At 40.0% G+C, this 144,179-nt stretch overlaps 2 protein-coding genes across 8 annotated transcripts in view; both read left to right on the top strand.

Moving 5' to 3' along the window:
* The window catches only part of NBEAL1 (neurobeachin like 1), a 212,068-nt gene extending 143,446 nt beyond the window's left edge, over positions 1-68,622 (top strand). For 4 of the 5 annotated variants that reach the window (XM_058439532.1, XM_032754888.2, XM_058439546.1 and 1 more), the window contains 21 exons: positions 5,503-5,629; positions 12,226-12,374; positions 13,307-13,440; positions 15,808-15,912; positions 18,005-18,100; positions 18,810-18,934; positions 21,249-21,389; positions 26,727-26,857; positions 29,615-29,724; positions 34,038-34,155; positions 35,819-35,916; positions 38,676-38,792; positions 42,479-42,568; positions 44,799-44,908; positions 46,989-47,161; positions 48,139-48,233; positions 52,677-52,793; positions 53,199-53,360; positions 55,033-55,181; positions 57,587-57,722; positions 61,313-68,622. In XM_058439532.1, the coding sequence (XP_058295515.1) occupies positions 5,503-5,629; positions 12,226-12,374; positions 13,307-13,440; positions 15,808-15,912; positions 18,005-18,100; positions 18,810-18,934; positions 21,249-21,389; positions 26,727-26,857; positions 29,615-29,724; positions 34,038-34,155; positions 35,819-35,916; positions 38,676-38,792; positions 42,479-42,568; positions 44,799-44,908; positions 46,989-47,161; positions 48,139-48,233; positions 52,677-52,793; positions 53,199-53,360; positions 55,033-55,181; positions 57,587-57,722; positions 61,313-61,414 (2,585 nt within the window). In that variant the 3' untranslated portion in view covers positions 61,415-68,622. The remainder of the gene's footprint in view (positions 1-5,502; positions 5,630-12,225; positions 12,375-13,306; positions 13,441-15,807; positions 15,913-18,004; positions 18,101-18,809; positions 18,935-21,248; positions 21,390-26,726; positions 26,858-29,614; positions 29,725-34,037; positions 34,156-35,818; positions 35,917-38,675; positions 38,793-42,478; positions 42,569-44,798; positions 44,909-46,988; positions 47,162-48,138; positions 48,234-52,676; positions 52,794-53,198; positions 53,361-55,032; positions 55,182-57,586; positions 57,723-61,312) is intronic. The other variant, XM_058439537.1, reaches the window with a different exon arrangement.
* A 14,454-nt stretch (positions 68,623-83,076) lies between these two features.
* LOC116810417 (cytochrome P450 20A1) lies at positions 83,077-142,122 on the top strand. 3 transcript variants are annotated; one of them, XM_032754885.2, is made up of 13 exons: positions 83,077-83,186; positions 89,954-90,003; positions 90,858-91,024; positions 96,120-96,262; positions 111,086-111,253; positions 117,157-117,235; positions 123,038-123,153; positions 124,857-124,911; positions 130,736-130,856; positions 135,183-135,294; positions 137,681-137,745; positions 141,573-141,662; positions 141,852-142,122. In XM_032754885.2, exons 1-13 carry the CDS (start codon positions 83,115-83,117, stop codon positions 142,000-142,002), a joined length of 1,389 nt encoding a protein of 462 aa, XP_032610776.1. In that variant the 5' UTR covers positions 83,077-83,114; the 3' UTR covers positions 142,003-142,122. The 3 variants fall into 3 exon arrangements, with proteins under 3 accessions (XP_032610776.1, XP_058295505.1, XP_058295509.1); XM_058439522.1 differs by lacking the exon at positions 83,077-83,186 and adding an exon at positions 84,242-84,281; XM_058439526.1 differs by lacking the exons at positions 83,077-83,186; positions 89,954-90,003; positions 90,858-91,024; positions 96,120-96,262; positions 117,157-117,235 and having other exon boundaries at positions 111,127-111,253.
* Positions 142,123-144,179: the final 2,057 nt, after the last annotated feature.

Raw genomic sequence — 144,179 nt, 5'->3', positions numbered from 1 at the left:
TTTTTTTTTTTTTGAGACAGAGTCTCACTCTGTCACCCAGGCTGAAGTGTAGTGGCACAGTCTCAGCTCACTGTAACCTCTGCTTCCAGGGTTCAAGCGATTCTCATGCCTTAGCCTCCAAAGTAGCTGGGATTACAGGTGCCCGCCACCAGGCCTGGCTAATTTTTGTATTTTTAGTAGCGACGGGGTTTCACCATGTTGGCCAGGCTGGTCTCCAACTCCTGACCTCAAGTTATCCTCCCACCTTTGCCTCCCAAAGTGCTAGCATTACAGGTGTGAGCCACCACACCCAGCCGTAATTCTTAGCAATCCTTTATACCTTTTATTATAACCTATTTTTATAGGGCTCTAGACCCTTAGTATCTTAGATTGGCCAATGCCTTTTTCTAAAAAAAAAAAAAAAAAACCTACTTGAGGTCAGGAGTTCAAGACCAGCCTGGCCAACATGATGAAACCCTGTCTCTACTAAAAATATAAAAAATTAGCCAGGCATGGTGGTGGACACCTGTAATCCCAGCTATTCAGGAGGCTGAGGCAGGAGAATTGCTTGAACCCGGGAGGCGGAGGTTGCAGTGACCTGAGATCACGCCACTGCATTCCAGCCTGGGCGACAAGAGCAAAACTCTGTCTCAAAACAAACAAAAATTTAGCCTCACAGTATTTCAAAACAGATCTTAAGAGGTTTCTGCAACTCTTTAGGAAACCCTTCCTTTATAACTATCTCACTTGTCATCTCTCCCTTTGTTAAGATAGGTCTGTGAAATACCCCAAAATGTTTATCAAGAATCATTGGGCCCAGCACAGTTGCTCATGCCTGTAATCCCAGCACTTCGGGAGGCCACGGCAGGCAGATCACCTGAGGTCAGGAGCTCGAGACCAGGCTGGCCAAGATGGTGAAACCCTGTCTCTACTAAAAATACAAAAATTAGCCAGGCCTGGTGGTGGGCACCTGTAATCCCAGCTACTCTAGAGGCTGAAGCAAGAGAATCACTTGAACCCGAGAGGTGGAGGTGGCAGTGAGCCGATATCGCATCATTACACTCCAGCCTGGGTGACAAGAGCGAAACTCCTCAACAACAACAACAACAACAAATCATTGGTAGTCATAGGCATATTATGTTGTAGTTTTAGATGACATAAGTACCAACTTTTAGATGTTATTTTTAAACTATTTTTGTTTTTTTGAGACTGGGTCTGTATTGACCAGGCTAGATTGCAGAGGCTTGAACATGGCTCACTGTAGCCTTGACCTCCTGGGCTCAATCGATCCTTCTGCCTCAGCCTCCTGATTAGCTGGGACTACCAATGCATACCACCATGCCATGCCCAACATTTTTTTTTTTTTTTTTTTTTTGGTAGAGACAAGGTCTCACCATATTGCCAGGCTGGTCTTGAACTCCTGGGCTCAAGTGGCAGTCCTTCCACCTCAGTGTCCCAAAGTGCTGAGATTACAGACATGAGCCAGCATGCCTGGCCAGATCTTATTTTTTTTAATTGCCTTAACATATGGCCAAAACATTTGATGCCATAAAATAAATCAAGAGAGCCATGATGCCTACCATTTAGAGTCTTACATTTTGAAATAAATCAGATACAGTAAGTGGTTTTCCTTAATTCAAAATAATGGCGTTGTCCATGATATAAACACTAACTTTGAGTGTTATCTTACATAGCAATAGCCAGTTGTGTATAGCTTTTTCTCTGAAAGAATCTTGTATCCTCTTCTTTCTCTACTCTTCCTCTACTCTTTGAAATGTAACTATCATTACAAAGAGTATCTTTGTAATGATATCTTTGTAGAGAAAGTATCTTTGTAGAGAAAGAGTATCTTTCTCTACTCTTTGAAATGTAACTATCATTAACACCCAACAAACATCTTTTGGTAAATGACTTTAATAGTTACTTATGGAATAGTGTTCCATATTATTTTCTTGACTTTTGCTAAGAAATCTCCTTCCATAAAGTTTCCTCTGTTTTTTCCTCTCCTTCTCACCCCTCGACACATGCACACAGATGTAATTTTATGTCCCTTCTTAGTCTCAGTTGTTCTTTTTGTTTGTTGGTTTTTCTCACTTTAAAAATTTACTCCAAGTGTAATAGTGACAATAAAACTGTACAGAAAAAAAATTATATATTTCAAGGTGAAATTGGAAATCATAAAAAAGCATCACTCTTTAATATCTTTAAAGTTCTTTGACGTATACTTCAGAATTAACTGCAAAATGTTTTGCCTACTCCTTAGTTTTGTCTATAGAGTATTTTCATTAACTGCCAGAATTCATGGTATTCTTTTTTTTTTAAATTATCTTGTTTTGTTTTACTTACCCCAATACTGCTTTTTATAAGCAACCCATTGCAGATGTATAGAATTGTGTTTTCATTATGGGCTAACCTGCAAAGCTAACCATGATTTAAAATACTATTTTGGATGGAAAATCCATTATTAATTTCAAACAGCTGACTTATGAAGCATCTTTTGGAACACACCCACTTGTAAATTAGGGAATTTGAAGAGTCAAAAAGAAAATATATTCTTAAATGTATCAGTAAAAATATTTGGTTTGTAGTATGGACAACATAGTGATACCCCATCTCTACAAAAAATACGATTTTTTGTAGCATGGCACATGCTTGTAGTTGGAGCTACTCAGAGGTGAGAAGATTGCTTGAACCCAGGAGGTCGAGGCTACAGTGAGCCACGATCATGACACTGCACTCCAGCCTGAGCAACAGAGTGAGACCTTGTCTCAAAAAGAAAAAAAAAAAAAGTTTGATTTGGCTAGGTGTGGTGGCTCATACCTGTAATCCCAGCACTTTGGGAGTCCAGGGAGAAGAGTCGCTTGAGCCCAGGAGTTCGAGACCAGTCTGGACAACATAATGAGATCTCATCTCTACAAAACAAATTTTAAAAGTCAGCTGGGTGCAGTCATGAGTGCCCATGATCCCAGCTACTTGGGAGGCTGAGGTGGGAGGATTGCTTGAGCCCAGGAGATTGAGGCTGCAGTGAGCCATGATTATACCACTTCATTCCAGCCTGGGCAACACAGTAAAACCCTCTCTCAAAAAAAAAAAAATTGATTTAAGAAATTTTTTTTTGTCTGTACTTCTTTATTAGACATGCTGTTTTCTGATTGGCAAATTTAACAACTTATTTTTAGTCCTCACCCTGCTTCTATTGTTTCTGAAGCATTTAGTGGTTATCCTCTTCTGTAAGTGTATTTCTTTCCTTCTTTCGTTTCCTTTTTTTGTTTGTTTGTTTTGTGAGACAGGATATCGTTCTGTCACCCAGGCTGGAGTGCAGTGGTGCAGTCACCACTCACTGCAGCCTTGAGCTGCTGGGCTCGAGTGATCCTCCTGCCACAGCTTCCCGAGCAGCTGGTACTATAGGTGTGTACCACCACACCCAGCTAATTTTTTAATTTTTAAACTTTTTTTGTAGAGACAAGGTCTCCCGCTGTTGCCCAGGTTGGTCTTGAATTTCTGGGCTCAAGTGATCCTTCCACCTCAGCCTCCCAGAGTACTGGGATTACAGGCATCAGCCATCACACTAAGCCTGTAAATATATTTCTTTCTTAGCTCTGCTGCTTAACCTCCTACTTTTTATACCAACTTTTAGTCTTTTTTTCTAAAACTTTTTTCCTGCACACCTTTAAATGATGATGTTCCCAGATCCATTCCTAGCATCTTGCCTTTTACCTGTGTTCTTCCTGAGTGATCTCATGGATAACCCACCATATATGTAATGCTGCTTTCCCAGCTGTATTTCTAGTTCCAACTTTCCTTTTGAACTCTGGAACAATGTTTCCAACTGCCTGTTGGGATACCTCTTCCACAGTCTCCATATGACATTTCTGAAACTGAATTTATTATCTTTTCTCATATGTGTATTCCTTACCCTAGTTTCTACTTCTCTTGTATCTGGTATTGTAGTTATCAGTATCTCCATATACTAGTTGCTGAAATTAAAATCCACACTATCCACAAGTCTCTCCTCATCTCTCTGAAATCCCTACATATAATAGCTCTTTATGTACTGTGTCCTGTTGATTCTATCTCTTACATAACCTTTGAATGTTTTCCCTTATTTTCATTCCCTTTGCTATTGCCATGGCTTAGCTTGGTGCTTTCTCCAAACTTACAGTAGCTTGCCAGCTGGCCTCCTTGCTGCAGTCCATCCTTCATTCTCCATTCTTCACCAATCTTTGATCAGATTTTCAATTCATACTGTTAATGGAATAGTACCATACATCTATATAAAGTCAATTTCCTATTTTTATCAGACTACCTAGGCTTCCTTCTTTTCACTTTTTATTGCATTGTCATGTACTTCGTTAATTAAATGTTTTAACAATAAATTAGACCTCATGAAAAAACATGTTCAGTAGAAATAGTTACTAACTCGTTCTAGGGAAAATGTGAATCACTACTTCCCAATGTAGAAGAAGGTATGATCAAACAGATTTACACAGAAAAATGAAGCTGTACATTATGTTGATTCATCTTACGTCTGAGCAGCGGTATCATTTGAGAAGTTAAGGGAGGATTTGTCATCTTTATAGTGTTTTGTTATTTATAGTTATTTGCAGTATTGTTATTTTATATATTGTATATGAATTATTTTTGCCATAAATGAAATGTCTTTATTCATAGTTAAGTATGTTAATTTTTTTCCAATCCTATAAATTATGCATATATTTGTATTACTGTTCTTATTTTAATCAGATAGTTGGAAGGTAAATATATAATAGTAGCTATCATTTATTTTATATTTAATGTGTACCAGATGTTTCACATATATTACCTTTCATATACATAACAACCTTGTGATGAAGTCTCCATTTTACAATTTAGAAAACATAGATTCAGAAGGGTCATATGGCTTAATAAATGGCAAAACTAAATTTGAGTCTAGGTTCACCACTTCATAGACCATGTTCTTTCATTATACCAGACCTGCCTTTTTACAGGATGTTTAGTTTATAAAATACATTACATGTATTGCATATGTATGCCTCAGAATTATGTATTAAATTCCATGTGGTCCAGAAAGTAAACACTTTCGCTCTTGGTCTGTGTATTATTTCCCAAGTAAAGACAATTTATCATATATTCTTTCTTAGTATTGCTTTTGTACAAATGCACAGTAAAAATAGTTCTATTACATTAATACAATTAGAATATTTCTTCCTTTGACTTAATTATTGGCAACGTTTAGAATTAAATATAAATAAAGAGTACTTGGCCTATTTCTGAAACAAATAATACCATTATTAAAAATAGATACTATTATTTTTAAAACATTTATTCTTTTTACCTTATGAATAGTAGTGGTCAAAATCGCCATCAAACATCAAGGATTACTCTAAATCAAAGTACCATCTTTACTTACAATATACATATTGTTATCATCTAACAGTCAGGAACACAACAGTCAGAAATTACAGAAAGGCTATAATATTGTTTTTTACTTTATGTTTAATAGATATTTTGTGTTTAAAACAGGTATCCAACACTCACAGCCTTCCAGTGATACATTGCTTTTGGAAGTAGTGAAACAAGTAAAAGTTAGTGATATGGAGGAGGATAAATTAGACCTTCCTGAAGAGGATATAACAGCTAGAGTAAATGTGTATGTATAAATATTTAAAATTATTTTCTTCTGAGAAAGGGGATTGCAAAATCGTGGAAAAGATTTGCTTGAAATTCTAACACCGTGTATTTCCAGGGTCCAACAGTTAATGCTGTATCAGCTGTTAGGATTTTATCAGTATTAACTGAGATTATTGAGGAAGGCTTCTAAAGACAAAGCAGAAATTCATGAAAGAAAAACAAAAAGAAAGATTAAAAACATTGAAACCTGGTTATTAAAAACAAACAAAAAGCAAAAAACAAACCTCTAGCCAGACTGACTAAAAGAAAGACAACATAAATTGCCTATATTAGGATTGAAAGAGGAGATATTGCCACAAATAACAAAATGATTGAAAAGAATAGTAATAACTTTATGCTTGTAAGTTTGACAGCATAAATGAAACAAATTCTTTGAAAGATACAAATTACCCAACCTCCCACAAGAAGAAACAGATAACCTGAAAAGCCTTAGATACATTTTAAAATTTTTAAGTTGTACTTCAAAAACTTTCTTTAAGCAAATGTAAAATATATTAATTTCCTCATCTCCTCTTTGTATTACTACTGTCATACGTATTACATTTCTTTGTATAAATTCAGTAATACAGTTTTATAGTTGCTGTTTTATGCAGTTGTCTTTAAGTGAATTATAGGAGGAAAACAAATATATGTCATACTTTATTTTTGCTACATAATTATCAAGTATCATACTTGGGCACTTTATTTCTTTGTTTGTGCATTCATTTATCATCTGATATCATTTCCTTTCAGCCTAAAAGACGTTCTCCAGTTTTTTTGTGTGTGTTTTTCTGTGAGTTTTTTCTTTTTTTTTTTGAGACAGGATCTCAAAAAAAAGGTGACATCTCCAGTGTCACCTCAACTGGAGTGCAGTGGTGTGATCACAGCTCACTGGAGCTCCCACCTCCCGGTCTCAAGTGATCCTCCTGCCTCAGCGTCCTGAGTAGCTGGGACTATAGGCGCACCACCATGTCTAGCTAATTTTTAAATTTTTTTACAGAGACAGGGTCTCACTGTGTTGCCCAGGCTGGTCTCGAACCTCTGGGCCCACATGATCCTCCCGTCTTGGTTTCCCAAAGTGCTTGGATTACAGGCCACCAGAAAGTGAGCTGCTGCACCCAGCCCTCTAGTATTTCTAATAAGGAAGGTCTGATTGCCACAAACTCTCTGTTTGTTATCCAGGGAGGTCTTTATTTTTGTTAATCCAGGTATATCTCACAAACATAAAATTTATCATTTTTAATGCATACAATTCAGTGGGGTTTTTTTAGTGTTTTCACAAATTTGTACAACCATCCCTACTATATAATTCCAGAATATTTATGTCACCCCAGAAAGAAATCTTGTACCTTTTAGTGGTCGGTCCCAGTTTTCCCCTTCTCACATAACCTGACAACCACTAATTACTTTGTCTCTGTGGATTTGCCTACTTTGGACATTTTCTGTAACTCCTACAATTTGTGTCTGGCTTATTTTCATTTGGAATAATGTTTTCAAGATTCATTCATGTCATAGCATATAAGAGTACTTTATTCCTTTTTGTGGCTGAATAATATTTTAAATAATTTTCCACTTATAACCATTTATGGTTATCCAAAATATGGATAATCACATTTTGCTTATCCATTCATCAATCAGTGAGCATTTAGGTTGTTTCTACTTTTAGGCTATTATGAATAGTACTTCCATGAATATTCAGGTACAAGTTTTTGTGCAAACATAAGTTTTTAGTTGTCTTGGGTATCTACTGAGGAGTATAATAGTTAGATCATATGATAATTCTGTTTGAACTTTTGAGGAATTACCAAACTGTTTTTTACAGGGACTGTGTCATTTTACATTTTCACCAGCAAGGTATGAGTGTTCTAATTTCTCCACATCTACCTCAACTCTTGTTATTTTCCTTATGGGTTTGTAAAAATTCATTATTGCCATCCTAGATGGTTTGAAGTCATATCTATCTTATTTGCATTTTCCTAGTACCTAATAATGTTAAGCATCTTTTCATGTGCTTGTTTGCCATTAATATATATCTACTTTGGAGACTATATATGCAAATCACTTGCCCCCTCCCCCCCGCTATTTTTTTTTTGAGACAGAGTCTCGCTCTTATTGCCCATGCTAGAGTGCAGTGGCGAGATCTCAGCTCACTGCAACCTCTACCTCCCAGGTTCAAGCAATTCTCCTGCCTTAGCCTCCTGAGTAGCTGGGATTACAGGCACCTGCCACCATGCCCAGCTAATTTTTTTACTTTTAGTAGAGATGGGGTTTTGCCATGTTGGCCAGGCTGGTCTCAAACTCCTGACCTCAGGTGATCCACTCACCTCGGCTTCCCAAAGTGCCTGGATTACAGGCGTGAGCCACTACGCCCGGCCTGGTTCTTTTTTTAAATGTTTTTAATTTCTGTCTCTTTATTCATAGTCTCTATTTGATTAGCTTCATTGCCGTAATTCCCTTTAATTCTTTAAACATAGTTTCCTTTTGTTCTTTTGATGTATTTATGATAGCTACTTTGAAGCCATTGTTAAATTGAACATCAGAGGTCCCCCAGAGACAGTTTCTTTTTATTGCTTTTGTGTTTATGGCTCATACTTTCCTTTTTCTTTGTTTTCTCATAATTTTTGTAAAAAAAACTATACACTTTTGATAACAAACTGTAGCCAATCTGGCTTCTGATCTCCCTCTGTTATGCTTGTTACTGTTGTGATTTTGTTTGTTTGTTTACTTTCCCAGATTAATTCTGTGGAGCCTGTTTTAACCGGCTGTGTGTTGCCAATGATGTCTCTATTCATTGGGATTTTTTTGTTTTGTTTTTTGTTGTAAAACCTGGCCTAGTAGGGATTGTCTGTGAGTCAGCATAGCTTGGTGGTCAGTCATTGGTTAGAGGTTGTGTTTAACCCCCTGATCCAGCTGAGTGCTATAGCTCATGAGTATAATCCCAGCTATTCAGGAGGCTGAGGCAAGAGGATCACTAAAGGGCAGGAGTTTGAGACCAACCTGAGCAACATGGTGAGACCCTCTCTCTGAGAAAATAGGCCAGGCACGGTGGCTTACACCTGTAATCCCAGCACTTTGGGAGGCCAAGGCGGATGGATCACGAGGTCAGGAGATTGAGATCATCCTGACTAACACGGTGAAACCCTGTCTCTACTAAAAATACAAAAAATTAGCTGGGTGTGGTGGCGGGTGCCTGTAGTCCCAGCTACTCCGGAGGCTGAGGCAGGAGAATGGCGTGAACCCGGGAGGCGGAGCTTGCAGTGAGCCGAGATTGCGCCACTGCACTCCAGCCTGGGCGACACAGCGAGACTCCATCTCAAAAAAAAAATAGGTCAGGCGTGGTGGATCACGCCTGTAATCCCAGCACTTTGGGAGGCCGAGGCAGGTGGATCACAAGGTTAGGAGATTGAGATCATCCTGGCCAACATGGTGAAACTCTGTCTCTACTAGAAATACAAAAATTAGCCAGGCGTGGTGGCACGTGCCTGTAGTCCCAGCTATTCAGGAGGCTGAGGCAGGAGAATCGCTCCAACTCAGGAGGCAGAGGTTGCAGTGAGCTGAGATCACTCCACTGCACTCCAGCCTGGGTGACAGAGCAAGACTCCACTCGAATAAATAAATAAATAAATAGCCAGCATCGTGGTGGTGTGTGCCTATAGTCTTAACTATTGGGAAGGCTGAGGCAAGAAGATCCTTTGAGTCCAGGAGTTGAAAGCTGCAGTAAGCTATGATCACCCCACTGCAGTGCAGCCTGGGTGACACAGCCAGACCCTATCTCTAAAATAAATAAATAAATAAGCAAGACCCCCCCCCATCTCTAAATAAACAAACCCCTTGATCCAGTAAGACTGCCATCCTTTGCCAGTGGATCTGTACATGGCTCAGGGATTACCTTTAAAGTTCATGATTTGTATATCTGCCCTAATGTGAGTTTTGGGGGTTTTGTTTTGTTTTGATTTGATTTGATTTTTTTTTTTTTTTTTTTTGAGTTGGAGTCTTACTCCGTCACCTAGGCTGGAGTGCAGTGGCGCGATCTCGGCTCATTGTAACCACCGCCTCTTGGGTTTGAGTAATTCTCATGCCTCAGCCTCTCAAGTAGCTGGAATTACAGGCTTGTGCCACTACGCCCAGCTAATTTTTTGTATTTTTTGTAGAGATGGGTTTCACCATGTTGGCCAGGCTAATTTCAAACTCCTGACCCCAAGTGATGCTCCCACCTTGGCAACCCAAAGTGCTGGGACTACAGGTGTGAGCCACTGCACCCAGCCTAATATTTAACTTTCTATGTTCGTAAAGCCACATATTCAGCCAAGAATGAGTAGCTATGTCCCAAATATATTATTTGTTTACATTATAAACTACACATGGCAAATATTTCTTTGAAGCTCATTTTAATATTACAAATTGAGGGCCAGGCATGGTGGCCCTCAATTTGTCAGCACTTTGGGAGGCCGAGGTGGACAGATCACTTGAGCTGAAGAGCTCCAGACCAGCCTGGGCAACATGGCAAAATTCCGTCTCTACCAAAAATACAAAAAATTAACTTGGCGTGGTAATGTGAGCCTTTGGTCTCAGCTACTTGGGAGGCTGAAGTGGGAGGAATGTTTGAGCCTGGAAGGTGGAGGTTACAATGAGGCAAGATTGCACCACTGCACTCCAGCCTGGGTGTCATGAGTGAGACCCCATCTCAAAAAATATATATATTACAAATTGACTAGATTCAGTAGTATCCTTTGGTGGCATAATCAGGATTTTTATTTGTGTTAGTTCAGTAATTTTTTTTAGATTTCCTTTATTATTTTCAGGGTACTGGGTAGGGGCAGTTATATAGGGAACTATCTTGGTGGATATTCAGTTGGCTTTTTAATTGGGATTTTTTTTTCTTTCTTTGATGACGAGTGAATTTAATGGATGTCAGACTCATTTGTTTTACACTGAAGAACCAAAATACTTTTTGTCATTTAATATAAATAACCCTCAGACTATTTACTTTTTAAGGGTTACTCATTGCTCTATTTATCACTGTAAATATTAGTATTTCAGTGTTTGGGAAAACATTCTTTCCAGTAATTATTTTTTAAAAAAAGAAAAGCTTAGTTTTAAATAAATGGTTGCAACATTACAAACTTAAATTGGTGATACAGAACTTCTCATGGAAACCCACTAAAAATAAAATTAGACTTAGTCATTGGTACCCTGGACATAAGGCAGATATGAAATGTCTAGGACCAGAGAGTAGCTGGCTTAAAAGATTTACTTGAATAATATTCTGTGAGTGGTAGGAGCTCCCATTCCTCTTTTTTTTTTTTTTTTTTTTTTGAGACAGGGTTTTGCTCTTGTTGCCCAGGCTGGAGTGCAATGGTGTGATCTCGGCTCACCGCAACCTCCATCTCCCAGATTCAAGTGATTCTTTTGCCTCAGCCTCCCAAGTAGCTGGGATTACAGGCAAGTGCCACCACCCCCGGCTAATCTTGTATTTTTAGTAGAGACGGGGTTTCTGCATGTTGGTCAGGCTGGTCTTGAACTCCCAACCTCAGGTGATCTGCCCACCTTTGCCTCCCAAAGTGCTGGGATTACAGGCATGAGCCACTGCGCCCACCCAGGAGCTCCTATTTCTATACTTGGCAGTTAAAGTCACCTAGGCCACCAAAAGACTGTCTCTCCAGTTACTTCCTCCAGCAAATATAAATATTCCTCCTAATGTGAGGTGACTTCACTTTAAGTAAGGTATGGCAATAGTAGCTCTTTGCATTATCTCCAGTTCCCTTGTTAGGGGAATGCTATGATGGTGATGCTCTCTAGTTTTAGTTACTCTTGAAAGTCTCATTTTATAGTTTAAGATTCATATTTAGTACTTCTAATAATTATTTACAAACACCACTACAATGCAGTCTTAGTCACAGATTCATGTATTTTGTGGGTCAATTCATGTCTCCCAGAATATAACTAAAATGACATGACCAATATTGCCTTATTTTTCAACTGTCCTCTGCTAGTTGCTTTACAGGTTCACTGTGTTTTATTATAATGGGTCATATAAAATCAGGATGTAAAGCTTATTTTTAATGAAACTGAATCATTGAGTAATAAAAATATTTGGACACTAAGTAATTTAATATGCAGAATACTTCTTGAGGGTAATTCAGATATTCTTTCCTGGACATTAATTTGACAGATAAGTGATTTATATTTGAGGCCAGGCACGGTAGCTCATGCATATTATCCCAGCACTTTGGGAGACCGAGGTGGGTGGATCCCTTGAGCTCAGGAGATCAAAACCAGCCTGGGCAACATGGCAAAACTCCACCTCTATCAAAAATATAAAAATTAGCTGGGCATGGTGGCATGCACCTGTATTCCCAGCTACTTGGGAGGCTGAGGTGGGAGGATTTCTTGAGCCCAGGAGGCAGAGGTTGCAGTGATTGAGCCGACATTGTGCCACTGCACTCCAGCCTGGGTGACAGCAAGACCTTGTCTCAAAAACAAGAAAAAGAGATTGAATTTAAATATGGTATTCTTTTCTATTTAAGAAAAATAAATGGTTAGATTTTTCTGTTTATTGGCTTTTTGTTTTTACAGTGATGAGAAAGAAGAACAGGATCAAAAAGAAAAATTGGTATTGATGGAAGACTGTGAACTCATTACAATAATTGATGTAATTCCTGGCAGATTAGAAATCACTACTCAACACATTTACTTCTATGATGGCAGCATTGAAAAAGAAGATGGTGAGGAGTTCTGGAAAAAACAATTTTTGCTGTTCAATAATTAAGTATCCAATTTATCAGTCATAAATTAGAAGAAGAAAGCAGTAAGATAGAACTGTCTATCATGCAAAAGGAGAAATGGAAAGTCAGCAAGGAGTCAAATTTGTTATTCACCAAGGTGTGGAAGGGAATGCTTTTTAAAAATTATCAGTGCATTTTTAAGAGTTTGGCTAGAGGGAATTGCTGTAAACATAAGTTACAAAATACGGTGTTTGTTATTATTATTTTTTTGAGATGGAGTTTCGCTCTTGTTGCCCAGACTGGAGTGCAATGGTGCGATCTCGGCTCACTGAGACCTCTGCCTCCTGGGTTCAAGCAATTCTCCTGCTTCAGCCTCCCTAGTAGCTGGGCTTACAGGCATGTGCCACCATGCCCGGCTAATTTTGTATTTTTTTTTTTTTAGTAGAGACGGGGTTTCTCCATGTTGGTCAGGCTGGTCTCAAACTCCCGACCTCATGTGATCCACCCACCTCAGCCTCCCAAAGTGCTGGGATTACAGGTGTGAGCCACTGCACCCAACCTAATACAGTCTTCATTTTATCATACCTTTGTATGTGTACTTATTCCTATAGGCTTCTCATGTCATCCTTTATGTGATAATAAAAGGATGATTAAATCTAAGATGCCAGCATACAGAGAAAAGGAAAACTGTTTCTGAGATGTATTCAGAATTATATTGTATTCCAATGGGAAGGCAGTAGAATAGTTATAGAACTTTAACATAATTTAAAAGAACCAGTTTAAGTATCCAACACATTTAACAAATGGTTTATATAGTATAGAATTTGAATTTCTTTTTCCTAAAACCTTTTGTCAAGAACTAAGAGGTATTTTCTACATAGCATGAGTAACTTTATATGATATCTCAGTCACAAGATTTCTTCTGTTTTCAGGAGTAGGCTTTGATTTCAAGTGGCCTCATTCTCAAATTCGGGAGATTCACCTCCGGCGTTACAACTTAAGAAGATCAGCCCTTGAGATTTTTCATGTTGACCAATCCAACTACTTTCTCAATTTCAAAAAAGAGGTATGTATTATGGTTTCAGGAAATCCCAAAATACTAGCTTTAAATACGTTTTCAGCTAGTGAGCTCTAATGGGACTTTGGGCTGTATTCTTTTGTCAAGACAAAATGTTAGAGGAAAAAATATATACTTTGGGGGCTAATCAGCGTATGAATTTTTGTTGAGATTTATTTACATTTGAGTTTTGGGGGAGTTCAGTTTTTATATATATGGCTAGATAAAGTAGAATTTTTAGTGCCTCATTACATTCACTTGTGATGTAATATACAATATGTAAGCTATGACAAGATTTATTAAATTAGATTGGTTTCAAATTCAAAAATAATGAGGAATCTATTTCTTCTAGGAATATAGTAAATTCTTAAGTAATGTAAGTTGTTAAGTGCATATGCTCTAAAGCCAGATTGCCAGGGTCCATGTACTGTCTCCACCAGTAGCTGTGTAAGCTTGGGCTCATTACTGAGAATGCTTGGGCCCGGCCTTCCTTCCCTCTCTCATTCACTTGAGGTCAGACATGTATTACAGTTTGACAGCTCTCCCCACCTTGTAGAGCTCTCCCATTTTCTCTCATAGGCATCTCCCCTAGTAAAATATTTGCATTTTAATTGTGTCTTGGCATCTGCTTTTCAGAAGACTCACATTAGCACACACAATAACTAATTTTCCATTCTTCTGTGGAACCCAGGTTGACTTATTGGTGATTTGATTAAGATGTTTAAAGACCATTCTTCTAGTTTTACAAAAGGAAGTCTTTTTACTATTACAAGAAAGTTTTCCTTCATAGGAAAATACAAAGCATGTGTTTTATGGAAAACTGTGTCATGTAATTAAACTAAGTCTGCCCCTGCTAAGTACTAGGTGTTTGTATAACTTTATTGTCTTTAAAGTACATTTGTATAAAGTAGCTAATCTTTATAACAACCATGAGATTAAATGTGGCAAATTTGGCCAGACACAGTGGCTCACACCTGTAATCCCAGCACTTTGGGAGGCCAAGGTGGGTGGATCACCTGACGTCAGGAGTTTGAGACCACCCTGGCCAACATGGTGAAACCCCATCTCTACTAATACAAAAATTAGCTGTTCGTGGTGGCACATGCCTATAATCCCAACTACTTGGGAGGCTGAGGCAGGAGAATCACTTGAACCTGGGAGGCGGAGGTTGCAGTGAGCCGAGATCACGCTATTGCACTCTAGCCTGGGCAACAAGAGTGAAACTCTGTCTCCAAAATAAATAAATAAATAAGGCAGATTCTGGCTAGGTGCGATAGCTCACACCTATAGTCCTAGCACTTTGGGAGGCCAAGGTGGCTGGATCACTTGAGGTCAAGAGTTTGAGACCAGCCTGCCCAACATGGTGAAACCCCATCTCTACTAAAAATACAGAAATTAGCTGGGCATGGTGATGCACACCTGTAATGCCAACTACTCGAGAGGCTGAGATAGGAGAATTGCTTGAACTCTGGAGACAGAGATTACAGTGAGCCGAGATCACGCCAGTGTACTCTAGCCTGGGTGACAGAGCGAGACTCCATCTCAAAAAAAAAGGCAAATTCCATTATTCCTTTTTTAATAGTTAAAGAAACTATAAGTGAATTTTATAACTTTGCATTTGTATAGCCCTGAATAATTCACAGTACTATAAGGATAGATATTATGTTTAATTTAATTTATTTGCCAAGATGATTAGTAAATTGCAGAACTAAATTTGAAGTATACTTGAGCAAGTTTTCTAATTCAAAGTCTAATAATATTTCCGTTATACATGATAACTTTTGTAAACATACATGGCTTGATCTCAGCAAGTATAATAGAGAAATTAAAACCATAATCTACTGTTTATGTGAAATGTCCAGAACAGGCAAACCGATAGAGACAGAAATTAGATTAATAATTGTCAGGGAATGGGAAGGAGGCAGAATTGAGAAGTAGCTATTAGTGACTATGGGATTTCTATTTGAGGTGATAAAAAATTTCTGAAGTTAGATAGTGGTGATAGTCACGCAACTGTTTCAATATAGTAAAAAAAAAAAACCACTGAGGCCAGGTGTGGTGGCTCACACATGTAATCCCAGCACTTTGGGAGCTTGAGGTGGGAGGATCACTTGTTGCCCAGGAGTTTGAGATCAGCCTGGGCAACATGGTAAAACCCCATGTCTACAAAAAAATACAAAAAAATTAGCCAAGATCACACCACTGCACTCCAGCCTAGGCGACAGAGACTGTCTCAACAAAACAAAACAAACCACGCAACACTAAGTTGTATACTTTAAAAGGGTGAGTTGTCTCTCAATACAGCTATTGTGACTACCATAATCTTCCAAGTTTGTCTTGATTCGTTTTTAAAGTATAAAATGCTGTTTTTTATAGGTTAGAAACAAAATATATAGCAGACTGTTGTCACTTCATTCTCCAAATAGTTATTATGGAAGCAGATCACCACAGGAGTTATTCAAAGCATCAGGATTGACACAGGTAGGAAATTGTAATGGTCTCTAATGAACTGTTCTGCTCTTCATTTTAAATAAAACTTGACTTCTTCTGATTATTTTCCTTTGATTTTTACAACTACTGTTCTTCCATTCAGACTGATCTTTTGAATTATCTTTGAATCTTCCTTTGTTTCCCTCACATAGACAGTGCCCTCCCTGCCACCTCCTGTATCATTCAGTTCATGGGTATATCCGTCAATAATTTTCTCTTTTTAAAAAATAGGGCTGGGCGCAGTGGCTCACGCCTGTAATCCCAGCACTTTGGGAGGCTGAGGCAGGCGGATCACCTGAGGTCAGGAGTTCAAGACCAGCCTGGCCAACATGGTGAAACCCCATCTCTACTAAAAAATACAAAAAGTAGCCAGGTGTGTTGGCGGGCACCTGTAATCCCAGCTACTCGGGAGGCTGAGGCGGGAGAATCGCTTGAACCGGGGAGGCGGAGGTTGTGGTGAGCTAAGATTCATGCCACTGCACTGCAGCCTGGGTGAAAGAGCAAGACTCTGTCACAAAAAATAATAATAATAATAACATGGGTTTTAAAATCTTAATAATAAAAATAATCAATGCATGAGGTTTTAAAAAAAGGAAAAAAGGGCCTGGAAAGGGCCAAAAAATGCCAATTCTCCTACCACCAAAGTGAATTAATGCTCTCATGAATTATATTCTTATTTATATCCCAGTGTCACTTGAATTTGTTCTGCCAGGACTCAAAGGAAAGCCATTGTTTTTGGCTTTCCAGGGCTGTTCGTAGTCTCTTAATTGGGGTCTTTGCTTCCTGGTTCTCTCCTTCCTCCCACAAACACATTAATCTTTCTTAAGTGTTGCCCTTATTCAAGACCCATCAGCAATTCTTTACTATTGCCAGTGAAAAAAGTTTTACTTAATAAAGTACGTTTCCTGTTGCCTCTGCAATAAACTTTATTCTTTAAGTGCTGATCCCTCAACTTGGCACTCAAGAACAATTGGGCTATACTTAAGTATCCTCTGAGGATAATTAATGTAATGTTTCATTAAAATAGTTGGATAGTTTTAATATATCAAGATACTGTTTTTTAATATACTTATGAAAATTTCAATTTGTAACAAAAATTTCTAAGTGGAATAGTCCTTCTAAAATTCGAAATTTTAGGCCACGTGCAGTGGCTCACACCTGTAATCCCAGCACGAAGGTGGGTGGATCACCTGAGGTCAAGAGTTCGAGACCAGCCTGGCCAATATGGTGAAACCCCGTCTCTACTAAAAATACAAAAAATTAGCTGGGCGTGGTGGCGGGTGCCTGTAATCCCAGCAACTCAGGAGGCTGAGGAAGGAGAATCACTTGAACCCTGGAAGCAGAGGTCACAGTGAGCTGAGATCACGCCATTGCACTCCAGCCTGGGCAACAAGAGTGAAACTCCGTCTCAAAAATTAAAAAGTAATTTAAAAAATGAAATAAAATAAAATGTGAAATTTTAAGACGTTTATTCTGGGCATATTGGCTCATGCCTGTAAACCCAATGCTTTGGGAGGTCAAGCCAGGAGTATCACTTGAGGCCAGGAGTTTGAGACCAGCCTGGGCAACAAAGCAAGACCTCATCTCTACAAATAGTTTAAAAAATTAGCCAGTGTAATAGGGCATGCCTTTAGTCCTAGCTACTTGGGAGGCTAAGCCAGGTAGATAGCTTGAGCCCAGGAGCTTGAGGCTGTAATGAGCTATGATTGCTTCACTGCACTCCAGCCTGGGTGACAGAGTGAGACCATTTCTCTAAAATAAATAAATAAAATAAAAATTTTAAGGTATTCAAATAAAACATTTAATTGAAGAAAAGACAAGTTTTTTTTTTTTTTTTTTTAGGAAAGAATTTCTATCAAGACCTTCTAGACTGTGGTATAAGATTTATGTTGAATTTTCTGTTCCTTTTTTAGGGACCAATATTTTAAAAGAAGTAAATTTAGGAAAAGTATATTGATTTATCTCCCTGTTGTACCTTCTTTTTTTTTTTTTAGCCTGTTCTTGGTACTGTCAGTAATAGCTACCAATGTCTAAGAGATGTAGATTTTTAAATTTTGATATTGCTCTTTTTTGTGCTGTCTAGAAATGGGTAAACAGAGAGATATCAAATTTTGACTACCTCATTCAAATAAATACAATGGCAGGACGAACCTATAATGACCTTGCACAGTATCCTGTGGTAAGTTTTGCATAAACCTTATAAATGTGGAATTGCTCTACAGTTTTATAAATCACAGAAGTATATACATGATACTTATTTTTTATTTAAAAAATATAAAAACACTTTGGCCTTTCTGTATGTTTTCTACCCAGTTATTTTCAAAAAGTATATAAACATGAAAACTAATTTAAATAAAAGCCTTTTTTCTTTCACTTCATTGAAAATATCCAGTGGGGCCAGGCGCGGTGGCTCATGCTTGTAATCCCAGCACTTTGGGAAGCCAAGGCGGGTGGATCACCTGAGGTCAGAAGTTTGAGACGAGCCTAGTCAACATGGTGAAACCCCGTCTCTACTAAAAATACAAAAATTAGCTGGGCGTGGTGGTGCACACCTGTAATCCCAGCAACTCAGGAGGCTGAGGCAGGAGAATCGCTTAAACTCAGCAGGCAGAGATTGCAGTGAGCCGAGATCATGACACTGCACTCCAGCCTGGGTGACAGAGCAAGACTTTGTCTCAAAAAAAAAAAAGAAAAGAAAAGATTCCAGTGGAATTATAGGAAATAATGCTTCTGGTTATTGAACTAAAGATGAATGGATATTTACAACAGGGAAAAAATATTTTTAGAGACTATCCCTTTTTGTCTTTAGGTAACCATTTGATATTAGATATGAGGATATTAGCTTCTCTAGGAAGGAATGTCTAAATTGTAAATTATGGCTCTTTTAGTTTCCCTGGATTTTACAAGATTATACTTCGGAAGAGTTGGACCTTAATAACCCTGCTGTATTTCGAGATCTTTCCAAACCAATTGGGGTAGTTAATGAAAAAAATGCCAAAGCTATGCGAGAAAAGTAAGTGCTTCTTATTCCTTTTGTAAAATACACATTGCTTCTTTGAATTTGTATTGATTTTTTACTATGGCCAACCAAAAAATTATTTTTAACGTACTACTACTTTTGATAATCAGAGTCTGATAATTACTTCACTAAGTTTTCTTGAAAATATCTTGGTTGCCCTTCAGAAATCTTGACTATACTTGTGTTGATTTCCCTTCATCACCAAATTTAAATTGATATTGCTCAGAATTTCTTTTTACCAGGTAATAAGTACGTGCTAAAGAGTAATAAATTCTTGAAATTTTTCTTCCAAGATGTTTTAAACTTTATAACTTAATAATCAAACATATTAAAGTATCTGTCTAATATAATATTTGGGTAGATATACAACTTATACTGATGTGTTTTCAGTAATAATGTGAATGAAGAAGAGAGAATGTGTGGCAATTTAGAACATGTCATTTTGATAAGAAGAAGAAAATTTTATAGTTCTGTTTATGATCTACCCTGTCAACTTCTCACGATTAATTTTTTCAAGGCAAGCTGCCCACAGGCAACAGAATAACCTGATTTTAATTTCCCTTTTTCTCCCTGTGAACTTAGGGATGACTTTTGAGTTTTGAATTCTAATAATAAGAACAAAACTATTTTACAAATTAACTTAGTTATAGATTGATATGAAAGTAGATGGTACTTTTTTTTTCTACTTTTTCTTTGCAAACCTTCCCTAGGATTTTTACGATGTTTAATATTTGATTTGACTTGATTTACCAGTGGAACTTTGCTGTGTATATATGTATACCATCACTGCCATTAGTCAAACTTTTTTATCTGATAATAACCAAAAGAAGGTTTTGTAATTTTTTAAAACAGTGTTCTACAGGAAACACCCATATAAATAACTTATTTTATTGGTAATTAAAGATACAAGTTGTTTTACATTTTAGTGGTACATTTTTGCATAGAAACAAATGGCTTTGACCTGAAAACTTTTTTATTACCCTGAATATTCATGATTAGTATGTAAAAGGAAATTGGCTCCAGCTTAATGAACCCATTACTATTTTTGTTTTTGAAATTCAGTGTTTATGGCCTACAAAAAACTTTTATTCTTATTTAGATTTTATACACACTAATTCAGATGTCACCGTTCAGACCAATTATGCATGTATCAGTGATAGACCTTGAAGAATCACTGTATATCTTTTGGTAATAATCTGGTTTAGGCCTTTTTCCTATCCACCATCTCTTTTTTCTTTTACCTTTAGATTTCTAGGTATTAATTTTCACAATTCTTGTCTGGTTCTTCCTTTTTATTTTTTCCTGTTACCTTGGCAACAAAAGGATGTTTAATTATCACAGTGCTTTATACTAGCAAAAAAAAAAAAAAATACAAGGAAACAATCTAAGTGTCTAAAAAGTAAAGAAATAGTTAAATTGTGTTACATCTATACAATATTATGTACCTGTTAAAAATAGACTACTCAGTCATTTGGAAAGATGTCTGTAGAAAATTGTTAAATGAAAAATTGTTAAATGAAAAATGAAAATATATTGTTATGAACAATATATGTAGAACTTTTATGTAAAAAATATTTGTATATTAATTTATACATTAGGATAGATAGATATTCACCAAAAAATTTGTGTTAATTATCTCTGGGATGTGGAATTGTAGTTGATTTTAAGTTTCTTCTGTTTTGATTCTCTATTTTCTAATTTTTCTACAATGAACATGTATTATTATTGCATAACAAAAACTATTCCAGGCTGGGTGCAGTGACTAACACCTGTAATCTCAGCATTTTGGGAGGCCGAGGCAGGTGGATCACGAGGTCAGGAGATCAAGACCATCCTGGCTAACATGATGAAACCCTGTCTCTACTAAAAATAGAAAAAATTAGCCGGGTGTGGTGGCGGGCACCTGTAGTCCCAGCTACTCAGGAGGCTGAGGCAGGAGAATGGCGTGAACCCAGGAGGCGGAGCTTGCAGTGAGCCGAGATCGTGCCACTGCACTCCAGCCTGAGTGACAGAGCGAGACTGTCTCAAATAAATAAATAAATAAATAAATAAATAAAATAAAAATAAAAGCTATTCCAGAATGAAGTGTTTATGGTATTTTGTTGTTCAGAAAAAAGTATTAAGGAATAAAACTTTTTTCATTTTCTAGTATGGTATAATGATGATATGAATACAGAGTTTGATAGTGAGGCATATGAAGAAGGATGGACTTTTTAAAAACCGTATTTTCAGAAATAAAATACAAACTTATGCCCCCTTATGTACTTTATTATTGTGGTTATAAAACTTTAGGATTTTTTCCCCACAGATATGAAAATTTTGAGGATCCTATGGGAACTATTGATAAGTTTCACTATGGTACTCACTATTCAAATTCTGCGGGGGTCATGCACTATCTCATTCGTGTAGAACCATTCACCACCCTCCACATCCAACTTCAGAGTGGAAGGTATGTTTTGAGTAAATAAGCTATTTTCTTATGCTATGTTAGTGTTGAAAACTGTTTGCCTTCATGTCATGTACTATGTAACATGTCTTTTTTATTCTCCTGTATTAAATTTTGATCAGCTAAAAATAAACTAGTTTGAGAATGAGCCACTCAAACTGACTCACACAAGTGACTTAAGGAGAATTCCTTTTTCAGTGTTATCCCAGTGTGCCTTTGTGATTCTTACTGTTTTGAGGAATCTACCAGAGATTTATAATTAAATCTGATTTAGAGCTAAATCTAAGGCATCACCTGAGAGTCAAACCAATCCAATGCCTATGTGTATCGTGAGGAATGGAAGGAGGAGCAATAAGAGACTCTTACATTATTACAGCAGCTCAAACAAGTCTTTGATACCACTGTATTTACACTGTGGGTATTATAACTTACCTATGTTGTACATTTTCCTAATCCTAAGGAAATCAGCTTTTCCATGAATCTTCTGTTCCTCAATAAATCCTCCACATAGCTCCCTATTTATATATGTTTTGTCTCCATGTTGCCTAATCCTTTTTTTTTTTTTTTTTTTTTGAGACGGAGTCTCGCTCTTTCACCCAGGCTGGAGTGCAGTGGCGCAATCTCTGCTCACTGCAGGCTCCGCCCCCCGGGGTTCATGCCATTCTCCTGCCTCAGCCTCCTGCGTAGCTGGGACTACAGGCGCCCGCCACCTCGCCCGGCTAATTTTTTGTATTTTTAGTAGAGACGGGGTTTCACCGTGTTAGCCAGGATGGTCTCGATCTCCTGATCTCGTGATCCACCCGCCTCGGCCTCCCAAAGTGCTGGGATTACAGGCATTAGCCACCGCGCCCCATGTTGCCTTATTCTTTAACAACCATTTTGCCTTCCCTGCCCGATCCAGAGCTATGTAAATATTGCCTATTCTGTTCTCTTTCCCTGTAGCTTTTCTCTCTCACAGTTAGCCTGGGTTCCTTATTTCTGTTTATGTACAATAAGTCTTGGCTTTCAAGAAGAGACTCTGGCCCTAAGATCACTAAACATCCCCAGATTTTACATGTACCATGTAACCTTTGATGGTGACCTTTGAAGTATTATATAATCTATTTTTGAAGCTTTGTAAAAATTCATTTAGTCATAAAATTATTAAAAGCTGAAAAGATCCAGTTATACTTTATTGCATCTTTTTTTTTTTTTTTTTGAGACAGAGTCTCACTCCTTCACCCAGGCTGGAGTGCAGTGGTGCAATCTCAGCTCACTGAGATGCGTGTTGTGTGGTGTGCCACCACACCTGGGTAATTTTTTTGTATTTTTGGTAGAGATGGGGTTTTGCCATATTGCCCAGGCTGGTCCTGAACTGCTGATGTTAAGTGATCCGCCCACCTTGGCCTCCCAAAGTAAGTATCTGATAGAAGATACTTTTCTCTCCATAAGATACAGTAAAGTAGGCCAGGTGTGGTGGTTCACACCTCTAATCCCAGCACTTTGGGAGGCCAAGGTGGGTGGATCACCTGAGGTCAGAATTTCGAGACCAGGCTGGCCTGGCCAACACGGTGAAACCCTGTCTCTACTAAAAATACAAAAAAATTAGCTAGGCATGCCTGTAGTCCTAGCTACTCAGGAGACTGAGGCATGAGGGTCACTTGAACATGGGAGGTGGAGGTTGCAGTCACCTGAGATTGTGCCACTGCACTCCAGGCTGGGTGAAGGAGTGAAACTGTCTCAAAAAAAAAAAAAAAAAAAAAATGCAATAAAGTATAACTAGGTCTTTTCAGCTTTTAATAATTTTATGACTAAATGATTTTTTACAAAGCTTCAAAAATAGATTGTATAATACTTCAGAGGTCACCATCAAGAAAGTAAAAACTGGCCAAACATGTTGGCTTATGCCTTTAATCCCCAACACTTTGGGAGGCCAGGTCAGGTGGATCACTTGAGCCCATGAGTTTGAGATCAGCCTAGGCAACAAGGCAAAACCCCATCTTTACAAAAAAATAGAAAGTTAGTCGGGTGTGGTGGTGTGCACCTGTAGTCCCAGCTACTTGGGAGGCTGAGGTGGGAGGATAGATTGAACCCAGGAGGTCGAGGCTATAGTGAACCATGATTGCACCACTGTACTCCAGCCTGGGTGACACAGCAAAGCTCTATCTCAAAAAAAAAGAAAAAGGAAAAGAAATGAAATGAAATGAAAACTGTATCTGATAAGAGACTTTTGTATATTTGTACCTAGAATATACAAAAAACCCTTACACTCAAGGTGAGGTGGCACACACCTATAACTTCAGCTACTCAGGAGGCTGAGGCACAAGGATTGCTTGAGCCCAGGAGTTCAAGTTCAGCCTGGGCAACATAGTGAGATGCCTATCTCTATTAAAAAAAGAGAGGGAGGGGGAAGAGTTCTTATATCTTAATAATAAAAAGACAACCCAATTAAAAAATAGACAACAGATCTAAATAAACATTTCTTCAAAGGAGATATGCAAATGTTCAGTAAACACACAAAAAGATGCTCAACAGCATGAGTCATCAGGGAAATTCAAATCAAAACCACAGTGAGATGCCACTTCACACCCACTATGATAGCTATAATAAAAAAGACAAATAGTAACTAGTGCTGAAGAGCATGTGGAGAAATTGGGACCCTTATAAATACTGCCAGTGGGAATGTAAAATGGTGTAGCTTTTGTGGAAAATAGTCTGGCAGTTCCTCAAAAGGTTAAATTTAGAGGGCTGGGTGTGGTGGCTCACACCTGTAATCCCAGCACATTGGGAGGCTGAGGTAGGCAAATCACTTGAGGTCAGGCGTTCGAGACTAGTCTGGCAAACATGATAAAACCCTGTCTCTACTAAAAATACAAAAATTATCTGGGCGTGGTGGTGGGTGCCTGTAATCCTAGCTACTCTGGAGGCTGAGACAGGAGAATTGCCTGAACCCGGGAGGCGGACATTGCAGTGAGCCAAGATCATGTCACTGCACTCCAGCCTGGGTGACAGAGAAATATTCCATCTCAAAAAAAAAAAAAAAAAGTTAAATATAGAATTGCTGTATAACCTAGAAATTCCACTTCTAGATACATACCTAAGATAATTGAAGACATATGTGCACACAAAAATTTGTACATAAATGTTCATGCCAGCCTTTTTTTTTTTTTTTTGAGACAGAGTCTCACTCTGTCGCCCAGGCTGGAGTGCAGTGGCTCAGTTTCAGCTCACTGCAACCTCCGTCTCCCAGGCTCAAGCGATTCTCCTGCCTCAGCCTCCAAAGCAGCTGGGACTCTAGGTGTGCACCACCACACTCAAGTAATTTTTTTGTATTTTTGGTAGAGATGGGGTTTTGCTGATCATGAACTCCTGATCTCAAGTGATCTGCCCACCTTGGCCTACCAAAGTGCTGGGATTACAGGCATGAGCCACCTCACCTGGCCATACCAATATAATTTATAACCAAAAAGTAGAGACAAACAAGTGTCCATCTACTGATAAATGAATAATGTGATATATCCATACAATGGAATATTATTTGGCCATGAATGAATTCAAGGAATGAAGTATTGATAGATGCTATAATATGAATGAACCTTGAAAACATGCCAAATAAAATAAGCCAGAGACAAAAGGGCACATATTACATCACTTACATGAAATGTCCAAAATACACAGATAGTCAGAATAGGCAAAATGAAATAAAAATAGGCATAGAGATATAGGGTACATTAGCAGTCTCCAGGGGTGGGAGTAGGGTGAATGGGCAGTGACTGCTAACAAGTACAACATTTCTTCTTGGAGTGATGAGAATGTTGTAAAATTCACTGTGATGATAGTTGCACAATTATGAATATACTGAATTAAACCCTTGAATTGTCCACTTAAAATGAGCAATTTATATGTTAATTTTATCTCAAAACTATATGTCTTCTTGAATATACTATATACTGAAATGTTTTAGATGGTCAGATGTCTATAATTAAATTATAATTAAATTCAAAATTCTGTTAAGATCAGCTCTGCTTCAAACCAAGATTAAATAGGCATAAAAAACAAGAAACAAATTGGTCATTAATGTCACCTTTTTTCCTTGTAGCATAGCCTTACCTTAGACTCAAGGCCATTAAATACTTAATAAATCCAGGAAAACAATATCAAATGAAATAGAAGGGATTTATACTGTTGTTTTATTAGGGAAAGCATAATACAATTGCAACATATCCACCTGAGCTTCATTCAGCTACTATAGACGCAGTGCCCATGATTAAATTTAAATAAATAAAATTAAGCCAGGAGCAGTGGCCTGGGCCTCTTAGTCCCAGCTACTTGGAAGGCTGAGGTGGGAGAATCTCCTGAAGCCAGGAGTTTGACACTGCAGCACATTATGATGGTGCCTGTGAATAGCCACTGCACTCTAGCCTGGGCAACATAGTGAGATCCTCATCTCTAAAATAAGTAAATACATAAAATTAATTAATTGAAAATTAAATAATATTAAAATAAGACAATAGATTATGCAAGTAAAACATAAAAGCTTTAGCCACAGAGTTATTTCCCTAACTCACTGTCTGGTTTTAAGAGGAAGAGTTTGTAAAAATATTTATATATCAGTGATTAAATCAGCAGCATTCCTACAGATCTGTTAACCAAGTATATTGATACTATAATGTTTATAATCATGTTTATACTGATTTTCAAATATTGAAATAACATTCACTTTCTATAATAAATTTTATTCAGCAAAAGTGCCTTTTTTTTTTTTTTTTTTTTTAAACAAGAGTCTTGCTCTGTTGGCCAGGCTGGAGTGCAGTGGCACGATCTCCCGGGAACCTCTGCCTCCCGGGCTCAAGCAGTTCTCCTGGCTCAGCCTCCCGAGTAGCTGGGATTACAGGTGTATGCCACCAAGCCTGGCTAATTTTTGTATTTTTAGTAGCGACAAGGTTTCACCATGTTGGCCAGGCTGGTCTTGAACTCCTGACCTGAGGTAATCCACCTGCCTCAGCCTCCCGAAGTGCTGGAATTACAGGCGTGAGCCACCGCACCCAGCCCTAAAAAGACTCTTAAGATTACATTTAATTTATTTGAAATTTTTCTCCAGTGTGATTTGGTTTTCAACTAGTTCAACTAAGGTGCTACTGGTGATTAAAATTAGAGTATTTAGTTCCTGACAACACAATATGAAAGATAGAGATTATCATAATAAAGAGAGTAAATTGTACGTGTAGGCATTAAAGAGGAAGATTCAGAAAACAGTACCTCTAATCATTAGGAACCCTGAAGGGAGTTTAAAAGTTTTGTTTCATGTCTTGTTGTTGATTTCATTCAATATTTACGTTCTCTTTTAATTTCTACATGCAGGTTTGACTGTGCAGATCGACAGTTCCATTCTATTCCTGCTACCTGGCAAGCTCTTATGGATAATCCATATGATGTTAAAGAACTTATTCCTGAATTCTTCTATTTCCCAGAGTTTTTGGAAAATCAAAATCGTAAGAAATAGAGGATTAAAAATTTGACTAGCAGGTCCCAATGGAGGAGCCTCAAAAATGTCTTTCAGGACATTTTTGTAATATCCTGTAGATTATTTAAGATTCATTCTGTCTATGGATTACTTAGTAACAGGGCTGAACTATTGCTATGAGTCTTACCTTCCAGGGAAGTGCTATAGGGAACTAAGCTAAAGGAGTCAAATTTGAATCAGTAAGATAATTTATCAGACTACAGTGTTTACTAGGGAAGCAAAAATGACCATATGCTATTTCACCTATATATACCACTTAGGTTAAAAGTGTTTGAGTTAGATAAGGCAAGGATTTAGACTAACCGTCAGCTGACTACAGGTCTATTAACCAACTCCATGGGCAAACTCATGTCTTTATATATACGGTTTCACTGAACACAGCCAGCCAATTTTTTTTTTTTTTTTTTTTTTGAGACAGGGTCTTGCTTTTCCCTTAGGCTGAAATGCAGTGCTGTGATCACTACTCACTGCAGCCTTGACCTCCTGGGCTCAAGCAATCCTCTCAGTTCAGCCTCCTGAGTAGCTAGGACTATGGATCTGCACCACCATGCCCGCAATTCTTTTTTGTAGAGATGGGGTCTCACTTTGTTATCCAGGCTGGTCTCGGACTCCTGGACTCAAGTGATCCTTCCACCTTGGCCTCCCAAAGTGCTTAGATTACAGGTGGGAGTCGCCATGCCCGGCCAGCAAATTCATTTTTGTATCATAGAAGGTTACTTTCAAAGTAAGCATAGTGGCATATTTGAGTAGTTGCAACAGATATGATATCACTCACAAAGCCAAAAATATTTATTCTTTGACTTTTTATAGGAAAAATTTGGTAACTCCTGATTTAGAGCATGCAAGAGTAGGCAAATTAAAATGACAGGATATAAGTTATTATAATGTTTGAAAATTTATGTTGTGTTTTTGAAGTAGAGAAGTATGGAGTTAAGTATTAATACCTTTTTAAATGTCCAAATCCTTTTTCTGTGAGGTAGTTTTACATTTACTTTTAAGTACAAATAAGGAAATTAGCAATATTTTTACTATTGGTGTTCTTTAGGGAGGTTCCCCAGTATTAAAGGGTTATTACCAACTTTTTTCCCTGCCCTAACATGTAATGTTAATGTTTGACCCTTCATTTATTCAGTACAAGTATTTGTCATACTGTGGAGAACATATCCAGGGCTTAATGTCACTTTGACCATGCACTCTGGAATAAGCTGTTGGAGGCAGGGCATCACAGTAAGGCAGAATTGGTGACTTTCAGAAAATGAGGTAAATCTGTTGTCTGAGTCTGATCCTAAACTCTCAGTCAGCTGTTGGACTGGATTCTCCTAAAGCAGAGTATCTGGAATAGGAGGGATGAGCATACTACATTTGGATAGAGAACTTCAGGTACTCTTTAACAATTTATATCAGAGTTAGTTGCTGTCTTTAGCACCATTGTCCTGATGGCCTCCACTTCTAGGTATACATTGCCTCTTTGAAATGAGTGGTTTGGGAGAAAGCAAATATATCAATTAGAATGCCTTTAAAAATAAAAAATTTAAAAAGCAAAGAAAAACAGAATGCCTTTAGGAAAAAAATTTAATAAAACCAACTCAAAATTGTGCAAACAAGGAAATTTTAGTGTTTCCCATAATAAAAATCCTGAGGTATGGTAGTTTCAGATAGCTTAGCATCATCGTTGCCAACTTTTTTTCTGTATTCTCACTCTGCCGTTCTATTTTGGCTTTGGCTAGTTCCTCTCGTGGTCACAAATGCCTAACGCAGTTTTAGGCATCATAGGCAGATCCAACAGTATCATAGAAATAAGTGAGGCTGTTAATCCATTGTGTCCTTTCTTAAGAGTGAGAAACTCTTTCTCGTAACTTCTCCTCACTCTCCAGAACTGGGTCATATACCAACCCCTAGACCAGTCACCTGGAATGGGCATGAAATATAGGGCAGAGATGGACACTTGAATGAAATAAAGGTTCTGCTAGCAAATAAAAAGAGGGAATGACTATCAGGTGGGCAACGAATAATATCTGCTACACTGTGATGGGTTTAACATAAGACCAAAGACCCTGTGCATCCTGTCATTTTATGACATTTAAACTCTTCTCCAACTTGTGATACACTGGTATTTTAAGGCAGCAAACTGGTATTTTAAGGCCTTCTTTTTTGAAGTTTTTTGTGTTAACAGTCCCCCTTCTCCCCTGCCACGTTGTGTAAACAAAACAACCTCATATTTGGGGAAATTTTATCAAAATGCCATGTTCTAACCATATGAGCAAATCTTTACTATGCAAGTATCTATTTAGAATAGTGGTATGTAAATATATTATTCTTCCACCAGACAAATATAACTCTTCCAGTAGGTGAGTTTAAGGTATGAGTTACACCAAAAAGCTTTAAGGAGCTGTATTTTACTATTAGAGAGACAGTGTCCTTCTCATTATTTTAAGTGTAAGAAGAAAACTTAATTTTGCATTTTGGTCAGATTAAAATAAGGGTTGTAGCTATAGTTTCCCCTACTTTTCTTGCTTAACTTAATTCTTACTCTAATTTACCTTATAATAGCTAATTTAAAACTAGTTATTTTTGTTTTTAAATTAACTGGTATGTACTCCAATAGATAAGAATTTTAAAAGAAAAAAATATGTTTTGCGTAGGAATATGCCCTCATTATTGTTTGTTTTACTTCGTTTATTATAATCTAAAATGATTTGATACATTTTCTTTTTACATGTCTTAGAATTTAACTTGGGTCGTCTACAAGTTTCCAAAGAATTAGTAAATGATGTCATTCTCCCCAAATGGGCTAAATCAGCTGAAGATTTCATCTATAAACATAGGAAAGCTTTGGTAAGACTTTTGCATTTAGTTATTAGACAGAATAATAAGATAAAAGTTGTGTTTTCCAGAGGATGGGATAATTTGACTTAATTATTTTTCTAGATTAGTTTGTAATCTATTGTATATGCTGACTTTAGAAAGTACAATATAGCAATTTATTTTGAGGATATGAATCTTCTGATATAGTAAGACTATAGTATAGTACCATGAATAAATATATATATATATATCAAAATATTAAACATTTCAGCTCTGTAAAATGTCCATCTGCTGTATATGTAAATGTTCCAATCACCAAGCTGGTGTAGTTTGGTGTTGTACAGTTTTCACATTTATTTCAAATCTAACAAGGATGAGTACATTTTTGTTTTCTCTGAAAGATTTCACTAAGCTTCTAAAAGAAAGGCAGCTAAGCCAAGCACAGTGGCTCACGCCTGTAATCCTAGCACTTTTGGAGGCCAAGCAGGCCAAGGCCTCACCTGAGGTCAGGAGTTCAGAGATCAACCTGGCCAACATGGCGAAACCTGATCTCTACTAAAAATAAAAAAATTAGCCAGTCGTGGTGGCGCATGCCTATAATCCCAGCTACTTCGGGAGGCTGAGGCAGGAGAATCGCTTGAACCCAGGAGGCAGAGGTTGCAGTGAGCTGAGATCACACCGTTGCATTCCAGCCCAGGTGACAGCGAGACTGTCTCAAAAAAAAAAAAAAGAAGCAAAAAAAGGCAGCTAAACCCTAAATGCCACTTTAAAAAAAAGCCGGGCACAGTGGCTCACGCCTCTAATCCCAGCACTGTGGGAGGCCGAGGCGGGCAGATCACCTGAGGTCAGGAATTTGCAACAAGCCTGGCCAACATGGCGAAACCCCATCTCTACTAAAAATGCAAAAATTAGCTGGGTGTGTTGGCGGGTGCCTGTAATCCCAGCTACTCAGGAGGCTGAGGTAAGAGAATCTCTTGAACCCAGGAGGTGGAGGTTGCAATGAGCTGAGATCACACCACTGCACTCCAGCCTGGGAGACAGAGCGAGAAGCCATCTCAAAAATAAATAAATAAAGTATTAGTTTTTAGCTAAATTTCCTAATTTGGAATTGAAGGACTAGTGAGGGTTAGTTTAACATTGGTTATTGTGTTGCTATCTTGCAGATGATATTGATGGCTCCACTTTTCCCCACAGTAGCTCACTTTATTCTTTACCTAAACTGAAGTGTTGGAGGACTCTGAAAATAATTAAGCCAGTACTTGGAAACATTTTTTATCATTATATATTTATAAAATAAGTATATATTTATAAAATTCAGAATTTGATTTTAATATTTGTATGCCTTAACCCTATGCATGAATAAGGAATTTAGAAAAAATTTAGAAAAGCAAAAATGAGTTTAGCCAAGTGTGGGTGGTGTGCACCTGTAGTCCCAGCTACTTGGGAGGCTGAAGTGAGAGGATCACTTGAGCCCAGGAGTTTGAGACCAGCCTGGGCAATATAGCAAGACCCTGTATCTTAAAAAAAAAAAAAAAGAGTTTATTTGGGAATGAATGATGAATTGCAGTCTGACAATACCTGTGCCCTGGTGAACCATTAAGCACCAGAGATGTACCCAGGAAGGCAAGGATTTTTAAAGGTAAAGTGAGGAAGTTTACATAAATTGTTTTGAAACAATTATCCTTGACCACACGGATTAATAACAAGGATGGCATTAGTCCAAGGTTGAACAGGCAGTTGCTGGGCAGACATCCTCGCAGAAGTATTCTTGGTGTATGGTTGTGGTTTTCAGAGTGTCTTTGTCATAGTCTTTATTGTAGGCATGTAGGCATGTATGCATAAGAGCTCCTCCTTGATGGCCTCTCCGCTGGATTTTGTTAGGTTTTGGCATAAGGGACTCCATTTTTATCCATACAGCTTTCACAACCCTATTAATAAGATATTAGAATTATATATTTCAGTTATGTATTACTGAGTAACAAACTGTTCCAAAATTCAGTGGCTTAAAAGTATAGCCATTTTAAGGGAGGGGTAGCATTAGGAGAAATACCTAATGTAGATGACGGATTGATGGGTGCAGCAAACCACCATGGCACGTGTATACCTACATAACAAACCTGCATGTTCTGCACATGTATCCCAGAACTTAAAGTATAACAATAAGAAAAAAGTATAGCCATTTTATCATCATCTCCCACAGTTCAGTGGGTGGGCTGGCCTCAACTGGGGAATTCTGCTGCTCTTGCTTGAGGTTCTCATGCAGTTAGTAGCAGTCATATGGCAGCTGGGATTGGAGTCATCTGAAAGCTGCATTGAAACGGTAGGATGCTAGCTTTTCTCCTTCTCCATGTAATCTCAGGATATCTCCTCTCCAACTGGGTAGTCAGACTCCTCATCTGGCAGCTAAGTGCTCCCCAAAAGTGGAAGCTTCCACTCTTTCTTCATAGCATCACTTCTGCCACTTTGTAATGTTTAAGCAGTAACAATATCAGGGAAATTGAGCTCCATCTTTCAATGCTAAGAGTGAGAAAGAATTTGTAGCTATCTTAAATCAACATGTATTCTGCCCTCTGGTCACAAATTATTTTCCTCCTACATTGAAAATATATTCATTTCCTCTCAAGACACCCTTCCCCTAAAACTCTCATCTCATTAGGGAAGGAATTGGCAAATTGTTTCTCTAAAGGGACAGATAGTAAATCTTCGTTGGTCATAAGATGTATGTCACAGCTACTCAGTTCTGCCATTGTAGTGCAAAAACAAATGGATGTGGCTGTGTTCTACTACTAATCTACAAATCTGGCAGCAACTCAGATTTGACCCACAGACAGTAGTTTGCTATTCTGCATTAAGGCTTGAGGCCTAAAATTCAGTATCTCATTATCTGAGTCAAGTCTGTGTGTGGATGAAACTACTCAGATGTGGCTCCTCTTGGATCTGAAGCCTGAACTAAAGAGACAAGTTATTTGCCCCCATATAACAACAGTGGTATGAAAGGATAAGAGAACTTATAACAGACACTCCCATTCAAAAGGAAGAGAAAAGCAGGCGGCTCCTAGCAGTCTCAAATACAAATACTGGTTTATAGCAATTCAGAATTCCAGTTAAGGACACGCTCTCAGATCTTCTGTCAGGGTCCAGTCCTGTTTCCCGAGAGGGGTTCTCAGTGGCTCTTGGTTCTACCTTTGAGCTTTTGGCTCCCCACTAAGTCATTCTTTTCATTCCATAAAAATAAATAAATAAATAAATAAATAAATAAATAAATAAATAAATAAACAAACAAACTTCGTTACATGAGTATCTTTGTCAGCCTCTTTCCTAACCACAGTGAATTGAAAGCCAAAGGTCTCTCTTCTTTTTTAAACAGTTTCTGTCTTTAAACTAGTCTAATTCCATTTAAAACTTTATAGATTTCTTATGTGTCAGCTCTATTGGACAAAAGCCATTCAACATTACCAAACAGTCCCTTCTCTACTTTGGGCTGGATGGACGGCTACTATGGAAAAATGCTCTTAAGATTCCTAGACACTCTATTTTCTAGTTGAGTGGGTCTGTGGGGCACAACCTTAAATCTTTCTGAGGTCTCAAGAGATTATTTTACAGCCAAATCCTTGAACTAAACTTTATCCAAGACCATATTTTATTGGTGACATTCTGATTTGATAGTTGCCTTAGGCAATTTCTCATTTTGAGAGTTTTTGCCCTCTAGAGATCCCGGGACTGAGAAATGTCCCCCGGCTGGAGTGCAGTGACATTATCACAACTCACTGCAGCCATGTTCTCCTGGGCTCAGGTGATCCTCCCACCTCAGCCTCCTGAGTAGCTGGGACTGTAGGTGCATACCACCATTCCCAGCTAATTTTTTGTAGAGAGGGGGTTTCTCCATGTTGCCCAGGCTGGTCTTGAACTCTTGGGCTCAAGCAGTCCACCTGCTTTGGCCTCCCAAAGTGCTGGGGTAACAGACATGAGCCACCATGCCTGGCTTTGCAATGGTTTTTTTTTTATTTTTGAACCCAGCAATATCTGGCTTTTTTATATTTTCTTTAAATTGTGCTTACAAATCAAAGAGTTCACTTTTGGCTGGGTGCGGTGGCCCACACCTGTAATCCCAGCACTTTGGGAGGCCAAGGTGGGTGGATCACCTGAAGGTCAGGAGTTCAAGACCAGCCTGGCCAACATGGTAAAAGCCAACGCTACTAAAAATTTTGAGATAATTTTATTTTGCTGCCAGAAAGATTTGTGTGTGGAAATGTTTCATTTGTCCTTACCTTTTTAAAGAACTGAATTTACAGTGTAGTTGGAAGATATCTCTGTATTAATTATTAAATTTGTTCTTTTTCTAGGAGTCTGAATATGTTTCAGCTCATCTTCATGAATGGATAGATCTGATCTTTGGCTATAAACAGAGGGGACCAGCTGCAGTAGAGGCACTCAATGTTTTCTATTATTGTAGTTATGAAGGTATAAATCTATACACTTTTTCTCTTGCTTTACCTTGATAGAAACTGTTGTTTAATATATGTTTACAGTTATTTGAAGCCTATTTAATATGAGAAAGACTACATTTTAAAAACATCTTTTTACCTGAAAGATTAAGAGACCGCTGCTTTTTTTGTAATAGTAGTTAAGTGTATATATGCCAATCTAGTTATAAATGTCACTTATTAACATCATAAAAGTTTTTGATCTCTAACGTATTTGTCCTATCCAGTTGAGTCAAACATTAAATATTCAGTATTAAAGAGTAGCAGATTTTGAAACAAGGCCTTTGAAGTTACAAATAACAGATTCTTCAAATGATACATATGATGGCATTATTTAGCTCAGAATCAAGAATATCTTCTGATGGCCTTAAAATGATTTTTAAAAAGTAGTTCTTTACTAATCCTTAAGAAGACTAATAGTTCTAAAGATTGTGAATAGTGTGAAGTTATGAGAGACTTTTAGTAAATGAGAATATTTTTGCCATGCCGTATCCATTCAGGTAATAGGTTTGTAAGGAGAAAGTATTGCATGGCTGTTAGAAGCTTGGACTTACCTAGTTTAGCCAATTACTAGTCGTGTAACAATCCATATTAGGTGTGGCTGAGTATAATCAGTTAACCAGAATATTACCTTTTGAAACCTTTGTTTCAAGCAATAACTTAAAGCAGTATTTTTGTGTAGTTATTACTCTTGTTTGAGTTTGGCTATCATAACCAAAACAATTAGGTGTACTCTGAGTATAGTTTGTATTTTTGCAAAAGAAATTTTTATTTTTTTATTTATTTATTTTGTGACAGGGTCTTGCTCTGTCACCCAGGCTAGAGTTCAGTGGCATAATCATAGTTGACTGCAACCTGGAACTCCTGGGGTCAACCAGTCCCTCCTGCCTCAGCCTCCTGAGTAGCTGGGAACTGCAGGCGTACTACCACACTCAGCTAATTTTTTAAATTTTTTAGAGAGATGAAGTCTCACTTTGTTGCCCAGGCTGGTTTCAAACTCCAGGTCTCAAGCAGTCCTCCCGCCTCAGCCTCCCAAAGTGCTGGGATTACAGGCGTGACCCACCACCCCGGCCCAATAGAAACCTTCATAGAATATCATTTAACTTTGAATTGCTTAAAATATTTTGGCTAATTTTTATATATATTTAATGTTTGATGAGTTGCTGATTTTTTTAATTACCTTTTCACAATGTTATAAATTGAAGAATGGAATAATATTTTATTGAAACTATACCAATGAGGCCAGGGTGGTGGCTCATGCTTGTAATCCCAGCACTTTGGGAGGGTGGGGCAGGCAGATCACCTGAGGTCAGGAGTTCAAGACCAGCCTGGCCAACATAGTGAAACCCCATCTCTACTAAAAATACAAAAATTAGCTGGGCGTGGTAGCATGCACCTGTAGTCCTAGCTACTCAGGAGGCTGAGGCAGGAGAATTGTTTGAACCCAGGAGGTGGAGGATGCAGTGAGTCTAGATCATACCACTGCACTCCAGCCTGGGCAACAGAGCAAGACTGTGTCTCAAAAAAAAAAAAAAAAGATGTGTACACACACACACACCAATGAGCCTGATACATTAATCAGTGATGTGGCTTGCTGATTTGTTTTCACTCTATAGTAAGTTGACTTCTTCTGGTTTTAGGAGCTGTGGATCTGGATGCCTTAACAGATGAGAAAGAAAGAAAAGCCTTAGAAGGGATGATTAATAATTTTGGGCAAACACCTTGTCAATTATTAAAGGTAAGTCATAAGTCATATGTGTTATCAACAACTTAAGAAGTAGATTTAAGTCAACTTAAGAAGTAGATTTAAGTACATAACAAAATATTGCAGTCAAGATCCATATATATAGCCAATTACTCTCAGTCACAGAAAGATTTCTATTTGCTCAGAAAGTCTTACGTTATTTCCAAGAGGAAAAACTGAGTACCTGTTAGGGTATGCCATTAAAACTGTCCTCATACTGGCACTCATTCCACATATAAAACTTATAATAGCTAACATCTGCCCAAAAAGGCACTTGCTTTCCAGAGCCCAAACCCAGTCTTTAGAATCAAATTATAGAATATTTAAAATGTAGAATCAAATTATTAAATATTACTACATATATTTCTTTCCCTATACTGGTATCTGAAATTAAATCATTATCTTCCTGATGTCACACAGGTTTAGATTAATAGAAATTAATCTAATGTTAGTTTTCAAAGATGTCTTGATCTTTTTCAGTATATGAATTTAGTGATGTAGAATGCACAAAAACAAATCATTTATTAACTAGATATGTTCTTAAGCAATCACTGTGTTTGTTAGGTACTTTACCTAATCTTCATAGTAAAAATTCAGCTATCCTCATTTTTTAGGAGTTAAAGCCAAGCCTCACAGAAAGTAATACCTAGCCTATAATGTTGAGAAATTAAATACTTAGTTTCTAAGTTTACACAACAAGAAAGTGACTAGGATTATATGCCTGACCATCTAACTCCAAAGCCTTTCTAGCATGCCATGTTTCCTCTGAATGAGTAGTTGTAAGCTCCCTGTTAAACTAGATCCCTTAACATCTTCTTATGGGCCTTTATTTGCTACCTAATTAGGACACTTTCTGCCTTAGGTTATATATTTATCCATTTGCCTCAGTACATTATAAATACATTAAAGGCAGCAACTTTCTCTTAATCATCTTTGTATCTCTCTTGAATACAGTATTGAATTGAAATCGCCACAGCTATTTGTAGTGTATCTAAGCTCTAACTTATAGGTGTACTTCTGTCAATACAGTAATTGGGCTAAGCTTTGTAATTTTTACTGTTCCTTAGCAACAGTTTGCTTGGAACCTCCAACATTGGTTTTTACAGAATAGTCATATATGAAGTCAATGCTTTATCCCTTATCTACTGGTACAGTCAGAAGGCAAAAGTAATAGACTAAAACAGAATGCTTCATAGGGCTTTGAAATAGATGCTACCATATTTTCACACCTGTTTTACCTTTCTTTTTTGTTTCACAAGTGGTGCTAATTAGTTTTTATTGTCATAAAAATGATACAAAAATCAGCCTTTGATTTGAAATAAAGTGAATAATATTTATTAAAAGCTAATTTTTTTTTTTTTTTTTTGAGACGGAGTTTTGCCGTTGTTGCCCAGGCTGGAGTGCAATGGCACGATCTTGGCTCACTCCAACCTCTGCCTCTTGGATTCAAGCGATTCTCCTGCCTCAGCCTCCCAAGTAGCTGGGATTACAGAGGCCCGCCACCACACCTGGCTAATTTTTTGCATTTTTAGTAGAGACGGGGTTTTGCCATGTTGGGCAGGCTGGTCTCGAACTCCTGACCTCAGGTGATCTGCCTGCCTCAGCCTCCGAAAGTGTTGGGATTACAGGTGTGAGCCACCGCGCCCGATCTAAAAGCTAAATATTTTAGTACTTACAGCTTTCACATCTATTGCCTATAATCAATATTTTTTTGTAGAGATGCAAGAATTTACTTTAGATAGAATCCTGTTTTGCCTTTTAACTGTGCCTTTGAAATGTTCATTTTACTTGCCATTTATTTCATATTTATAGATGATACTGTTCTGTGTTTCTGACATGAAAGTTGAGGAAGAACAAAATTTACTTGAAAAGTATGCAGCAGTACCTATAATTTGATTCTGATAGTATTAACTTTTTTTCTTTTTTTCTTTTTTTTTCTTTTTTTTTTTTTTGAGATGGAGTCTTACTCTGTCACCCAGGCTGGAGTGCAGTGGCACGATCTTGGCTCACTGCAACTTCCATCTTGTGGGTTCAAGCGATTCTCCTACCTCAACCTCTCAAGTAGCTGGGACTATGGGTGCACACCACTACGCCTGACCAATTTTTTTAGTAGATACAGGGTTTCACCATGTTAGCCAATATGGTCTTGAACTTCTGACCTCAAGTGATCCACCCACCTCAGCCTCCCAAAGTGCTAGGACTTCAGGTGTGAGCCACCACGCCCGGCCAATGTTGACATTTTGATCTTGTCAAGGAATTAAAGATTCATCCAAATTATACATTCTGAATTTTGAATACTACATTTAATTTTACCAAGCATCTAACATGTGTAAGATACTGGTCTAGTATGGAAATCCAAAAATGAATAAGGCTTCTCTAGCTTTAAGGCACTTATAACCTAGTTGGGGAAGACAGACCATAAACAACTATATGTAATCCAATATAGAAAGAAATAAATTATAATTAAAATGTAAATTATTTGCCAAGGAAAAATAATAAAAGAGAATAATACATTCTGACTTAAAAATTTAGGAGAGATATCAGTAAGAAAAACTTTAAAGTAGAAGTGGAGTTTCCAAAGAAATGAAGAAAGTAGTAACTCTGCTAAGAGAATAGTCTGAGCCAACGCCTGTAATTGTCAACAATGCATGGTATGTAATTCATTGTAGCTAGAGCCTAGTGTATATGAAGGAACAGAGTGAGAGATTAATAATATAGATATGGAATTGTTTTTCCTTAAAATTATTTTGAAGGAACCACACCCTCCAAGATTATCAGCAGAAGAAGCAGTGCAGAAGCCAACCAAAATAGACACTTCAACCCTAAACCTGTTTCAACACCTTCCTGAACTCAAGTCATTTTTTATAGAGGTAATATCCTACTTGGTAATATCAAAAAGAGTTTTCTCTAAATTCTGTACACTTTAAAGTTCTTTTATTATTTAATGGGAAGTAAGGATTATAATATTTAAGATAGTAAATTATACTGTAATAATCTGTTGTTGGATTTTTAAAACATTTTTGTTGGAAGCTTTTGTTTGCTGCTGAGTGGTAGTCTGAACTGTTTTTCTTGGCTTTCTTTCGTCTACTTCACATTTTCCTGACAAAGAAGAATAAATAGTTTGACTTAAAATGCTTCTTGTGACAATCGAGATGATATGTAGATGGAGGTAACTTAATAGCTCTTAATTATAATGTCTGCTCATATATAAAATAGATCCTAATAAGTCCATTGTTAATTGATAGAATGAGTAGTCTAGTAAAACAGGAATAGTTAATGGTGTAATTGAAAGAGTTTAGGCCGGGCACGGTGGCTCACGCTTGTAATCCCAGCACTTTGGGAGGCCGAGGCGGGTGGATCACGAGGTCAGGAGATTGAGACCAGGTGAAACCCCGTCTCTACTAAAAATACAAAAAATTGGCCAGACGTGGTGGCAGGCGCCTGTAGTCCCAGCTACTCGGAGAGGCTGAGGCAGGAGAATGGCGTGAACCCGGGAGGCGGAGCTTGCAGTGAGCCGAGATTGCGCCACTGCACTCCAGCCTGGGCGACAGAGCGAGAGTCTGTCTCAAAAGAAAAAAAAAAAAAAAAGAAAGAATTTAAATAAAAAATTCAAATGTTTAAATATACATATTAAATTACTTTGAGTAATTCAGAATGTGATTATAAAATGCATTCATACCTATGAATGTGGTTAGGACAGATAGCATTAACCCTTCACAAAAAGAAAATTGAAAATAAGAAGTTACTAAGATTAGTTTGAAAATATACATTGAACAGTCTCTGCAATACAGCAGAGGTTGGTAAACTCTTTCTTCTTTCAAATAATAACTTATTTGAAAAGTATGCAGCGGTGAGATAGGTCTAACTGGTAAATATTTTGTGCTTTGCAGGCCAAAAGGCAAACTCAAAAATATTCTGTAGATACATATATAACCACTTAAAATGTAATCATCTAAAAATATAAAACCCATCCTTAGCTCACCCACCGCCTACAAAACAGGTGGTGGGCTGGCTTTGTCCCATAGGCTGTAGTTTGTAAAACCCTGCATTGCAGTATCACTGCATCGTGTTTCTCAGATTCAATACCATGGGAAAATGAATTATCAAAAAATTATATTTTTTGATAATGTAGTGTAAAAAATGTTTATGAGTTTTATAACAGTTAAAGCTTTGGCCGGGCGCAGTGGCTCACGCCTGTAATCCCAGCACTTTGGGAGGCTGGGACCAGCAGATCACGAGGTCAGGAGGTTGAGACCATCTGGCTAACATGGTGGTGAAACCCCGTCTCTACTAAAAAATACAAAAAATTAGTGGGGCGTCGTGGTGGACGCCTGTAGTCCCAGCTACTCGGGAGGCTGAGGCAGGAGAATGGCATCCGGGAGGCGGAGCTTGCAGTGAGCCGAGATCACGCCACTGCACTCAGAGCGAGACTCCGTCTCAAAAAAAAAAAAAAACAGTTAAAGCTTTATAGTACATTTTACTCAAATGAACAATACTGTAGTAAGCATCACTGTATTTTTAAATTGATGTAATAATTAAACAGTTTTATGGGGTACACCACTGTATTTTGGTAGATGCTTTCACGTGTTTGTGAAAGCACTTCAAAATTAATCTGTCACTCTTTTCCTAAATCCATGTTTACTGAAATAGTTATTTAGGATTGCAATACAAACTCTACAAACTTGGTTGTTTCCAAAAGTATCTAAGTTAGTTGCATAGAACTCAGAACACATAAAAACAATGCTCAGAAATTATGACTAATTCCCAGGATGTGTTGGGAGTCTCCAAGACTACCCCCAGGTTCAGTGATTTGCCAGAAAGACTCACGGAATTCAACATGTAGTTGTAGTCATGGCTAAGATTTATTACAGTGAAAGGATACAAAGCAACATCAGCAAAGGGAAAAGGCACATGGTGTGAAGTCCAGGGGAAGCCAGGCACAAGTGTCCAAGAGACCTCTCCTAGTGGAGTCACATAAGATCTACTTAATTCTTTCAGTAATGAAATGTGGAAACACATTTTTTGTCATCAGAGAAGCTCATTAGAGACCCAGTGCCCAAGGTTTTTATTGGAGGCTGGTCATGTACACACCCCTCTGCCTAGCACATACCAAAATTCCAGACTCCAGAAGAAAAACAAGTGTTTGGCATAAACCATACTATTTGCACAAACACTCTAGGTTTAGTGAGCCACCCTTGTCATTGAGGGAAAGTTTTATGTCAGTGTAAGGATGAACTGTTCACCAACCAAGTCCCAGATGCCAACCAAAGGCCAGTCTTGCAAGTAGGCCTTTCTGTAACAATGATGGCAGTCTCAGGCCTGCTATGTTAACTCTTTACTGCATGTAAAACAACATGAGACCCTATTTGACCCATAATCTGATGGACATTCAATACTGTATTTCTTCTATAATGCCAATAGAACTATTTTCATCTTATCTAATCATTTGTGACTTTTCTTGTAATATAGTACGTTCCAAGTTCCATTTGCAGGCGCAGCAACGCATTTGCCCTTCTCTGTACCCACCATGTCACATAGTAGCTTTCTCCAGGACACATTCAGTATCTGGATCAGTATAAAGAACACATAGATTTCCTTGGGTACCGATAACTTGTACCCTTTTCATCCTCGTAAAAGGTATTTCCCCATATATTAATATGAAAAGAGAAGGCCTTTTGTAGGTCATCTCTTCATAGGTGTTCAAACTGTGAAGAAAGTAGAGGTAGTAGTGAAAGCAAGGGCTTAACAAATGGGTTTTTTTCAGGCACCATTTTCATTTTGCCTTGTTCAAATGCAAGTCATTCTTCTCTGGATTAATTCACAATGTGAAGAGAAAAGATAATCACCAACTTTTTAAAATTTTATAAATTATAATGAATTTTATAATTTGTTACTTAGTCCCTATTAAGTTTTTAGAACAACACCTGATACATAGTACATACCCAATAATGTTATCATTTACCTAGTAAATATTAGATATCACTTGTGAACGATTGTCACATCAAGGAACTGAGTTCAAATTATTGTTCTCTTTCACATTGTTAGAAGATAATGGCACATGTTTTCTGAGCGCTGTCTTTATTTTCTAGTCCTACTGTGGCTTTCAGGAAGTACCCCAGTTAATGGGTTAGAAGTGTTTTTTGAAAGTTAGACCCAAAAGGAAATTTCTATAAATCATGACCAATTTTCTCATTTGACTTATTTGAGAAACATGTTCTTATATGATCCATATTTTCTGCTTTATATGTATGTCAGTGTAACTTAGGATAGATCCTAAATCATTGGCTGTTTTAAATTATTGCTGCTCTTTGAAATCTACATCTCTTTTTAAAAGCAGAATAGTTGCATAGAAGGTGATGAGTTTCAGAAATTTCAAGTACGCCATCTATACATGGTATATAATTCCTTTCCTTCATTTTAAATTAATTGATTAGATGTTTCAAGAGAGTAAAATGATGTATCACAGGATTCATCCTTATTTAAAGAGATGGTTTTCAGTAATTTGTACCTAATAAAGATGAGCAGAACCAGCCACTAAACCTCTTTTATTTTGTAGGGGATTAGTGATGGTATTCCACTATTAAAGGCCACCGTCCCCAAAAATCAGTATCGTTCTTTTATGTCTCAAGGCAGCCCTGAGTTACTGGTAAGTTGATTTTTACCTTTTTCACACTGCTATGCCTATATTCATTACAACTTAGAAAAAAAGAGGAAATAAATATTTTTTTAAAGCCACTTTTTGGCTGTGCATGGTGGTTCATGCCTGTAATCCCAGCGCTTTGGGAGGCTGAGACAAGCAGATTGCCTGAGCTCAGGAGTTCAAGACTAGCCTGGGCAACATTTGCTCAGAAAATAAAATCTAAAAAGATATACCAAAATAGGCTGGGCACAGTGGCCCATGCCTGTAATCCCAGCACTTTGGGAGGCCAAGGCAGGTGGATCACTTGAGGTCAGAAGTTCGAGACCGACTTGGGCAACATGGTGAAACCCTGTCTCTAATAAAAATACAAAAAATTAGAGAGGCATGGAGGCAGGCGCCTGTAATTCCAGCTACTTAGGAGGCTGAGGCAGGAGAATCATTTGAATCCAGGAGGTGGAGGTTGCAGTGAGCCAAGATGGCGCCACTGCACTCCAGCCTGGGTGACAAGAGTGAGACTCTTTCTAAATAAAATAAATAAATAAATAAAAAGATATACAAAAATAGTAGTAGTACTTTTTGAGCAGTGGCAATCTTGTGAATTTCAATCTTTATATATATATGTGTGTGTATATATAGATGCGTGTGTGTGTTTGTGTGTGTGTGTGTATGTGTATATATATATGTGTGTATATATATGTATATGTATATATATGTATATATATGTATATGTGTATATATATGTATATATATGTATATGTATATATATGTATATATGTATATGTATATATGTATATATATATGTATATGTATATATATGTATATATATGTATATGTATATATATGTATATATATGTATATATATATATGTATATGTATATATATATGTATATGTGTATATATATATATGTGTATATATATATATGTATTTTTTTTTTTTTGAGACAGAGTCTCACTCTGTCACCCAGGCTGGAGTGCCAATCACAGCTCACTGCAGCCTTGACCTCTTGGGCTCCGGTGACCCTTCCACCTCGGCCTCCTGAGTAGCTGGGACTACAGATACACACCACCATGGCCAGCTAATTTTTGTATGTTTTGTAGAGATCAGGTTTTGCCATGTTGCCCAGGTTGGTCTCAAACTCCTGAGTTCAAGTGATCCTCCCACCTGAGCCTCACAAAGTGCCTGCGTTTTTTAAAGTTACCAGAATTTCGTTTGTCGGGGGTTGCTTGTTAACTTTTATAATCAAGAGGATAAAAGCTTTTCATTTTGAAGAGAGGAGAACTTACTTACTATGACTGTCACTACAGGGAGACCTTAACAGTTCATTGTATTCATTGTAAATTCTCCTTCTGGTTTATGTTCTAAATGATATATATTATATTTTTATGGTAAGACTGGTCCCTGAATTTCTTCCAACTGCCAGCTGATAAGTGCTAATAAACTTTGAGAAATCATGAGAAAAAATAATCTTCCTAAAGAAAGATAAATTGGGCCAAGCGCAGTGGCTCACACCTGTAATCCCAGAACTTGGGAGGCTGTGGGTGGATTGCTTGAGCTTAGGAGTTCGAGACCAGCCTGGGCAACTTGGCAAAACCCCATCTCCACTAAAAATACAAAAAATTAGCCAGGCATGGTGGTGCATGCCTGTGGTCCCAGCTACTCAAGAGGCTGAGGTCGGAGGATTGCTTGCGCCCGGGAGGTTGTAGTGAGCTGAGATCATGCCACTGCACTCCAGCCTGGGTGACAGATCAAGACTCTATCTCAAAAAAAAAAATTGGACAAGTTTTCTTACAATAAGATAAACAAAGCCAGGTGTGGTGACTCATGCCTGTCATCCCAATGCTTTGGGAGGCCAAGGTGGGAGGCTCACTTAAGCCCAGGGGTTGGAGACTAGCTTGGGCAACATGGTGAAACCATGTCTCTACAAAAAATACAAAGAATACAAAAATTAGCCAGGCATGGTGGCGCATACCTGAAGGTTGCAATAAGCTGAGATCATGTCACTGCGCCCCAGCCTGGGCAACAGAGTGAAACCCTGGCTTCAAAAATAAAAGATAAACAAAGAGCTTTTTCTGTTTGAATTATCTTAAGATGTACTTAATGAGTTTCATGTTTGGAGTACACAGTCTCACAGTGTTCCCTAAGTGATAAATGCCAATGTCATGTGAGCATCTGGTTATTCTGGGCTGCTTTCCTTAATATTTCATTTAATTTGAGTCTTCATATGTTCTTTTCCAGATAACAATAAGCATGAATTATGTTATTGGAACCCATGGATGGTTGCCTTATGACAGAAACATTTCTAATTACTTTACATTCATCAAGGATCAAACTGTGACAAATCCAAAGTAAGTAAATGAATATTTAAAGCAAAATAGCTATACCAGATACCATATTGCCAGGAAAAAAACTAGATTAATTGATTCATTTATTCTGAAAGAAATATTTTTTATTGAGACAGAGTCTTGCTCTGCAGTGCAGTGGCGCAATCCCCAGTCACTGCAACCTCTGCCTCCTGAGCTCAAGGGATTATCTGGCTAATTTTTATTTTTAGTAGAAATCGAGTTTCACCATGTTGGCCAGGCTGGTCTCGAACCCTTGACCTCAAGTGATCCGCCCACCTCAGCCTCCCAAAGTGCTGGGATTATAGGCCTCCTGACCCTGAAAGTAATGTTTTGAGATCCAGATTATCTCTTCTTCCTTCCTTCCTCCATTCCCTCCCCTCCCCAACCTTCCCTTATTTTTAAGTTATGTCCTGAATTTATATTGGTTTACATACAAAACTTAATTTCCATAATATGAGTTATAGAAATACAATTACATTAGGAATAATAGACTTCCTTGTAATTTCATTCTACTTTATTATGTAAAAATAAGACCTATGTGTTTTAATCTCCAAAAGTTATGTTCTCACTTAAAGTGGTGTTTCCCTTACACTGAGTGGTCCTGTTTGTTTGCTTATTTTTTTTCTAGTTAAATCACATTCATGGCTGGGCACAGTGGCTCACGCCTGTAATCTCAGAACTTGGGAAGCTGAGGCAGGCGGACCACCTGAGGTCAGGAGTTCAAGACCAGCCTGGCCGACATGGCAAAACCCCGTCTCTACTAAAAATACAAAAATTGGCCGGGTGCGGTGGCTCACGCCTGTAATCCCAGCACTTTGGGAGGCAGAGGCGGGCAGATCACGAGGTCAGGAGATCGAGACCATCTTGGCTAACACAGTGAAACCCCATCTCTACTAAAAATACAAAAAAATTAGCCAGGCGTGGTGGCGGGCGCCTGTAGTCCTAGCTACTTGGAAGGCTGAGGCAGGAGAATGGCGTGAACCCGGGAGGCGGAGTTTGCAGTGAGCCGAGATCACGCCACTGCACTCCAGCCTGGGCAACAGAGCAAGACTCCATCTCAAAAAAATAAAATAAAAATAAAAATATAAAAATTAGCCAGGCATGGTAGTGGGCACCTGTAATCCAAGCTACTCAGGAGGCTGAGGCAGGAGAATCGCTTGAACCCAGGAGACAGAGGTTGCAGTGAGCCGAGATTGCACCACTGCACTTCAGCCTGGACAACAGAGCAAGACTCCACCTCAAAAAAACTAAAAATAAAATTCAAAAATCACACTCCATGTTGAGGATCAAATTACACCATGTATTTGAAAACTATTTAAAATGATGTAATTGTTATCACTGTATCTTTGTCTTCCTCAACTAGAATACAACTTCATGAGATTAAGGAAAATGTATTTTTTTCTTTCTTATCCCACATAGTACTGTTATGTTTTGCAAGAAGCATATTCTCAGCAAATTAATATTGAACAATAAAGTTTTATAGCTAGAGTATGAGAATTAGCCCCCATTTTCTGTATACACACTGAATTGCAATCACTTGTCTTTCTGCAGAATCTGGATTGGCTAAGCTCACAGGTATTGCACTTGGAAGCTGATAAAACCAGCATGCTTGCTTTGGTTCAAATGGAGAACAGTCATCATAGTGTTGTTAGATACACACTTATCTGCCTGATTTATCTCCTATTCATCACCTTGTGTAGGACATCCCTGGTTTAAGTTTATTTCTGATATTCCTAGTCCTGTCATATCCTGTCTTGTCTTTAAACTTTAAGGCTGCCATTTACAAAATTGCCAATTTTATTAAATTGTCTTTGAAATCCAAGATTTAAGCTTTCTTCACACCTTCACTGATCTCACTTTTTTTCGCATACCACTTGAGATTGTTATGTATATTCTTAATTTATGAAAAATATTACAGTGAGATAACGTATTTTCTGAAAGTCTATCGTTTATTAATAGACATTTCAAATAGGACATTTGGGACTAATTTTTTATTTCTTTTTTAGAGAGGTTTAAAAAGAATAGTTCACATCAGTATACGTGATCTTGTAAGGAAAAGTCTGATATTTAATTGTGTTTACAGAACTCAGCGCAGTATGAATGGTCCTTTTGCTCCCGGGCTAGAGATCACTTCTAAGCTATTTGTAGTATCACATGATGCAAAGTTGCTCTTCAGCTCTGGATACTGGGATAATAGCATTCAAGTGATGTCACTTACAAAAGGCAAAATTATCTCACACATCATCCGGCATATGGGTAAGCATTAGCTTTTTTTCCAAAAATGCTCAAAAATTTTCTTTTTTTCTTAAGTATAAAAGTAGTACATGCTCCTTGTAAAGAGCATTAAATTTTACCTTTGAAGCTGAGTGAACTTTTTTATTGTGTAGGATTATAAATATATACTTTCTGTAGGAGTGTCTCATGTATTTTGGGTATAATAAAGCACCATATAAATTAAATACAGCTTCATAGTATCTGGAAAATGTTAGGCTAAGTTTTTTTTTTTAATGAATGATAAAAGTAAGAATTTTAAGACAAAATGCTAATAAAATCTGCTGTCATTAAATAAGACATCAACTGCTGTATTACTATGTTAACAGTTAAACATGAGAGTGATGAAATTGTCGAATGTAGTTTTAACTTGCTACTTCTTAGTGTATTAGTCTTCAATATAAGAATAAAATGTTGAGTAGGTTTTTTTCTAATAAACCTGTTAGGGAAGGAAAATGGAGTCTTCTGCTAATTCTGTACCAGTCAATCCTAAGATAACACTTACCTCAGCTGTTTGCAGTTTAGGAAAAATATATTTGTATTGTGAATTTATAGTATAGTATGTGCAGTTTTTCTAAGGACATATATTCTATAGGATTACAATTCCCAATGAGAGTAGAAGGTGAATGGGGATGAGAAAGCAAAGTAGCATATGAAAATTAACTGGGGATCTATCTCAAACTATCTAACCTCGTCCCAAGATTGTGGTAGTCATTCCCCACACCTCATGTCTGCTTCTCATGCTCAGAGAATGGAGATTTCAAAGAAAGCTCTCCAAGGTGATTTTGACACTGCTGCTTTCCTGTGTCTTTTTTCCCCAATGCTTTTCCAGTACCATGTCTACATTCCTCCCTGTTGGCATAACTGATTTAGAAATAGTTTGAACATTAACAAAAATTGCTCTTAAAGTTCTAGTTTAGCAAAACGAGGCATTTCATTTTATTTAATTCCTTTTCTTACAGATATTGTGACTTGCTTAGCTACAGATTACTGTGGAATACATTTGATTTCTGGTTCCAGAGATACTACATGTATGATATGGCAAATAACACAACAGGTAGTCACACATTTAAATGTTCTTGATTTAGATCAGAGATTCACCCTGAGTATACTAGCAAAATGTTCTACTAGGACATCGAATTGTTTTCTGGCAGTGACTAAGCTCCTTTGTATTCTTTTTACCCACATTTTGTCCTGTTCGAATCACTGCATTTTTTCCTAGGTTTACTGTCTGATTCATTACCTTATTCCCTATTGCTTTCCAAAGATTCTTCCTTCTTACCTCTCCTAGGAAAACAGTAATTATTTTATTGTCTTTTAGCATAGTAACGTTTCTGCTTTCTTTCTTGTGGGACTACTAGAAATGATAGATTTATAGTTTTCATCAACCTGATTGCATTCTCATAATAATATTGGTCCAGGAAGTATCATTTTTGTTAAATAGCTTCTGTTTTCTTTTCTTTTGTTTTGAGATGGCATGATCTCTGCTCACTGCAACCTCCGCCTCCCGGGTTCAAGCGATTGTCCTGCCTCAGCCTCACATGTAGCTGGGATTTCAGTCACATGCCACCATGCCTGGCTATTTTTTTTTTTTTTTTTTTTTTGTATTTTTAGCAGAAATGGGGTTTCACCATGTTGGCCAGGCTGGTCTCGAACTCCTAACCTTCAGTGATCCACCTGCCTTGGCCTCCCAAAGTGCTGGGATTATAGGTGTGAGCCACTGTGCCCGATCAGCTTCTATGTTTTCTACATTGTCTTAACAGGCTTTCTCCCACTCCAAATTTATAAAAAGTATCTAGAAATTTTCTTCCATTTAAAAAACCCAGCTGAGCGTGGGACATGCTTGTAGTCCTAGCTATAATACGTGGGAGGCTGAGGTGGAAGGATTGCTTGAGCCAGGGAAGCAGAGGCTGCAGTGAGCTGAGATCCTGCCACTGCACTCCAGCCTGGGTGACTGAGCAAGATCCTATCTCAAAAAAAAAATTGTTTTCTTCTAATTTTTTTTGTTTTCTTATATTACAATCTTTAATTTATTGGTAATTTATTTATCTACATTGGATAAGGCTTTGTTTACTTCTGAATAGGAAGCATTACACTTAAAGTGTAATGTTCTCAGCTAGTCTTATATAGGTATTTATTCTTACATACGAACTTATGTTTTAACCATACCCTCTTTTGTTTTTTGTTTTTTTGTTTTTTTTTTGTTTTTTTGAGATAGAGTCTTGCTCTGTCCTGCGCCCAGCTAGAGTGCAGTGGCACAACCTTGGCTGACTGCAACCTCCACCTCCTGGGTTCAAGCGATTCTCCTGCCTCAGTCTCCTGAGTAGTTGGGACTACAAGTGCACGCCACCACGCCCAACTAATTTTTGTATTTTTAGTAGAGACAGGATTTCACCATCTTGGCCAGGATGGTCTCGAACTCGACCTCATGATCTGCCTGCCTCGGCCTCCCAAAGTGCTGGGATTACAGGTGTGAGCCACCGCACCCGGCCCCATACCCTCTTTTTTTGAAAAAAAAAAAAAAAAAAAAAAAAAACTCCATTTTAGTCTTACTGAAATTGTATTTAATTTATATGTTAATTTGGTTTGGGGTTTTTTTGGTTTGGTTTTGTTGTTGTTGTTGTTGTTGTTGTTGTTGTAGTTTTTGAGGCGGGGTCTCACTCTGTCATCCATGCTGGAGTGCAGTGGCACAATCATGGCTCACTGCAGCCTTGACCTCCCAGGCTCAAGCAATCCTCGCTTCTCAACCTCCCAAGTAGCTGGGACTCCAGGCATGCACCACCACGCCTGGCTAGTTTTTGTATTTTTAGCAGAGAGAAAATGATTGTATTTGCCATGTTACCCAGGCTGGTCGCAAACTCCTAGGTTCAAGCGTTCTGCCCACCTCGGCCTCCCAATAATTTGGTATTTTTTATAGTTATTTATTTACAGAAATAGGAAGTGTCTTTTCATGTTTGTTTCAGGTCCTTTTTATGTCCTTTGATAAAATTTCTTTCTTTTTCATTTAGATCTGATACCTTGTGATACTTACTTCAAATTATCATGTTTTTTATTACTGTTTTTAGTAGGGTTTTAAAAATCATTTTTGTGTCTGATTATTGTTAATATAAAGAAAAGCTATATAGTGATTTGACTGATTTCTGTACAATTATCTTATATCGAATTACTTTGCCAAATCCTCTTATCAACTCTCATGGTTATTAGTATTTCTTGGATTTTCTGAAAATAAGGTAGGTAATACAATCATGTGATCTGAAAATAAATGTGATTTGCTTTATCTTTTCTAATATACTAATTATTTCATTTTCTTATATTATTAGCTAATACAATAAGGTAAGCAAAATTATAGTGAGCATCTCCGCCTTATATCTAATTTTGATGAAAATGCCTTCCCAATGTTACCATTTAGTATAGTGTTTGCTGTTAGGTTTCACTAGTTGTGTTTTTCACATTTAAGTATTTAGCTTCCTTCTATTGTTTTTTTCTTTTGGTAACTTTATAGTTTTAATGAAATTTCAAACTTGTAAAAAATTTGCAAAAATAGTGTATTTTGTATCGTGTGTCTTAGCAGTCTCTTTTAGTATCTCCCTCTTACAGCATCTTATTTTTTTTAACCATTTAAAAGTTGGAGATATCATGTTCCTTTACCCCTAAATAGGTCAGTGTGTATTTTCTAAGAACAAAGACAATCTTGTACATAAACCCAGTGAAGTTACCAAAATCAGAATGCTTAACATTTATACAATACCATTAGCTAATCCACAGTCCATGTTCTAATTTTGTATTTCCAATAATGTTTTTTACAGCTGTTTTTCCCAGTTTATCTTATTTATAATTTTTCTCTTACTTCTTCTTGATATAATGTATTACATTGAGAACTTTCCTAGGTTTGAACCATCCTTGAATTTTTATAATAAACCCACATAGTTTATGGAATATTGTTATTACACTTTACTGATGTATCTTATTAGCTAGTACTTTAATGATTTCTCTACTCTTAAGTAAAATAGATCTTTTTGTTCTGTCTTTATCATGTTTAGTATGGGGATATGCAATCTTTACCAAATAAATTTAGGAAGGGCTCCTCTTTCTCTTGAACTGGAATTACTTCCATTATATAGGAATTACCTGAGTTTTAAAAGTTAAATATAGTGCACTACGCACTCAGACTGATACTCACAGGGAAAGACAAATTTGTCACAGGTAGCAGAGTGTCGAGGGGAATTAATGCACACCACATGGAACAGGTGGAAGGTGTGGGCAGAGTTGTCTAGGATAATCACAAATACAAATAGCAACTATTCAAATAAAACAAATAACATACAACTATATGTATGCTAAAGACAAAGCACGCTAAAGACATGAAGAAAGAGTCTTTCTTCTGGAAGATGACTCAGAGAGCAATTTTTTGCAATACAATTGTGTTATTAGGAAAACATAAGAATGGCAGTTCAATAAAATGGAAGATCAAACATGAAATGATAAAATAGCATTATAAGATGAAAACGAAGGTTGCAGAAGAATCAAGTTGAGATTAAAACCAGTACCATTACATACCCCATAAATATATATACCTACTGTGTACCACAAATGTTTTTTCAAAGGGCTGCAGCCAAGACATATTAAAAAAATACCATTACAAACACAAATAAACCTGAAGCAGAAACTACAAGAAAGAGATTTGATGTGGCTGCAAATCAAATTAGTGGCCCGGAAAAAAAGATGTAATCAGAGTGAATGCCAATAAAAAGATAACTTTAAAGCAGTTAGAGAAAGAATTATAGCTATAAAAATCAAAGACAGTCAGCATAAAGATAATTGATGTCCCTGAAGCAGCGATCCCAATAAATGGAAAAATTATTCAGCCGGGCATGGTGGCCAATACCTATAATCCCAGCACTTTGGGAGGCTGAGGCGGAAGGATTACTTGAGCCCCAGAGTTCAAGACCAGCCTAGGCAACATGGCAAGACCCTCATCTCTACAAAAAAATTTTAAAAATTGCTAGGCATGGTGGTACATGCCTGTGGTCCCAGCTACTCAGGGAGGCTAAGGTGGGAGGATCACTTGAGTCCAGGAGGTCGAGGCTACAGTGAGCCATGTTCATGCCACTGTACTCCAGCCTGGGCAACAGAATGAGAAACCCTGTCTCAAAAAAATAAAGTTATTCAGAAATATAACACAAAAAGTTTATTTGAAGTTAAGGAAGAATAAATCTGTAGATTAAAAGGGGAAATAACATACTTGGAAAAATTAATCCAAGACTGTCAACATTGCAACAATTTATGTTAAGGTTTTGAGCTTAGTTAAGTTTTTGAGATGGAGAATAATTCAGAAATCCAAGTAGAAATGTAAGAATGAGTACTATTATGAATAGACTCAGTGGCTGTTAACTAGTTGCGATGTTAGTTTGTGATTAGAAGGCTTAAATGCAATATAAACTTAGTGAAAAACAGGAAACAAGAAACCACCTTTACCTTTGCTTTTCTCTTTTATTATTAGGGAGGTGTTCCTGTGGGCTTAGCATCTAAACCTTTTCAGATTCTTTACGGACACACTGATGAGGTATTGAGTGTCGGCATCAGCACTGAGCTAGACATGGCAGTGTCAGGATCAAGGGTAAGATTTCACCTTTAGGAAATACTATTTATTTTGTCTACAAATTTATTACCAACATTTATAACTAAAAAGTTTTTCAGAGGAATTGATAAGAGTATAGAAATATTATACCATATTTGTATAGGACTTTGCAAAAGTAGAATAGACTGCAAAATAAAGAAAACACTGAATGCCATTTTGGGATTTTATTCATTTTATTATTTAAGGGAAGAGGACATTCTAGGAAATAAAATACTATTTGAAATTTTGAAGTTGGAATTTTTCCTAAGGTGCATGTATCCTTGATGGAATAATCATTTTCTTGGTTCCTTTCCCACATTTCTTTATCTGGCCCACTCTACTTTTATTCTTTTTTGCTGTTCTTTTTCTTTGTCTTTTTCATTTTCTGATATATCCTGTGTGTAGGATGGAACGGTGATTATACATACCATTCAGAAAGGTCAGTACATGAGGACTTTACGACCACCTTGTGAGAGTTCTCTGTTCCTGACCATTCCTAATTTGGCTATATCTTGGGAAGGACATATTGTTGTCTACTCCAGCATTGAAGAAAAGACCACCCTCAAGGTATATGACCTTTCATGCAATAGGGGTAGACTCCCAATAGCGTATCTTTCCCTCCCCACATTATAGATGAGGTTTATTGAAGAAGGAAAGAACACCATATTTTAAAGAGGATGTTTTTCTTTCATCATTCAGTTGTTCGTTTCTTAACATTAGATGGACTTCTACCACAATGGTAGCCTCACATTAGTATTTTATTATTGAGATTTCTATTGACTTGTGTAATATATGATTTCAAAATAGTTTCTGATTATGTAGGATTTTTTAAGCTTAAGTGGAAACTGGAAATGATAGCCAACTGAAATTCCTTTTGCATAAGGCAGGGTATAAATAAACAAGCCCTCAATTTTATGTTTGTTTCCTGTCAGTGACATCACTATTTATTTATTTAATTAATATATGTATGTGTGTATATGTGTGTGTGTGTGTGTGTGTGTGTATATATATATATATATATTTTTTTTTTTTTTTTGAGACAGAGTCTCACTCTGTTGCCCAAGCTGGAGTGCAGTGGCGCAATCAGTGATACAATTATAACTCACTTTGGCCTCAAACTCCTGGGCTTAAGTGATACTTCTGCCTCAGCCCCCTCAGTAGCTGGGACTACTGGCATGTGCCACCACACCTGGCTAGTTTTTTTTAATTTTTGGTGAGACGAGGTCTCCCTATGTTGCCTAGGCTGGTCTCAAACCCCTGGGCTCAAGCAATCCTCCTGCTTTGGACTCCCAAAGCACTGGGATTACAGACATGAGCCACCATGCCCAGCCTAAGCTTTTTCAATATTAAGAATTTTGGGGGGCCAGGAGTGGTGACTCACGCCTGTAATCCCAGCACTTTGGAAGGCTGAGGCGGGTGGATCACCTGAGGTCAGGAGTTCCAGACCAGCCTGGCCAACATGGTGAAACCCCATCTCTACTAAAAATACAAAAATTAGCTGGGCATGGTGGCGCATGCCTGTAGTCCCAGCTACTAGGGAGGCTGAGACAGGAGAATTGCTTGAACCCAGGAGGCAGACGTTGCAGTGAGCCAAGATTATGCCACTGCACCCCAGCCTGGGCAATAGAGCAAGACTTGGCCTCAAAAAAAAAAAAAAAAAAGTCTGGGTGCAGTGGCTCACGCCTGTAATCCCAGCACTTTGGGAGGCCAAGGCGGGTGGATCACGAGGTCAGGAGATCGAGACCATCCTGACTAACACAGTGAAACCCTGTCTCTACTAAAAATACAGAAAAAGATTAGCCGGGCATGGTGTCGGGCACCTGTAGTCCCAGCTACTTGGGAGGCTGAGGCAGGAGAATGGCGGGAACCTGGGAGGCAGAGCTTGCAGTGAGCCAAGATTGTGCCACTGCACTCCAGCCTGGGTGACAGAGCGAGGCTCCATCTCAAAAGAAAAAGAATTTTTTTCTTTTGTTTTAAGAATGTAGAGTTTTGGGGAGGGCTAAATGAGATTTTAATTCTTCTTTGGAGAGAGTGAGATTTCTCGTTTAATATTTACTTGGCAATCTGATTTGAAATCACTTTAATAATATTGTCTACACACTTGGTCTTTAAATATAGCCATATTTTTATCCCAAAATGTTAAGCCAAATGATTACTCTGTTATAGTCAGAGTTTTAACTGATAATATAAAAACTCAGTTTTTATTTGAAATTGTTAAATTTTCCTTAATTCTTTTCAGGATAAGAATGCATTACATCTGTTTTCTATAAATGGCAAGTATCTAGGGTCTCAAATCCTGAAGGAACAAGTATCAGATATATGTATAATTGGAGAACACGTTGTCACAGGCAGCTTACAAGGATTCCTGTCTATAAGAGATCTCCACAGGTAAGTAATAAAAACTAATGAAGTATCACTTAAGAAAAGGTGGCAGTACTTCTAGTCTAGAGTGAAAATCAGGAGTCTAAGATTTTTAATCTTTTGATTTATCATTTATTATAAAAATTTATCTTTTAGCAAGTATAAAAAATTGGAGAAGCTAAAGTATTCCTGGATTCATAAAGGAAATATATATATACATTTTTTAATATGTAGAAAATTTTACATTATATATATTTTACCACAATTAAAAAATTTTTTAGGCTTGGCATAGTGGCTCCTGCCTGTAATCCCAGCACTTTGGGAGGTAAAAGAGGGAGGAATGCTTGAGCCCAGGAGTTTAAGACCAACCTGGGCACATAGCAAGACCTCATCTCTACTAAAAATAAAAACTTTAAAAATTAGCTGAGCATGGTAGCATGTTCCTGTGTTCCCAGCTACTTGGGAGGCTGAGGTAGGAGGATTGCTTGAGCCCAGGTCAAGGCTGCAGTAAGCTATGATCATACCACTGCACTCCAGCCTGGACAACAGAGCAAGACCCTGTCTCAAAAGAAATGTTTTAAATATGTAGAGCTAGAAAAAAATGTTCATAGTACCAAATCTGTATTATGGATTTGGAAATTTGTCCAAATGATGGTTTGAATTTTTATAAAGTTTTTTTTAACTGTGGTAAAATAGAGTATATTTAACATATTTAAGCATGTGTGTGTATAAAATTGGTATGGAGATCCGTTGTCATTTAATCTAGTGAAGGAGAGAGATACTGGAGTAGTGGATATGTGTTTTTGTTTTGTTTTGTTTTTTGAGACCTACTCTCTGTCACCCAGGCTGGAGTGCAGTGACATGATATTGGCTCACTGCAGCCTCTGCCTCCAGGTTCAAGCGATTCTCCTGCCTCAGCCTCCACGTTAGCTGGGAATATAGGTGCGTGCCATCATGCCCAGCTAATTTTTGTATTTTTAGTAGAGACGAGGTTCCACCATGTTGGCCAGGCTGGCCTCAAATTCCTGACCTCAAGTGATCCACCCACCTCAGCCTTCCCAAAGTGCTGGGATTACAGGCATGAGCCACCGCACCTGGCCCGAGATTTCTGGGCTTCTTACCCACCTCTCATTTATGAATCAGCAAGGCAAAAAGCATTTAATGAGAGTGCCTAGGTGCTCAATACTGTGATGCTTACTCATAATAATGGTTTTTAAGGGGTTTAAGACTAGTTGGAGGCTGGGCGTGATGGCTCACGCCTGTAATCCCAGCACTTTGGGAGGCTGAGGTAGCTGGATCATTTGAGGTCAGGAGTTCAAGACCAGCCTGGCCAACATAGTGAAACCCCATCTCTACTGAAAGTACAAAAATTAGCCAGGTGTGATGGTGGGCACCTGTAGTACCAGATACTCAGGAGCCTGAGGCAGGAGAATCACTTGAACTCAGGAGGCAGAGGTTGCAGTGACCGAGATCGCACCACTGCACTCCAGCCTGGGTGACAGAGCGAGACTACATCTCAAAAAAAAAAAAAAAGACTAGTTGGGGAAATATCAATATTTGTGTACTGTTGTGAACTGTTTAAGAGCTAAGTTATATGGTCCCAGTTACATGTGCATGATGAGTTTTAAAGACATTAAGGATTAGCATGGATCTGGATCTGAGTAGTCAGAGGAGTCTTGATGAAGGATTAGTAGGAATTAAATGGACATGAAAAGACAGGGAGGGCCTTCTTTTGGAGATGGAGGTAGGCAATATGTGAGGAAATAAAGCACAAAGACGTAGGAACCGCAGTGAACATGGTGTGTACTGTGCTGCATTTTGACGATAAGATCAGAGCAAGACTAGAACAAATGCCCACTGGGAGTCTGAGGCTCAGAGAACGGTGACTAGTACAGGAACTTTATTTCTATCTGTTTTAGGAAAAACACTAAGGATAAAAATCTAGTTAGTATCCATATAGAATCCTATCTAACTGTTGTGTTCCTTACTTTGTCTCTCACCTTCCCTCTAATCTCTCTAAAGGGAACGTAAAGACTATTTACCTTAGATAAATGATGAATGTAATAGTAACATGTAAAAACTGAAGTAATAATAGAATGGGTTGGAAAATTGAAAAAAGAGTAAGATTCTCTAGGAAGTCAAGAAAATTCTTATATTTTAGGTTCATGTTTTATTATTTTGTTTGATTATATATGGTTAGAAGAAAAATAGCTGTCAAAAATAGAGAAAAAATCTATTTATCAAGTATCTTAAGTAATGCTGTAAATACACGCCCTTGTGTGAGTCACTTAGACTTTCTGGACACAAGTTCCCACATCTGTAAAATTAGAATACAGAACTAGATGAGCATTAATTTATTTTCCAGATATAAAATCCTGTGAATTCATTATAAATCCATGTAATTATGTCTGTATTTTTTATTTCTTTTCTAGCTTGAATCTCAGCATCAACCCATTAGCCATGCGACTACCTATCCATTGTGTTTGTGTAACCAAAGAATACAGCCATATTCTTGTAGGTTTAGAAGATGGCAAATTGATTGTAGTGGGTGTTGGCAAGCCTGCTGAGGTAATACCTAGCATCAGTAATTTCATTTCTCATGCTGTTGGGGATTAACTTTGGTTCTCCTTCATTCCAACTGATTGAGAAGTCACCATTAGGGATAAACAAATTAAAACCAAATTTGATTTTTCAAAAGGCAGTAAATAAAAACAGGATAAAGCTATTATTCAAGAGTGATGTTTATGTTATTATTGAAAGCCCACCTTTGGCAATTCTATCTACCACTCTATAGGAATAAGAAAGTTCATGTCTTCTAAATCTAGATTCAAGACTGCAACTTAGATTTTCAATACGTAAGAGCCTTTGCAAAAGAATAAAATGTAGGCTCAAATAATAAAACTACTTTAGTTTTAACAAATACTCATCATAACTATTTGTCGTTGTTCTTTTGTAAAAGCATCATTTTTTATTTGTAACTACAAATATCCCCATATAGTGTGCTTATTCTCAGTGAGTTTCCTATAGTTAAATTTACTTGCTAATGATTTATCAATTATTGAATATTCAGATATCATAAATCTAACTCTCACTCTTAGGAAATCTTTGTAGTTATACTCCAGTAACTTACTGATTCTTCCAAATAATTTGTGTTATTACATAGTTAAATTAAGCATTATAAATTTTTTTTAAGTCACTGTTGGTATTTTCTGAGAAATCTAACAATATGGGATCTGTCGGGGTTATTTCAAGGGAAGAAATTACTGTCACACAGTCAGTGGCTATAATAACCTGTTAAAGATCGTAAAAATCTGTTTTAGAAATATTTGAAATTTCTTTAGTCCTTATGCTTTTTTTCAGCATATTATTTTAACAAAAGTGTCTTTAAATTAATGTTATTATGGCTGGGCATGGTGGCTCACGCCTGTAATCCCTGCACTTTGGGGGACCGAGGCGAGCGGATCAGTTGAGGTCAGGAGTTCGAGACCAGCCTGGCCAACGTGGTGAAACCCTGTCTCTACTAAAAATACAAAAATTAGCCGGGTGTGGTGGCATACGCCAGTAATCCCAGCTACTCAGGAGGCTGAGGCAAAAGAATCACTTGAACCTGGGAATTGGAGGTTGCAGTGAGCTGATATCGCGCCGCTGCACTCCAGCCTGGGTGACAGAGCAAGACTGTACTACAGTGTAGAATATGAACTAGATCCATATTTAGTTACAAAAAGATATTTCTATTTCAAGATCTATTTTTATCTAAAACATCAAAATCTTGATTAATATATATTTTTTAATCATGTACCAGTTTTATATATTATTCTATTAGAGTGAAAGTCATATGTAAAAATCAGATGGTAAGGTAGTAGTGCTTCGGAAAATACATCTGCAAATGTAACTGCAAAACAAGCATGCCAAAGCCACTAGTACTTTGTATGAGGCTTATCTTTTATCACTCCAATAAATATACCCTAGAAAAGCAACCATTAGGCCGGGCACGGTGGCTCACACCTGTAATCCCAGCACTTTGGAAGGACAAGGCGGGCGGATCACGAGGTCAAGACATCCAGACCAACTCGGCCAACATGGTGAAACCCCGTCTCTACTAAAAATACAAAAATTAGCCGGGTATGGGCCAGGCACAGTGGCTCACGCCTGTAGTCCCAGCACTTTGGGAGGCCGAGGTGGGCAGATCACGAGGTCAAGAGATCAAGACTATCCTGGCCAACATGGTGAAACCTCGTCTCTACTAAAAATACAAAAAAAAATTAGTTGGGCGTGGTGGCACGTGCCTGTAGTCCCAGCTACTCTGGAGGCGGAGGCTGAGGCAGGAGAATTGCTTGAACCAGGAAGGTGGAGGTTGCAGTGAGCCAAGATCGTGCCACTGCACTCCAGCCTGGTGACAGAGCGAGACTCCATCTCAAACAACAACAACAACAAATTAGCTGGGTGTGGTGGCGCATGCCTGTAGTCCCAGCTACTTGGGAGGCTGAGGCAGGAGAATCTCTTGAACCTAGGAGGTACAGGTTGCAGTGAACCAAGATCGTGCCATTGCACTTCCAGCCTGGCAACAGAGCAAGACTCCATCTCAAAAAAAAAGAAAAGTGACCATTAAAAAAGGTGTCAAGCCGGGCATGGTGACTCACTCCTGTAATCTCAGCACTTTGGGAGGCTGAGGTGGGTGAAGCACTTGAGGCCAGGAGTTTGAGACCAGCCTGGGCAACATGTCGAAACCCTGTCTCTACTACAAATACAAAAATCAGCTAACCATGATAGTATGTTCCTGTAGTCTCAGCTACTTAGGAGGCTAAGGTGGGAGGATTGCCTGAGCCCAGAAGGCAGAGGTTGCAGTGAGCTGAGATTGCACCACTGCACTCCAGCGTGGGCAACAGAGTGAAACCCTGTCTCAAAAAAAAAAAAAAAAAAAAGGTGGAATCACCATTAAAAAGTAGAAAAAAAAAAAAGCACTTGAGAAAGTAATTGTAACAAACCATAGGGGATTTTTGTCCCACCTGGATGTATAAACACTTTTGAAAGACATTTATTTATTCACTGATTTAATTACTATTTGGTTAGTATTTATTATACACTGGGAAGGATGGTAGGTGATGCAAATTTAATGGTGAACAAAATGCAATTCCTGCCTTCAAGGGCCTTATGCTCTCCTTGTTTTCTACATTACTTTTTATCCTTCTTTTGTTAAATATTATTTTTTGAAAGTCTTAAAATATTTTAAAATTACTTTCTTTTCATCAAAACTTTATTTTACTTTCTTCTTATCCTTATGATTGGCATTAACAGTACTGCAAATTCTAGAAAAGAAAATCTCCAAACCTGTATGTCTTGTTAGCAAAATTAAGAATAATTTTGAGCCAGGTGTGTTGGCTCACACCTGTAATCCCAGCACTTTGGGAGGCTGAGGTGGGAAGATTGCTTGAGCCCTGGACTTCACCAGCCTGGGCAATATAGTGAGATCTCATCTCTACAAACAAATAAAAAATTAATTAAAAATTTTTAAAAATAATAGTTTTGAGAAGCTTATTCTGATGAAGTAATACATATTTTTGATAATTTGTAAAATAAAGGAATCTGGTAACTTTGACATAACTAGGCCATTAATTGTTTAAATGTACACACTGACATTAGACCTTTCTCAAAGACAAAATAAGTGTAAAAGTCTTTCATTATTATTATTGTTATTATTATGTGTGTATGTGTGTGTATGAGAGAGAGAGAGAGAGACAGAGTCTCACTATGATGCCCAGGCTGGAGTGCAGTGGCACGATCTTGGCTCACTGCAACCTCTGCCTCTCAGGTTCAAGCAATTCTCATGCCTCAGCCTCCCAAGTGGCTGGGATTACAGGCGTGTGCCACCATGCTGGGCTAATTTTTGTATCTTCAGTAGAGATGGGAGTTTGCCATTTTGGCCAGGCTGGTCTCAAACTCCTGGCCTCAAGTGATCTACCTGCCTCGGCCTACCAAAGTGCTGGGATTACAGGCATGAGCCACCACACCTGGCCATCTTTCTCTATTATTGATAACCTTTAAAGTGTTAATAATTCTGCTAACAATTTGTTTCTTTTCACTCTGCAAAATCAGTGTCTTACATATCATTTATTTTTTCTTAATATTTATTCTTTATTTCTTTGGATTACTTTACACAGATGCGTTCAGGTCAGCTTTCTCGAAAATTGTGGGGATCGAGCAAGCGTCTCAGCCAGATTTCAGCTGGAGAAACTGAATATAATACTCAAGATTCCAAGTGATTGTTATTTCCATTTTCTGTTATGATTACTGAAACCTGATTTATTGCTTTGTCACTTTAACCACATCTCTCGACTCTCTGCAATGTTGCAAGGCTTTTATCCCTGAAAATCATTTACAGATAACCACAATTTGCTGTGGTATATAAACTAATTCTTGGTCTATACTAAGCTGTATTTCAGAAAATACATTTGATTTGATTTTGTGGCCCATTCCTAAAGGTCATTGTATCCATTTTTAAAACAAACTAAGATGTTCTCATCTTCGTTCAATTTTCTTATTATTCCAAATGATAAAATTTAAGATTTTTCTAATAAAAGAGTACAGATAATGGGACAGTTGAGAGAGATGGCTTTAAATACATTCTTAAGTGATCATTTTCCTATTTACTGACCTCTGTAATGAAAATATATCAATTTATTTATGGAACTCCTGATTGGGGATAATATTTTAAAGTATCTGTTTGGATTTTCAAAACTCAGTAAAAGTTACAGGTTGGCATGGTAAGAATAAAATAAGAATATTGAAACTGGTACATTAGCTAATTCTATTACTACTTAGCATGTTACTAATGAGAAGTTACTGAAATCTATTACTGTCCTTAAATAATAAAAATTGAGTAGAAAAAAGTGGAACTAGAGATACATTTTACAGATGTATTTCCTTAATAATATAATTAAGCAAAAGTGCTAATTGTGATTTTGACAGTTGGGCCTTTTAAGTAGCCTTTGCAGCACAATTTGCATTTGCAAAGTTCAAAATTTCTTGACTCTTCACTAAGCAAATACTATTTTACTCTAATAATTAAGAGTTAGTAATACCCAAATATGTTGAATTTTTACTTAGGATAACTGTGTGATTGATGAATGAATTGAAAAGATATGCATAACTTAAAATAATCATTTATATATAGTAATTTAAAAATTTCTATTTCATGTTTTAGGATTATAGCTAATTTTATTATTATAGTGTTAAATGTTGTGCTTGATTATTAAGATCTTAAAGTAAAAGTCTGATTTATTTAATTTAGAATTCAAAGACATTGTTAAACTTAGATTTTTTGTAAGATTATCTTTTGAGTTAGGTCAGAGAGCTTTTACAACTACCAGTGTTATTAATCTGAGATTTCATGTGTTTGGGAGAACTTGTGAATCCCTCTGAAATTGTGCAGAGATTTTGTATGTTAAATGCATTTTCAGGAAGGAGTGGTTACATGGCTTTCTTTAAAGGGATCTGTGACGAGTAATAGTATTCTTTTTTGTTCCACAAATCATAGATGTCCTTACATCCAATTGTCTTCTCAATTGAATCTTAGAGAAATTTTTCCTTTGCAATTTCGCTTTCCTGTTGACCACAGTATCCAGTGCCCTTTTCTTTATAATCTTTTGAGTGAGTAAAAAAATTTTAAGAAATAAAGAATTCTGTTTAGGGAAACTTTTGAATAGATTTGATTTGATGTGAGTCAGGGCTAATAAAAAGCTATAGAAGAATTTTCTTTCCAATAAGTAAAAATCTTCTGTTTTATTAAGGAAAAAATAGCTATGTTTTAGGTAAATAACTGAAATAAACTGGTACAACAATTGTAAAATAGAACATATGTAAATGTCAAGGTGTCTTTTCTTAAGACTTCAGGAATTTGTATTGAAAAAAGTCTCAAAATAAGTTCAGTAGCAATAATTATGATGCATAAATGAGACCGGCATCCATTTATTTTATTCTTTCTGGGGGGGGATGGGAGGTTTCAATCCAGTGCTTCACCCGTGGTGCCACCGTGACTATCTTTTTTTTTATCTTACAGTTTTTCAGGAGATTTCAAGTCAGCAGAACTAACATGATTGATTTTTAGTTTTTAAAATACTGATTTTTTTAGAAACTTTTTCTAAATCAAAACCTACTAAGTTTTATTTTGTTATTCAGAGATTTTGATGTAAAAATGCCTTCTTTATTTTTAAGGTTACTTAATACTGGATTTGAAAATTATTTTGGATGCTTATAAGTTTTCTAAAACTTAGATAATTAGAAAAAATGCCTAAGTTTATGATGTTTTACTATGCTGCTTTTTAGATGGAAGAAATAAGTAGTTTTTACTTTATAGTACAAATAAGTTTTGTTCACAATAAAATAGATATCCTACCTGGACTAATACTAGATGTACGAGGTAGTGAAATTATTTCTTATATTGCTTTTTCCAAAAAGTAAAAACCAAAAATGGGGGCTGGGCGTGGTGGACTCATGCCTGTAATCCCAGCACTTTGGGAGGCTGAGGCAGGCGAATCACAAGGTCAGGAGTTCAAGACCAGCCTGGCCAACACAGTGAAACCCTGTCTTTACTAAAAATACAAAAATTAGCCGGACATGGTGGCATGTGCCTGTAGTCCCAGCTACTCGAGAGGCTGAGCAGCACAGGAGAATCACTTGAACCCGGGAGGTGGAGGTTGCAGTGACCTGAGATCACACTACTGCACTCCAGCTTGGGCAACAGAGTGAGACTTTGTCTCAAAGAAAAGAAAAAAAATACGGAATTTAGAGAAAAATCTTTGAGAATACGAGCAACAGTCTAGAGAATGGAACTTAAATTTTATCTATTAAAAGAAGCAAACAACTATTAGCTGAATAATATATTACTCATTTAAAGAGTATAGCCTACTGAATTAAAAATCACTAGATAAAATAATTGGAAAGAAGTACTTTTGAGGATTCTGGTATATTTAGATGTTATCCATAGAAATTAGTTATATATTATGTAATGAGAGAAATGAACAGTATCATTAGAATGAAATAATAGGTGGACATTTCAATTGGTGAATATAGTATCTCAAGTTGGCTCTTACAAAGTCTGTTATCTGGCCAGTTGTGGTGGCTCACGCCTATAATCCCAGCACTTTGGGAGGCCAAGGTGGGCAGATCACAAGGTCAGGAGTTCGAGACCAGCCTGGCCAACATGGTGAAACCCCGTCTCTACTAAAAATACAAAAATTTGCTGGGCGTGGTGGCAGGCCCCAGCTACTCAGGAGGCTGAGGCAGGAGAATCGCTTGAACCCAGGAGGCAAGGTTGCAGTGAGCCAAAATCGCACCACTGCACTCCAGCCTGGGCAACAGGGCGAGACTCCATCTCAAAAAAAAAAAAAGTCTGTTATCTTTGCAAAACTTTTTATACGCTTTTGTTTCTTGATACTGGTGATGACAAAAAAAAAATCTCAGCATCCTGGTGATAGGAAGAGATTTATACCAAGATAATTATTTTACTTTTGGAAAATGAGATCAAGTATTAAAACATGTAATAGCTGTGCACGCTTAGAGAATAAAAAACGTTTATAAAATTTTTTTACAGCTGTTTTCAATCAGTATTCTGGTATTACTCAGATAAAATTGTAAGAGAGAAGGAAAAATAGATCAGGGCATAAAAATCAGGAAAGTGTATAAAAATGAAGTTTGGCAAGTTGGTTTAGTCTTTCTTTTTAGCCTGTGAAGCTCACGTGTGTTATTAAGAAGTTAATAACAAAATAAAAATCTGTTAACTTTTTTTAGGTCACAGTGCAGTGCATCCTTTTGTAGAAGAAAAAATACCAAGTGTTCATTCTGTCATTAGCAAGGAACACCAATGAGGTTTCTTTTTTTTCTCTATTTAGGGCGTATTAAAATTATCCTTCAGAGTACTTGTATTGAAAATCAAGTTTATGCTTCTGAAAAGAATAAGTGCACTCTCAGAATTAAAATTCAGATTTGACGGTTGAATCTTAACCTAAGACATTTTATATTTTGTGTGAAAAGGAGTGGTCAGGGGAAACTGTTAACTTGGATACCAGATTTTTATTTAACAATGATAGAGATATGACCTTTGCCTTTATGTATATTTTATATTGTTACTACTAAAGAGACCACTGAGAAATCTTGTAATTGAACTTAGGGAAGTTAGCTCCTTTTATATATTTATAAAATGAGTAGCATTATCTTTACCACCTTTCCACTGAAAAGATGCAAGTCCTAGGACTATATTAAATATAAATATTATATTATTAAATAATATATGTAATATCGTGGGTGTCTGTTGGGGATATGTGTGTGTAAAGATTGGTTTTTTCAAATATATATATTTAAACCTGTCTTCTGGAAACAGGTTCTTGAACCTATCTTTAGGATACAGTTTTTGACTGGGATATAGGAAATGAAACATGTTTGTTTGTTTCCTTTTTGTTTGTTTGCATCATCAGCCATACTCATGGCTTATCCTACGCATTGTGCCTCTCATCAGCTGAAACTGTTTCTCCGCAATAAGTGAGCAATCTTAAACATTTTCATCGCTCTTTAACAAAATCCATTCTCAATATTCTTTTTGCTGAATTCGTATATTGTATATATTCAACATATTATTTGTTTTAAACTTCATCCAGAGCATTGTTCTATAGAGTTTTCCTGTATTTATCAGAGTCATGTGGTATTTTTCTTGATGACTGTAGGTAACAATATAGTGTTATCAGTCATCATTTTAATATGATTTAAAATGTGGACCACAGCCTGCCTTCTTTAATTTAAATCTAGGCCAAGCATGGTGGCTCACGCCTATAATCTCAGCAGTTTGGGAGGCTGAGGCAGGAGGATCACTTGAGCCTAGGAGCTCAAGACTAGCCTGGGCAGCATAGTGGGCCCCACCTCTACAAGACACTAAAAAATTAGCCATGTGTGCTGGCAAGCGCCTGTAGTCCTAGCTACTCGGGAGGCTGAGGCAAAGAGTTTGCTTGAGCCTAGAGATCAAGGCTGCAATAAGCTGTGATTGCACCACTGCACTTCAGCCTAGGTGACAGTGTCTCCAAAAATACATTTTTTTAAATTTAAATCTAGCAGTTTCTAGGCCAGTGGTTCTTAATAGATATTGCAGATCAGACTTCTCTATGGAGTTTATAAATATACAGATATCTAGGCACTGCTTTGGACTTCGTGAATCTCTTTACTTAATATTCTTGGTATTAAAAAATTATGTCTGAGGATTATTATGTGATATCTTAAAAATTTTTTCTGTATAGAAATGTGTCCATTTATCTTTATAAACCAGATCCAGTATTCAGACTTATTTGAAAATAGGCTTAATCATTATCCTGAGAGACATTTTGTCTCAAATTTGCTTGGAATGGCTTTATTATCTTTGTTTTGCCTGCCACAAAAACAACCAAATTTCCTTTCAGTTGAATTATTTTTGTCATGAACTCTCTTTAGACTGTTCACATTTGAAAATTATAACTAATATTTGCCTCCAGAAAAGTACATCTGTTTGCTAATATTAGTTCCTGGTGACTTTCAGTGAATGTTTTGCAAACTTGAATTAGGCAACATTTTAAAGAAGAAAAAACATGACTAACATGATGAATTTAAAACATAAAAGTAGATCTCTTATAGCCTTGAAGCTTGTAATCAATAGAATTTTCCTAATTAAAAAGCATTGGATAAATTATCTACTACTTCCAATGACTTTTGCAGGTACAGCCTCTGTATGGAAATAATCTTTAATTTTTTATAGGTATAATAGAGAATAAAGCATTAACATTTAAGATGTTTAATTCCAAACAGGAAATAATTCAGTTTTCTGTGTTAAGAAATGTAAGGCCATTCTAGACTATAGCAGTTATGTGGTTTTCTTCTGTATAAAAATCTCATTTAATAGTGGCTGTATTATCAGATACTTATTTGATTATAGTAATTCATCAGACACATCTCCTTCGTTTGGTGATTATCTCATTGACATTTGTCACACGTGAGTGATTTCTAAACACATTGCAGGATTTGGACCTGTAAAGCCAGTGGCTTTAGTGATAAGTAAAAGGGCACATTCAACAATATTTACCTTTGTCTTAATGCCCATAATCTTATGAACTGAAAATTCAGAAGGAAAAGAACAAATAGAAAGCTACTAATTCAATATTTGTTTTTCATGGTACGGTTTTCATGTTTCCTTGGAAACATATTTTGCAAATATAACAATAATAGTAATAACATAATTTTGTCATTTAAAAAAATTACCCATTCATTTTTCAAACTTGACTGTTAGTGGAGGGGTATATGTATGTCTGTGTTTCCACTTATGTAATGGCTGTCTCATTATTTAATTAATTTATAATTATTTTTCAGTGTACAGAGTGATTAGTGGCTTATAATGCTGTTACAATGTAGCATTGTAATGTAAGATGAAGAAAAATTAGGATTTAGGTGGGATTTTTAAAAATTTATCAATTAAAAATAAACTACTTTTTAAAAGAAGTCCTATTCCAATTGGACCTTTAAAATTTTTATTTTAGTAATATTTCAACTTAAGATGTACTAAAACTAGCAATTCTGTGGTAATCAGTGTACTAGTCAACATTAAAATGCTATTTTGGGTTGTCTTCTTTTGGTAACATATTCTGACACTAAGCAACATGTTTTACAATTTAGTGGGCTGAACCTACAAATTCATAAATGCTTCTCTTTATTTTGAAGGAAAAAGATACTTGTCTGTATTAGACGTAATTGTTTTACTCTTCAGAATGTGAAAGTTATATTAATCACAAACACTTTAAGAAGTGGTTCTGGTAGGATGATATCAGTAGTCAAACTTAATTGAAAAACTGTCAGTGTCTGTTTTTTATATAGGGATTAAAGAGGATAACTTTATTTTTTCCTTTGGAAAGAATAATTCCTTTGGAATTTTGAAATTTTGATTTTCTTAGATGACTTTTTAGCAATTTAATTATAATAATTTCTATTTTTCTTCCAAAATTATGGCATGTTATAGTAGATCTTACTATTAAATGTCTTTTATATTTTAAACTGTTTTTTTCCTATTCTGCTTTTTACTACTCTCAAAGACTGTGATTGATGAACAACATCACCAAACTTTTTTTGTGGCTATATAAGAAAACTTCTTAGAAAACTGTGTGGCTGGTTGGTTCCATTTAGAAACTCTTAACAGGTATGGCTTTCATTCCTCCAGTTGTTTGCTTTTATAGAATTGGAGCAAAAAATTTAGCAAAAAGTAATCATATCTGGCTAGACAGCCATTTCTCTCAGATTCATTGCTATAAAAATGAATCTACTGAGGCATGAAAATATGAAACATATTTAATTCATCTCTTTTGTCAGTTTTTCTGGGACTCCAATAGCATTTCAGTGTTATAGAGAGTGACCGTGACTTGAATGCATGTATATGCACATGGTCAATTCAGAGCAGAATAACTAAAAATTCAGAATGACTTGTTTTTTAAAAGTACTTGGAAATTGTGCTGCTACTTAAATATTGAAGGAATTCAGAAAGTTGTGTATTTATCTTAAAATGTTCCTTCTCATTTATTCTACTGGAATTGACCATGAAAAAGAAAATATTATGCCGTATTTATATCTAATTATTGACTGTGCAAACTGTGACTCAGTGGATATTTGTATGCCCCCCAAAAACGTTTTAAAGTTGAGCAATTTTTAATAAAAATGTGTAAATAATTTTGATTTTTCTCATTGTAGTTAAGTTACTGTTAGTTTGGTGCAATACATTCTTTCCTTCCTCATCCTTTTAAAATTAAGTATATGAGATGTATGTTTTGTTTTATTACATTAAGTGCTATTTTTAAAAATTCATTGTGTATATATGAGCTAATACTTGATTTGTTTCTGTATAGCATGATTAAAGATAATTGAAAATTTTGCACTTATTTTAGGCCCTTGAAAATTTGTATTCTAACACTTTCTAAGAATGTCCATTTATTTTGTACATAATAAATTAGCTTTGTATATGAAAATGGGTTTGAATCAAATAAAAAAAGTGATGTTACTTTCTTCAGTTGATTTGTAATTCTCAATTCATAGAGTCTGATTAGAACTTATCCTTGGCTAAGTTATTTGGGTAGACAAGAGATTGAATACAGTATTTGTTAATTAGAAAATTGATCACTGTTTCTTTCTCATATGAGCAGAATTTCTTCTGTAATCCTGTGTGCACAAGATACATGTCAATTGACTATTTTTTGTCATATGTAACAACAGATATTTAGCCTTTCACTTTAGAGCTACCTCAAAAACATTGTTACAGGCTAGGCACAGTGGCTCATGCCTGTAATCATAGCACTTTGGGAGACCAAGGCTGGAGAATAGCTTGAGCCCAGGAGTTCAAGACCAGTCTGGGCAATATAAAGAGACCTTGTCTCTACAAAAAATTTAAAAATTAGCCAGGCATTGTGGCATGCACCTGTAGTTCTAGCTTGAGCCCAGCAGGTGGAGGCTACACTGAGCCAAGATCACACCACTGTACTCCAACCTGGGTGACAGAGAAATACCCTGTCTGAAAACAAACATTGTTTTAGTTTTTCCCTTAGCAAATGATTATATGCCATAAATCTCCATTTGTAGTTAACCAAATAATGTATTAGGTTGAATTTTTTAAACCTACATTCTTTCATAATTATAATCTTTAGGGCCAGTCGTGGTGGCTCACGCCTCTAATCCTAGCACTTTGGGAGGCCAAGGCAGGAGGATCACTTGAAGCCAGGAGTTTGAGGCTGCAGTGAACTATGATCACACCACTGTACTCCAGTCTGGGCAACAGAACAAGACTCTGTCTCTAAAAATAAAATAAAATGAACCTTTTATCCAGTCAACTTTGACAATCTAAATGTTGACCTAATCCTTCTGGTTTTGTCAAGGTTAATAGAATCTAATCCATAATAAGACAGAAGCCAAACTCTGTTCCAGGTTCTTGTTTGTACTTTTGTCTCCAGATCCAGAATAACAAAACAACAGAGATGAACATTAACCTTTACCTACTAGCACCATCCATTCACTATACTACACTTTATTGAAGACACTTCATTAGAATTGGAAACTTCCTGCATTAATTCATCTGGTAAGATTCTCAGTCACTGGACAATCAAAGCCAGGTTAGTTATGCACTTCATTAAGACTGCCTTGCTTTTGTAAAACAAGTTCATAACACCATTCCAAGCATCAAATAAATCTGTTTGTTTCACACAATGATACTGGAGCTTATATTTTCTCACCATATACAGTTGATCCTTGAACAACTTGGGTTTGAACTGTACAGGTCCACTTATATGCAGATTTTTTTTCAACCAAATACAGATCTAAAATACAGTATTTGGCCTGGGAAACATAGACCCTTTCTCTATAAAAAAGTCAAAAATTAGCCAGGCACAGTGGTGCATAGCTGTAGTCCCAGCTACTCGAGAGGCTTAAGCCTGGGAAGTCCAGCTGTGTGATCACACCACTGCACTCAGCCTAAGTGACAGAGCAAGACCCTGTCCCCAAAAAATAAAATACAGTATTGATGAGTTGTGAAACCCGTGTGTATGCAGGACAGACTTTTTGTTTTTTGGGGTTTTTTGGTTTTTTTTTTTTTTTTAGCAGAGACAGGGTTTCACCATGTTGGCCAGGCTGGTCTTGAACTCCTGACCTCAGGTGATCTGCCTGCTTCGGCCTCCCAAAATGCTGGGATTACAGGAATGAGTCACCATGCCTGGCCAATGAAGGGATTTTTTAAAGGCATAAACCTATAAGGACAAAGAAAACAGGAGAGAAGATGATACAATTTGGGGAATTGGAAAATAATGGATGAATGGTAAAAAAAAAAAATCCAAATGGATGGATGAATCTGTACTTACAGGGAGCCTAAGATAAGGACAGTTACCTAACTTCAAATCTTTCCACATGTCCTCTTAAAAAACCATACAGATGAACAAGAAGAACAAATACAGCCTCACAACCCTATGCCTTCGAGATATCTAGAAGACAAACAGTACAGACTTTAAATTAAAAATACAAAAAAGCCAAATTCCAGCAGAGCTATCTCAAGTTTCAACAGTAAACCTCTGCAGAAAGGAAGGTGGGTCCAAGAAAGCAGAGAGTAGGGAAATGGAGGGCCTAACATTGAGTTTTTTAAAAAGAGACTCCCAGAAAGAGAAAGGCCATCCTAAGTGCAAAAGTAATGAAAAGTGAAAGAATGTGAGTGGATCAGAGTACCGTATATTAAAAATGGACTTAGTGTGCAGGATTCGATGTGGCAATCTCAGAAAGGCATTGTCTCTTGAGAAGAGTATAAAAATGTCTGGAGACTGGATAGTGAAGTGAAAGGGGAAAAGAGTGGGAGAAATTTATGATTTAAGATCCTATGGACAATAAAAAATAAATTGGGGCTGGGCACGGCGGCTCATGCCTGTAATCCCAGCACTTTGGGAGGCCAAGGCATGTGGATCACGAAGTCAAGAGTTCAGGACCAGCTTGGCCAACATGACGAAACCCCATCTCTACTAAAAATACGAAAATTAGACAGGCATGGTGGCACACACCTGTAATCCCAGCTACTTGGGAGGCTGAGGCACGAGAATCGCTTGAACCTAGGAAGCGGAGTTTGCAGTGAGCTGATATGCCACTGCATGGATCTGGGTGACAGAACAAGACTCCATCTCAACAAAAAAGGAAAGAAAAAAATTAGAATATGTATAATCCCATCCCTCACCCTCACCCCCCCCCCCACCAAAAAAAAAAAAAAAAAAAAAAAACTAAAACTAAGCTATTGTCTCATGAACAAATACAAAAATCCCTAAGGGAATATTAGCAGGTCAATGCTAGCAATGTATAAGAAGGATAATGCATTATTACGGTGATGGTTAATATAATGTGTCAAATGATTGGGCTAGGGGATTCCCAGATAGGCAGTAAAACATTATTTCTGGGTATGTCTGTGAGGGTATTTCCAGAAGAGATTAGCATCTGAATCAGTAGATTGAGTAAAGATGATGTGCCCTCACCAGTGTGGGCAGGCATCATCCAATCTGTTGATAGAACAAAAAGATGAAGGACAAATTTCCTCTATCTTCTAGAGCTGGGACATCCATCTTCCACCCTGAGATGTGTGTTAGAGCTTCAGTTTCTTGGGCCTTCAGACTCAGATTGAACTACACCACACCATCGACTGTCCTGGTTTTCCAGCCTACAGATGGCATATCATAGGACTTCTCAGCCTCCCTAACCTCATAAGCCAATTCTATTGGTTCTGTTTGTCTGGAGAACCCTAACACAATAACCAAGTACAGTTTACCCAAGTAATTTAAAATTAGATTAACATTTTAAAATTAAGGCTGGGCATGGTGGTTCATGCCTGTAATCCCAGCATTTCAGGAGGCCAAGGCAGGAGGATCACTTGAGCCCAGAAGTTTAAGGCTGCAGTGAGCTATAACTGCACCACTGTCTCCTTTTTTTTTTCTTTCTGAGACAGAGTCTCGCTCTGTCGCCCAGGCTGGAGTGCAATGACGTGATCTCGGCTCACTGCAACCTCTGCCTCCTGGATTCAAGTAATTCTCCTGCCTCGGCCTCCTGAGTAACTGGAATTACAGGCGCCTGCCACCAGGCCCGGCTAATTTTTTTGTATTTTTAATACAGACAAGGTTTCATCATGTTGGCCAGGCTGGTCCTGAACTCCTGACCTCAAGTGATCCACCCGCCTCGGCCTCCCAAAGTGCTAGGATTATAGGCATGAGCCACTGCACCCGACTGTAAAACTTAAATTAATTTGTACAGTTTTTCTTTTTCTTTGTTTTTTTGAGACGGAGTCTCGCTGTGTCACCCAGGCTGGAGTGCAGTGGCACAGTCTCAGCTCACTGCAAGCTCCGCCTCCTAGGTTCACGCCATTCTCCTGCCTCCTAGGTTCACGCCATTGCCTCCTAGGTTCACGCCATTCTCCTGCCTCCTAGGTTCACGCCATTCTCCTGCCTCAGCCTCCCGAGTAGCTGGGACTACAGGCACCCACCACCATGCCCAGCTAATTTTTGGTATTTTTAGTAGAGACGGGGTTTCACCATGTTAGCCAGGATAGTCTCAATTTCCTGACCTCGTGATCCGCCCGCCTCAGCCTCCCAAAGTGCTGTGATTACAGGCGTGAGCCACCACACCTGGCCAATTTGTACACTTTTTCTTGGTAACCTGTCCTTTGTTGTAGGGGGCTCAGCCATGAACCTAGTGATGGGTAAGAAAAGAAATCTTTCCTGCTCTACAAAGATAGATTTGGGGCAGGAGGATAGAGTATCATTTATTTGACTAATTGTTAACTTGATGGGTGATTGTTGAATATTTTGACACATCAAGCAAATCCACACCCATATTTCCATCTCCCTAAACCTTTGTACTTCTTCTATAGCAGGAGTTCACCCACTTTTTCTATAAAGGGACGGGCAATAAATATTTTACACATAACTCTGTAGCAATTATTCAATTCTGCTGTTGTAGCCATACATAGAACATAAATGAGCATAGCTGTCTTCCACAAAATTTTATTTACAAAAACAGGTGAGGCCAAGCATGCTGACTCATGCCTGTAATCCCAGCACTTTGGGAGGCTGAAACAGGATTGCTTGAGGCCAGGAGTTTGAAACCAGTGTGGGCAACATAGCAAGACCCTGTCTCTACCAACTAAACAAAACAAAACAAAAAAATAGCCAGGTGTGGTGGCACATGCCTGTAGTCCTAGCTACTCAGGAGGCCGAGGCAGGAAGATCACTTGAGCCCAGGAGGTCAAGGCTGCAGTGAGCTATGATTGCACCACTGCACTCCAGCCAGGAAATTTCTGGCATCCCAACTTGAATGACTGTAGGCCAACATTGAATCCAGACTTCAGTTAACCAAACAAGCATATTCAGATTCATTCTCAAGTGTTCAACTGATATGGTTTGGCTGTGTCCCCACCCAAATCTCATCTTGAATTGTAGCTCCCACAATTCCCACATGTTATGGGAGGGACCCAGTGGGAGGTAATTGAATCATGAGGGGCAGCTCTTTCCCATGCTATTCTCATGATAGTGGATGAGTCTTACAAGATCTGATGGTTTTATAAAGGGGAGTTTCCCTGCACAAGTTCTCTTGTCTGCTGCCATGTGAGATGTGCCCTTCACCTTCCACCACGATTGTGAGGCCTCCTCAGCCACATGGAACTGTGAGTCCAATAAAACTCTTTCTTTTGTAAATTGCCCAGTCTTGGGTATGTCTTTATCAGAGCGTGAAAAAAGACCAATATGGTAAATTGATATCAGTACAGTGGGGTGTTGCTGAAAAGATACTCAAAAATGTGGAAGCAACTTTGGAACTGGTTAACAGGCAGAGGTTGAAACAGTTTGGAGAGCTCAGAAAAAGACAGGAAAACGTGGGAAAGTTTGGAACTCCCTAGAGACTTGTTGAATGGCTTTGACCAAAAATGCTAATAATCATATGGACAATTAAATTCAGGCTGAGGTGGTCTTAGATGGAGATGAGAAACTTGTTGGGAACTGGAGCAAAGGTGACTCTTTTTATGTCTTAGCAAAGAGACTGGTGGCATTTTGCCCCTGCCCTAGAGATTTGTGAAACTTTGAACTTGAGAGAGATGATTTAGGGTATCTGGTGGAAGAAATTTCTAAGCAGCGAAGCATTCAAAAGGTGACTTGGGTGCTGTTAAAGGCATTCAGCTTGAAAACAAAAACAGAGCATAAAAGTTCAGAAAATTTGCAGCCTGACAATGTGATAGAAAAGAAAATCCCATTTTTTGAGGAGAAATTCAAGTGGGCTGCAGGAATTTGCATAAGTAATGAGGAGCTGAATGTTAATCTTCAAGTCAATGGGGAAAATGTCTCCACCTTTGCGGCAGCCTCTCCCATCACAGGCCTGGAAGCCGTCGAGGAAGAAAAAATGGTTTCCTGGGCTGGGTCCAGGGTCCCTCTGCTGTGTGTAGTCTAGGGACTTGGTGCGCTGAGTCCCACCTGCTTCAGCCGTGACTAAAAGGGGCCAAGGTACAGCTCAGGCTGTGGCTTCATAGGGTGCAATCCCCAAGCCTTGGCAGCTTCCATGTGGTGTTGACCCTGCAGGTGCACAGAAGTCAATAATTGAGGTTTGGGAACCTCTGCCTAGATTTCAGGGGATGTATGGAAATGCCTAAATGTCCAGGCAGAAGTTTGCTGCAGGGATAGTGTGCTCATGGAGAATTTCTGCTAGTGCAGTGCAGAAGGGAAATGTGGGGTGAGCGCCCCCCACACAGAGTCCCCACTGGGGCACTGCCTAGTAGAGCTGAGAAGAGGGCCACTGTTCTCCAGACCCCAGAATGGTAGATGCATTGACAGCTTGCACTGCACACCGGGAAAAGCCACAGACACTCAATGCCAGCCCGTGAAAGCAGCCGGGAGGGGGGCTGTACCCTGCAAAGCCACAGGGGCAGAGCTGCCCAAGACCATGGGAACCCACCTCTTGCATCAGCATGACCTGGATGTGAGACATGGTGTCAAAGGAGATCATTTTGGGGCTTTAAGATTTGACTGCCCTGCTGGATTTTGGACTTGCATGGGGCCATTAGCACCTTTGTTTTGGCCAATTTCTCCCATTTGGAATGGGTGTATTTATCCAATGCCTGCACCCCCATTGCATCTAAGAAGTAACTAACTTGCTTTTGATTTTACAGGCTCATAGGCAGAAGGGACTTGCCTTGTCTCAGATGAGACTTTGGACTGTGGACTTTTGGGTTAATGCTGAAATGACTTAAGACTTTGGGGGACTGTTGGGAAGGCATGATTAGTTTTGAAATGGGAGGACAGAAGATTTGGGAGGGGCTGAAGTGTAATGATATGGTTTGGCTGTTTCCCCACCCAAATCTCATCTTGAATTGTAGCTCCCAGAATTCCCATGTGTTGTAGGAGGGACCCGGTGGGAGGTAATTGAATCACGGGGGGCAGCTCTTTCCTATTCTCCTGATAGTGGATGAGTCTCACAAGATCTGATGGTTTTATAAAGGGGAGTTTCCCTGCACAAGTTCTCTTGTCTGCCACCATGTGAGACATGCCTTTCACCTTCCACCAAGATTGTGAGGCCTCCCCAGCCACATGGAACTGTGAGTCCATTAAACCTCTTTCTTTTGCAGATTGCCCAGTCTCAGGTATGTTTTTATCAGCAGCATGAAAATGGCCTAATATGTCAAGTTAACACACTGACTTCCCAAATTCTGAGTGAATGAAACCATATAAATAAATTTGGCCCTTATCACCCTTTATGTTTTCTTTTCCTTAAACAAATACCCATTTCCATACATGCTTCTCAGCATCCCTCTAATACAAATTAGCAAGATCTCATTGCTCCTTTGATGTATAAGCAGTGTTCTGCTCCAGGTCCAGGCATTATGAGTAGAGCATTTTAAAACAACAACAGAACCAACCAAATGTGTTCTGCTTTTTATGATCACTATGTGCTGGCAATAGTAAACTGTGAGTGACGAATTACCCACCCTGCTGTACCATCACCTGTCCCCTTTCTCTTGCAGTGCCTCTGTTCTCTAAGAACTAAACTGGTAATTGTCTCCCTGGGCCATGATGGGTTTAACTGTTTTTACCCAGACAGTCCATTATTACGTTTATTATTTTATTAGTTTATTATTATCAGTCTTTTTTTTTTTTTATATGGAGTCTTGCTCTGTCGCCCAGGCTGGAGTGCAGTGGTGTGATCTAGGCTCACTGCAAACTCCGCCTCCCGGGTTCATGCCATTCTCCTGCCTCAGCCTCCCGAGTAGCTGGGACTACAGGCGCCTGCCACCACGCCCAGCTAATTTTTTGTATTTTTAGTAGAGACGGGGTTTCACCGTGTTAGCCAGGATGGTCTCCATCTCCTGACCTCGTGATCAGCTTGCCTCGGCCTCCCAAAGTGCTGGGATTACAGGCGTGAGCCACCACGCCCAGCCTATTATCAGTCTTTATTGCCTAGAAATAATGAGGAGAAATGGGAATTCTTCCTCAGAGATAATGGGCACCACCTTGTTATATAACTGACCCAAAAGAAGTTTCTGAAAGACTTTCACGTGAGGGATAGTTAGTTTCCTCAGACAGGGGAGATGGGCCCACTCCCATTGGCAAGGAAGGTTCAGCGTGACTTGGGGTTTCATCTTTGTCTTTCTCTGACCAAATGTACTGATCTAAGAGTCCTATTCCTTCTCAAACGGTCCCCTAATTTAGAATAAAAGACTTGGCAAGATTCTGCTTTTAGCTGGCATTACAACTCTACAACCTGCACAATTAGATTTTAGGGCCTGTAACTCAGCCATATCTGCCGTGCAGCTGCACAAAATGTTCTTTTTTTTTTTTTTTTGAGATGGAGTCTCGCTCTGTCGCCCAGGCTACAGTGCAGTGGTGCAATCTTGGCTCACTGCAACCTCGCAACCTCTGCCTCCTTGATTCAAGCAATTCTGCCTGCCTCAGCCTCCCAAGTAGCTGGGATTACAGGCATCTGCCACCATGCCCGGCTAATTTTTGTATTTTTAGTAGAGATGGGGTTTCACCGTGTTGACCAGGCTGGTCTCGAACTCCTGACCTCAGGTGATCCGCCCACCTCAGCCTCTCAAAGTGTTGGGATTACAGGCGTGAGCCACCATGCCTGGCCACAAAATATTCTTTCGAGAAGAATGGAAGCCTTCTGGTCCTTCATTTATACCATCTTATGGTGGAATGTCAACGCCTAAAACTTGTTTTTTTTTCTTTTCATAAGCTCTATAATTCAGTCAGAAATAGCCATCTAGCCCACCATCTTTTTTTTTTCTTCTTCTTCTTCTTCTTCTTTTAGACAGTCTCACTCTATCGCCCAGGTTGGATTACAGTGGTTTCATCTCAGTTCACTGCAACCTCTGCCTCCTGGGTTCAGGTGATTCTCCTGCCTTAGCTTCCTAAGAACCTGGGATTACAGGCATGTGCCACCATGTCCAGCTAATTTTTGTATTTTTAGTAGAGACAGGGTTTCTGCCATGTTGGTCAGGCTGGTCTTGAACTCCTGGCCTCAAGTGATTGGCCTGCCCTGGCTTCCCAAAGTGCTGAGATTACAGGCATGAGCCACTGCGTCCGGCCTATTCCACAATCTTTTGCAATACTCATTGTTGCTATCAACAATCACTTGACCATGTAAAATTTCTTCCCTACTGACATTCCATCCCATGTCACCACTGGCAATAATTCGAATAACCTTGTTGTCACTGCATGCTACACATTATCACTATCAAGAATGAATCTCATCATGAGGTTGTCAAATATGTGTTTAAACTGGTCCTAGAATTTCCAACTTGAGGAACTGTTTGAACTGTTTCTGGGAGCCACTCCTTGTGCCAACTAGAGTCAGGTCTGATGGTAAACAGTATCTCACTCCAATGGTTCAAAAGACTTTAAGGAAGAAACTATATACAAAAGTGTGGGGAGGATTAAGGGAACCAATAAAGGATGCTGAAGTATCCAGAGACTAGCAACAGGGGAAACCATTATCACTCCTAGGTCTGAAGGGGCAAGGAGAGAAAATATTACTGTTGCTCAGAGAGGGTTGGAGGATCATAGGAGGAAGTTCTACCTCAAAAGCTATATATATATATAGTGGGATGTAGCTCCTGCCAGCAAATATGGCTCAGAGCTGAGAGGGAGCAAAATAGGAGGCTTCTAAAGCTGCTCTCTTCTCAGCCTCAGCCTACTGATGGCTCTTGGTGGAATTAGAAGCGAGCTCATAAGAAGCCCAGGTGACGTAGTCTGAAGGAATGAACATCAATGGTGACAGTTGCATGGTAGACACACCTGACAGTGATAACGTAAGCATACCCTGAGAATGACCCTATATTATAAGAAGATTGTGTGTTCACAATTCCAACCTAAGGAATCTAGTAGTAGCCAACCAGAGATTCATTTGGAGGTTGTCGTCAGCTGGGATTGTGCCCCTGCACTCCAAACCTGGATCACAAAGTGAGACTCCATCTCAAAAAAGAAAATTAAGGCTGGGTGCGGTGGCTCACACCTGTAATCCCAGCACTTTGGGAGGCCAAGGCAGGTGGATCACGAGGTCAGGAGTTCGAGACCAGCCTGGCCAATATGGTGAAACCCCGTCTCTACTAAAAATACAAAAATTAGCCGGGTGTGGTGTCGCGTGCCTGTGGTCCAAGCTACTCAGGAGGCTGAGGCAGGAAAATCACTTGAACCTGGGAGGTGGAGATTGCAGTAGGCCGAGATTGTGCCACTGCACTCCACCCTGGATGACCGATGGAGATTCCATCTCAAAAAAAAAAAAAAAAAGGAAAAGAAAATTAAAATAAATAAATTTGTAGGAGTTTTTAAAGCCACAGAGTTTAAAACTTTTGTGTGTTTTAGACTTTTTTTAGAGACTAGGTCTCACTATGTCACCCAGGACAGAGGGCAGTAGCACAACCATAGCTCACTATAACCTTGAACTCCTGGGCTCAAGTGAACTTCTGAGCCTCCCAGAGTCCTGGGATTATAGGCGTGAGCCATTGTGTGCGGCCCAAAAACTATTTTTTTTTTTTTTTTTTAGAGACGGAATCTCTCTCTTTCGCCCAGGCTGGAGTGCAGTGGCATGATCTCAGCTCACTGCAAGCTCTACCTCCCAGGTTCATGCCATTCTCCTGCCTCAGCCTCCTGAATTGCTGGGACTACAGGCGCCACCACCACGCCCAGCTAATTTTTTTTTTTTTTTTTTTTTTGTATTTTTAGTAGAGACGGGGTTTCACCGTGTTAGCCAGGATGGTCTCGATCTCCTGACCTCATGATCTGCCCGCCTCGGCCTCCCAAAGTGCTGAGATTACAGGCATGAGCCACCACACCCGGCCCCAAAAACTATTTTTTAATTCAACATGAGTACATGTTGAAGAGAAGAAGTTTGACAGGTGATGAAGAAAATTACTTTCAAGGATAAAAATAATTTCATTAGAATAAAATTCTGTCGGATAAGTGCAATAAAAATAAGTTCAGAAAAAGGAATCATGGAAAATTTCCAGTTGTTCACAAAAAGTTTATGGGTTTTTTGTTTTGTTTTTGGTTTTGTTCTTGTCCAGGCTGGAGTGCAGTGGCACCACTTTGGCTCACTGCAACTTCTGCCTCCCGGGTTCAAGCGATTCTCCTGCCTCAGCCTCCTGAGAAGCTGGGATTACAGCCTGCCACCACACCCGGCTAATTTTTGTAATTTTAGTAGAGGCGGGGTTTCCCTATGTTGACCAGGCTGATCTTGAAGTCCTGACCTCAAGTGATCTGACCGCCTTGGCCTCCCAAAGTGCTGGGATTACAGGTGGAGCCACCGCACCTGGCCAAGTTTGTGTGTTTTAAAAAAAAATCTTATAGTTATCACATCACTATTATATTTACATTCCTTTTCATACACTTAAAAGAGAGCTGTAACAATTTCAAAACGTGAATATTTATAATATGCCAGAAATTTAATCCTTTAAAGTCAAGATAAAAATTTTAGATGTCAATACAAAAAAATGTGTGAAAAGATATATATGTGTGTGTGTCTATGTGTATATATATATATTATACATATTGTTTGTATATGCTTTTAGGGAATATCTGGGCAAAACGTTTTAGGAACACAGGAAGAGGAGGTAGATGTCTAGTTTTAGAGACTCACGCTATAAAATATGGTGCCCTGACCAATTTCTGGAATTTTTGTCTCTGTTTTACAGCCCTCAAAGTTGAGAAAGTCTCAGGATGTAGGTCAATTTAGGACTAAAAGAGAATTCTAGATATCCTGAAGGATTGGTACCTAAGATTACGGTTATATGGCTACCTTATGCAGTTAAAACTCTTAGGTTTGGCCGGGCGCGGTGGTTCACGCTTGTAATCCCAGCACTTTGGGAGGCCCAGGTGGGCGAATCACGAGGTCAGGAGTTAACGACTAGCCTGGCCAACATGGTGAAACCCATCTCTACTAAAAATACAAAAATTAGCTGGGCATGGTGGCGTGTGCCTGTAATCCCAGCTACTCGGGAGGCTGAGGCAGGAGAACTGCTTGAACCTGGGAGGCGGAGGTTGCAGTGAGCCGAGATCCCGCCACTGCACTCTAGGCTGGGCTACACAGGGGGACTTCGCCTCAAAAACAAACAAATAAAACAAACAAGAACAAAAAAAACCTCTTACATTTACTGTTTTGAAAACCTATTGGGAACATCAGTTTGACAAGAAATATCTTTAAAATTCTAAACAAGAGACTTAAAAATGAACTTTGAACATACGACAGTTTAAAGCATATTTACATGCAGAGAAAGACTTAAAAATACAATTTCTGCCAAGTGAAATATTAAACAGCATGTTTCATTATATTTGCTATAGATGCCAAAAGAGTTGGCATTTTCAATGAGATATGTTTCCTGCTTATGTAACAGTCATTTATCATAGAAGCTGTAAAATGCAATCTGGAATTTCTCTTGCCAAATTGCTGCCTGTTCTTCACATTTTATATTATTAAAGCTATAAAATCTATAAATTCTTTTAGCACACTTTCACAAAAAGCAGCACTAGTAAGTTGCAGGCCTTGCTTTGTATTTCAGTAGCCACGTCAAAACTTCTGAGCCATGCGAAATAGAAAGAGGGGTCCTAGGGTATTTTATGCCCAGGGCAACAAACGCCAAATGCTGACGTAGGGTAGCACTTACTCGGTTTTGCCAGGAGCTGTGCTAAGTGATTTTCATAAAATATGTAATTTAACCTACAGGCAACTCCATGTGGTATTATTTTCACTGTTTTACATAGAAGGAAATGGAAGCTTAGAAAACTCAAGCAATTTACCGAAAGTCAGTTAACAGAGCAAGGAAACCTAACAGTGTGCAGCCTCCGCTCACCAGAAAGTGTCAAAGAACCACATTTACTAGTACTTCAGACAGAAATTCTGCGAAACAAGGCGTATCTACTCTTGTTTTACTCCCAGAGACTTCCCTGTCCCGCTTAGATCAGTGGTGGTTTTCACTCAAATTTAAGTGTGTAACAGTGTCCCCAGGAGGGTTCTGTTAAAACAGACTGTTGTACGCGCCCCCTACCCCTGCCCACCCCGAGTGTTTGATTCAGTAGGTCTAGTTTGGGATAGAGAATCTTTTTATTTTGTTTTCCTTTTGTTTTGTTTTGTTTTGTTTTTGAGACAGGGTCTCGCCCTGTCGCCCAGGCTGAAGCGCAGTCGTGCGATCTCGGCTCACTGTAGCCTCCGCCTCCCAGGCTAAAGCGATCCTCCAGCCTCAGCCTCCGGAGCAGCTGGGGCCACAGGCGCGCGCCACCACTGCCGGCTAATTTTTTTTTTTTTTTTTTTTTTTTGTAGAGACGGCGGTCTCACTATGTTGCCCACGCTGGTCTCAAACTCCTGGGCTCAAGTGATCCCCCCGCTTCAGCCTCCCAAGGTGCTGGGATTACAGGTGGAGCCACCGCGCCCGGCATCGATAATCTGAATCTCTAACAAGCTCCCGGGCGACGTTGATGCAGCTGGTACGGGGACCACTCTTCGAAAATCATTGGTTTAGAGGTTTTAATTCTGAATCCATTGGGAAAAGTGTTGGGCGGACAGAGCACTGCTAACTCCTAACTTTTCTCAGAAACCTGGGCGCTGCTTTCGCCAGCAACCCGGTCCCAAGTGGCGGGCATATTCTGTCTGAAATCGTGTGCACCGCAATCCCCGCCTTGGGGTGGAGGCTGGCGCTAGGCGGCCTCAGCCTCGGCCTGCTGCGCTCAGGAACCCACGCCCCGGCTCCTCGGCGATCCATTGCTCTTTCCGCTGGCGCCGGCCTGAGGCCTCGGTCACGCCCCCAGCGGCCCGTTGGTTCGCGGGTCCCGCGGGGTGCCCCCGCCCACACGCTACGCCTTAAATTGGCCAGGCTGAGGCGCTGCTGCTCGAGCGGCCGATCCGGGACGTGGCTACCTGGGCGGAAGAACCATGTTGGACTTCGCGATCTTCGCCGTTACCTTCTTGCTGGCGTTGGTGGGAGCGGTGCTCTACCTCTACCCGGTGAGCGCCGTCTTGGCTCTCTGGGGCCCCGGGCGCCGCCCCAGTCTCTCTGTCGCCGGCATCCAGGCCAACCTGCCCGCTGCGGGCCGCAGGGGGCGGGCCTGAGGGGAGGGTTCGGGTTCTCTCCAGGGCTTCAGCGCGGGGACCTCACCCGGACTCACGTGACGCCCCTCCGGGCAAGCGCTGAGAGCTACGTCGGCTGCGCCGCTACCCCTCAGGCGCCGGGCCAGGCGGGCGTAGAGCTGCTGAGGAAAAGCCCGCCCCCCCGCGAGCCGTCCTCACCTTGCCAGGCACCCCGCGTCACTCACCAAGGCGGCTCTCAAGTACTTTGGGCAGCTTTTTGGCCGTAACTCCGCCGAACCCAAATTTCATTTCCCAGTGTGTCAGAGAGGAGACTCCTGGGCGCGCCACTCCTTTCTCCTTTCTTGAGGATTCTCCCAGCACTTGTGTATTCCTCCTTTCCATCTGTCTATCGATCTATCCTGACTGGAATCCAAAGTGCTCGAGGTCCAGGTCTTGCTCCTCTTAGGGGCTCCGGGGCAAATGCTTCTTTGGGGAGAGCGCCGCGCTGCCGGTTCGGGTGCGAGGTTGCCTCGGCCGCTGCCGCGTCTCCGAGCCTCCGGTCCTCCTCTCTCCACTTGCCTCCGTCAGCCAGAGAGCGAGGGTCTGAAAACAAAAGCATTGATGGCTGAGGACCGTCTTTAAAACCTGTTCTGCACGCTTTGGGAGGCTGAGGCGGGCGGATCACGAGGTCAGGATATCGAGACCATCCTGGCCAACATGGTGACACACCGTCTTTACTAAAAATGCAAACATTAGCTGGCTGTGGTGGCGGGCGCCTGTAATCCCAGCTACTCAGGAGGCTGAGGCAGGAGAATCGCTTGAACCCGGGAGGCGGAGCTTGCAGTGAGCCAAGATCGCACCACTGCACTGCAGCCTGGCGACAGAGCGAGACTCTATCTCAAAACAAACAAACAAACAAACAAAAAAACACCTGTTCTACAAAGCAAGGTGGTGGTTTTACAGTGAAAGTTGAAAAGTAGCTGAACTGCTGGAATTGACCATACACCTTCTTAAATGTTCTTTTCCGAGCAGGTAAATGGATTAGACTGGAATTTGCAACTACACAATCAGGGACTTCCTGAAATCTTATTTTCTGAGAAACTAAACAATTTTAGTGGTTCTTGAATTTTTGGTGATTTTAAAATGATACTCTTCTTTGATCAGCTCATAGATAGAAGCACACTGTTTATTCTTGGCACTAGATATGTGCCAGATACGGTTCCATGTGCTGGGAATCCAGCCGTGAAACCGGACAGAGAATTCCTGACTCTTGGAATTTATTTCCTAGAGAAGAGGAACAGACAATACAAACAAATAACATAGGATTGTGGGTAGAAATAAAGTTGGGGATAGGTAGATTGTTGTTTTAAAGTAGGATGGCCGAGAGCTACGGAGACATTTGAGCAGAAACTCGAAGAAGGTGAAGCTGCAAGTCATTCAGGTGAAGGTGCAAGCCATTCTGAGAAAGAGCATTCCGGGTCGAGGGAGCAGCAAATGCAAACCCTCAGAGGGAGACACGCCTGGTGTGTTTCTGGAAAGCAAGGGGACCAGTGTGGTTAGAGTGTAGTAAATGAAGAAGATACCAGAGGAGAGAAAGTTAGAAAGATGGGAGTGAAGGACAGATTTTAAATGACTTGTAAGGCTTTTTTTATGGACTTTTGCTGTGTGCCGCTGGAGGATTTCAGCAGATGAATGCCATTTGAAATTGGATAGAATTGAAATTTAATTTTGTTAGATAAATTTTAAAAGAATCATTCTGGTTGCTAAGTCATGAATAGACATGGGTCTCCAGGTAAGGATGGAAGCAAGCCAAGTAATTAGGAGGATATTATCATTTCAGCTTGGATCATGGTAGTAGTGGCAGAGATAATGAGAACTAGTCAATTGTGAAGATAGTGCCAATGGGATTTCCCAGTGGATTGGATGTGAAATGTGAAAGAGAGGCATCAAGGAAAACACCAGTTATTTTTAGCCTGGTATCTGGAAGGATAGATTAATTCCAGGGAAGATCAGGGGTTTTGTTGTTGGTGGTGGTTCTTTAGTTTTGTTTTAGTGGGAGGTAGTGGGGATTTATAGAGATTAGGAGTTGGTTTTGGGTAGGCTAGGTTTGAGATGCCTGTTAGACATTCAAGTGGAAATGTTGAGAAGTAACTGAATATATGTCTTGAGTTTATGGGAAAAGTCCAGGCTGAAGATACATATTTGGGAGCTATCAAAGTATAGATGGTATTTAAAGCGAGGAGAACTGGTTGCAATCTCCCAGACAATTTAGATACAGGACAGAAGAGGTCCCAGGGACCATTCCCTGGATTCTCCAATGTTAATGGTTGAGGAGAGAAAGAAGAGCCAGCAAAGGAGACTGAGAAGAAGCAGCCACATAAATAGAAGGAAGCCAGATGTTTTAAGCAGAAGAGGATAATCAGCTAAGTCAAATGCTGCAGATATTTTAAGTAAAGTTAAGGCCTAAGAATTTAATAACATTGGTAATCATTTTTTTGTTTGTTTTGTTTTGTTTAAGAGACAGAGTCTCACTGTTGCCGAGGCTACAGTGCAGTGGTACCATCATAGCTCATTGTAACCTCAAACTCCTGGCCCCAGGCGATCCTCCCACCTTAGCCTCTCAAGTTGCTGGGACTACATGCGCATGCCACCACAGCTGGCTAATTTCTAAATTTTTTATTTTTTATTTTTTGATACAAAGTCTCGCTCTGTCACCCAGGCTGGAGTGCAGTGGCATGATCTCTGCTCACTGCAGCCTCTGCCTCCCAGGTTCAAGCAATTCTCCTGCCTCAGCCTCCCAAGTAGCTGGGACTACAGGCACACATCACCACACCCAGCTAATTTTTTTATTTTTAGTAGAGACAAGATCTCACCATGTTGGCCAGGCTGGTCTCGAACTCCTGACCTCAAGTGATCTGCCCACCTTGGCCTCCCAAAGCACTGGGATTACAGGCATGAGCCACCGCGCCCAACCTAATTTTTAAATTTTTTATAGAAATGGGGTCCCGCTTTGTTGCCCAGGCTGGTTTCAAACTTCTGGGCTGAAGTCATCCTCCTGCCTCAGCCTTCCAAAGATCTGGGATTACAGGCATGAGCCACTGCAACATTTGTAATCTTAAGAAGAGCGGTTTCAGTGTAACTGGGGTGATAAACCTAAATGGTGTGGATTCAGAGATAATCAAGTATAGATAGCTTTTTAGAGTTTTGCAGTAAAGGGGGCTGGTAACTACAGAGGGAAGTGAGGTGAAGAGACTCTTAAGGTAGGAGAAATTACATTATGCTGATGAGGGCTGTCAAGTCATAAAGGAGAAACTGATGATTTAAGAAGCTTATGGCCAGCACGGTGACTCAAGCCTATAATCCCAGCACTTCGGGAGGCTGAGGTGGGAGGATTGCTTGAACTCAGGAGTTTGAGACTAGACTGAGCATTATAGTGAGACCCTGTCTCTAAAATAAATAAATAAATAAGGCATGGTGGTGACCGTCTGTGGTCCCTGGTCCCAGCTACTTGGGAGGCTGAAGCAGGAGGATTGCTTGAGCCTGGGAGATCAAGGCTGCAGTGAGCCAAGACGGCGCCATTGCACTCCAGACTGGGTGACAGAGTGAGACCATGTCTCAAAAAAAAAAAAAGCTTAGGTTCCATGGTCTGTTACTATAACCACTCCTTTACATATACCTTCAGTTCCTTTGCCCTGTATCCATTTGTCATAATCATCTAGCAAACCCTAATTGTGATTAAATCAAATGTTCTGTCAATTCCACCCCTGAACCCACACAGCTGGAAAACAAACAAACAAAAAAAACACAGGCAGAAAAGAACACAGCCATACTGACCAGTCTCATTTTAATTCATAAACCTTAAGTGGGGTGTCTGGAAATCACCTGGTGCATTCACTCTCCAAATCTTCTAGATAACTTTTCATTCCTTCCCTGTCTTCACATCTTCTGTCTTCACCAATAACTGATAATCTCTTTTTTGTTTTTTTGAGACGGAGTCTTACTCTGTCACCCAGGCTGGGGCTGGAGTGCAATGGTGTAGTCTCGGCTCACTGCAACCTCCACCTTCTGGGTTCAAGCGATTCTCCCACCTCATCCTCCTGAGTAGCTGGGAGTACAGGCGCGTGCCACCACACTTGGCTAATTTTTGCATTTTTAGTAGAGACGGGGTTTCGCTATGTTGGCCAGGCTGGTCTTGAACTCCTGACCTCGTGATCTGCTCTCACCTCTCTTTCTTTTTTTTTTAGATGGAGTCTCACATTATCTCCCAGGCTGGAGTGCACTGTTGTGATCTCGGCTCACTGTAACCTCCACCTCCCGGGCTCAAATCCCGCCTCAGCCTCCTGAGTAGCTGGGATTACAGCGCCCACTACCACGCCCTGTTAATTTTTGTATTTTTAATAGAGACGGGGTTTCAACATGTGTGCCAGGCTGATTTTGAACTCCTGAGCTCAAGTGATCCGCCCACCTCGGCCTCCCAAAGTACTGGGATTACAGGCATGAGCCACTGTGCCTGGCCTCTTTTTTTTTTTTTTTTTTTTTTTGATACAGGGTCTCACTCTGTCACCCAGGCTGCAGTGCAATGGTGTGACCTTGGCTTACTGCAGCCTCAACCTACCAGGCTCAAGTGATCCTCCTGCCTCAGCCTCCTGAGTAGCTAGGACTACAGCGCTGGCCACTGCACCTGATGAATTTTTTGTACTTTTTAAAGAGACGGGGTTTCCCCATGTTGCACAAGCTGGTCTCAAACTCCTGGACTCAAATGATCGTCCTGCCTTGGCCTCCCAAAGTACTGGGATTATCGATGCAAGCCACCACACCTGGCCTATTTCATTGAAAAAATAAAACCAATCTGGAGATAATTTCCACACCATCCTGCCTATCTGCCTAAATTTGTGCCCTTACATTCCACGTTCCCTCCTATTACTATGAATTGGCTATGCTCCCAATTAAATGCCCCCCACCCCGTCTCTTCACTCCTGTACTAGATCTCCTACCTTCTCACCCACTCAAGAAAATGGCTCCAGCACAGCAGTTTTTCTGTTTCCTTTTTTTTTTTTTTTTTTTTTTTGAGACAGAGTCTCACTCTGTCACCCAGGCTGAAGTGCAATGGTGCAATCACAGCTCACTGCAACCTCCACCTTCCAGGTTCAAGTGATTCTCATGCCTCAGCCTCCTGAGTAGCTGGGACTACAGGAGTGTGCCACCATGCCCAGCTAATTTTTGTATTTTTAGTACAGACGGAGTCGCCATGTTTGTCAGGCTGGTCTTGAACTCCTGACCTCAAGTGATCATCCACCTCAGCCTCTGAAAGTGCTGGGATTACAGGCAAGAGCCACTGCACCCGGCCCAGCACAGCAGTTTTCTTCTGTTTCTTGCATCATCATAATGAAAGTATTAGAATGGACCTTGATTTTTTTTTTTTTTTTTTAAGCCAAACCAGCTGGGACCATATATAAACTCAGCACAAAGAAAACAAAAATGTACTGGATATGTGTTAGTTGATGTAGAGTGTATATTAAATTTTTCAAACACCTTAGTTTAATTGACACAGAGGAAGAATATCCAGAATGAAATAATTTTTTTTTTTTTTTTTTTTTTTTTTGAGACAGAGTCTTGCTCTGTTGCCCAGGCTGGAGTACAGTGGCGCGATCTCGGCTCACTGCAAGCTCCACCTCCCAGGTTCACGCCATTCTCCTGCCTCAGCCTACCGAGTAGCTGGGACTATAGGCGCCTGCCACCACGCCTGGCTAATTTTTTGTATTTTTAGTAGAGACGGGGTTTCACCATGTTAGCCAGGATGGTCTCGATCTCCTGACCTTGTGATCCGCCTGCCTCGGCCTCCCAAAGTGCTGGGATTAACAGGCGTAAGCCACTGCGCCCGGCCTTTTTTTTTTTTTTGAGATGGAGTCTTGCTCTGTCGCCCAGGCTATAGTGCAGTAGCACGATCTCAGCTCACTGCAACCTCTGCCTCCTGGGTTCAAACAATTATCCTGCCTCAGCCTCCCAAGTAGCTGGGACTACAGGTGTGTGCCACCATGCCCAGCTATTAAGCCTAGTACCCATTGGCCAGGCGCGGTGGCTCACGCTTGTAATCCCAGCACTTTGGGAGGCCGAGGCGGGCGGATCACGAGGTCAGGAGATCGAGACCACGGTGAAACCCCGTCTCTACTAAAAATACAAAAAAATTAGCCGGGCGTGGTGGCGGGTGCCTGTAGTCCCAGCTACTCGGAGAGGCGGAGCTTGCAGTGAGCCGAGATTGCGCCACTGCACTCCAGCCTGGGCGACAGAGTGAGACTCCGTCTCAAAAAAAAAAAAAAAAAGCCTAGTACCCATTAGTTGTTTTTCCTGATCCTCTCACCCTCCGAAAGGCCCCAGCATGTATTGTTCCCCTCTATGTGTCCATGTCTTCTCATCATTTAGCTCCTACTTATAAGTGAGAACACGTAGTATTTGATTTTCTGTACCTGTATTAGTTTGCTAAAGAAAATGGCCTCCAGCTCCATCTGTGTCCCTGCAAAGGACATGGAAATCATTCTTTTCCATGCAAAGAACCCCTTTTTTTGTATTTTAATATGGAAATAATTTTATAGATTCAACTTAATTGGAAAGCTATTATTTAAGGTCCTGCAGATGTCTTGGTGAAACACATCTGACTTATGGGATATATGATAATTCATTATTATAAACTTTTTTTTTTTTTTAAGGCTTCCAGACAAGCTGCAGGAATTCCAGGGATTACTCCAACTGAAGAAAAGTGAGTAATGATTTTCTTGGAATTAAGTAGAGTTAATTCTTCATTATTGATATCAAGACTAAACCATATTTTTAGCCAATCATGGTAGCTCTTGCCAGCTACTGAGGAGGGTGAGGTGGAAGATCGCTTGAGGCCAGGAGTTTAATGCTACAGTGAGCTATGATTGTGCCACTGCACTCCAGCCTAGGCGACAGAGCCAGACCCTGTTTCTAAAAAAAATAAATAAATAAAAAGAAAACTAAGGTTATTTTGTGGTAGGACCAGGCAGACAGATGGAATAGAGTAGGTAGTTCAGAAGACAAATCAAAGTGATAAACCATATTTTTAGATCACTCATCTTATTCAATTCCTTCGATTGCCCTAAATTTACCGTGGCATATAACCTAAAGTTTGTTAACAGAAAGGAGGGTCGTGTAAATCAAAACATTTCATTGCTTTCACTTCCCCTTGCCAGAGAAAGCTGAAAAGAGGATTAAGATAGAAGGAAAGAAAGAAAAGATTGCCATGGCTGATCTGATGGTTTTCACCAGCCGATGATGTCCATTGTCATCTCAGAATTAGGTGCTGGGAAAGTGGGATAGCTTTCCAGTATCTAAGTCGGATGTTCCTATGGAGCTTTCGTATTTGGTTTGAAGTGTTAAGAATTCTTAAAATATCAGACAAATCCATATCTAAATATAACTATAGAAATATAGCAAGAAGGCAAATATAATTGAGTTTTGTATTTTGCAGTAATTTGAATTTCATGAACCTTTGTTCTCATTTATTGACACAGTTAATTCAGAGTCAACTGTTGTTTTTCTGATTTTTCCAAGTTAAATTGATTATTTTGTCAAATGTTGTTCTTTTGCCAGAGATGGTAATCTTCCAGATATTGTGAATAGTGGAAGTTTGCATGAGTTCCTGGTTAATTTGCATGAGAGATATGGGCCTGTGGTCTCCTTCTGGTTTGGCAGGCGCCTTGTGGTTAGTTTGGGCACTGTTGATGTACTGAAGCAGCATATCAATCCCAATAAGACATGTAAGTTTAATTTTCTTTCGAATTACCTGATCCTTACCTTATAAGAATGAATGTTTAGGCTGGGCACGGTGGCTCACGCCTGTAATCCCAACACTTTGGGAGGCTGAGGCAGGTGGATCACTTGAGGCCAGGAGTTCGAGACCAGCCTGGCCAACATGGTGAAACCCCTTCTCTACTAAAAATACAAACACTAGTCGGGTGTGGTGGCACACGCCTATAATCCCAGCTACTTGGGAGGCTGAGGCATGAGAATCTCTTGAACCCCGGGGACGGAGGCTGCAGTGAGCCAAGATTGCACCACTGTACTCCAGCCTGGGCGACAGAGCGAGACTCTGTCTCACAAAAATAAAAAAAGAATGAATGTTTATAAATAAAAACTGTATAGATATATATATCGTTCTTGGATAGGAATAGCCAACATTTATTGAATGCTTTGTACTATGTGCTAGGCACTGTGCTGAAGTCTTATTACCTAATTTAAGATAGTATTTTAAATAATTGTGTTTTTCCTTAATTTATAAGCATATATGATAAAATCTCAGTGTAAATTCCAACAGGATTTTTTTGGGACCCTGAAAAAATAGTTCAAATAGTTCCAAGGTATATCTGGAAGAGTAAATGTACATGAGCAGCCAGGAAACAATCCTAAAAAGAGTATTAATGGGCTGGGCATCGTGGCTCACACCTGTAATCTCAGCACTTTTGGAGGCCCAGGCAGGTGGATCATGAGGTCAGGAGATCGAGACCATCCTAGCCAACATGGTGAAACCCTGTCTTTACTAAAAATACAAAAATTAGCCGAGCGTGGTGACGTGTGCCTGTAGTCCCAGCTACTCGGGAGGCTGAGGCAAGAGAATTGCTTGAACCTGGGAGGCGGAGGTTGCAGTGAGCCGAGATGCTCCACTGTACTCCAGCCTGGGCAACAGATTGAGACTCCGTCTCCAAAAAAAAAAAAGAATATTAATGAGGGAAATACTTGTGCCATCAGTTAGTATAGAGTATTATAAAGCTAGATTAATTTAAAGAATCTTGTACTGGCCAGGCGTAGTGGCTCACACTTGTAATCCCAACACTTTAGGAGGCCAAGGTGGGAGGATCACTTGAGCCCAGGAGTTCAAGACCAGTCTGGGCAACATAGTGAGACCCCATCGTTGCAAAAAATACAAAAATTAGCCAGATGTGATACGTGTGCCTGTAGACCTAGCTACTTGGGAGGCTGAGGTGGGAGGATTGCTTGAGTTCAGGAGGTTGAGGCTTCAGTAAGCCAAGGTTGCGCCACTCTACTCCAGCCAGGCAGCCAGGGGACAGGGCAAGAACCTGTCTCTTAAAAAAAAAGAATCTCCTGGCCGGGCGTGATGGCTCCTGCCTGGTGTCCCAGCACTTTGGGAGGCCAAGGCAGGCAGATGACCCGAGGTCAGGATTTCGAGACCAGCCTGGCCAACATGGTGAAACCCTGTCTCTACTAAAAATACAAAAATTAGCCAGGCCTGGTGATGTGCGCCTGTAATCCCAGCTACTTGGGAGACTGAGGCAAGATAATCTCTTGAACCCGGGAGGCAGAGGTTGCAGTGAGCTGAGATCACACCACTGCACTCCAGCCTGGGTGACAGAAAGAGACTCCATCTCAAAAAAAAAAAGACTCTCATACTGTGGTCAAGCTAGGCAAACATGTAAAAGAGTAGAGAGTTCAGAAGACAAACCAAATATATATGATAAAGATAGCATTTTATGACAAAAGGGAAAAGTAATAAATGTTTTGGGGAATATTGTTTAGCTAGTTGTAAAAAATAAATCTCAATCCCTGCCTTATTCTATTCCCCCCACCCCGCCCCGCCAGCTTTTGCCTAGGCTAGAGTGCAGCGGTGCTATCACAGCTCACTGTATAAGCTCTACAATTCCTGGGCTCAAGCAATCCTCCCACCTCAGCCTCCTGAGTAGGTGGGACTATAGGCATGCACCACCATGCCTGGATAATTTATTTACTCTTTAGTGGAGATGAGGTCTCGCTACGTTGCCCAGGCTGGCCTCCAACTCCTAGACTCAAGCGATTCTCCCACCTCTGCCCTCCAAAATGCTGGGATTATAGATGTGAGCCACTTCACCTGGCCTCTGCCTTATTTCTTACATCAAGATAAATTCTAGATGATTAAAATATCAGGTCATAAAGGTAATACAAGAAAACATGGTTAAATATTAAATTTTTTCTCTTTGGTTAGAGAGAATGTAGATAAACCTCTTCTTACAATGGTACAAGATCTAGGAGCTGTAAAACACAAGTTAGATAAATCTGTCTACATAAAAATGAAAAATTTTAGTACAATAACAAACACCTTGAATGGATGCGGTAGCACATAGCTGTAGACCCAGCTACTCAGGAAGCTGAGGTGCGAAGATCGCTTGAACTCAAGAGTTGAAGACCAGTCTGGGAGACACGTTGAGACTGTCTCTAACTTAAAAACAAAGTCAAAATCACCTTGAGAAAGGAAGAAAGAGAGATGGTAAAATGTTGGCCACACATTGCTACACCTGATGGGTAGTAATTGATTACCATATTTTTGTTAAATAAAAAGGCACCATGACAAAGTTTAAAAGAGAAATGGAAAAGTAATTTACCACCAATATGTTAAATATATATAGTCCTTAAAAACTAGTAAGAAAAAATAGGCCAGGCATGGTGGCTCACACCTGTAATCCCAGCACTTTGGGAGGCTGAGGTGGGCGGATCACCTGAGGTCAGGAGTTCGAGACCAGCCTGGCCAACGTGGTGAATCCCTGTCTCTACTAAAAATACAAAAATTAGCTGAGCATGGTTGCAGATACCTGTAATCCCAGCTACTCGAGAGGCTGAGGCAGGAAAATCGCCTGAACCTGTGAGGTGGAGGTTGCAGTAAGCCGAAATCGTGCCATTGCACTCCAACCTGGATGACAGATCGAGACTCCATCTCAAAAAAGAAAAAAGAAAATGCCCTTTTAGAGAAATGGGCAAAAACAAGATCATTAAGAAAGGAGTAAACAAATTTAAAGATTTCAGCCTCACCAATATTCAGCTGGGTACAAATAAAAATGAGAAATTTTACTTATCTCCCTAGAAGAGATGAAGAATACTGGCAGAACGCATTGTTGATGAGGGAATGGGGAATCATGTGGTGTACATGTACTATACAAGCTCTCTGGAAAAAAAGTTGACAGTAACCATTGACCTAACAATAATATCTTAAGGAGTTGATCCATAAATTGATAATCACAGTGTGAGAAAATATTTATATTAGCATTGTTTATAAAAAAAAAAATCGAAGCAACCTAAATATCAATGGCTGAATAAATGAATACTTTCAGGCCTGAATATGATGATGTAGATTGATTTTATCAGATACTTATATAGCAATTATGATATCTCAGCACTATTCCAAGCCCTTTACAAATATTAACTCATTTAATTCTCAGAACAACTTCATGAAGAAGGTATTATGGTTATCCCTTTTTTGCAGAAGAGAAACCTGAGGTACAGAGAGGTTACTTGCCTAAGGTCACAGCTAATTAGTGATAGAGCTAGGACTTGAAGTCAGGCAGTCTGGTTCAAGATTGTGCTTTTGTAGAACAAGCATCACTGAGGAAGAAAAAAAAAGATTGTGCTTTTAATTACTAGGCTTTATACAACATGAAAAGATGGCTCTGTCGGGGAATATAATGAGGAAAACCAGAATGGTCTCTGCTCCTATGGAGTTTCTAGGCTAATGTTGGAGAGTGAGGGAAGTATGTAAACATTCAAATTATCACACTAATGAACTGAGAGAAGTGCTCTGAAAGAGGAGAATGTAGTTCTTTGTGAAATCTGACAGATTTTTCTGTCTCTTTCTCTCTGTTAAGAAATGATAACAGCTAGGCTGGGCGCGGTGGCTCACGCCTGTAATCCCAGCGCTTTGGGAGGCCGAGGCGGGTGGATCACGAGGTTAGGAGATCGAGACCATCCTGGCTAACACGGTGAAACCCCGTCTCTACTAAAAATACAAAAAATTATCCGGGCGTGGTGGCGGGTGCCTGTAGTCCCAGCTACTCAGGAGGCTGAGGCAGGAGAATGGCGTGAACCCAGGAGGCGGAGCTTGCAGTGAACCGAGATTGTGCTTCTGCACTCCAGCCTGGGGGACAGAGCGAGACTCCGTCTCAAAACAAAAGAGATGATAACAGCTGTGAAAAATGTCTAAAATGTTAACAGTATCTGGGATGCATTTTTCTGTCTTTTCTGTATTGTTTGAATTGTTTTTACAATGACAGTGTATCTTTGTAGGCATGTGAAAACAATAGTCATTAAAGAAACAAGTATTGGAGAAAATAAATTTTTGAATTCAGCTACATAATTTTACTGTAATACTTGATAACCACAAATCACAGACTTATCCATTTTGCTTTAAAATCAGGGGAATGTGCTTTTTTAAAAAAAATTTGAAGACATGATAGTTATATAGGTAGAAAATTTATGTCAGTATTAATGACTTAACAGTGGAATTCCAGTCAGGATATTGTGTTCTTGCCAGTTTTCACTGACTCTTAAATTGTTCATATTTTAAAAACAGTTTGCCGGGCACGGCAGCTCATGCCTGTAATCTCAGCACTTTGGGAGGCTGAGGCAGGCGGATCACTTGAGATCAGGAGTTCGAGACCAGCCTGGCCAACATGTTGAAACCCCGTCTCTACTAAAAGTACAAAATTAGCCAGGAGTATTGGCACACGCCTGTAATCCTATCTACTTGGGAGGCTGAGGCAGGAGAATTGCTTGAACCTGGGAGGCAGAGGTTGCAGTGAGCCGAGATCATGACATTGCACTCCAGCCTAGGCGAGAAGAGTGAAACTCTGTCTCAAAAGAAAAAAAAAAAAAATTAAAAAAATAAAAATATAATATATATATGTATATATATATGTATATATATATGTATATATATATATATAAAATAAAAAATAAAAACAGTTAAGGGAATTATGAAAAACAGTTGCCATGCTTTCAGCTACAATTCTTTACCTCCCTGATCTCTTGTTCTCTTACAGGATATATTTTTGAGTGATTATTTTGATAGAGAAATATTTAATTTGTCTGTTTCAGCGGACCCTTTTGAAACCATGCTGAAGTCATTATTAAGGTATCAATCTGGTGGTGGCAGTGTGAGTGAAAACCACATGAGGAAAAAATTGTATGAAAATGGTGTGACTAATTCTCTGAAGAGTAACTTTGCCCTCCTCCTAAAGGTAAGGTGATAAGTAGTTTGGTCTAGTGTTCTACAACATAAATAATCGTATTTTTTTTTTTTTTTGAGTATTGGTGTGTACTGTCTTTGTTACTGTTTTCTTTCCTGTCCCTCTAAGCTAATTTTATTCTGAAATTAAAAACAACAACAATAACAAAACACACACACACAAAAGAAAAGAAAACAAAAATCTTAACATCCAGACTCACCGTATAAGTTGGAATGATGAGAGCACCTGAAGAAGTTTCTGTATGTATGTATGTATGTGTGTATATATATATTTTGTTGTTGTTGTTGTTGTTGAGACAGAGTCTCACTCTGTCACCCAAGCTGGAGTGCAAGTGGTGTGATCTCGGCTCACTGCAACCTCTGCCTCCTAGGTTTAAGCAATTCTCATGCCTCAGCCTCCCTAGTAGCTGGGATTACAGGTGCGCACCACCACACCTGGCTAATTTTTGTATTTTTAGTAGAGGCAGGGTTTCACCATGTTGGCCAGGCTGGTCTCAAACGCCTGACCTCAAGTGGTCTACCCACCTCTGCCTCCCAAAGTGCTCCATGATAGGAGTTTTCAGACGCTGCTTGGCTTTGGAGAGTTCCTTATTCCCACTACAACTCTGAGCTGTAGGGCAGCTCCTATTAGCCATATGCAGATTGCCACTAGTCTTAGTTGGCCCCATGCTTTCTTGGAGCACACAGTCCATGCTAAGAGATCTGTGACTCCCCACTTCATGGCTGATGAGCCTAATTAGGGACCTCCATTCACACACTTTCACACACTTCCCCACTCCTAGTTCCTGTGTTCGTAATTGGGGTGGTGAGAGTGGCCACTCAGTTTCCCAGTTGGGGTGGCGAGCCATTCTCGTCACCTCCAGTTTCCTAGTTGGGGTGGCGAGCCACCCTTGCCACCTCCAGTTTCCCTTTTGTAACTGACATAGCGAGCCACTGTCACGTCCTGTGTTGGTTTGGGTGTGAGTTTCATGTGAATTGACGAGCCACTCTTGTCACCCCGAGCCCCTCTGGGTCAGACTATTTGGCACACCCCAGGAGGTGATCAGGCTTCCCTTCCATCCCCATGGGTCCTGCCTTGGGCCCCAAAACCTTACTGCGGTTCCTGAAGTGTGCTGTTTCTGAAATCGTCCTGTAGCCCCTCTTTAGGTTCTGTTGTGCTGCTGGGTGGGGGCGCCAGGTCAGGGGAGAGCTGATCTCCCCTACGGGCTGAAGTTCTCCCGGCAGCACCTGGGGTCACAGGTCTCCCCTGACCCAGGGCTGTGCTGTGGCCCCCAGAGGCAAAGGAGACAGTAAACCTGCCATCTTGGGTCCTTTCGTGGTCACCAAAAATGTTGCGGGGAACTGAGGACCAGAGAGACTGATATGGAGAACAGGAGGATTGTTTATTTTAAGGTACGCACCAGCTCAGTGGATTCACATCCAAAAAACTGAACATTGAACAAAGACAGAGCGGGGTTTTTATAAGCGGATTTACAGAAGCAAAACAAAAGCAGTTAATCATACAGTGACAGGTCACATAATGTATAGCATAACATAAGCTGTGGCCTTGCATAGCTGGTGACTTTGTGGCTGCCTTGAAAGAAAAACAAGAACTGGCTAAATACAGACATTTGTAATACGTAATCATGCTTAAGAAGCCAAAGAAAGGAGTAACAGTAAAAAAATTTGTCTTTTTCTTTTTTTTTTTTCCTTTAACCTTACTCTGGATGGGGGTGGTGGTGTTTGGAGCCTATTCCTTTGGCCTTGGCTTTTTGGACAATGTTATCTTATAACTGTCCTTGAAGTGAGTTTGCTAGGCAGAGGAAAACTTGTTTTTTTCTTTCTTTCTTTTTCTTTTCTTTTTTTTCTTTTTTTCTTTTTTTTTTTTGATACAGAGTCTCACTCTGTTGCTCAGGCTGGAATGCAGTGGCGTGATCTCAGCTCACTGCAACCTCCGCCTTCTGGGTTCAAGCAATTCTCTGCCTCAGCCTCCCGAGTAGCTGGGATTACAGGCGCCCGCCACCATGCCCAGCTAATTTTTTGTATTTTTAGTAGAGATGGGGTTTCACCATCTTGGCCAGGCTGGTCTTGAACTCCTGACCTTGTGATCCACCACCTCTGCCTCCCAAAGTGCTGGGATTGCAGGCATGAGCCACCGCGCCTGGACTTGTTCTTTTCTTTTTAACCCTTGCCTTGCCTGTTACTTTGAATGAATGCATATTTATTTTTAAATTTCTGCCTCAACTTGAGGTCAGGAGTTCGAGACTGGCCTGCCCAATATGGTGAAACCCTATCTTTACTAAAAATACAAAAATTAGCTGCGTGTGGTGGCACATGCCTGTAGTCCTAGCTACTCGGGAGGCTGAGGCAGAAGCATCACTTGAACCAAGGAGGTGAAGGTTGCAGTGAGCCAAGATCATGCCGCTCACTGCACTCCAGTCTGGGCAACAGAGCTAGACTCGTCTCAAAAAAAAAAAAAAAAAAAAAAATTGTTGTCATTCCAATGTTTTGTGTGCACAATAGAATTTTAATGTAATCAGAATATACTACGTGGATAGTCTTTGTGTTTTTTATTTACCATTGTATTGTAAGCATTTTTATAGCACTTGGTATTCTTTGAAAATCACATTTGATCTGGGTGTAGTGGCTCACACCTGTCATCTCAGCACTTTGAGAGGCTGAGGCGGGTGGATCGTTTGAGGGCAGGAGTTCCAGACCAGCCTGGCCAACATGGTGAAAGTCCATCTCTACTAAAAATACAGAAAAATTAGCCGGGCGTGGTGGCACGCATCTGTAGTCCCAGCTACTTAGGATGTTGAGGCATGAGAATCAGTTGAACCTGAGAGTTGGAGGTTGCAGTGAGCCAAGATTGCGCCACTGCACTCCAGCCTGGGTAACAGAGTGAGACTCCATCTCCAAAAAAAAAAAAAGAAAGAAAAGAAAATCACATTTGAAAAGAATCTCTAATGTCAATTTTACCTTCTAAATGCCTTTCAAATTGATCTACTTCTCTCCCACCAGCACTGCCATCACCCTGGTTTAAATTTCCATAATCTTACCTGGATTGCTTATTTCTCTTTCCCCTTTCCTTCCCGTGTATTTTCCCATGCTTTGCAGTTGACAGGTACCTCTTGGCAGTCTGATGAAACCTTCAACTCCTTCTGAGAATAACATTTTTAAATGCATAGCTAAAGCAAACCAATATAGTTACAAAATATTAATACTTTTTAAAAATCTTGTGATATTATATTTGCCTCTTTGTTAATGTATTAAATAGCAAGATCTAATAATTCTTCCAGAAACTTCCGTGATTTTAAAGTAGTGATGCAAGGGCCAAAATTATTATTATGAGATTTTTCCAGTATTTATAATGGGAACATATTTTGAGATTTGTATTGGTTTAAAAGGTCAGAGCCTATACTCATACAATCGAAGGAAATGCTAAGTTTTATTCAGAGGTTAGTTAAAAAGAACGATTGTTTTTTCCCCTGATCCAAGTTCGTGGACTGCACTGGATTCCACGAACAGACCCTTTGGTATCTGTGGACTCTAGTTTGAAAACCCCTTTGTTCTTGGGACAAACTCCACATCTTTAACGTAGTCTTCAGGACTTTTTATGATTTAGCCTGGCTACTTTTCCAGCCTGGTTTCCCACATTCTCATTTGGCTTATAGTCTAGCCACACTTGTTTTCTTTTGTCTTCAGATGTACCCTGTTCCCTCCTATCTCAGGGCCTGTCTATGCCATTCCCACTGCGTGGAATGCACCTCCAGTTATCCACACACTTAGCTAATGTGTGTTCATTTTTCAGCTCCTAGTTTAAATGTCACTTCCCCAGGGATGCTATCTCTGATCATCCCACATTGCTAGATAGGTCCCCTTTTATTTATTTTGTTTTAATTTTTTAAGGCAGAGTCTTGCTGTGTTGCCTAGGCTGTAGTGCAATGACCTGATCATAGCTTACTGTAGCCTCAAATTCCTGGGCCGACGGGATCCTCCCACCTCAGCCTCCTGAGTAGCTGGGATTACAGGCATGTGCCACCATGCCTGGCTAGTTGTTTTTAAAATTTTTTGTAAAGACGTGTGTCTCATTGTGTTTCCTAGGCTGGTGTTGAACTCGTGGCCTCAAGTGTTCCTCCCACCTTCGTCTCCCAAAGTGCTGGGATTGCAAGCATGAGCCACTGCACCCAGCCAGTTTCCCCTTTTAGATGCTATCATAACACCCCGTGCCTTTCCTTTACAACACTTTTCCCAGTTTATAATTCTGTTTTATTTATTTATTTTTATTTTCTTTTTGAGATGGAGTCTCGCCCTGTCTGCCAGGCTGGAGTGCAGTGGTGCAATCTTGGCATACTGCAACCTTTGCCTCCCAGGTTCAAGCAATTCTCCTTCCTCAACCTCCCGAGTAGCTGGGATTACAGGTGCATGCCACAATGCCCGGTAATTTTTGTATATTTAGTAGAGGCAGGGTTTCGCCATGTTAGCCAGTTTGGTCTCAAACTCCTAGCCTCAGGTGATCCACCCGCCTTGGCCTCCCAAAGTGCTGGGATTACAGGCATGAGCCACCACACCCACCAGTAATTCTATTTTTTGTAATCCTTTGAGTGTCTGTCTCCCTCACTTAAGTGTGTGCTCCATGAAGGTAGGGACTATTTCATTTTGATTACTGCTGTATACTTGGCTCTTGTTATAGAGCAGGCCCTCAGTCAATATTTATTACATCAGTGAATGAATACTGATAACTTAATGTTCCTAAATTCTTTGACTCCTCTCTTACTTCCATAGGTCTGTCTTTTTTCTCCTCTGAAACATTTTTCCCAGCCTTGCCTGGCTAACTTCTACTCCAGCCTCTAGTTTGGTTAAATATGCTTCCCTCCATGTACCGTCTCTAAACTTCCATAACAACTGGATATATTTACATAAAATTAAGTTTTTTTTTTTATTATTTTTAAAATTTTTCACATAGAGATGGGGTCTCACCATGTCGCCCAGGTTGGTCTCAAACTCCTGGGCTCAAGCATCCACCCACTTTGGCCTCTCGTGATGAGACCCTGTCTCTACAAAAAAAAAAAAAAATAGAAAAATTAGCTGAGCATGGTGGCGTATGCCTGTGGTCCCAGCTAATCAAGAGTCTGAGGCGAGAGGATTGCTTGAGCCTGGGAGGCGGAGGTTGCAGTGAGCCAAGATTGCGCCACTGCACTCCAGCCTAGGCGACTGTGAGATCCTGTCTCAAAAAAAAAAAAAAAATCCATTTGGTCAGTTTGGATTTATTTTCCTTTCGCTCTTCTATAACTTTGTTCATTCTTCCTGAAAATGTTCTGACTACACATTGTAAGCATTTTTGTATTTAAATATCTGGTAGTTCTCTTAAGAGTATGCCTTATTAACTTTAAAAGTATCCATTAAAAAAATTTTTTTTTGCCAGTCGCGGTGGCTCACACCTATAATCCTAGCACTTTGGGAGGCCGATGCAGGTGGATCACAAGGTCAGGAGTTCAAGACCAGCCTGGCCAACAAAGTGAAACTCCGTCTCTACTACAAATACAAAAAATTAGCCGGGCGTGGTGGCAGGTGCCTGTAATCCCAGCTACTCAGGAGGCTGAGGCAGGAGAATTGCTTGAACCCAGGAGGCGGAGGTTACAGCGAGCTGAGAGCGCTCCACTGCACACCAGCCCAGGCAACAACAGTGCATGACTCCATCTCAAAAAAAAAAAAAAAAAAAAAAAAAAAGTGGTTACTTAATAGGTGTATATATTTATGGGATACATGAGATATTTTGATACAGACATACAATGTGTAATAATCACATTAGGGTAAATCAGGTATCTTTTTAAATTTTTTTCAGTCAAGGTCTTGCACTGTTGCCCGGGCTCAAGTGCAGTGGCACAATTATAGGTCACTGGAGCACCGAATTCCTGGGCTGAAGGGATCCTCCTGCCTCAGCCTCCTGAGTAGCTGGGACCACAGGCACGTGCCACCATGCCCAGCTAATTTTTGTATTTTTATGTAGAGATGCAGTCACACTATATTTCCTATGCTACTCTTAAAATCCTGGTCTCAAGTGATCCTCCTGCCTTGGGCCCCCGAAGCACTAGGATTACAGGTGTGAGCCACTGTGCCTCAGGCCTTTACAGTATCCACTTTGAAAAATTACATTTGGAAGCTGGGCATAGTGGCACAAGCCTGTATTCCTAACTACTCAGGAGGAAGGATCACATCAACCCAGGAGTTCAAGGGTATTGTGAGTGATAATCATGCCTGTGAATAGCCACTGCACTCCTGCCTGGGCAACATAGCAGGACCCTATGTTTAAAAACAAAAATACAGTTAGTAAATGTTGAATGCCGTTTTTCCCATATGGAAGTTCTAGCTGAAACTCAAACTTTCCATTTAAGACTTGAGACTGACTTTCTCAGTCCACTATAAGCATTAATTAATACATTGGTTCTACTCTGCACACTTCTGCTTCTAAAAACAAACTGAACAAGACCTTCCTTTGCCTATGGTTGCTGCTGATTAGTTTTTGTCTTTTCCAGCTTTCATCTGTAACTGATAGCCAGTATTCTCAGGGCTATCAGGAGGCTTGTGCACCCAAATTCCCATTCTCTCATTGTTACCATTCCTGTTTTGTATCTCAAGGTTCTGTATTGGTTGTGCATATGTTGTGTTCTTTGAAGCTCTCAGGCTGCCTGATTTTTGTTTGCCATAGCTGTTCGTGTTACCTCTCATTTTCCTCCCTGGAGGCAGTTATGTTGCCTCTATTTAAGCACTCACCAGTCAGAATCTTCCTATTCTGCTTAAATACCCAACATTTGTCACTAAGAAATAATTTTGTATTTAATTGTGTATCCCCAGGAATTTTGCCCATTTCTCTTTGCCTTGCTTTCAATCATGATAGAAGCACCTTTTTCTTTTCAGTAATATTATTGTTAAAAGCCTTAATTATTTTGTCTTCTCTACTTCAAACTAAGTAATTCTGACTTCCTTAATCTTTTATCACAGGCTCTGTTCTCCAAACTTTCAATCTTTTCTATTGTTCCATATTCCATTGTTTTCTCCTCCTACTCATTCAGAGGCAAATTAAGGTGGTTTTTTAAGTTTTGGTTTGTAGACTGCGTCGTTATGTGAGAAATTTACTTTAGGTTTATATTGTCAACCCCATAGCACAAGCTAGGTACTTAATTTAGGCATTAGTCAGTGATATAGTTTGAATATTTGTCCCTGTGCAAATCTCATGTTGAATTGTAATCCCCATTGTTGGGGGTGGGGCTTGGTGGAAGGTGATTGGATCATGGGAGTGGAGTCCTCATGGCTTGGTGCTATCCTCACGATAGTGAATTCTTGTGAGATCTTGCTGTTTAAAAGTGTGTGGCACCTTCCCCCCTCTCTCTTGCTCCTGCTTTTGCCATGTGGCTTTCTACCTACCTTTTGCCGTCTGCCATGATTATAAGCTTCCTGAGGCCTCATCAGAAGCCAGGTAGGCACCTGGCACCATGCGTTCTTTATAAATTACCCAGTCGCAGCCAGGCACAGTGGCTTATGCCTGTAACCCCAGCACTTTGGGAGGCCAAGGTGGGCAGATCACGAGGTCAGGAGTTCGAGACCAGCCTGGCCAATATGGCAAAACCCCATCTCTACAAAAAATACAAAAATTAGCCAGGCGTGGTGGCACATGCCTGTAGTCCCAGCTACTCGGGAGGCTGAGGCAGAAGAATCGCTTGAACCCGGCTAATTTTTGTATTTTTAGTAGAGACAGGGTTTCACCATGTTGGCCAAGCTGGTCTCGAACTCCTGACCTCGTGATCTGCCTGCCTCGGCCTCCCAAAATGCTGGGATTACAGGCTTTTTTTTTTTTTTTTTTTTTTTGAGACAGAGTCTCACTCTGTCACCCAGGCTGGAGTGCAGTGGCACTATCTCAGCTCACTGCAACCTCCACCTCCTAAGTTCAAGTGATTCTTCTGCCTCAGCTTCCTGAGTAGCTGGGATTACAGGCACCCGCCACCACGCCCAGCTAACTTTTGTATTTTTAGTAGAGACAGGGTTTCACCATGTTGGTCAGGCTGGTTTTGAACTCCTGACCTCAGGTGATCCACCTGCCTTGGCCTCCCAAAGTGCTGGGATTGCAGATGTGAGCAACTGTGCCCAACCTATTTGTTTTTTGAGACAGTGTCACTCTGTCGTCCAGGCTGGAGTGCAGTGGCGCAATTTCTGCTCATCGCAACCTCCACCTCGCGAGTCCAAGCAGTTCTTGTGCCTCATCCTCCCAAGTAGCTGGAAGTATAGGCGTGTGCCACGATGCCCGGCTAATTTTATATTTTTAGTAGAGACGGAGTTTCACCATGTTGGCCGGGCTGGTCTTGAACTCCTGACCTCAGGTGATCCATCCGCTTTGGCCTCCCAAAATGCTGGGATTGCAGGCGTGAGCCACCGCATCTGGCCTGTTTTTAATTTTTAGAGACAGGGTCTCGCTTTGTCACCCAGACTGGAGTGCAGTGGCACAGTCATACCTTAATACACCTTCCTATACCTGGGCTTAAGTGATCCTCCAGCCTCAGCCTCCCAAGTAGCTAGGATTACAGGTGTATGCCACCATGGCCAGCTAATTTTTAAAATTTATTTTTGGTAGAGAGAGGGTCTCGTTTTGTTGCCCACCCTGGCCTTGAACTCCTGACTTCAAGCCATCGTCCGTCCTTGGCCTCCCAAAGCCCTAGGATTACTAGCATGGGCTACCAAGCCCAGCTGGTATCTGAGATTAATGACAATTTATTTCCTTTTTTCCAACTTTAAGATTTTTAGTTTCTTTTCCTGCTTTATTGCCAAACATTCCATTATATATTTAATGTCTTTAAGATTCATAGTGCTTTCTCTCTCTCTTTTTTTCTGTTTTTTCTTGATTAGTGTTTCCAGAGGTCTTTATCTGTATGGGTCCAATGGGAGAAAAAAGGCATATAATTATTTGAACAGGGAAAGTTTTATATAAAGAATTATAGGCTGAGCATGGTGGCTCACATCTATAATCCCAGCACTGTGGGAGGCCAAGTTGGGAGGATTGTCTGAGTCCAGGAGTTCAAGACTCACCTGGGCAACATAGTGAGACCCCCCACCTCTACAAAAATAAAAAAAAATTATAATAGGGGCTACTCTAAGGAGAACTCTAAAGCATATAGGAATACAGCTGGGCACAGTAACTTATGCTTATAATCCTAGCACTCGGAGAGGCCACGGTGGGAGGACTGCTTGAGTTCAGAAGTTTAAGACCATCCTGGGCAAAATGGCAAGACCCTGTCTCTACAAATAAAAAGTAAAAAATATATATTAGCTGGGTGTGGTAGTGCATGCCTATAGTTCCAGCTACTCAAGAGGCAAGGCAGGAGGATGGGAGTGATCACTGCGCACTGCATCCTGTAGCTCCTGGGCTCCTTTGTCTCCTTAAAAAAAAAAAAAAAAAAAAGGAATAGCAGATATAAGGAACAGTCACAAACCCCAGAGCCAAGACAGAGGGCACTAAGAAGACCCCTCTTCCTCAGGACTGAGATTCAGGCTTCTTGGAGGAGCCACAGCTGCTGTGAATGGCAGAGGGGTTGCTATGGTGCCATATTAGCAAAACTTGTCGGAAATCTGCCCTTTGGACCTGGTTGGAAATTTATCCTCTAGTATGCTGTCCTTTAGGGTGGTGGGGAAAGCTGTTCATGGAGAAGTGTCTCACCTGAGGCACAACTTTTTTGGGGGAGTTGGCAGGGCAAGCTGCTGGCCACTCCATGCTGCAGGAGGTGGTGCAGGGTTGGAGGACATCTCTTACAAAAGCATCCACGGGGAGGGCTGATGGGGGAAGCTGCTGGTTGCTTTCCAGTGCACTGCAGGACCCTGACACTGGAAAGCTTCAGACATCACAGTGGCCTGCTCTGTGACAAGCAGGGGAACCAAGAAGCAAAACTCTTCTTACAAATGTCTCTCTAGCACCTTATACTGAGAAAGCTTAACATCATGCCAGGTGGCAAAGGAAAAATATGTAAAGGACCCAAGTCGATTTTTATATTATTTTATTTTATTATTTATTTTTAAATTAGAGATGGTGGTCTCACTATGTTGCCAAGTCTGGTCTCAAACTCCTGGCCTCAAGTGATCCTCCTGCCTCAGCCCCTCAAAGTGCTGGGATTACAGATGTACACCACCATGCCAGACCTGCAAGTCTATTAACAGCGAGGCAGAAAGAATGAATTTATAGGTTGGGGCAATACATTTCTAACTGATATAGTGTCTTTGAATTTTGTTAAATTTTTTTACATGAACCAACTTTTTTCTCTATATATTATATTTGTTTTCTAATTTTGTTTATGCTCTTATGTTTATTTCCTTCCTTCTTCTTTCATTGGTTTTAACTTGCTATTCTTTTTTTAGTTTCTCGAGATGATTGCTTAGATCGTTAATAAACAGCGCTTTCCCTCCCAATATATGAATTTAAGTCTATACATTTCCCTCTATATTTCTGTCATATACAAGTTTTTTTGTCATTGTTGTTTTTTGTTTTTTTTTTTTTTTGAGACGGAGTCTTACTCTGTTGTCCAGGCTGGAGTGCACTGGCGTGATCTCGGCTCACTGCAAGCTCCACCTCCCAGGTTCATGCCATTCTCCTGCCTCAGCCTCGCCAGTAGCTGGGACTACAGGTGCCTGCCACCACGCCCTACTATTTTTAGTAGAGATGGGATTTCACCACGTTAGCCAGGATGGTCTCAATCTCCTGACCTTGTGATCCGCCCTCCTTGACCTCACAAAGTGCTGGGATTACAGGCGCGAGCCACTGTGCCCGGCAAGCTTTTTTTTTTTTTTTTTTGAGACGAAGTCTTGCTCTTGTCCCGCAGGCTGGAGTGCAATGGCGCGGCTCACTGTAACCTCTGCCTCCTGGGTTCAAGCAATTCTCCTGCCTCAGCCTCCCTAGTAGCTGGGATTACAGGCTTCTGCCACCACGCCCGGCTAATTTTTGTATTTTTAGTAGAAACGGGGTTTCACCATGTTGGCCAGGCTGGTCTTGAACTCCTGACCTCAGGTGATCAGCCCACCTTGGCCTCCCAAAGTGCTGGGATTACAGGTTTTTTTTTTTTTTTTTTAATTTAGGCGGCAACCAGGTTAATGTAGGTCTCGCTCACTGCAACTCGACGTCTAATTTTTTGTATTTTCAGTAGAGAATGGGTTTCACCATGTTGGCCAGGATGGTCTCGATGTCCTGACCTCGTGATCTGCCCACCTCGGCCTCCCAAAATGCTGGAATTACAGGTGTGAGCCACTGCGCCCGGCCCGTATGCAAGTTTTGATGTGCTATATTTCCATTATCATTTAGTTCAAAATAGTTTCTAATTTCCATTGTGCTTTCTTTTTTAGCTTAAGGGTTATATACAAGTATAGTGCTTAAATTCCAAAACGGTAGAATTTTTCTAGTTATCTGTTTTGTATTGATTTCTAGCTTAATTGCACTAATGGCAGAGAATATACCTTCAATTATTTCAATCCTTTGAAATGTCTTTGAGGCCAGGCGCAGTGGCTCACGCTTGTAATCCCAGCACTTTGGGAGGCCGAGGTGGGCGGATCACGAGGTCAGGAGATTGAGACCACGGTGAAACCCAGTCTCTACTAAAAATACAAAAAATTAGCCGGGCGTGGTGGCGGGCGCCTGTAGTTCCAGCTACTCAGAGAGGCTGAGGCAGGAGAATGGCGTGAACCTGGGAGGCGGAGCTTGCAGTGAGCCGAGATTGCGCCACTGCACTCCAGCCTGGGCGACAGAGCGAGACTCCGTCTCAAAAAAAAAAAAAAAAAAAAAAGAAATGTCTTTGAGACTTGCTCTGTGTCCCTGCATATGGTTGTTTTTGGTAAATAAAATGGTGTGCTCTCTGTTGTTGATCTTTTTTATGTGCTTGTTCTTTTTAGCTGCTGAGAGGAGTTTTCTTCCTCTGTAATTGTGGATTTGTGTATTTTTTATTTTAGCTCTGTTGAGCTCTGTCAGGTTTTTGTGTGGGGGCGTGGGTGTTTTGTTTTTGTTTTAGAGACAGGTCTTGCTCTGTCACACAGGCTGGAATGCAGTAGTGTGATCATGGCCCAATGCAGCCTTGAACACCTGGACTCAAGCGATCCTCCCAAGTAGCTGGTACAGGTGTGCACCCCTATATCTAGCTAACTTTTAATTTTTTTTGTAGAGTTGAGGTATCACTATGTTGCCCAGGTTTGTCTCAAACTCCTGGCCTCAAACGATACTCCCACTTTAGCCTCCTAAAGCTCTAGGATTACAGGCATGAGCCACCGTGTCCAGCCTCTGTCAGTTTTTGGTTTATATGTTTGGAAGTTAGGAAATTGAATGTTTTCCAACTTAGTCTTACTATATATTCTTGATACTGACTACTTTGTCATTATGAAATATCCCTCTTTATCTCTAGTAATCTTTCTTGCCTTAAAGTTTATTTTTCCTGATACTCCACTAGCTTTCTTTCAGTTAGTGTTTAATGTTTTATCTTTTTTCATTCTTTTACTTTCAACCTGTCATCATAATTGGAGGATGTCTCCTGGGACTAGTATATAGTTGTATTTTTTTAATCCAGCCTATTTTAATCTTTTAATTGAAATATTCTGTTCATTTGTAGCTAATGAAATTTCCGATGCATATGGGTTTAAATTTTACTCTTTGTATACCATTTGCTATTTGTTTTCTTTTTTTTTTTTTTTTTTTGAGACAGAGTCTCGCTGTCGCCCAGGCTAGAGTGCAGTGGCGTAATCTCGGCTCACTGCAGGCTCTGCCCCCCGGGGTTCATGCCATTCTCCTGCCTCAGCCTCCCGAGTAGCTGGGACTACAGGCGCCTGCCACCTCGCCCGGCTAATTTTTTGTATTTTTAGTAGAGATGGGGTTTCACTGTGTTAGCCAGGATGGTCTCGATCTCCTGACCTCGTGATCCGCCCACCTCGGCCTCCCAAAGTGCTGGGATTACAGGCGTGAGCCACCGCGCCCGGCCTGCTATTTGTTTTCTATTTGAGCTACCCCTTTTATACTTTTATACTTTCTTTCTTTCGTGCCTTCTTCTTTTTTTTTTTTTTTTTAAGACGGAGTCTCGCTCCGTCGCCCAGGCTGGAGTGCAGTGGTGCAATCTCAGCTCACTGCAAGCTCTGCCTCCTGGGTTCATGCCATTCTCCTGCCTCCGCTTTCCGAGTAGCTGGGACTACAGATGCTTGCCACCACATCCGGCTAATTTTTTGTATTTTTAGTAGAGATGGGGTTTCACCATGTTAGCCAGGATGGTCTTGATCTCCTGACCTTGTGATCCACCCGCCTCGGCCTCCCAAAGTGCTGGGATTACAGGCGTGAGCCACCATGCCCGGCCTCTTTCATGCCTTCTTTAGAAATAATAAAATATTTTTGAGTATTCCATTTTCTCTGTTAGCTTATTAGTTATATATTTTAACTATTTTAATATTTGTTTAAAGTAGGGTTTTTCACTTTTGGCAGTATTCAAACTTAGACCTGTGATTATTTATTGTAGAGGGCTACCTTGTGCATGGTAGGATATTTAGTAGCATCTGTGGCTTTTACCTCTAGATGCCAGTAGCACCTCACCCCAGTTGTGACAATAAAAAAATGTCTCCAGACATTTCTGAATGTCCTTTGAAGACAAAATCACCCTGGTTGAGAACCGCTGCCCTAGAGATTACAATAGGCATTCTTGGCTTATTATAGTCTAATGTTAATGATAACTTTTACCAATTACTCAACAATGCCAGGGCCTTACTAGCTCCATATTCTCTCTCCCACCTTTATACTTTGATTTTGTACACTAATTATTCATTTGTTATGCACCCACATTCCGTTATTCATTTTCTGTGTTTTTCTTTCAGAGCTCTTTACTTTCTGTGTGTATCTGTGTCTTAAATTTTCCTTCTACCTTTATTTTATATAAAGATAAGGGATTTTGATTCTATTGTAAATCCAGGATGATCTCATTAGAGATCCTTAATTTAATTACATCTACAAATTTTTGTTTGTTTGTTTGTTTGTTTTGAGACAGAATCTCGCCGTTTCACCCAGGCTGGAGTGCGGTGGCGTGATCTTGGCTCATTGCAACCCCTGTCTCCCAGATTCAAGCTATTCTCCTGCTTTAGCCTCCTGAGTAGCTGGGGTTACAGGCGTGCACCACCACACCCGACTAATTTTTGTATTTTTAGTAGAGATAGGGATTTACCATGTTGGCCAGGCTGGTCTCAAACTCCTGACCTCAGGTGATCCACACACCTTTGCCTCCCAAATTGCTAGGATTACAGGTATGAACCACTGTGCCCGGCCTAAAGCTTGTTTGTAATCTTTTTACTAGACTCTGTTTTTATTCCATAGGTATTTAATAAATATTTGGTGAAGAAAGGAATGACAAAGAGACTGAGAGGTTTCTGTCCCTGAAGTATGTTTAGGACTTTTATATATATTCATGTGTTTATTGATTATTATGTCACAGGCATTCTGTGGCAGACTTTTCATTATTTTTAATTAGATACCAAGAGTATGGTCTTTTAATTTCCATTGGGTTTAAGGTTTTTCTATCTTTGAGTTTTTAATTTATGTTTTCTGTTTTTATTGTTGTGGTAGTGGTTCTGTTTAGTTTTACGTATCAGCCCTTTGCCAGAAGCTGAACCTGAACCATTGAGGATGCAATTATAGATGGAGCTAGTGTTAGTCTGACAGATTCCTACCTGAATGTTGACTTTGGTTACAGAGTTTAACTGTTTGCTATTAAATGAATCTACTTAGTAACATTTTCTGAGATTTAGAAAGAATAAATAGTAATCATTGTGCTTTTCTGTTCTCTTTCAGCTTTCAGAAGAATTATTAGATAAATGGCTCACCTACCCAGAGACCCAGCACGTGCCCCTCAGCCAGCATATGCTCGGTTTTGCTATGAAGTCGGTTACACAGATGGTAATGGGTAGTACATTTGAAGATGATCAGGAAGTCATTTGCTTCCAGAAGAATCATGGCACAGTAAGTCTGGGGCTAAATTTAAAATTACTCTTTCAGGCTGGGCACGGCAGCTCACACCTGTAATCCCAGCACTTTGGGAGGCTGCAGTCAGGAGTTCAAGACCAGCCTGCCCCACATGGTAAAAACCCATCTCTACTAAAAATACAAAAATCAGCCGGGTGTGGTGGTGGGTGCCTGTAATCCCAGCTACTTGGGAGGCTGAGGCATGAGAATCACTTGAACCTGGGAGGTGGAGGTCACAGTGAGCCAAGATCGTGCCACTGCACTTCAGCCTCGGTGACAGAGTAAGACTCTGCCTCGAATAAATAAAATAAATAAATAAATAAAATTATTCTTTCATCATTAGCCAGGCATAGTGGCATGTGCCTGTTGTCCCAGCTACTGAGGCTGAGGCATGAGGGATTGATTACTTGAACCCAGGAGTTCAAGGCTACAGAGAGCTATGATTGCAGCACTGCACTGCAGCCTGGGAGACAAGAGTGAGATCCTATCTCTAAAAAAAAATAATAATAAATTAAACAATTATTTCATCATACTGGGTGGTTTAATAATACAGATTGTTGCCTATCAAGAACAAGGCTTGGCTGGCTGCAGTGGCTCACACCTGTAATCCCAGCACTTTGGAAGGCCGAGGCAGGCAGATCACTTGAGGTCAGGAGTTTGAGACCATCCTGGCCAACATGGCAAAACCCTGTCTCTACTGAAAATAAGAAAAACTAGCCAGGCATGGTGACTTGCGCCTGTAATTCAAGCTACTCGGGAGGCTGAGGCACGAGAATTGTCTGAACCCGGGTGGCGGAGGTTATAGTGAGCCAAGACCGCACCACTGCACTTCAGCTCTGGGTGATGGAGTGAGACTCTTGTCTCAAAAAAAAAGAAAGATCTTGGCCGGGTGTGGTGGCTCATGCCTGTAATCTCAGCACTTTGGGAGGCTGAGGCAGGTGGATCACGAGGTCAGGAGTTCAAGACCAGACTGGCCAAGATGGTGAAACCCCGTCTGTACTAAAAAATACAAAAGTTTGCCGGGCATGGTGGCAGGAGCCTATAATCCCAGCTACTCGGGAGGCTGAGGCAGAGAACCGCCGAAACCCGGGAGGTGGAGGTTGCAGTGAGCTGAGATTGCACCACTGCACTCCAGCCTGGGCTACAGAGCAAGAGTCCATCTCAAAAAAAAAAAAAAAAAAGCGATCTCACCGCTGTTTCCAGGATTTTCTTCCAGTTGCTGATATCTATCCTGCATATTTTTATGCTGGTGTTTTTTTTTCTTTTAACCTCAAAATAGAAATAATTTTAAACTTCCAGAAAAGTTACAGTTAATACAAGGAACTCCCTCCCTCCCATATATCTTTTACCCAGGTTCAGCAGTTGTTTACATCTTGCCCCACATGCTTTTGTCATTCATCTTCTATCTATCTGTCCATTCCTCCCCCTTTCCTCAAACCATTTGAGAGTAAATTGAACATTTTGCCTGTTTTCCTCTAAATATTGCAGTTGATATTTCCTACGAGCAAGGATATTCTGTTATGTAGTGACAACATAGTTATCAAGTTTCTTTGGTTGTATCAATAATAATCTTGTAGATTCTCAGTCTCCTCCCCTCCAATTCCAGGACCCAATTCATGATTACTCAGTACTTTTAGATACCAGATCTCTTTAATCTGGAACAGTTCCTCAGCTTTTCTTCATTTCTAGACCTTTACATTTTTGGATAGTACAGGACAGTTATTTTGCAGACTATCCCTCAATTTGAGTTTGGTATTTCATGAGTAGATTCAAAATACGTATTTTTGGCAAGAATGTGATGTTTTCTTAATATTACTAAAAGCTGTCAAAGGAAACTTTTCAGACTATAAACAGGACTTATTCTTCCTCAAATGATTTGTGTTTTGTTTTTCTTTTACATCCACAGCCTTGCCACCAGAGTGGGCTTTCAAAGATTTTTTTTATTTGTATAAATTTATGGGTTATATGTATAATTTTATTACATGCATAGATTGTGTAGTGGTAAATTCAGGGCTTTTAGTGTATCCATCACCCAAATAATGTACATTGTACCCATTAAGTGATTTCTTATCCTCCTGCCCACCCCTGCAATGATCTTTTAATGTCTGAAATACCAAGGGATTGCCATTATCCAGTCATACCACCAGGAATAATAACCAGTTTGTGAATTCAGAGCCATTGACGACTGCATCATGACTGCTACTTATATGAAAACAGTTGGGAGATGTCATCAGTTGTAAGATGCATACTGATTTCACAGGTGTTAAAATGCGAAAAAACATACATCTTTCCTTCAGTTGCATATTGTATGTCCTAACTGCCCCCTACAAACATTGTCCCAAGTATTTTTCCACCAATATTAGTGTGCTCTTACCCTGTTCTTTTGACAACATTTAGAATTGTTGGTCCTTAAATATTTGCCTTTCTAGGCCAGGTACGATAGCTCAGGCCTGTAATCCTAGCACTTTGGGAAGCCAAGGCAGGAGGATTACTTGAGCCTAGAAGTTTAAGACCAGCCTGGGCAACACAGTGAGACCCTTGTCTCAAATTTTTTTTTTTTTTTTTTTTTTTTTATAATTAGTGAAGTGTGGTGGCATGCACGCCTGTAGTCCCAGCTACTCAGGAGACTGAGGGGAGGATCACTTGAGCCCGGGAGGATCACACCACTGCACTCCAGCCTGGATGATAGAGTGAGACCCTGTCTCAAAAAACAAAATTTTTGCCTATCCAGTAAGCCAAAAATGACATTTTATGATTGAAATATATAGTTCTTTTTTTTTTTTTTTTTTTTTTTGAGACGGAGTTTCGCTCTTATCGCCCAGGCTGGAATGCAGTGGTGCAATCTCGGCTCACTGCAACCTCCACCTCCCAGGTTAAAGCAATTCTCCTGCCTCAGCCTCCCCAGTAGCTGGGATTACAGGTGCCCATCACCACGCCTGGCTAATTTTTGTAACTTTAGTAGAGATAGGGTTTCACCATGTTGGCCAGCTGGTCTCGAACTCCTGACCTCAAGTGATACACCTGCCTTGGCCTCCCAAAGTGCTGGGATTATAGGCGCTTGTCACCATGCCCGGGTAATTTTTGTAGTTTTAGTATAGATGGGGTTTCACCATGTTGGCCAGGCTGGTCTCGAACTCCTGACCTCAGGTGATCTGCCCGCCTCAGCCTCCCAAAGTGCTGGGATTACAGGCGTGAGCCACCACACCCGTCCTGTGTAATTCTTTTATTACTTGTGAGGTTAAACATCTTTTTGCCTTGGTGCAGTGATTCACCCCTATAATCCTCGCACTTTGGGAAGCCAAAGCAGGAGGATTACTTGAGCCCAGGAGTTTGAGACCAGCCTGGGCAACATGACAAAACCCCATCTTTGCCAAAAAAAAACCACACGAAAATTTGCTGCATGTAGTAGTACATTCTTTTAGTCCCAACTGCTTATGAGGCTGAGGCCAGAGGATTGCTTGAGCCCAGGAGGTGGAGGTTGTAGTGAGCCATGATTGTGCCATGGCACTCCAGCCTTGGAGACAGAGCCAGACCCTGTCTTAAAAACAAAAAACCAAAAATCATATTTTTATACTTTTGTTAAACACTTTGGTTTCTTTTGTGGGATTTTTTTTTATGTCCTCCGCCTATGTTTCTTCATTATTTTATTTACTTTTTTGTGACACAGTATCACCATGTTGCCCAGACTAGTCTCAAACTTTTAGGCTCAAGGGATCCTCTGACCTCAAATAGGTGGGATTTTAGGCCCACCTGGCTGTTTTGCCTATATTTCTATTTTTGTGTTGCTTTTTCTTACTAATCTAGAACAGCTCTTTATTTTTAATCTGTTTTCATTTCCTTTTACATTTATTTATAGTAAATAAAAGTTTTGTGATACTTTTTCAGTATCACAAATGTTAATGTTTTTATGTAGCTAAATCAATTTAACTCTTTCATTGTGAATTTGTGCCTTGTGTTCTGCCATATTTAGAAACTGCTTTTGAACTTTAAGGGTCTTATATAAATATTTACTTTTTTTTTCTTTTCTTTTTTTTTTTTTTAGGCTGCAGTGCCACAGTCTCGGCTCACTGCAGCCTTCACCTCCCAGACTCAAGCTATCCTTCCACCTCACCCTCCTGAGTAGCTGGGACCACAGATGCTCACCACCACACTGGGCTAATTTTTTGTATTTTTCGTAGAGACAGGGTTTCACCGTGTTCTCGAACTCCTTAGCCCAAGCAATCTGCCCGCCTTGACCTCCCAAAGTGCTGGGATTATGGGTGTGAGCCACTCCACTCGGCCTACTATTCATTTTTACAGTAGTTTCAATAGTCTGATTTTTTTTTTTTTTTTTTTTTTGAGATGGAATCTGGCTCTGTACCCCAGGCTGGAGTGCAGTGGCGCGATCTCGGCTCACTGCAAGCTCTGCCTCCCAGGTTCACGCCATTCTCCTGCCTCAGACTTCCGAGTAGCTGGGACTACAGGCGCCCGCCACCACGCCCGGCTAATTTTTTTGTATTTTTAGTAGAGACGGGGTTTCACCATGTTGGCCAGGATGGTCTCGAACTCCTGACCTTGTGATCTGCCCGCCTCGGCCTCCCAAAGTGCTAGGATTACAGGCTTGAGCCACCGCGCCCGGCCAATGGTTTGATTTTTTAACATTTAAGTAATCTGAAATGTTTTCATTTAAGGTAAGAATTGAGGACTTTTAAAAATCTATTGTTTTTCAAATACAGTATTTAGTCATTGTTTAATAAATGTTCTTTCCCTAAATTCTTTTAGAACTTTTGAATTAAAATCAGGTTAAAGTTTTTTCAGGGGCCAATGACCAAATTGTGAAAATTTGGAAGCCTGTTCTGCTGCTTATCATATCCAAATCTCAGACTAACTTTTAACCTTTTTCTTTACCTCAGCCAATGTTTGTCAATATTACAGGTGAAACAGAAATTTGTAATTACCTGTGAATTTTATTTTTACATTTTTGCCAGTATAATACAAAAATGAGGGCTGGGCGCAGTGGCTCACACATGTAATCCCAGCACTTTGGGAGGCTGAGGCGGGTGGATCACCTGAGGTCAGGAGTTGGAGACCGGTCCGGAAACCCTATCTCTACTAAAAAATACAAAAGTTAGCTGGGCGTGGTGGCGGGCACCTGTAATCCCAGCTACTCAGGAGGCTGAGGCTGGGAGAATTGCTTGAACCCGGGAGGTGGAAGTTGCAGTCAGCCGAGATCACACCACTGCACTCCAGCATAGGCAACACAGCGAGACTCTGTCTCGGGGTGGGGGAAGAAAAAATGAGGATTGACTCTACTGCTGTGTCGTTTTTCTTCTCCCTACTCCTTTTAGAGAAAAGGAATTTTTCACTTTCCACTTATTAGTTTGAAAGTGCCTTGACTGAAGTCATTGAAATATATTTGTACCCTCTCCTCTGAAACTGTGGAGTAAAGGATTGTGCAGCCAGTTGAGAAGGAGAGCTTAATTATCAGATTTGTTGGTGAGAAGAGTTCCTGCTGGGTAGGTGGCTCACGCCTGTAATCCCAACACTTTGGGAGACTGAGACGAGATCACTTGAGCTCAGGAGTTCAAGACCAGCCTGAGAAACATGGTGAAACCCGTCTCTACAAAAAATAGAAAAATTAGCTGGCATTGGTGGCACACACTTGTAGTCCCAGCTACTTGGGAGGCTGAGGTGGGAGGATGGCTTGAGCCTGGGAGGTGGAGGTTGCAGTGAGCTATGATCATGCCATTGCAATCCAGCACTCTAGCCTGGGTGACAGAGCCAGAACCCTGACTCAAAAAAAAAAAAAAAAAAAAAAAAAAAGAGTTAAAGAGTTCCTAAGTCATTAGGTTACATTGCTCTATATTATTTTTTAAATTCTACCTATTAGATAATAGATATGTATATTTACCTATTTTCAGGTTTGGTCTGAGATTGGAAAAGGCTTTCTAGATGGGTCACTTGATAAAAATACAACTCGGAAAAAACAATATGAAGATGGTAAGTTTGGTCACTCTTAATTTTTAGTGAGGACAAAAAATAAATGTGCCCCAGTTTTAATAAAGTTATCTCTGAATAGTAAGATTAAAAGTCATTTATATTTTCTCTCTCTTTTTTTTTTTTTTTTGAGACAAAGTCTTGCTCTGTCGCCAGGCTGGAGTACAGTGGTGCGATCTCGGCCACAGCAACCTCCGCCTCCCAGGTTCAAGCAATTCTCCTGCCTCTCAGCCTCCCAAGTAGCTGGGACTACAGGTGTGTGCCACCACGCCCAGCTAATTTTTGTATTTTTAGTAGAGACAAGGTTTCACCCTGTTGGCCAGGATGGTCTCGATTTCTTGACCTTGTGATCCGCCCACCTCGGCCTCCCAAAGTGCTGGGATTACAGGCATGAGCCACTGTGCCCGGCCTATATTTTCTTTCTTTATGCTTTTTTCTACATTTTCTTCAATGAAAGTTTCCTTTAACAGAAGCGAGGAAAGATAAGTTAGTAAAAGAAACTCTAGCACTGACTGCAGAATGAGAGTGTTGTAGAGCTGGTATACTCTATAGGATTAATGGAAAGTATAAGGGTATAATCTTAAGAAAGCAGTTTAATAATGCATACTAAGAACCATAAATAATGGATGAAATTATATGAAAGAAGACAATATTCATGAAGATATTTTTGTAGTACTGTTTCTGCAAGTAGAAAACCAGGAACAAACTAAAGGTTCAACATTATAGGAATTAGTAGGGAAATGTCAACATGATTAAATATTACAGATATTTATAAAAAATGGCGGCCATGGTACCACATGCTTGTAGTCCCAGATACTTGGGAGGCTGAGATGAGAGGATCACTTCAGCTGAGGATTTTGAGACCGGCCTGGGCAATGTAGTGAGAGACCCCATCTCAAAAACTTTTAAAAAATTAGCAACATAGGCCCAGTTCGGTAGCTCACACCTGCAATCCCAGCACTTTGGGAGGCTGAGGTAGGCAGATCACTTGAGGCCAGGAGTTTGAGACCAATCTGGCCAACATAGTGAAACCCTACCTCTACTAAAAAAATACAAAACATTAGCCGGGTGCAGCAGCACACACCTGTAATCCTAGCCACTCAAAAGGCTGAGGCATGAGAACCACTTGAACCCTGGAGGCAGAAGTTGCAGTGAGCTGAGATCGTGCCACTGCACTCCAGCCTTGGTGAGAGAGTGAGACTCTATCTCAAAAAAAAAAATAAAAATAAAAAATTCTTGCCATTATAACATTGAATTAAAATATTTTCAATGTTGTTTGGCATTGATTTCAACTTTATACAATTTACACAGAAAAATAGCAATTTTAATGTACTATAGTACCCCGAAATTAATTATTCTCCCGTATTATTTTTTTGTTCTGTATTCTCTGTCAGTGGTTGAATAATTATAAAGCTTTAATACTTTTTTTAAAATAATTTTTTTTTTTTGAGACAGAGTCTCTGTTGCCCAGACTGGAGTGCAGTGGTGCGGTCACAGCAACCTCTGCCTCCTGGATTCAAGCGATTCAGTAGCTGGGATTACAGGTGCCTGCCACCATGCCTGGCTCATTTTTGTATTTTCAGTAGAGATGGGGTTTCGCCATGTTGGCCAGACTGGTCTTGAACTCCTGACCTCGAGTGATCCACCCACCTCAGTCTCCCAAAGTGCTGGGATTACAGGTGTGAGCCACCACACCCGGCCAATACTTTTATTGTAAGCTACCTTAATTCATTTTTTTGGAAGCATGCAGGATAAATTAAAATACAGAGGCTGCATTAGAATAATGGATTGTTTTCTATACATTATAGTATTGCTTCACAGGATTCTCTTTCTTCATCCTTTCAACAAACATTTATTGAGGCTGTGCTAGGCCCTATTCTGTGCACAGGAGACAAAAATCCCTGTCCTCATTAGCTTACTGTTTGAGTGATTTTCTTGGTCCAACAGAAGTAAAAAAGAAAAAAAAAGCCAGTTTAATTGACGCATTTCCTGCTATCTGGTTTTTATGACCATTATGATTATCCTGATCAATGCATTTGGATTAATTCCCCTTGATAAAAAATGTATTTCAGAAATATTGGTTAAATTAACATGAAATGAAAATAATTTATATTCTTTGATTCCAAATAAAAGTAAATTGTCTGGCATAATGTGTTCCTTGGGCTGTAACATGGGCATAAATCAAATTTGAGCTTTTATTAGAAATGATTATGTTCTAGTATTTATAAAAATGGGATCCCATGACTGGATCAGAGCTTCCTTTGTTTAATTCCCAACCTGCTTTGCACATTAGAATCAGTTGGAGAACTTAAAGCACAAAACCTGAAGATCAGGCCTTATCCTAGACCAGTTTATTCAGAATCTGAGATCGGGGTGTCATGGGCATCAGGTATTTTTGTAAAGGCTCTCTAGATTATTCTAATGTACTTGTAGTGTTGAGAATGTACAACAGTAGTTCCCAAACTTTGCTACACATTGAATCTTTTTAAAAATATTGAAGCCTGACTCCTACCTGTAACCATTCAGATTTAATTGATATGAGGTGTGACTTGTGCTTTACTGTTGTTTGAAAAAACTTCTCAGGTGTTTCTAATGTGTAGCAAAGCCTGGGAACAACTTCTTTATAGTGTTAATAATTTCTTATTTTAATTCTTTTTTTTTTTTTTTTTTTTGAGACTGAGTCTCACTCTATTGCCCAGGCTGGGGGAGATTGCAGTGGTGCAATCTCAGCTCACTGCAACCTTTGCTTCCTGGATTCAAGCGATTCTCGGGCCTCAGCCTCCCAAGTAGCTGGGATTACAGACGCCTGCCACCGTGCTCAAATAATCTTTGTAGTTTTACTGGAGACAAGGTTTCACCATGTTGGCCAGGCTGGTCTCAAACTCCGGACCTCAAGTGATCCACCCACCTCAGCCTCCCAAAGTGCTGGGATAACAGGCGTGAGCCACTGTGCCTGAGAATAATTTCTTATTTTAATCACTAATGTGTATTATATTGATTCAATTCTATAAATATTTAATGTAGATCTATGATATCCTGGCATGTTTTAGGTGCTGAGGAACCTAAACAAAATTTCTTGCCCTTGTGGCACCACATTCTAGTGGGAAGAGACAGACAGTAATCTAAGTAAGTACATTGAATAGTACATTAAAAGGTGAAAAATGCTGTAGACAGAAATAAAACCAGAAGGGGATAGGGAGTACCAGGGGTTGGGAGATTGCAATTTTAAGTAATTATTAGGAAAGGCCTCACCAAGATGAGGTGACTTTTGAGTAAACACTTGCAAGAGATGAAACCAGTCATACAGAACATGTGGATACCCAGATGTTCAAAGGAAGAATATTCCATGTAGAGGAAAAGTAATTACAGAGTCCTTGAAGTAAGACTCTTCTGCTGTATTTGAAGTACAACAGAAAGGCCAGTATGGCTGGAATGAAGTGAGTGAGAAGAGGAGCAGAAAATGAGGTCAGAAAGACTGGAGACAGGAATGGGTTTTGTATGGCCTACAGACCATTGTGTGACTAGGTTGTTACTATGAGATAGGAAGCCACTGGCAGGTTTTGAGCAGAGTTACAATCTGAGTTATGTTATAAAAGGATCACTTTGACTGGTATGATAGACTGTATGAGTCCAGAGCAAAAGCAGGGAAACTAGTTAGAGGGCTACTGCAATAAACCAGCATGAGAGATAATGTGGCTTGGACCAAGTGGCAGGCAACAGAAAATATAGAACAAGAAAAAAAAAAGGAGTAAGAAAATAATTTGGTACTTTGAAGGTAGACCTACCAACATTGGCTGACAGATTAAAATTAGGGTATAAGGGAGAGGGAGACACCAAGCTTTTTGGCCTAATTGCAAAAGGAGGTTGTCGGGAAATAAGATGGGGAAGACTATGGGAAGATCCAGGATTTGGGGGAAAGCTCAAGAGTTCAGGGTTTGGTATGCTTCAGGCATCCAAGTGCAGAGGTTGAGTTTGTTATTAGAATTAGATATGTGAGTCTGGAGCTGAAGAGAAAGAACTCCTGACTAGAAATACAGATTTGGAAGTGTGTGGTACATATATTGCATTGAAAGCCTTGAGATTAGAGATCACCAGGTAGTGAATATAGATAGAAAAAGAAAAGAGGTCCCAAAACTGAGCCCTGTCCTTGAGCATTTCATTACTGAGAAATTCAAGAGATTGAAAAAGAATCAAAAAAGGAGACAGAATGAGCAGGCAGTAAAGCAGGAGGGAAGTGTGGAATCTAGGGGAGTACAGAGTCCTGGGAACCACATGAAAAAGTGTTTCTTGGCTGGGCGTGGTGGCTCATGCCTGTAATCCCAGCACTTTGGGAGGCTGAGGTGGGCGGATCACAAGGTCAGGCGATGGAGACCATCCTGGCTAACATGGTGAAACCCTGTCTCTACTAAAAATACAAAAAATTAGCCGGGCGTGGTGGCACACGCCTGTAGTCCCAGCTACTTGGGAGGCTGAGGCAGGAGAATCGTTTGAAACCTGGAGGCAGAGGTTGCAGTAAGCTGAGATTGTGCCACTGCACTCCAGCCTGGGTGACAGAGGAACACTCTGTTTAAAAAAAAAAAAAAAAGAAAAGAAAAGAAAAAGAAAAAGTGTTTCTTGGAGAGTATGTTATCAACATCATCAGTGATATAATAGGTCAAGTAAGATGAAGACTGAAATATTTGTGTATAATTTTATGGGCCATTGGATATCAGTTATTGGTATCTTTTAGGTTTTTATTTTATATATTTATTTATTTAGAGATAAATAAAATATTTATTTATTCTCTCGCCCAAGCTGGAGTGAAGTGGCACAATCTTGGCTCACTGCAACCTCTGATGCCCGGGTTCAAGCGATTCTTCTGCCTCAGCATCCTGAGTAGCTGAGATTACAGGTGCCTGCCACCGAGCCCAGCTAATTTTTCTATTTTTAGTAGAGATGGGGTTTTGCCATCTTGGCCAGGCTGGTCTTGAACTCCTGACCTCGTGATTCACCTGCCTCAGCCTCCCAAAGTGCTGGGATTACAGGCATGAGCCCCTGCACCCAGCCTCTTTTAGGTTTTTAGAAATTTACTTTTCTGATTATCTCACATCTGTTTCTATCCCTAAATAAGCGATTCCTGATTTGGGAGAAGGAATGGAGTTAAGACAGAATTTAGAAGGAAGGTGGCTTATCAGGGAAGAAAGGCTTATGTGTTTGGAGGTCTCTAAAGTGCTGGTATTAGGCCAGGCGCGGTGGCTCACGCCTGTAATCCCAGCACTTTAAGAGGCCCAGGCGGATGGATTGCTTGAGCCCAGGAGTTTGAGACCGGCCTGGCCAACATGGTGAAACCCCGTCTCTACCCAAAATACAAAAATTAGCTGGGCGTGGTAGCATGCCTGTAGTCCCAGCTACTCGGGAGGCTGAGATGGGAGAATCACCTGAGCCTGGGAAGGCAAGGCTGCAGTAAGCCAAGATCACACCACTACACTGCAGCCTGGGTAACAGAGCAAGACTCTGTCTCAAAATAAAAGAAAAAGTCAAGTGCTGGCATTGCTCTACTTCTTGACCTAAGGTGGTTGGCAGTGATTTATAATTATTCCTTAAACTATACTTACATGCTTTGTGCACTTTTTTGTATTTATGTTAAATTTGGCAAAAAAGGAGGAAGAAAATGATGAGTTTAAACATAAATTAGCTTTCTTTGTTGTTGGTTACTAACTTTGAAGGTTTTCTTCTTCATATGGTAACATTGCACAGAATTATTTTTTTAAAGTTCAATCTCCACTAATGCTTGTATTCTAAAATTATTTTGTTTTTTTCTCTAAGCCCTCATGCAACTGGAGTCTGTTTTAAGGAACATCATAAAAGAACGAAAAGGAAGGAACTTCAGTCAACATATTTTCATTGACTCCTTATTACAAGGGAACCTTAATGACCAACAGGTGATATAATTGTTAAATGTTTATAAGCTAAAAAAATAAGCCAGAGCCAGGCACAATGGCTCATGACTGTAGTCCCAGCTACTTGAGAGGCTGAGGTGAAAGGATCACTTGAACCCAAGAGATTGAGGCCAACTTGGGCAATATAGCAGGATGCCATCTATAAAAAATAGTGATAATCACACATATATACAGTGTGCTTTTCTTTTTTTTTTTTTTTTTTTTTTTTTTTTTTTTTTTTTTTTGAGACAGAATCTCACTCTCACCCAGGCTGGAATGCAGTGGCGCGATCTCCGCTCACTGCAAGCTCCGCCTCCCGGGTTCATACCATTCTCCTGCCTCAGTCTCCCGAGTAGCTGGGACTACAGGCGCCCGCCACCACTCCCGGCTAATTTTTTGTATTTTTAGTAGAGACGGGGTTTCACCGTGCTAGCCAGGATGGTCTCGATCTCCTGACCTCGTGATCCACCTGCCTCAGCCTCCCAAAGTGCTGGGATTACAGGCGTGAGCCACCATGCCCGGCCTACAGTGTGCTTTTCATTCACTTTAATCCAGATACCCTCCTAGAGTTCAGTGGCTTAAGAGAAGCATCATTCATGTTTTTTTGGGAGTTTTTTTGTTGTTGTTGTTTTGAGATGGAGTCTTGCTATGTCGCCAGGCTGGAGTGCAGTGGCACGATCTCTGCTCACTGCAACCTCCACCTCCTGGGTTCAAGCGATTCTCCTGCCTCGGCCTCCCAAGTAGCTGGGACTACAGATATGCACCACCACGCCCAGATAATTTTTTTGTATTTTTAGTAGAGACAGAGTTTCACCTTGTTGGCCGGGATGGTCTCTATCTCTTTGACATCATGATCTGCCCGCCTGGGCCTCCCAAAGTGCTGGGATTACAGGTGTGAGCAACTGCGCCCAGCTGCATCGTACATCTTTTATTGTACATCATTAGTAGTACAAGTACTTGGTCTCTATTATTTAGCTCTTTGAGGCAGCTGTATATTATTTAATATTATTAAATTGAGCCAAAATTCTTGAATTACAAAAGAGGAGAAGGACTTGTGTTAGGTATATTAGACTAAATCACTTTGCCTGCTTGACCAGGTGTGGCAGTGTGGCTTGTTGACAATACTGCCAGCATACCACTGCATTTGTGTTATTGTCAGGCCAATGAGGTGAATTGTTATTGCCACACCTCTTCATTGTAGGAGTCTTCTGCCTCACTGTACACATGCAAGTCCTTGTAGCCAGAAGTAGTTTGGTATATGTTGGTGCAGAAATTGAATTCGGCTTCCGGGACAATGATGAGATCTTCTGTCCTATTTCTGAGGCTTCATTGCTGTTTACTAGGCTAAGCCAGAAAAATAGGACTGAGTTTATTTACCAAAGTATATCATGAACCAGTAATATTCACAACAAATACCCTGATTTAATCATTACATGTTGTATACATGTACCGAAAATCACTTGTACTCCCAAAATACATACAACTATAGTTTATCAATTTTAAAAATATTTTTAAAAAGCAGTGTGGTATTTAGGTTGGTATTCACATTATACAGATTTGGTTTTTTGTTTTAATGAAAACATCATAATGAAATAATATACTTTTTTTTCATTGACACTAATTTTATGCTGTAGATTATTTTAGCAGGGCCTAATATAGGCTACCTTACATTTTTCACACTTTCTAAACTTAGTTTTGTTTCCTAGATCCTAGAAGACAGTATGATATTTTCTCTGGCCAGTTGCATAATAACTGCAAAATGTAAGTATAAATTGATTTCTTTTTCAGAGGAATTACTAAATATACAGGCTGAGCACAGTGGCTCACACCTGTAATGCCAACACTTGGGGAGGCTGAGGTGGGAGATTTCTTGAGGCCAGGAGTTGGAGGCCAGCCTAGAAAACAGACCCTCTCTCTACAAAAATATAAGTCAATTGAGCATGATGGCTTGCGCCTGTGGTCTCATCTCCTCAAGAGGCTGAATCACAAGGATGGAGGCTACAGTGAACTGTGATTGTGCACTCCAACCTGAAAACAGAGTGAGACCCTGTCTCAAAAAAAACAAGGCCAGGCATGGCAACTCACATCTGTAATCCCAGCACTTTGGGAGGCCAGGGCAGGAGGATCACTTGAGCCCAGGAGTTCGAGACCAGTCTGGGCAACATAGTGAGACCGCGTCTCTGCTAAAAATAACAATTAGCTGGGTGTGGTGGCGCATGCCTGTGGTTCCAGCTACTTGGGAAGCTGAGGCAGGATCATCACTTGAGCCCAAGAGGTTGAAGCTGCAGTGAGTGATAATCACACTATTGCATTCTAGCCTGGGCAACAGAGCAAGACTGTCTCAAAACAAACAAACAAAAATAAAACACTGTTTAGAGGACTTCTTTATAATTTTTCCGTCTTTTTTAGTCATGTTTTAAAGGGCTGACTCACATAAGTGCTTTTTTTCTTAACCCCAAGTGCTTAAAGCCACCTCTGAAAATTGCCATAAATTTCTTGACACATTTTATGGATTGTGAATTCTTGTTAGTGCCTTTAAAATGAACTGCTGTTGACACCTTTCCAACCAGAACAGTGAGCTTTTCATTTCCTGCTGCTGCTGTCCACTTTGACTCCAAGCTAGTCTGCTATTATTAAGGTCTACCAACAAGAGTATATAGGCCACAGAAATCACAATTTAAAAGAACTCCTCTCGTTGGAATTGAAGGTGATTTTTATGTAAAATATTTGATATGTTTCTAAGTTTCCTCACTTGGTTTTTAGATTGGTGGAGTACCATTTATTTATACAGTATTTATAAAAATACTTCTATAGGCATAAAAATATACTAAGATAAAAATACTTAAAGGAAGTATTAGGGGACCAGGCAAAGTGGCTCACAGCTATAATGCCAGCATTCTGGGAGGCCAAGGTGGATGAATCACTGGAGCCCAGAAATTTGGGACCAGCCTGGGCAACACAGCGGAAACCCATCTCTATAAAAAATTCAAAAATTAGCCAGGCCTGGTGGCACACACTTGTAATTCCAGTTATGTAAGGAAGGCTAAGGTGGGAGGATCACCTAAGCCCAGGAGGTTGAGGTTGCAGTGAGCCATGATTGCACCACTGGACTGCAGCCTGGGTGACAGAGTGAGACCTTGTCAAAAAACAAACGGAGGCCAGGCATGGTGACTCATGCCTGTAATCCCAGCACTTTGGGAGGCTGAGGTGGGCAGATCACAAGGTCAGGAGTTCGAGACCAGCCTGACCAACATGGTAAAACCCCATCTCACTAAAAATACAAAAATTAGCCGGGTGTGGGGTCACATGCCTGTAATCTCAGCTACTCAGGAGGCTGAGGCAAAAGAATTGCTTGAACCCCAGAGGCAGTGGTTGCAGTGAGCTGAGATCGCACCACTGCACTCCAGCCTGGGTGACAGAGCAACACTCTGTGTCAAAAAAAAAAAAAAAAAAAAAGAACAGAAGGAAGTATTAGGACATGAATATAAATTTTATAAAATTTGTGTTCACTTGAAGGATTTCATTTAAATCCCTTAATGTTTAAGGAAACTTTCTTTAAAATGATACAAATGTAAACTTCCCATAAATTTTTCTTCTTTGACATGTAGAAATGTCCAGATACTATAGATGATTAAATTGAATTTAGGTAAGCATATGTCAAAAATAATGTATTCAACCTTTTTTTTTTTTTTTGAGACGGAGTTTCGCTCTTGTCACCTAGGCTGTAGTGCAATTGCGTGATCTTGGGTCACTGCAACCTCCACGTCCTCGATTCAGGTGATTCTCCTGCCTTAGCCCCCTGAGTAGCTGGGATTACAGGCGCCCACAACTATACTTGGCTAATTTTTATATTTTAAGAAGAGACCATGTTGGCCAAGCTGGTCTTGAACTGACCTCAGGTGCTCCACCTGCCTCGGCCTCCCAAGGTGCTAGGATTACAGGTGTGAGCCACCACGTCCTGCCTTATTCAACCTTTTTTTAAAAATGCCTACTTGTTTGGTCCAGTGGTGCACACTTGTCCCAGCTACGTTGGAGGCTGAGGTGGGAGGATTGCGTGAGTCCCAGGAGTTCGCCTAACTTGGGCAATAAAACAAGACCCCAGCTTAAAAAAAATTAATATAAAAATAGATTTAAAATCCTTGTTTTTAAAATGCATTACATTAAAAATAAATATGTCTTTGCTAAAGACCTTTAAAAATCTAAATCACTTGTGCTCCAGACACCAAGAAAAGTGACTATTTCCAAGGTTGAATTAATATTTTAATCTTATTTTCAGTTTTTAGGGAGATTTTAGGAGTATTGCTATGTATTTGGATGTAGGTTAGTGGTTTTTTAAGGCTCCTCCTAAGTTTTTGAGAGAGTAGATAAACAAGAAACCTTAATAAGTCCTTACTCTGCCCCTTATTAGCCTTGGGCAAGATACTTAACTCTGCATTTTCCTCCTTTTCTAAAATAGGAGTTTAGCTCCAGATGACCTTCCAAGTTATCTCTAAGCTATGAAATTGTGTCTGATTCAGTATTGTATTTAAAGCACATTAAGTGGCTTCAAATCACATTTTAAAGCTATTTTCAGCCATCATTTTTAATAGAGTCCTACAAAGGAACCAGTGTGACAGGCTGGGCAATATAGTGGGACACAATCTCTACAAAAAAAAATAATAAATTGTAGTTAGCTGTGCATGGTGGCATGCACCTGTAGTCCCAGCTACTTGGGAAGCCGAGGTGGGAGGATCACTTTAGCCAGGAGATCAAGGCCTCAAGTGAGCCGTGATCACTACCACTGCACTCCAGCCTGGGTGACAGAATGTGACCCTATCTAAAAAAAAAAACCCCACAAACCAAAATTCAACGTGAGTTTTTTTTTGTTTTTTGTTTTGTTTTGTTTTTGTTTTTTTGAGGCAGAGTCTCACTGTGTCGCCCAGGCTGGAGTGCAGTGGTGCACTCTCGGCTCTCTGCAACCTCCACCTCCCAGGTTCAAGCGATTCTCCTGCCTCAGCCTCCCAAGTAGCTGGGACTACAGGCGCCCACTACAACACCTGGCTAATTTTTTGTGTTTTTAGCAGAGACGAGGTTTCACTGTGTTGGCCAGGTTGATCTCAAACTCCTGACCTCGTGATCTGCTGGCCTCCGCCTCCCAAAGTGCTGAGATTATAGGCATGAGCCACCACACCCAGCCAATGTGAGATTATTAAATTCATATTGTTATATTAATTTCTTTTTTTTTTTTTTGAGACTGAGTCTTGCTCTGTCACCAGGCTGGAGTACAGTGGCGCCATCTCGGCTCACTGCAACCTCCGCCTCCCAGGTTCAAGCGATTCTCCTGCCTTAGCCTTCCAAGTAGCTGGGACTAGAGGCGCGTGCCACCACGCCCAGCTAATTTTTGTATTTTTAGTAGAGACAGAGTTTCACCATGTTGGCCAGGATGGTCTCCTTCTCTTGACCTTGTGATCTGCCCGCCTCAGCCTCCCAAAGTGCTGGGATTACAGGTGTGAGCCACCGCGCCTGGCCTGTTATATTAATTTTAAGTGATAATATAGTCAAGCAGAGTACAGGATTGACCACTATGTGCAAATCTTTGTGGTGAATCCTTCAGTTGTATATTACTCTATGTTGTAAAATTGTATGACATACGTATTGTACACTGCACAAGTTTTCACATCACTTGTAAAATAGAAATTCTACAGTTCACTCAGAAGCCATAATGAAGAGGCATATGTAGGGAAAAGTTAAGGACAGGCAGTCACTCATGTTTTTTGTGAACTCTAGATATAAGAAAACTAATCAGAGTAATTGAGTACCAGGTAACTACTGATTTTAATGATAACAATATGGGTAATAAGGTGAATCAGGTGAACTTTTTTTTATAAATTAACTTTGAGATAAGTTTAAGTTAACCCTTAGCTCAGGAAAGAGATCATTGGTAAGTAAAGTACAAGTTACTAGAAGGATATTAAAAAGTATTTGACACAGGAACAATAGAGCTACAGATGATGTCAGCTCAAACATATTCTAGGGAAAGAGGTATTATATATGTTCAGAAGGTTCCATTCTTTTAATAGTTATAACCCCAGTGTATTACTAAAGGAAATATAACTACTCTTTTTTCTCTGTTTTTTTCTTAACATGTAATTTCTTTACATTTTCATTTCTTCTGGTTTTTTCTCAACATGTAATTTCTTTACATTTTCATTTCCTCAGTGAATATAATCCATAAACCAGTTTAAGCTAAAGTAAGCCATGAGCCAGTGATCTTCTGATTTTGGCATTAATTGAGATAAATGTGATATTCCTTTTTTTTTTTTTTTTTTGAGATGGAGTCTCGCTCTGTCACCCAGGCTGGAGTGCAGTGGCGCAATCTCGGCTCACTGCAAGCTCCGCCTCCCGGGTTCACGCCATTCTCCTGCCTCAGCCTCTCCGAGTAGCTGGGACTACAGGCGCCCGCCACCACACCCGGCTAATTTTTTTGTATTTTTAGTGGAGATGGGGTTTCACAGTGGTCTCGATCTCCTGACCTCGTGATCCGCCCGCCTCGGCCTCCCCAAGTGCTGGGATTACAAGCGTGAGCCACGGCGCCCGGCCTGTGATATTCCATTTGTTAAAAGTACAGATGTTGGGACATTACCACAAACCTACTGAACCAGAATTTGTGAATGTGAGGTTACAGCATCAGCCATCTCCCAGGTGGTTTTTGAGAACCACTGTTTTTTTTTGTTGTTTTTTTTGTTTTTTTTGTGACAGGGTCTCACTTGGTTGCCCAGGGTGGAGTGCAGTGGCACGGTCACAGCTCACTGCAGCCTCAACCTCCTAGGCTCAAGCGATCATCCCATCTCAGTCTCCCAAGTAGCTGGGACTACAGGCACACACCACCACACCCAGCTGATTCTTGAGTTTTTTGTAGAGATGGGGTTTTGCCATGTTGCCCAGACTAGTCTTGAACTCCTGAGCCTAAGCAATCCCCCAGCTTCAGATCCCCTCCCAAAGTGATCCCCTCTGCGTGATCCCCTCCCAAAGTGCTGGGGTTACAGATGTGAGCTACCACGTCTGGTTGAGAACTGTTCTAAGCAATAACCTCTCACAAATTTTGAGCCAGTGTATTTACCATCACAAGTAAATATTTTAGAATATTGATTTATCGATAAATCTGCTAGCTTGATTTGTCTGAATCATTTCATTAGTGCTCCTAAGTGAACTGATAAATTGGCCTAATAAGGTTGAGTGCATCAGATAATCCATTGCAATAACCAACATTGAGCACTCCTACAGATATGAAATTTATTCATTATCATAACTATTTTACCTAAGGTAAAATTAAGTGGCTCCAGTTACTTATCAGTTTTAAGAAAGAAGGCATCCAGATTGCACTATGTCTGTTGGAGGGCATTCTGTAAATATTGATGTTCCATTCAATGAAATATAAACCCTGTGAAGAATTTTACTTTTTAGTAGCACTTTTCTATCTTCTATATCATGGGAGAAAAAAAGCAAATACAAAAACCCCACCCTAAATAAGTAGTTTTTTTTCTTATTCTATACCCAAGCCACGAGTTAGCTATTTTCATTGTTATTCATATAATGTTTCACCTAGTGTGTACCTGGGCAATCTGTTTTTTAACCACCTCTGAAGAAGTTCAAAAACAATTATATGAAGAGATAAACCAAGTTTTTGGAAATGGTCCTATTACTCCAGAGAAAATTGAGCAGCTCAGGTAAGAACACAATAAAAAGCGGAGATTATTAAAAGGTAAATTTGAACTGGTTTATCTAATTTAAAGCTATTGTTGCTATCTAGGAAAGCTACATATTTTTATAGGACTTAAAGTATTTATATGTAGATTTTATTAGGTAAATGAATCTGCTTTTTAAAATCATAAGGTTGTGTGGGAAATGTTTAACTTAGCCTGTGAAATAGTACTAATAAAGTCAAGCAAGTATGACACTCATACTTTTTTGATGGTAATAAAAAATAGTACAGCCACATTAGATAATAATATAGTAGGCTTGCCTGGGCGTGGTGGCTCACACCTGTAATCCCAGCACTTTGGGAGGCCAAGGTGGGTGGATCACTTAAGCCCAGTAGTTCAAGACCAGCTTGGGCAACACGGAAATGCAAAATATTGGCCAGATGTGCTGGGACTTGCCTGTAGTCCAAGCTACTCAGGAGGCTTAGGTGGGAGGATCACCTCAGCTCAGGAGGTCGAGGCTACAGTGACTGCATCACTGCACTCCAGCCTGAGTTACAGAGCGAGACCCTGTCTCAAAAGAATAGAAAACAATATGGTAGGCTCTTAAAAAGTTCAACATACACTTATATGACCCAGCAGTTCCACTCCTTGGAATTTCATTCCAAGATAAATGAAAACATGACTACACAAAGACCTGTTTGCATATATTCATAGCAGTATTATTCAAAATAGCCCCAAATTGGAAGTAGTTCGCATGTTCAACTGGTAAATAGATAAACAAATTGTGGTATTACCATACCATAGAATACTACCAAGTAATAAAAAGGAACACCATATCAATACACACAGCAACACAGATGAATCTTAGTGATTTAAGTGAAAGAAGTGAAACATAAAATACTGGCTACTGTATGATTTCCTTTGTGTGAAATTCTAGAAAAGGCAAACTGTGGTGATAAGCATACTGTTGGGGACAGGAATGGGGATCAACTACAAAGGGGCATGAAGAAAATGAAACCGTCTTATATATTACTAGTGGTTGTAGTTACACAATTGTATACAATTACTAAAATTCAAACTGTACGGGTAAAATGGGTTAATTTTATTGCATATAACTATACCTTAATTAAAATTTTTTTAAAATTGCAACTGTGACTGCTTCCAGGTTAGAAGTCTGAGACTGGGTAGCAAGCAACCCTACCTTGGAGCATAAAATCAACTATAGAAAAGATAGAGTGGCTGGGTGCAGTGGCCCACACCTGTAATCCCACCAATTTGGGAGGCCAAGGTGAGAGGATCACCTGAGCCCAGGAGTGCAAGACCAGCCAGAGCAACATGGCAAAACCCTATCTCTAAAAAAAAAAAATACAAAAAATTAGCCAGGGATGGTGGTACATGCCTGTAGTCCCAGCTACTCAGGAGGCTGATATAGGAGAATCACCTGAGCCCAGGAAGTCCAGGCTGCAGTGAGCCGTGATCACACCACTACACTCCATCCTGGTGACAGTGAGACCCTATCTCAAAAAAAAAAAGAAGATAACCACTGGAAAGAACTAGGAGGCTTTTAAATGTTGGAAGTTTTATTTATTACATTGACTATAACTATTATTTTGAAAGTAATACTAGTTGTCTTTTGAAGTTTTTATCATACAGAAGTGTATGAAGTAGAAGGTGAAGTTCGTTTGTAAATGTGCCCTTAAGCCCGTAACAGTTGGGCTAGGTGCAGTGACTCATGGTTATAATCCCAGCAATTTGGGAGGCTGAGGCTGAGGATTGCTTGAGCCCAGGAGTTTGAGACCATTCACGGCAACATAGTGGGAGCCTGTCTCTACAAAATATTTAAAAATTAGCCAGATGTAAAAGCATGTGCCTATGGTTACAACTACTAGGGAGGTTGAGGTGGGAGGATCGCTTGAGTTTGGGAGGTTGAGGCTGCAGCATGATAGAGTGTCACTGCACTCCAGCCTGGGCAACAGAGCAAGAACCTGTCTCATAAAAATAAATAAGTAAATAAACAATTTTTAAAAGTTTAAGCTCTCTAATACAGCTTATGAAGCATTTCAAAAGCTGGGCCTTGTGTACTCCCACCTTATCCTCACTTATGCCTCTTCATAGCTTTCAGTTTAGCTCTACTCAAAGTCTTTAGTTTCTTATCTCCTGTCCTGGCTTTTGCACAAACTATTCCTCTGTATAGATTCTCTTTTTTTCTCTTCTTTAGTTAAGTCCGGGTTTTGGTTTTTGGTTTTGGGGTGGAGTTTTTTTTATTGTGGGTGGTGGTTTTGAGTTTTTTTTTTTTAATGTTGTTGTTGCTTTGCAGGTTTCAGCCTGTGTTTATTTCTCTCTTTTTTTTTTTTTTTTTTTTTTTTTCAGACACAGTCCCTCTCTGTCACCCAGGCAGGATTGCAATGGCGCAATCTCAGCTCACTGCACCCTCCATCTCCTGGGTTCAAACGATTCTCATGCTGCAGCTTTCCAAGTAGTTGGATTACAGGCATGCACCACCACACCTAGCTAATTTTTGTATTTTTAGTAAACACAAGGTTTTACCATGTTGGCCAGGCTGGTCTTGAACTCCTGGCCTCAAGTGATCCACCCACCTCTGGCTCCCAAAATGCTGGGATTACAGACGTGAGCTACTGCGCCCAGCCCAGCCTGTGTTTATTTCTCTACAAAGCCTTTTCCTTAGAGTAGCTGCTCCTGCCTTATATTCCAGTAATACCCTGAACTTCCTTTATCATAACATGTGCTATGCTTAATTGTTCATCCTTTATGTCCTATCCAATCTGCCTCCCCACTGCCAACTAGATTCTGAACCCGTTTGATGGTGTATCTCTTGTTTATTGTTGTAGCTCAGTATCTAGCACAGTGCTTCACATTAGCAGGTACGCAATAAATATTTATACAGAGGAAAGGAAGGAAGAATGTTTCTCCTTTTGATTTTGTTTTTGATGTTACAAACAATTAACACTTCTGTGCTTACATCTTTACTAATATTTCCAAGTATTTCTGTATAATACGGTCCTAGAAGTGAGCTTCTAGTTGAAGAATGTATGCAGTAGGACAGTGGTTAAGATTTGAATCCTGTCAACACAACTTACCTGCTCTGTGATCTTAAATAACTGCCTCTGATTTTAATCTGTAAAATTAGAATAATAATGGCACCCATGGGTTTTTTGTAAGGATTCGATAAGATCCTGCATATAAAGTATTTAAGTGAACTGACTCATAGCAAGATTGCAATACATTTTAGTTTTTATTCTTCTCATTGTGATGTACACTTAAGAGTTTGATATATATTGCCAAATTATGCTTCTGAAAGGTTTTACCAGTTTATACTTCCACCAATTGGATATGAGAATGTCTTTTTCTCCATTTTTTTCTAGTAATATCTGCTCTCATTCTTTTTCATCTTTGTCAATCTGGCAAGTAAAAAAAAAATGCTGCGATTGGCAATCTTTAAATTGTTAATTAAGTTGAGTATCATTTCATATGTCTTCAGGCTATTTGTAAGTTTTTGTAAATTGCTTTTTGTATTCTCTGTCCCTGTTTCTATGGGGTTGTTGGATTATTTTAATTACTTTTAAAGAGGTTTTATACATTAAGGATATCTTTACTGAAAATACTTTTCCTAGTTATCTTTAGAAATATATAAACAAAATGTTTCTCTACTTAGGTTATGTGTATTTTTCTTTATAATTTTCTGTCAGCTTCGTGCTAAAAATAAACTTAAAAAATTGTAGAAACATTGTTCTGAGTTTTCTTGTTACTTTTAAAAGTGTTTTTATTTGTTGAAATCTTTATCTACCTAGAGTTATATACAGATTTATAACAAATCTTATAAAAATGTATTTATTTTAAAATTTATAAAATTGTTGCCGGGCGCGGTGGCTCACGCTTGTAATCCCAGCACTTTGGGAGGCCGAGGCGGGCAGATCACGAGGTCAAGAGATCGAGACCACGGTGAAACCCCGTCTCTACTAAAAATACAAAAATTTAGCCGGGCGTGGTGGCGGGCGCCTGTAGTCGACTCCAGCTACTCGGAGAGGCTGAGACAGGAGAATGGCGTGAACCCGGGAGGCGGAGCTTGCAGTGAGCGGAGATCGCGCCACTGCACTCCAGCCTGGGCAACAGAGCGAGACTCTGCCTCAAAAAAAAAAAAAAAAATTTATAAAATTGTTAATCTTTATATACTTCTAATATATAATATATCTTTAAGGAGATAAGAATTATGATGGGACTATTTCAAGTTGGGAATGTTTGAGCAGTTGTTGAAGAACGTTTTTTAAATGTATGTACATTTCTAACTGCCTCCCAAAATAAACATCTTCAAAAAAATTTTTTTTAAAACAGATACTGTCAGCATGTGCTTTGTGAAACTGTTCGAACTGCCAAATTGACTCCAGTTTCTGCCCAGCTTCAAGATATTGAAGGAAAAATTGACCAATTTATTATTCCTAGAGAGGTAGAAAACATTTAATATGTTTAATTCATTCAGCTATTCTCAACTCTTTTGGTGTGTGTGTATATATATATATATATATTTTAGACGGAGTTTTGCTCTTGTCACCCAGGCTGGAGTGCAATGGCGCGATCTTGGCTCACTGCAACCTCCACCTCCCAGGTTCAAGGGATTCTCCTTTCTCAGCCTCCTGAGTAGCGGGGATTACAGGCGCCCGCCACCACACCCAGCTAATTTTTGTATTTTTAGTAGAGACAGGGTTTCACCATCTTGGCCAAGCTGGTCTTGAACTCCTGACCTCAGGTGATCTGCCAACCTTGGCCTCCCAAAGTGCTGGGATTACACACATGAGCCACTGCACCCGGCCTGGTGTGTATTTTAAATTTGTTTAAAGTGGCAAATAAATGCTACGCATTATTAAAAGACACAATTATTTTTAGTTACAAAATAATCTGTGCTTGTTTTAAAGTTCAAACAATATAAAAGTCTTCCTTCCCAAAAGGTACTACTGTTAGCAGTTTAGTAGGTATTTTTATAGACCTGTTTCTGTGTATGTATATTACTCTGTGTATATATGCATAGAAACACACATATACATATGTATTAAACAGAATTTATATGTGAAAAGTTACTCTTTCTATATTGTTTTTTAATTTTCTTTTATTGAGTGTATCATGGCTATTAGTACACCCAGCACTTGATACAGATTTGACTCATTATTATTAATGGCTGAATAATATTCCATTGTGTGAATGTACCATAATTTATTTTTTAATTTAATTTTTTGAGACAGAGTATCACTCTGTCACCGATCCTGGAGTGCAGTCATGCAATCTTGGCTCACTGCAACCTCCACCTGCCGAGTTCAAGTGATTCTCCTGCCTCAGCCTCCTGAGTAGCTGGGATTACAGGCTAGCGCCACAAGGCCTGGCTAATTTTTGTATTTTTAGTAGAGATGGGGTTTCACCATGTTGGCCAGGCTGGTCTCGAACTCCTGGCCTCAGGTGATCCACCTACCTCCACCTCTCAACGTGCTGGGATTACAGGCATGAGCCACCATGCCCATCTAGCATAATTTATTTAAGCAGCCCCCGCTAGTGGAAATTATGATTGACATTATTTTTTTTAATTATATACTGGTACAGGTGTTGAGTAGAGTCTGAGACTCAGAGTTTTTGTGTCAAAGTCCATGTATATGTTCAGTTATTATTATTTTTAGACAGGGTCTTGCTCTGTTACCTAAGCTGGAGTGCAGTGGTGTGATTGCAGCCTCGACCTCCCAGGCTTAAGTGATCCTCCCACCTCAGCTTCCCAAGTAGCTGGACTAAATTTTTTTATTTTTTATAAAGATGGAGTCTCACTATGTTGTCCAGGCTGATATGGAACTCCTGGGCTCAAGTGATCCTCCTACCTCAGCCTCCCAAAGTGGTGAGATATAGGCATTAGCCACTGCACTGGGCCATGTGTATGTTAAATTTAAAATGTTCTCTAAAAGGCATTTTATACTTTTAGCAACAATGTATGAGAATTTTTTTTTTTTCCAAATCCTCACTGCCTCTGAATTTGAGTCTTATGTATATTTTATGAATCTTGCTTTTCTCTGATCATTGGAGAGATCGAACAAATTTTCATACATATATTAACAGTTTGTATTTTTCTTTTGTGAATTCTGTCTATAACTTTCACTCATTTTTCTAGTGAGCTTATGTATATATTTTTGTATATTATACAAATTCTGTCAGTTGTATAGCAAATAACTTTTACTGTTGCTTACTTTTTTTGTTATTGTTTTTTAACTGGATGCAGATTTTTTTTTTAATACTTTAAGTTTTAGGGTACATGTGCACAACGTGCAGGTTTGTTACATATGTATACATGTGCCATGTTGGTGTGCTGCACCCATTAACTCGACATTTAACATTAGGTATGTCTCCTAATGCTATCCCTCCCCACTCCCTCCACCCCACAACAGGCCCCTGGTGTGTGATGTTCCCCTTCTTGTGTCCATGTGTTCTCATTGTTCAGTTCCCACCTATGAGTGAGAACATGCAGTATTTGGTTTTTTGTCCTTGCGATAGTTTGCTGAGAATGATGGTTTCCAGCTTCATCCATGTCCCTAGAAAGGACATGAACTCTGGATGCAGATTTTAAATTTTCATGTAGTTAAGTCTGTTATTCCTTTATAGTTTCTAGATTTTGTGACATGCTTAGGGAGGCCTTCCTTATTGTAAGATCACCAAAATAATCACTTGTGGTTTCTTCCATTATTTTAAAATTATTATTTTGTATTCAATATCTATATTAAAAGAAGTTTGAAATAAGTTGACTTTCTAGGAGTCATTTTATCTCTGTTAGTCCTTGACTAATTGGATTTTTTTTTTTTTCACAGACCCTCGTCCTTTATGCCCTTGGTGTGGTACTTCAAGATCCTAATACTTGGCCATCTCCACACAAGTATGAAATATTTGTCATTGTATTCGTGACTGTCAGTTTTTGTGTTTGCACGTTTTGCATTCCTTTCCTAAGTTTTGAGGAGAAAATTAAATATGTAGCAATGATACAACAAAAGAAAACTAGTGAATCCCCTTCTCTTTCTTTTGAGACAGGGTCTCACTCTGTCATCCAGGCTGGAATGTAGTAGTGCAATCACTTCTCACTGCAGCTTCGACCTCTCTGACTCAAGCCATCCTTCTGCGTCAGCCACCTAAGTAGCTAGGACCACAGGCACGCGCCGCCACTCCTGGTTCATTTTTGTACTTTTTGTAGAGATGGGGTTTCACCATGTTGCCCAGGCTGGTCTTGAACTCTTGAGCTCAAGCCATCCTCCCACCTCTGCCTCCCAAAGTGGTGGGATTACAGGCATGAACCACCAAGCCTGACATGCATCCCCATTGTATCTTCTGTTCACTGCTTTTTCTCTTACGTGAATCTGCTATTTGCTACTCTTTGTCTCTTTTATTACTACTTTTATACTAAGTGAAAAGTAATTAACATCTGTTTTAAGAAAATGAAAGCAAGCCGGGCACCGTGGCTCACACCTGTAATCCCAGCACTTTGGGAGGCTGAGGCGGGCAGATCACAAGGTCATGAGTTCAAGACCAGCCTGGCTAACATAGTGAAACCCCGTCTCTAATAAAAATACAAAAATTAGCTGGGCGTGGTGGCGCATGCCTGTAATGCCAGCTACTTGGGAGGCTGAGGCAGGAGAATCACTTGAACCTGGAAGGCAGAGGTTGCAGTGAGCCAAGATCATGCCATTGCACTCCAGCCTGGGCAACAAGAGCAAGACACAAGACTCCGTCTCAAAAAAAAATTTTTTTAAAAGCAGAATTTCTCTTTTTTTTTTTTTGAGATGGAGTCTCGCTCTGTCGCCCAGGCTGGAGTGCAGTGGTGCGATCTAGTGTCACTGCAAGCTCTGCCTCCCAGGTTCAAATAATTCTCCTGCCTCAGCCTCCTGAGTAGCTGGGACTACAGGCGCCCACCACCATGCCCGGCTAATTTTTTGTAGTTTTAGTAGAGACAGGGTTTCACCATGTTAGCCAGGATGGTCTCGATCTCCTGACCTCGTGATCCGCCTGCCTCAGCCTCCCAAAGTGCTAGGATTACAGCCACTGCGCCCGGCCCCCCCACCCTTTTTTTTTTTCCAGTGCATTTTTCTGTTCTTTATTGCTTCTCTTTTTGCTTTTTTTAAATTTATTTTTTATTTCAATAGGTTTTTGGGGAACAGGTGGTATTTCTTTGGTGGTGATTTCTGAGATTTTGGTGTACCCGTCACCCAAGCAGTGTACACTGTACCCAATGTGTAGTCTTCTATCCCTCATCGCCCCACCCTTTCCCCCAAGTCCCTAAAGTCCATTGTATCATTCTTATGCCTTTACGTCCTCATACCTTAGCTCCCAAGAATTTCCCTTTTTTAAAAATTCAGTTTAAGTCATTTAAAAATACTTGTTTTTGCGAGGAATTTTTTTGTTCTGTGGTACATGGGTTATTTGTTTTGTTTTTAATATATGCATTTCTTCAATGACTTTACAGAAATTCTATAGAACAAAAAGTTTCTTAGGCCCTTCATTTCCCTGACTTTATTTTTTATTTTTATTGTTTCTTTAGAGACAGAGACAGGGTCATGCTCTGTCACCCAGGCTGGAGTGCAGTGATGTAAACACGGGCTCACTGCAGCCTCAACCTCCTGGGTTCGAGCAATGCTCCTACCTCACCCTCCAGAGTAACTGGAGCTATAGGTATACGCTACCACGCCTGGCTACTTTTTTTTAATTTTTAATTTATTTTTATTTTTATTTTTTTTGAGACAGAATCTCGCTCTGTTGCCAGGCTGGTCTTGGAATAAGCAAGACGCCATCTGTGAAAAATAATGGGCTGGGCACGATAACCTGTAATCCCAGCACTTTGGGAGGCTGAGGCGGGTGGATCACCTGAGGGTTTGAGACCAGCCTGACCGACATGGAGAAACCCCTTCTCTACTAAAAATACAAAATTAGCCAGGTGTGGTGGCGCATGCCTGTAATCCCAGCTACTCGGGAGGCTGAGGCAGGAGAGGTGGAGGTTGCGGTGAGCCGAGATCATGCCATTGCACCCCAGCCTGGGTAACAAGAATGAAACTCCATCTCAAAAAAATAAAAAATAATGATAATAATCACACATATGTAGAGTATGCGTTTCATTCGCTTTAATCCAGATACCCTCCTAGAATTCAGTGGCTTAAGAGAAGCATCGTATATCTTTTCTTTTTTTTTTTTTTTTGAGACAGAGTCTTGCTCTGTCGCCCAGGCTGGAGTGCAGTGGCACCATCTCGGCTCACTGCAACCTCCGCCTCCCAGGTTCAAGTGATTCTCCTGCCTCAGCCTCCCGAGTAGCTGAGACTACAGGCATGCACCACCACGCCCAGCTAATTTTTATACTTTTAGTAGAGACAGGGTTTCACCATGTTACCCAGGATGGTCTCAATCTTTTGACCTCGTGATCCACCTGCCTCTGTTTCCCAAAGTGCTGGGATTACAGCCTTGAGCCACTGTGCCCAGCCTTTTAAAAAATTTTAATAGAGATGAGGTCTTGCTATGTTGCCCAGGCTGGTCTCGAACTCCTGGGCTCAAGCAATCCTCCCACCTTGGCGTCCCAAAGTGCTAGGATTACAGGCGTGAGCCACTATGTCCAGCCTCTCTCACCTATTAATAAATCTGATGTAATATAATTGATAAATATAATTTTAAGGCTGGAGCCTCCAATTTTAAGACATAAATTTCAGTTGAAGCAATATAAAATGTCTTACATATTGATAGGGTGGTCTCATGTAACAGGTCTTAAATTTAAATATTCATTATATGATTTTCTATGATTTATCCTTATATTTCACAAAATAATATAAACTCGTGTAACAATCTTATACCTTGGTATTCTCGAGAAATATATTTTGCATCTATCATTTAGAAATAATAAAGTAGGCCGGGTGCCATGGCTCATACCTATAATCCCAGCACTTTGGGAGGCCAAGGCAGGTGGATCACAAGGTCAAGAGATCAAGACTATCCTGGCCAACATGGTGAAACCCCGTCTCTACTAAAAATAAAAAAATAAGCTGGGCGTGGTGGCACGCACCTGTAGTCCCAGCTACTTGGGAGGCTGAGACAGGAGAATCGCTTGAATCTGGGATGTGGTGGTTGCAGTGAGCCGAGATCATGCCACTACACTCCAGCCTGGTGACAGAACAAGACTCCATCTCAAAAAAATAAAAAAAAAAAAAAGAGAGAAATAATAAAGTGCCAGTCTCAGTGGCTCACACACCTATAATCCCAGCACTTTGAGAGATTGAGGCAGGAGGATCGCTTGAGCCTAGGAGTTCAAGACCAGCCTGGGCAACATAGGGAGAACCTGTCTGTACAAAAAACTGTTAAAAGTAGCTGGGCCTGGTGGCATGTGTTTATAGTCACAGCTACTCAGGAAGCTGAGGTAGAAGGATAGTTTAAGTCCAGGAGGTCGAGGCTGCAGTGAGCCTTGATTGCACCGTTGCACTCCAGCCTGGGTGACAGAGCGAGACCCTGTCTCAAAAAATAGAATATAGTAAGAAACAGCAATAGACTAAATATATGTTAAATAATTTGGGAACATAAAAATAAGTGACATTTAAATATATAAATATAAATATAATGTAAGAGCGCTTTCTATTTTCAGTTGATTTTTAACTTTATTACATATTTGTGTTCTTTTCGTGTTAACATGTAAAATGCCAGTGGAGCTATATTGTGATTAACCTCAAATTTTCTTTGCAGGTTTGATCCAGATCGGTTTGATGACGAATTAGTAATGAAAACTTTTTCCTCACTTGGATTCTCAGGCACACAGGAGTGTCCAGAATTGAGGTGAATAATGCCAGACTCTGTTCTTAGAATTTTGATGATCACTGTTGCTGAGAATGGGCAATCTACATGATTAAAGTATAATTTTTTAATTATTATTGTACTTTAAGTTCTGGGGTTCGTGTGCAGAACGTGCAGGTTTAAAGTATAATTTTTAATTTTTAGTAACTAATTGACTTTCTTCCTGACTAGGTTTGCATATATGGTGACCACAGTACTTCTTAGTGTATTGGTGAAGAGACTGCACCTACTTTCTGTGGAGGGACAAGTTATTGAAACAAAGTATGAACTGGTAACATCGTCAAGGGAAGAAGCTTGGATCACTGTCTCAAAGAGATATTAAAATTTTATACATTTAAAATCATTGTTAAATTGGTTGAGGAAAACAACCATTAAAAAAACTGTGTTGAATCCATTTATAAACCAGTATCACTTTGTAATATAAACACCTATTTGTACTTAATTTTGTAAATTTGGATTTTTATATATTTTCTTAATTCATTGTACACATTTGACTTACTGCATAGTATATTGATCATTTTAATGGGAAACTTTAGCTTTCTACTTTTTATTTTTGTTTTTTCACTTTTTATGCCATTATTTTTATATTCTTTTTCTTAGTGTGAGCTCTAAAATCAATGTTCTTGAAGAAAGAAATTATTTTGCAGAAGCTGGGGAATCATGTTTGTTGAATATGCATAAAATAGAAACAGGCTGGGCGCGGTGGCTCACACCTGTAATCCCTACACTTTGGGAGGCCGAGGCAGGTGGATCACCTGAGGTCCAGAGTTGAGACCAGCCTGGCCAACATGATGAAACCCCATCTCTACTAAAAATACAAAAAATTGGCTGGGAGTGGTGGCTCATGCCTGTAATCCCAGCACTTTGGGATGCTGAGGCAGGTGGATCACCTGAGGTCAGGAGTTCGTGACCAGCCTGGCTAACAAGATGAAACCCTGTCTCTACTAAAAATATATTTAAAAATTGGCTGGGTGCGGTGGCTCACACCTGTAATCCCAGCACTTTGGGAGGCCGAGGCGGGTGGATCACCTGAGGTCCGAAGTTCGAGGCCAGCCTGGCCAACAGGATGAAACCCTGTCTCTACTAAAAATACAGAAAATTGGCCGGGTGCAGTAGTTCACACCTGTAATCCCAGTACTTTGGGAGGCTGAGGCGGGTGGATCACCTGAGGTCAGGAATTCGAGATCAGCCTGGCCAACATGGTGAAGCCCCATCTCTACTAAAAAACATACACACAAAAATTAGCTGGTCATCGTGGCACATGCCTGTAATCCCAGCTACTCAGGAGGCTGAGGCAGGAGAATCGTTTGAACCTGGGAGGCGGAGCTTGCAGTGAGCCGAGATTGCACCCCTGCACTCCAGCCTGGGCCACAGAGCAAGACTCTGTCTCAGGAAAAACAAAAAAAAGATAAATGGACAAAAGACATGAACAAACAGCTTTTATAGGATAGCATGGCTAACAGACTTTTAGAAAAAGTGTTTAGTCTCACTAGTAAGTAACAAAATATTGGGGCAGGGCACAGTGGCTCGTGCCTATAATCCCAGAACTTTGGAAGGCCGAAGCTGGTGGATTGCTTGAGCCCAAGAGTTCGAGACCAGCCCAGGCAACATGGGGAGACCCTGCCTCTACAAATATACAAAAAAATTACTGGGCACGGTGGCACATAGTATAGTCCCAGCTATTCTGGAGGCTGAGGTGGGTGGATCACTTGAGACCAGGAGAGGTCAAGGCTGCAGTGATCTGTGATCACACCACTGCACTCCAGCCTGGGCAACAGAGCAAAACCCTGTCTTTAAAAAAACAACAAACAAAAAGGCCCAGGCTCGGTGGCTCATGCCTATAATACTTTGGGAGGCCGAGGCAGGTGGATCAATTGAGGTCAGGTGTTCGAGACCAGCCAAGCCAACGTGGTGAAACCCCGTCTCTACTAAAAATACAAAAAAAAAAAAAAAATTAGCCAGGTGTGGTGGTGCACATTTGTAATCCCAGCTACTCAGGAGGCTGAGGCAGGATAATTGCTTGAACCTGGGAGATGGAGGTTGCAGTGAGCTGAGATCGTGCCACTGTACTCCAGCCTGGGTGTCGAGAGTGAAATTCATTCTCAAAAAAAAAAAGGTGGGGGAAGCTATTTCAAGAATATTTTAAGTAGGCTGGGCACGGTAGCTCATGCCTGTTATCCTAACACTTTGGGAAGCCGACGTGGGCGGATCACAAGGTCAAGAGATTTGAGACTATCCTAGCCAACGTGGTGAAACCCCATCTCTACTAAAAATACAAAAAATTAGCTGGACATGCTGGCGTGCGCCTGTAGTCCCAGCTACTTGGGAGGCTGAGGCAGGAGAATCGCTTGAACCTGGGAGGCAGAGGTTGCAGTGAGCTGATGTCGTTCCAGTGCACTCCAGCCTGGGTGACAGGGCCGAGACTCTGTCTCAAAAAAAAAAAAAAAAAAAAGTATCTTAAGTCTCCTTCAAAATTACACTTTAGCACTTATAAATTTT

Source organism: Hylobates moloch, unplaced genomic scaffold (assembly GCF_009828535.3).
Source record: "Hylobates moloch isolate HMO894 unplaced genomic scaffold, HMol_V3 SCAFFOLD_1, whole genome shotgun sequence".
Lineage (NCBI taxonomy): Eukaryota > Metazoa > Chordata > Mammalia > Primates > Hylobatidae > Hylobates > Hylobates moloch.
Note: the sequence above shows the minus strand (reverse complement) of the source record. Positions and strands in the feature narration are given on the sequence as shown.

Excerpts from the sequence above, each read along its gene's own strand:
- LOC116810417 (XM_032754885.2), top strand. The coding sequence starts at position 83,115 with ATGTTGGACTTCGCGATCTTCGCCGTTACCTTCTTGCTGGCGTTGGTG. Across the intron at positions 90,004-90,857 it reads ATTACTCCAACTGAAGAAAA|AGATGGTAATCTTCCAGATA; the intron begins GTGAGTAATGAT and ends TTCTTTTGCCAG. Across the intron at positions 135,295-137,680 it reads AATTTATTATTCCTAGAGAG|ACCCTCGTCCTTTATGCCCT; the intron begins GTAGAAAACATT and ends TTTTTTTCACAG.